Genomic DNA, 131,860 nt, shown 5'->3' on the forward strand with positions numbered 1-131,860 from the left:
CTGCATCTGGCACAACGGGGCCACAATCCTGATGGGGGCCTGTGAGTGCTACTATAATACATGTATCTATTTGTAAATTATAATCATGGGTGAGGGAACTGTCTTCATGTGTTTCTTATGCAGCATCAACCATGCTGTCGGCACTGAGATAAAGCATTGTACCTAAACCAACAATAATTATTTTATTTATTGAACCGCCATTAAAATGTTAAAACAGGTTAAAATGTGGTAAAATTTTGGACAGAGTCACCCGAACCTTTAATTTCTGTTAAAAGCCCAGAATGCCATCTCTGCTGAGTGCTCAGCTCTAGGAAAAAATCTAGCTATTTATTTTGGAGCCCATGTTTGAATATCTTGACCTAAAAGACCATCTCATACAAGTTTATTAAAACCTCTCCAGAGAGGAGGAATGAGGATTCAAAGGTGCTATTGCAGGGGAAGGGTGGGGTTGGGTAAGCATCGAAAGGGCAGAACAAAGATAATTAATATAGAATATAATACATGTAACAAGCTCACTTACCTCACAGGATTGTTGTGAAGCTTAAAATGAAAGTATGGCCCCAATTCAGCAGGAAATGTAAGCATGTCTTATTTTGAAGTTTATCAATACCTTAATTAATTCAATAGGATTGCTCATGTCCTTAATATTAGGCACATGCTAAAGCACCTTGGAGAATTGGGGCCCATTTGTTTGTAAAGTGCTTTGAGATCTTGTATGGCAGGTACTTCAGAAGTGCAAAATATTTGTATTGAATCATGTGTAGCTATTTATTTGGGTTGTTTATGAAGTATGTTTGTTTTTAATAGAACATGCAGGATTTCTCTTCCTGTGATTAAATAGTCATATAAATATTTTAAGTGTGCAGCCTAATATTAATGGAACATTAGGATGGGACAGGTAGAGAAAGTCCAGATACAAAGGATAAGCACTTCTGCTTGACGTTTCTTTACAAATAACAACAGCAACTAATGCTGAATATTGACATTTAAATGCTCAGCTTCCAGACTTAAAATCTTCTTCAGTATAGATAGGAGGAAGTTCACATCAGATAGTGGTTTCAGGCCAAGTAAATTTTAAGATGGGAAACTGCCATAAAATTTTAGGTGCTGCAAGAAATGAGGCTGGCCTAATTTTAAAGCCCATCTTGAACCCAACTAACCCACAGCTGACCCAAACTCATGTCAAGTTGCTTTCAGACATGACTAATACTTCCCCCAAACTTGTGTTAACGTTGTGGCTTCATCCTTTAGATTTGGCCTGGTGGAAGCTTCCTGCTCCCCACATCTTGTGGCTGCAATCTGTCTCCAATTGTCTCCTCCCTATGGGGTTGGCAACGTGGTGGCCCATGTGCCCTGCTCCTGCCTCACTTTTGTGTGTGCACTGTGGAGTGAGAGGTGTTGTAACTTGTTGGCATGCTCACTCTGCACAACACTGAGAGCAGCAAGGTGGCAGCAGTCAGTGGGAGCAGGGCATGCAGCCGCCACTGAGCTGCCAACCCTAAGGGCAGCAGGAGATGATCAGAGAAACCCAAGTCAGAGAGTCAGGTTGTCTTCACATCTGAGCCTGATACTTGTAATCAGGTCTTGTCAGATTGCAAGGCTCTAGATGGCACTTTTCTTTCTGCATCAGCACTGAATCAATGCCTCAATATGGTGGTAGGTGACCCTGTGCTGCAGGACATGCTGGCTTTCAGATAAGAGATGGAAACAAAGGACTTGAGTATTTGTGGCCTTTAAAGACTCTAACACTCAAGAGTAGGGAGTCTTTGCAGAGATCTTTCGGATGAGTCCTTATAAACAAACAAACAAAAAAATCAATCCTGTCTGCTCTGAGAGGACTTTCAATATCTGTAAGCCCTTTTTATAAATGCACAGATTTGCTCCAGCATCTTTGGTCAAAGTTTTCCCTCCCTCAGCTGTTATGAAGTGCTGTGAAATGGTTGCCTTCCCATCCCAGAGGTCACTGGATTTCAGCAGTGTGACATCAAGCTTTGAGAACCTCAGCAATCGCCATGTAAATGTAAAATATGACAGACAAAATATCATGCAAGTACTCTTTATTAACGGATACTATGGATTACTTAAATAATTACACCAGGTGACTCTAAAAGTAATCATCATATATCAAGAAAGAAATAAACCATGTATTTACTTCATAATTACATTACATTATACTTGCTATGTAATCACCTTGAAGCTCTGTATTTTATTTCTATCCCGCTAAATGGTCAGCAGTTACGAATGTAAGTAAGGAGTACTCACATGATATTTGTGTTCTGATCCAGCCATCATCATCTGTGGCTTTCATATTTTTCCCAGTTGATGAAACTTGGCTATGTGACATACTAACTTATTTAGAAGAAACGCCTATGTGCCAGCTACCCTTCTTCCTAAAGTAAGAGCATGGTAACCACATCTTGCACTGTAGTATACCCAAGTCAGTTGTTTCTATCGGCTGCCATCAAGCAAAAGGAAGTTAAATCAGCAAAGGTTGGAGTAACTCTGCTGCATGACCGCAGACAGAATAATTGATTGGACCCTGCTCTCTGAACTCGGTTTTATTTTACACCCAGTAGCCTCTTTCTGTACATTCCTGTGGATGGCAAGTTGAAGGTAGCAGACAGTTACCAGTTAAAGGCAAGGATTTTTGTTTTATTAATTCTGGCATAAATAGCTACTAGAAAAGCCTTGCTTTCAAACGGAATAATTCTCTTGATGAAATTAATAATTAATCTTGTTTAAGAAGTTCAAGCCCTTACCCCAATCATTTATACTCTAGTGAAGGTTTTAAACCATTTCTCACCCTACTGCCCAACTGTTGATCTGGAACTGCACACTCTCAATGAGGAACTCCAGATTAAGAGTCTGTACTTCATAGGTATTTTTATATTTCTCCTGTCCTAGAGCATGGCCTCTTGAGGAGTTTCATACAGATCTAAAAATGTTATCATCAATACAACAGAAAAAAGCCCAAATATATTTTTTTAAAATGCTTGAATATTGTGCTTTTCAGTATTAAACAGACCTAAAAATCAGATTGTATCATTTCACAGGTTTGCTTGTGTGTGTAGCAGGAGAAACATCCTTTCATCCTAAAATATAAGATACTTCAAGACAAATCCAATTTGCACACAATTCACTGAATGTAATATGCAAATTTTACATTTAATAGAAAAAGGATAAAATCAGAAAAATGTAAAACCAATCAAAGCAACAGATCTATACAATCTGACTGAAATGGTACCAGTATCATATCCAGCATAAAATATTCATGAAATATGGCCAAGCACAGTTCTTAAAAACCAACATTCATTGCCGGCTGGCTTTTCCATTTTCTGTTGTTTCCATTCTGAAATACAAAAATAGGTCAAGATAATTGGTCAGTTAGAGCATATCGTTTATTTGTCACGCACTCAAATGATTAAAAATAAAAGGCAAATCTGTGTTTTATATAAACATTTCTTTATACTTTTCTGGTACCCTAACCCTATTTTTTAAGAGACCTCATTATGCCGTAATCATTAAACCAGAGGAAAGTTTGCTTTCAAGGAACTTTCCATTTACAACTAGGGTAAATGAGCAATAAGTTCCATATATAAAATCACAGATTAGACTGACATTACATTATTGACTCCAGCAGTGGTTAACAAAGGCAAGACAAAAAACAGACTCGTGTCTGACTGTGGAGGGTCTGCTCCTCTGAATCTCTAGAGCTGAAACAGTTTCTGTCAAATCCTTAATAGTATTTAACATTTTTCCGTTTTTACCCTTTTGCTTAATTTGTTGGCCACTCCCATTCTAACAATTACTTGATGGCTGCTGGATTTATGGGGATGCAAGAGATGTTATTATTCCTTTAATTTGTAGTACAAGATGCAATGGTTTTATCTTCGCCATGTTTGATTTAGCTACTTTTATGGAAATGCTGTTTTGGGGAGTTTGCGTCTTAATCTCGTTTCCTATTTGGCCCCCTACAAGCATAAGGAGGATTGTGTAAGAAGCAATCCAAGAGAACAGGTTGGCATTCAGCCCTGCTCAGTTAGGGGGAGGGTTGCAATGAAGCAGGGGCAAATAGATGAAAACTGAGATGATTAAATTTCTTTCCCGTAAAAAAATGTTTTTTTAATTTTAAATTAGTGCAAGAGGTAAGGAATCCTTTTAACAGATTAATACTATGACTAATTTACTCCTGTATGTAGAATATATTATGTATTCAGCAATACTAACCCGTTTTCCTCTTTAAGATGTTGATACAGCTCAGCTTTATTGTTGACAGAGTTCAGACGACCAATAAATTCTTGGTGTTTTCTGGAATTGGCTGTATTAATCCTATTGCTCCACAAAGACAGCAAGGACATTGGCCCTAGGATTAGATTTGAAAATAGAATCAAGGTGATTTGATTAATGAATTCTCAAATATTAATTCAATATAAATTTACAGAACAAATTATACAGCACCAGCACAGAACATTAAAGACCAATGTAAGACATGGTCCCTATCGCAAGAAACTTACACTGTAGGTTAGATGAACATGACAGCGGCAAACAGGTGGGAGGTTTGGATGGTATAAGGTTCTGAGGTTACCTTTTCCCACATTATGTTAGTTCCATATGGTTTATTTTATGGTTTCAGTACATTTGACCAAAATGGATTCTATTGTTCTGTGGACATGAAGCTGGGCCAGGCTTTATGCCTATGCAGAGCAGTAAATGGATCCGAAGGAGGCAAACCCCATCCTGTTCACAACCCGTAGCAGACAAGGAATTGCTCTGCATCAATCAAACCTTGTCCCAAAGGCAGAACTGAAGCAGTGGCTACTTTACTGCAATATATGGTAGTGGGGCCATCAAAGGAGGCAGTTCCTCCCCTTGATATCCCAGCCTGGTCTCTCTAGCTGATTGACAGAGTGTCAAGTGGTCACTGTCCTTTCAGCACCAGCCACTGCTGACAGCTCTGAAATACAGCTGTTCAGCCAGCAAGAATGGTGGCCCAAAAAAAATCCCCACCCAGAACTGACAAGGACAGTGCGCAGCAACAGAGCGTGCTGAGCTTTCCATCAGCATTTGTTATATTGGCTGAGGGGAACCTCAGTATGCAAACTACCCCATCTCACTCTTTATCTTTTGTAGACTGCTCCAGGGAGTACTCTAGCTCCAGGTCTGCATAATGCAGCTCTCTCTAGAACCTTCAGACCACACCACAATATTCTATTTTACATAGCATGTCAATTAACTAATACAGTGATTTTCAACCTTTTTTTTCATTTGTGGACCCCTAAAAATTGCAAATGAAAATGTGGACCCGCTTGGAAATTCAACCAGCGGTTTGCAAACCGCCACCACAGAAGCCTTGGCCTGAAAACTGATATTTTATAAATGTTGTACATGCTCAGCATGGCATTTGATGCAAAATGAGAAAGGGCACTAAAGTGTGGGCATCTATGGTAATGACAATACTTCTGGGTTTGACCTGTAGGTGGGGGTATTCAAATACTCTTGATTGATCAGAAAAACAGGATGCCTTTTCTGGGATCTGAAACTTTATTCTCATAGTCATCTTTTGTGGACCCCCTAGACATCAACGTATGGTCTGGGGGTCCACGGGTTAAAACCACTGATCAATAGATTATACACACACAAAAATCAGAAGACATCTCTCAAAATTCACTAAAACTAACTTTTCAAATCTCTCCAAGACTCAACTCTTCTGCAGTTGACACCTCACTCTAGGATAAAACAATTTTATGTCCGCTGCTAAGGCTTGTTCATTCTCTCTTAACTTGGCTTTTGTGGCCTTCTTTCCCATATAGGTGTACGGTGTACTGTATTCCACCTCTATGCCTTATTTAGCACTTTATTTTGGGGTAGTGTGTCTTTATAGAAAAGAACCCTCACCAAGTAAATACATTTTATATTTTCTAGTAACTCTTCCGCTCTCTTCTGTGTTACTCTCATGGCTTTTTATTCTACATTAGTGACATCTCCATACAAGGAAATGAATTTTGAACCCAATAAATGTACTACCTAGATTAGGATGAGACTGAGATTTTTGTGCCCATTGAGAAGCTACTACTTCAAATGTAATTCCACCAAAATCAGTGGGACCACATACAATGTAAGGTACTAACCACATATAAAACTATCACAGCCTGGCCCTTGATGAACAGCAATCAATCAGATTGGAACTCAAATCAGGAACATAGAGGTTTTGTATCAGTCCCCTGAACCTTCAACCTCACAGCTCGTTTTTCATTCCTCCACCTGGACCAAAACTGTTCAACTCATAGTAAGATTCTGCTTGACCCCCTCTCACCACCCACTTTGTGTACAAAAGACTTAGTCATGACTCTCATTAGCACTGAACGATTAAATCTGCACACAGGATATTCAAGAGATGCACCTTTATCTTATTCAAGCAAATATGAACGGCTGTGACAACCGTATATGAGATCTTGCAATTCACACCGATTTGACCTGACTTACTATTTTTCAAAATCTGTTGCAATCATTTTGACTTACCTTTTGTTTTTTCCACTGGAGGTATTTCATCTATTGTAATAAGAGGCTTTTTGTTGGGTGGTTCGGGAGAATCAGGAGAATCTTTTATAACTTCAGCTTCTGTCAGTTCCTCTTTTTCGCGATCCAGTACACCTTTTAATCTTAAGTGGGGAAGGGAGAAAAAAAGGTGAGACAGCAGAGAGCATCAACAACACACTTCTCATTTACAGTGCTCTTCAAGTTTATTCATATAACATCTGTCCTAGTATAACAACTGTTTTTTGTTGAGAGTCATGAGATGGATGAAAATAACCAGAAAAGCCACTGGCTAAGTATTTTCTTGGATGCAATCCAAAAGGAAGTGGGAATGACCTGAAACTCAATCTCATTTCATTTAGTTACCAATATTTATACTGCACTCATTATTGTGATAACTGGTTGTGCCAGAGATTTAAAAGTGCAATTGTTGCTAACCATCCGGACAACACAAATCTACTGCTGATTCCGGGTTTGAGCCTGAACCAGTTTGCTGCCATCTGCATCCCTACCTTTGTCTCACACTAGGAGAGAAAGGAAATCATAGTATTGGACTTGACCACACGCACAGGTAGGTCTAAGTGCTTGGCTACACTTAAGAGTTACAGCGCAATAAAGCCACCAACAGCGCTGTAACTCTCTCCCTGTTCACACTGGCAAGGCACATACAGCGCTGTATCTCTGCGGTTACAGCGCTGCTTGTACTCCACCTCCCCGAGAGGAATAAAGAGTATTGTGCTGCTGCTGCTGCGCTGCAGCGCCAGTGTGGCCGCCCAATGCGCTCTGATTGGCCTCCAGAAGTATTCGGCAGTATCCCACAATGCCCGTTCTAGCCACTCTGCTCATCAGTTCAAACTCTACTGCCCTGACCTCAGGTGACCAACCGTCAGACCAGCCCTTTAAATTCCCCAGGAATTTAAAAAATCCCCTTCCTGTTTGCTCAGCCAGGTATGGAGTGCTATCAGTGAATCTTTCCAGGACCATGCCTCCATGCGCCAAATGAGCCCAGCATGGAGCAATGGCGAGTTGCTGGACCTCATCAGTGTTTCGGGGGAGGAAGCTGTCCAGTCCCAGCTGCGCTCCAGCTGTAGGAATTATGATACCTATGGGCAGATATCAAGGGCCATGACAGAAAGGGGCCATGACCGGGACGTGCTGCAGTGCAGGGTTAAAGTGAAGGAGCTGCAGAGTGCCTACCGCAAAGCGCATGAGGCAAACCGCCGCTCCGGCGCCGACTCCATGACCTGCCATTTCTACAAAGAGCTGGACGCGATACTTGGGGGTGACCCCACCTCCACTCTAAGCACCACCACGGATACTTCAGAGTGGGGGGAGGAGGAGGAGGAAAGCGGGAGTGAGGGTGCTGGGGTGGGGGGAGACACCCCGGAATCCCTGGAGACATGCAGCCAGCAGCTCTTCTCAAGCCAGGAGAAAGGTAGCCAGTCACAGCAGCCGGTACTTGGTGGAGGACAAACAGAAGAGCAGGTTCCCGGTAAGCGGCTTTTATTTTCAGGAAGGAAATTTTTCAGGAGAGGAGGGTTAGGGCTGCATGCATGCCTAGATGCAGAATAGCACACTGATGTGGTCTATCACATCATGGTAATCGGCCTCGGTAATCTCTTCGGAAGTCTCATCCAGAACGTGGGCAATGCGCTTGCGCAGGTTTATTGGGAGAGCCACCGTGGTCCTTGTCCCAGTCAGGCTAACATGTCCGCGCCACCGTGCCATGAGGGGCGGGGGGACCATTGCTGCACACAGGCAAGCTGCATATGGGCCAGGGTGGAAGCTGCATTGCAGTAGAAGACCCTCCCTTGCTTCCCAGGTCACCCTCAGCAGCAAGATATCTTTCAGGATAAACTCCTGTGGAAAATGTTGGGACAGTGTTCAGTGTAGGTGCCCCCTGCAGCTGTTGGCTCTTTCCAAGACACAGAAACCCAGAGGACAGTACAGCCCTGAAACAATCAGTCCCCCTTACTAAACATTTTGGGGCTCCCGTGGGTTATGTGCGCTCTCTTTGGGATGGGAAAATTATGCTATTGTGTAGACTGTGCGTGCCTTCCTTAAGTGCAGGGGAATCATTACTCTGTCTGGTATAAACAATGCTGCCTCTGTTAAATGTTGCATTTTGCCTTTACAGATGCAACCTTGAGATCTCAGCTGTCCGTGTTATCACCAGCTGAGAGACTGCAAAAACTCTGAAAGAGAACGCGAAAAAGCAAAAAAGATGACATGCTGCACGAAGTGATGCATCAAACTCTTACAGAGTATCAAAAAGCGCAAGAATGGAGGGAGAGTGAAAGTGGGATCTGCAAGGAAAATGCAGCGCACCGGAAGCAAAGCATCTTCACCAACCAGGCCTGAGAACTACGACCCTTACCCTCTGCACTCAACCCCTACCACCATGCAGAATAGCCATCCTGAAGTGCAGCACTCACTGCACAGCGCTCCAAACAGGACATACGCAAATCTGTGATTGTACCGTTCCCCACCCCACCCCCTTGCCCTTTCTGATTCCCAAACAGTTGTGTGTCTGTCAATAAATGAATTTTCTTTTCAATAAATGGATTTTTTGGCTTTGAAAACATTCTTTATTATTGAATAAAGTAAAAGATACCTTAGCCCAGGAAAGAAACAAGCACTGCAAATCAGCTTAGCAAATAGATTCCTACTAACATTGTAACCACTGCACTTCACTCCCGTGCAGAGCACCAAACATTACTGTTGGTTTTCAGCCTCAAATTGCTCCATCAAGGCATCCCTAATCCTTGCAGCGCTGCACTGGACCCCTCTAATAGCCCTGCTCTCTGGCTGTGCAAATTCAGCCTCCAGGCGTTGAACCTCGAAGGTCCATGCCTGACTGAATCTTTCACCCTTCTCTTCACAAATATTATAGAGGGTACAGCACGTGGATAACCCCGGGGATGCTGTTTTCGCCCAAGTCCAGCTTCTCATACAGAGATCGGCAGCGACCCTTTAAACGGCCAAAAGCACGCTCCACAGTCATTCGGCACCAGCTCAGCCTGTAGTTGAACGGTTCCTTGCTGCTGTCAAGGCTCCCTGTGTAGGGTTTCATGAGCCCCGGTATTAACGGGTAAGTGGGGTCTCCAAGGATCACAATGGGCATTTCGACGTCCCCTACTGTGATCTTCCCCTCTGGGAAAAAAGTCCTGGCCTGCAGCTTCCTGAACAGGCCAGTGTTCTGAAAGATGCATGCATCATGCACCTTTCTGGGCCAGCCTGCATTAATGTCAATGAAACACTCACGGTGATCCACAAGCTCCTGGAGAACCATAGAGAAATACCGCTACTGATTAACGTACTCGGATGCTAGGTGGGGTGGTGCCAGAATAGGAATATGCGCCCCATCTATCTCCCCTCCACAGTTAGGGAAACCCATTTGTGCAAAGTCATCCACGATGTCCTGCACGTTCCCCAGAGTCACAGTTCTTCTTACCAGGATGCGATTAATGGCCCTGCAAACCTGCATCAACACTATTCCAACAGTCGGCTTTCCCACTCCAAACTGGTTCGCGACCGATCGGTAGCTGTCTGGAGTTGCCAGCTTCTAGACTGCAATAGCCACCCACTTCTCCACTGGCAGGGTAGCTCTCAATCTCGTGTCCTTGCGCCACAGGGTGGGGGTGAGCTCCTCACACAGTCCCATGAAAGTGGCTTTTCTCATCTGAAAGTTCTGCAGCCACTGTTCGTCATCCCAAACTTGCATGACGATGTGATTGTCTCCTGAGCCCACCACTCAGTGCTTGTCTCCTGAGCCCAAAAATGGTGTTCCATGGTGCTGAGCATGTCCGTGAATGCCACAAGCAATTTTGTGTTGTACGCGTTACGTGACTCGATATCATCGGACTCCTCACTGTCACTTTGGATCTTAAGGAATAGCTCAACTGCCAAACGTGACGTGCTGGCGAGACTCGTCAGCATACTTGTCAGCATTTCGGGCTCCATTTCCAGCAGACCGAAACGGAACACAGATCGCGCTGCACAGAAACCGTTGAAAGATGGCGCCAAATGTGGACGGAAACACAGGGATTGTTGGGATGCGAAGCGATGCATCACGGGGCCTTGGGACAGGACCCAGAATGCCCCACACCCCCTGCACCCGTCCCCAAACCACAGCGCCAGAATGGGAAGAGGTGCACTGTGGGATAGCTGCTCATAATGCACTGCTCCCACTGGTGCTGCAAGTGCCGCAAATGTGGCCACGACAGTGCACTGGCAGCTGTCAGTGTGAACAGACTGCAGCGCTTTCCCTACTCAGCTGTACGAAGACAGGTTTAACTCATAGTGCAGTACAGCTGCAAGTGCAGCCATACCCTAAGTATCGTCAGCATGCTCGCAACACTGCAGGACAAAACATCCATCTTCCCTAGTGGCCGTGCACACACATAGAACAGTGCACACAAGTTGAGCTTAGAGCTGATTAACCATTTTTTCTGAGTCTCAACTTTATGACTTCTTTAGAAGAGACGTTTGAAAGAGGAGGGAAAAAAAGAGATATACAAGAAATTCATGACTAGACAGATTAACTGATCCTTCATGATCACGTGTCATATCAGCTAACAGGACAACTTTTTGTTTCTTAAGGCATAGAAAGCAGGTCCATAATCAATAAATCTTGATGCTCATCTACACAAAACTCAGCACAGAGAAACCTGGAGCATCTAAATGTCTATCAGCCAGAGTTCAGGATAAATGAAATTCATTTGTCTATAGTTTTCAGTCTCACTTCATTTTAGGGTTTGTTTATACAAAGTTATTAACAGATGTAGTATGTTACGGACAGATATATATCTAAACAGTAGAAAGTGCTATAGATAGTGAAGTCAAAGTCAAGCAACTTACTGTTATTTTGGCCATTATAACAATTGATTAAACATTACAAAATATGCATCTTCTTATCTCCCTTCTAAACTACTTATAAGTGTACCCTTAATATAAGCATGAAACTAAATGTCATATTTGGGAAACTTATCTTAACATCAGATAACTGGGGTTTTGATATTTATACTTACACTTACATGTGTGCCTTTTATAAACAAGCTAAAATCATGTTAGTTAAATCAATCACTTAACCCTTTAAAAATTCAAGTGCTAGACTGTGCTGCACATGCCGTATTACATACTTGTACGTGAAAGCATATATCAATTCAGAAAATTCACCTCTCTGATTCCTGCCAGGGTTTTTCCAGTTCATAATCTTTTCCTGATTTCTCGGACTTGTCTTCTTTTTCTTCTCTCTTCCTCCCTCGTTTCTTGCGCTCCTCTTCTTCAGGAGGTTTGCTCCTGCAAGCCAGGAGACACTCCAAGACTCGCTGGTGTTTATCCGAGTTACTTATATGCGCTCTAACAAGGGTCTCCAATTCATTCCACATAATCCGGTATTGTTCGTCTCTATCCACAGGCACAAAATAAAACCTTCACATATTTACACACACACACACACACACACACACACACACACACACACTCCCTCTCTCTCCCCCTCCAGCTTGTAAGAGCCATTTATGTATTAAATAATCAAGGTTCAAAACAGTTACTGTCTTGGGGATTGAGCATAAGTTTTTAAAAGAAGTCTCAGTAAAGTAGGTTTTCTCCAACTCCCTTTTACTGGAATTCTCGTCACTTTGTATTGTTTCATTCTTGGAAGCATCAGAGCTGCATAGTATGTGGACATGCTCAGTTGCTTCCAACAAACCTGAATTTGTAATTAAAATCTAATACCCTAATCTCCCCTTGAGTCATAATCATCAATTTCCCTGGGTCAAAGCTATTGTAGAGACGTTGCCAAAACCTATTAAAGTCACTTGAGTCAACCAACTCAAGAGGCAAGAAGAAACTCTCTTTTTCAACGCTGGGGCAGGTAGAAATCCATCTGTTCATTGCCAGATTCAAATGAATTTTAATGTTTTTCTCTTAGACAGACACTAAAGACAAAATATTAGAGAGTCACTGCAACATAACACTACAGAATTGAATAGTTCAAGTATCTTTTGTAGTTGACTTTTTTTTTCATACTCAGGAAACCATCTTGCCTAGGATTAGATTGAGGTACAATAAATGCAGATCATTATTCCAATGGATGGGATATCATAGACTTCCAAATCTGTTGTAAGGGAAGTTTCATCTCTTATAATAAAATGTTTCAACAATGGTATGACTACTTTTAAGATAATCAAATATTAAAAATACTTTAAATATACTTTGGAAGTGTCTGGTTTCCATGAGTCCAGTGGTGACCTGCATTTCCTCTGTTCCATCATACATGAGGCTCAAGATGGTGTTTTCTGTGTGACATTTTTTCCCTTTAAAAAGTGTCTTAAATATAATAAAAATATTATTCTTTGTAAGACGTGATTGAATCTGTTTCCAGTTACAACTGAGTTTTTTCTTTAACATGAAACCAGGGGAATAGGATTACAGCTCTAAATTATGCAGCCAAACAATATACAACATTTTGCACATGTAAGTAGTTTAGTGGACTCTAAATTACCTTTGATTGTCCAACTTAAAATACAAGGTTCATCTGGAATGTATGCAGATGTGATATATTTTTTGCAAAAGTACAATAAAATTAATAAATGTTAAACCTTTTTGGACCCTTTCCCCTGGTACCAACTGTTGAAATTGGCAGTGGATCATTTTTCCTCTCCATATCTACCAAGTTGTATATTGTTTTCTGACAATTCAGCACATCCTCATCTGTCAGAGCTTCTTTCACAATAACACTGGCTAATGGCACTACCTTCAAGACAAAACAAAACAGAACAAAATCTGCATTTAGTTGGTGGGTGGGGATTTAGAAGTATATTTGAGCTTGACATTAAAATACAAAAATCCTTTAATCTATATTTTGAAGTGTCCCCAGCATGCATTACTATATGAAGTCTCCCCCTTAACCCAACAGCTTTGCATCCAACTCAATTCTATGCAATGGGAGACATTTGGGTACAGAGTTATAGTTGTAAAATATACACAAAGTACTTAATCAAAAGTGAAAGCCAAAACCTTATTCTAACCGATTTTGTTTTTGTTGATTTTTCTATACTGTGCTATCAGCTATGCAGTTTTAACTGATATTAACTCTTCTCTAAGTACAGTTTTAAAAACTTACTCCAGAACCGAACAGAACAGAAAAGTTATAAATCCATGACCACTTACAGCTTGCATGTTGAAGATGGTGGTTTGCGAAATAATCATAGGCCAGTAACGAGTATGTTTCTCTAATTGATCTTTTGCTCGTTCCAAAGGAATCTCAAGACTTCCATCGATCTTATATCTGGGGTCTAGAAAAGGAGTTAATCTGTTTTCCCTCATAAATTCACCAAAATCCTAATGATAACCAAACAAGATAAAATTAGGAACTTCTCTAATAAAGTAACTTTCATTGAATGGGTCAAAACATCACTACCTCCATTATGAATAATGCAGAAAGGAAAAGGAATGTAGCCCTAAAAACTACAGGTCTGTGTTCAATATTCTTATTAGCAATTCTACTTTGAATTCATATAGAAAGCATTTAAGGAAGAGGTTTGTCAAATCTTAACTTCATGAAACCTTAACTTCAAAAAACTGTAGGACATGGGAACAAATGCTCTGCTTTGGATTGGTAATAACGAATTACATATGTTAAAGTTTTATTCTGTTTGTTTACAGTCCACTTTTTGCTAATGTGCACTGAATGCAGAAGATATCAAGTTAAAAAGAGTAAAATGAGTTTCTTTAGAGTGCTCTCTCCACACCTGAGTCTATACGCTCCAGCTCTTTTTTATCTGTTCAATCCAGCTATTCTCAAAGACCCTCATTATGACAATTATCCTTCTTATAGAGGGCTGGGTTCAGGGCTATATGGATCCAGTCCACTTCAAACCTTTGTTGAGATAAACAGTGTTTAAAAAGAGTCATCAATGAGAGTATTTCAGAAAGTTCATATTGCCTACAGTATGCAACCACAGATATGGGATAGCGACAGAAAGTTTCTATGAAGTGGACATGTGTGTGTGTCAATAAATGCTGACTATCAATAATAGAATGAAGAAATAGTTGATCTAGGTGTGCTCTCTTTTTTTAAATAAGTGACCTACAATTTCTTACGGTACAGAATGTCCATTTCAACCCACCTCACTCCTCACCCCTGAATTCTAATGAATTGTTGAGTAAAACTAAAAATATAAAATAGTAGTATCTTACTGTAATCCTGTAGTCTGTGACTCTCCCACCACATCCTTCGCTAATTGAAGGGGGATCTTCTAGAATTGATCGAGAACTGCTCAATACATGCAGGAAAATCTCTCCACCATGGCTACTAAGCATGTGGCTAATTACTTTAGAACCAGACTTGCGTGGTTGTTCCAACAAAACAGAACGACCTATTAAAATTGAGATCAGTTTGATTAGCTACTGAGTACAGCAATTTACATTTAAAGGTATTCTACAGGTTTATATTTAACCACCCAGCCACCCAACCCCGAGCAGTGTTAATCTAATATAGGTCTCTTACTAAACTCAAATTAGAAGATCTACAATTGTTTCCTATAGAACTTTAATTCCTGTCTTTAGGTAGGCTATTATGGAACACAACACTCTTGCATTATATAGAAAGGGCCCAAACTATGTACTTTATTTGTTACCTTTTGATCATTCAGAAAATACAGCTCTTATGGAGATAAATGTTTGTAAAAAGTAATGAAAGTCTTATACTGTATTTGGATCATTATTTTCAATAGTTTACAATATACCTTTGTCAACCAAACAGTGACCCAAACACATAACTTGTTCTCACTGAAGACTAAGGACATGGTAAATATACAGTTTAAAAAACTATCTTGTATATTATTTGAGCACTAGGGTATCTTAAATTTCTTTGTTTCAAGGGACACATTTTCACAAAAGTAAAAAATGGCTTATTTTCTTGAAATTAAGCGTATGCATGAGAAAACTCTACTAAATATATTCTTTTGAGGGTGAAGGTTATGGTAACAGTTGAATGATAAACTGACTAACCAAATCCTTGGTTGACCTCAATGCTAATTAGTATGTCAGTTTCAAGCAGGCAAAATGCCCTCCTAGTATATGAAAATAAATGTAGGAGGTCACATGATTACATAATTGATTCAACTGTGGGTGGTAAAGATAGTAGTCACCAATACTTGATTCTGTCCTGATTGCCGACAGCTGCCTATATCTTCTCTATATGTGACAGAATATATCATTGCTACCTTAGCTCAAAACTGGATTACACTTAAAATGAAAGTTAGCAAGTTTACAGAGTTGAATAGCAGGGAAGGTATTTTTTAATCTCGTGAATGAGAGACAGTGAGGGAAAGAGAAACACATTGAGAAGTTCCTATTCTGTTATGAATCTCTGCTGCATGTTTCAGAGAAACTTGCAAATGCTTGGCAATATAGAACAATTTCCACTTAACTTATAAGAGCAAGAAAACCTATTTTCCAGTTTTCTGACGGAAGAACCCTTAGTTATCACATTTCTATTTGGAAAGAATACTCAACACTATTAAGCATTGTGATCAAACATATTATCAGCTATACTGTAATTCAAGAACAGATGTAATATTAAAATAAATGTATATTACTAAACACAGAACCTATGTTGAGATTCAGAAAAAAAAACAAACAAACAATCAGGATTCCTCTCTTTCCCATCTCTTCTCCCCTTTTCTAGGTTTAGAGTCAAATTGTAATTTTTATTCCATTTGTGTTCAAATATAGTTATCAGTCTAGATGCTTGTTGGACTATCTTGCTTCTGTATTACTGTCCTTTACACAGATTAGGTGTTAATATGACATTGGTAATAATGTGAATATCTAACTTTTTAACATTTTGTACAATGCGGATATACCTACACACTTTTAAAAATGGATTTTCAACATTAACAATTTTTAAAATATGTTTAACCAAGAAAACAATTTACCATTGAGAAGAAAGTTTGTAAGACAGGAGGAAGGTCGGCTATTTACATCAACAGGTGAGATTCTGTATGCTCCAGTGCAATAATGCAATTCTGAAAAATAAAATGCAAAAAGGTTTTTAGCTTAGTTCCAAAGATAGAAAAGAACACACTACACAGAGGGCCTGAAGCTACTCTCTTACAAAATGCCTAAATTCTTTCCTGAGTGCTGGCTGGTGAGTCTTGCTCACATGCTCGGGGTTTAACTGATCACCATATTTGGGGTCGGGAAGGAATTTTCCTCCAGGGCAGATTGCAGAGGCCCTGGAGGTTTTTTGCCTTCCTCTGCAGCATGGGGCACGGGTCACTTGCTGGAGGATTCTCTGCAGCTTGAGGTCTTCAAACCACAATTTGAGGACTTCAATAACTCAGACATAGGTTAGGGGGTTGTTATTGAAGTGGATGGGTGAGATTCTGTGGCCTGCATTGTGCAGGAGGTCAGACCAGATGATCATAATGGTCCCTTCTGACCTTAAAGTCTATAAATTAGTTGAAATGATTTGTTTGTGAAATTTCTTTGAGAGAGGGAGGGAAGAAAAAAGCTGCAGAGCAATGTTACTAGAGAATTATAATAATTTACAAACTGCTGATGCAAACCACAGAAAACTAATAGAGGGGAAAATACACTATCTGACTAGGAAATTACGGAATACTTTTAATTAGCGAACAAGCAGTTTGCTTGGAAGAGAGAGAAAAATCCTCGTTTCCCCTCTCTCCTACATAAATAAGTCAGTGATTAGCCAGCAGCAGGAGCATTCAGTCTGACAAGATACTAACTATACGCATACGGTGGCCAAATCACGGCAGTAGATGTTGCAGCCTGTTTGGAGGCCTGCTGGCTGTAAAGTAGAGCTGTGGCAAGAGACACTGGGTATAGGAAACAAAAAGGAGAGGAACAGTAGTGCAATCACCAGGGAATAATATTTCTAATGTTTGGATGAAGTTGGGGGGGGGGAACCTAGCGCAGGACAGAAAGTGTTTCACAAACATTTACAGAAAAATACAGTACCTACCAACACTGTTTGTTCGTGGCGTGCACCATTTTAATGTTACAGTTTCTTTAAATGTACCCTCCCTGCTATTGCCACCTATATGATTATCACCTGCAACATCAAGTTAGAGAAAATGTACCATAATAAATTAGTCAGTAGTCTTTGGTTCATTACATTATAGAATACAAAAATCAAGCAATTATAACCTTACATAAATATACGATGGCACTGCACAAACCCTCCTATTATTTGAATGAGAGGTTTTAACACACAAAATGTCTTATCTGGAATCTGAACCTGATTTTGGAAAGAGAACATGATGATTTTTTAAAAAGTAAATATTCAAAACAAGCTTCAAAACATCCCCTAACCCAGAATTTTTCAGAAGTAACATTTACAATTGTAAACTTTGCAGTACAGACAAACTTGGGTGTAAGAAACCATGCATGTAAAATACACAGGTGTTCAAGTAGGCACGTTCAACATAACGGCTACATTGAGGCTCCTGAAAAGGTGTTCCTCTAAGTCTCATTTTATTATTTAAAGCAAAAACATATTTACAATACTTTTATAGTTGTAACAGGACAAGAAGTTTATTTTTAAAATGTCCAAGATATTCAAAGGATGGATAATGGCCTTCTGTGCAAAAATTCTGCACCTCCTTTGTTTTGAACTGAGCAGTTATAATTAAAATTTTATTTTAAACAGCATATCCCAAAAATCGTAACTGAAAATATATCTCAAGAACACATTTGACAAGTTGTATTGCTTTCTTCCCTTTTGCAAAAAAACAGTAGGTATTGTTCTCAATCTCTTTATCCTTTCTTATCCAATGCGAACACCTCTCATCATGTAGTTCTGGCCACGTGTATTAAGATACATTGCTAAAACACTTCCTCACAACCATCTTATTTACAGCTGGTCTGACAGGAAGCAGTGAATTACAGGAAGGCAATAAAATACATAGACATATCATAATACTTCCAAGACAATGCGGTAGATTCTTGCTAATTAGTGCTTTGCAAATCTGAACTTCCAATAATCTGCACACACTAAGGAAAGGTAAGACTTACATGAACTTTCAAATCACTGGTGTTGCCACTTACAAAATATACTTCAAAATATTACACTCTAGAGCAGGGGTCAGCAACCTTTCAGAAGTGGTGTGCCAGATCTTAATTTATGCACTCTAATTTAAGGTTTTGCGTGCCAGTAATACATTTTAACATTTTTTGAAGGTCTCTTTCTATAAGTCTATAATATATAACTAAACTATTGTTGTATGTAAACTAAATAAGGTTTTTAAAATGTTTAAGAAGCTTCATTTAAAATTAAATTAAAATGCAGACCCCTCCCGGACTGGTGGCCAGGACCCGGGCAGCGTGAGTGCCACTGAAAATCATCTCACATGCCGCCTTTGGCACGCATGCCATAGCTTGCCTACCCCTGCTCCAGACCAATAACTCATGGCTGAACTAGATGCAAGAGTCAATGGGTATATATTGGGTTATGCAGGAGGTCAGAATAAGTGATAAACACAGTCCATTCCGATTATGAAATCACAGAAAAGTACTAATGGGTCTTGCATGATCCATCCTTTACTTCTACAAGTAGTCTTTACCCACAAAAGAAAAAAATTACACTCAAGTCAACCCTGCAGGTTGTTGTTAAGGATAAGATAATGGCAACACTTTTAGATACTCAAATAGAGATCTTCTAAAGAACGTCAGTCAGATCTACTTAGTCTCAAATGTGGAGCAGCCACAATGCCTTAACAAAAAAAAAAAAAAAGTCTTGTTCAAATTGCCACTTTCCTGGTCAGAGTTAATGTTTTTAAAATTGGAAATGCGGCCTAGTCTGCTCTCTCCTGTCCAATATATTCCTATAGACGAGCTTGAAAAATTCATTTTGCTTCATAAACTTGTCCAAGTAAACTTTCCCAGGTGAGTGTCAATTGACTTCTACAGAATCTAGGCTTCTGTTTATAGCTGCAAAGAGAACATTTTAAATCTGGCCAGGAAATAAACACTGTTGTCCTGCTTTTCTACAGACAGACTCCATCTGTGATACTTCTCACAGCTTTCTCAAACTGCAGCAGACTGAAAACTTAACAGTACTAGCAGTGTGGTGGGGCAGTTGCCCCACACAGGGAGAAGAAGGGGTTAAAAGCAGCACCAGGGAGGCTGCGCAGAACCCACACATCAGGAAAGGGCTTATTAAGCTCATGGATGGGGGAAGGCTGGCTGGAGCAGCCAATCAGTGCCAGCGAGAGTTGTATATAAAGGGCTGTTCAGCCAAGCAGAGGGGAGTCTCTCCCTGGAAGGCAAGGGAGGAGGACTGGCTGAAGAAACACCATAGATAGAGCAGTGCTGGGCAGGAGCAGCAGAGTGTGAGGGTGAGCTGCTGGATGACTGCTGCCAGGCTGGGGCCTTGCAATAAGGGCTGAGAGCGGGCTAGGGCTACAGGGGAAGCGGCCCAGGGAAAATAGGCAGCAAATTGCAGGAGGGCAATAGATTGCTGCTGGCTATTGGGTCCCTGGTTTGGGACCCAGATGAGCAGGCCTGCCTGGGTTCCCTCCACTTGTGCCCCACTTGCCAGTGAGGAGGTGGCCGATATCCAGACTGCAGTTTGCCCCTGAGGCGAGGGGCTGGACCTTTGACTGCAGTTGGCTGCTGAGGCAAGTGGTGGGACTAAGGACTGCCAGTCCTCTTGAAGGGGGGAAGATACTGGTGTGGAGGCACAGCTGGAGGACCATGCGCAGAAGAGGACGCTGCGGTCCGGGGAGCGACGCGGGTCCAAAGAGTGGAGACAGTAGTGACAGCAGGTGTGACCCCACTAAGGTGAAGGCAGACCATGGAAGGGCCAAGAGCTAATTCCCAGGATGGCCAGCAGGAAGCACCGCGGTGGTAAGTCCTGCCCCCTTACAAGCACTATCACTAAATAAATTCAGAACCCTGGATCAGTTTCACTGTCCTGTTGGTTGGGAAGAGAGCAGTGTAGGGAAGTACCTTGTTCATCTTTGCAAAAAGGCTTTCAGATGAGAATGATCCTTCCAGAAGCCAAAGGCTTACTGAGGGAATTTCAAATTTTTCAGACACCTGACATCTCCCAGCCACAGGATGATATAAAAGATGGAGTCCCAAGGAAGTTTCAAAGACAGCACGCCATTAGAAAACCCTGCACTCCCACCTTTCTTAGTACCCGGGAGGGGAGGGGGCCAAAGGGTGTAGGCCTCCATATATATATAGATTTACACAGAGAAACAAGAAAAACCCCACATTTTACTGAACGGACTGCGGATGAAAAGAAAGGGGGTGGGGGGAGAAAAGAGGATGCAGAAGCAATTTTATTATTCATTTAAGTTCAGAAGACAAGAAAATACATGTCCAGATCAGTATAAATGCATTATTGTTAAAGATACAATTCTGTCACGGACGTCATGGATTCTGTGACTTTCTAGGACTTCTGGGCCTGAGCAGCAGCCGGCCCTAGGGCTGTCCAAGCAGCGGCTGGGGGTTGGATCAGCCCCCCTGAGGCTGCAGCAGCAGCAGGCTGGAGCAGCTGCAAGCCCTGGCAGTGCTTTGTTTGTCCATCCCCCCGCCCCAGGGTTTTTAGTAAAAGTAAGGGACAAGTTGCATGCGTCCATGAATTTTTGTTTATTGCCCACAAGTTGTCCCTGACTTTTACTAGATACCTGTGATAGAATCTTAACCTTAATTATCGTACATCCCATCATCTCTCTCTTCCCTTGCTGCTTCAATTAAAGACAAAACTCAATAACATTTTTGATTACACATCAAAATCTTTGACAGAATAATTGTAAAAGACAATTAGGTAATTTCTCCCTCACAGTAACCCAGGGTAATTCAGTCTGTTTCTAAAACACTGTTAGGCCTGAATAAAGATATAGCAGACAAAACCAGGTATGCCAACCTGACCAAAGTCAGGCTAACAGAGGTTTGTGGGTAATCCCTGAGTGGAAAACACTGAGAAGCAGCAGCATGTCTCACAAGCGCTGGGAAAAAGTGAGATAAAAGAGAAGCTGCATTCCTGGCATAGTACCAGATGTGCTGTGTTCGGGCAGCTCCTTCGAAGAACTGATAAGAGCCCTAGTTCCCCAGCCTCCTTGTTTTCACTCCCTGGTTTTGTTCTTTGTTTGTTTTTAACTCCCCTACATTTCTAACTTTAGGCATGCATGTATACTAAAGGTGTCTAGTTTCTAGTTGTTAGAAGAAGGGGGTGGGTTGCTCCAGTGAATAATTTATGACGTGACGGAACTGTCTATATAGGCTTATACTAAGATGTAAAGAGGGGGCTGGTTCTCTCGGGAGACGAGCTGCTCTCTACTGATGCGTGCACTTGTCAATAAAGAGCTTTCGATCAGACCTTGCTGGTGTTGCCTGTCTCTCTCGCGGTCAGACAACGAACTTTGCCGTCTGGGGTAGAGTCCCTGACAACACCAACACACCTCATTAAAACCCGCCACACACTTACCCCCAGGTCAGATGGTTCTAAATGAAAAGGGTGGGATATCTGCTTCATATCTTTCAATATTTTAAAGGTGGAAGTTTGTATCTGCTCAAAGTGAGTAAAATGTTTTAGTTAAAGCCAATTTTGGCCTTTCAGTATTTGTACACTAAATTAGAGCTCCGACAGCCAAACCCTGTTTCTAGACCACAATTATTCTACATGGCAAAGCTGTTCAAACTAAATGTATTTCTAAATTGCACTCGAGTTGGGTTGAACTTTATCAGAGGATAGTAAGAGATGAAACCAAAAGCTAAAGATCATACTGGAAGAGAAAGAGCTGTGGGAGAATAAGGTTCAATTCTCAAATAATCTCTGTCAATTTTAAGAGGAAAGAATTACTGTTCAGCCTAATATACTGCACTTGTCAGTTGTCAGTATTCTACAGGAAATTTAATCTAGCATACCCAGATGCACATCAAAAAGGATTATACTTTCATATGCACATTTGATTGTCTCAAATTTTTGGAAACAAGTCTGTGTGTCTGTCAGTGAAGTAATTGGTTGCCATATTTATTTAGACACTGACATGCAGCTACCTGGATAGAGAATACTCCTTATAACATCAAAGAATGTTACACGATCATCTTGCTCAAAAACTCCTTGAATTTAGTTTAAGCATCTGGTCTCTTAACTCAAGAACCGGCATTCTTACATCCAAGTGACAAATTGAAATGCATCTGGTTCCATCAAACACACACATTCTGAATGCATGTCTAATCTAGTTTGATGTTTATGTGTTATTCTTTCCTTCATTATGTCTCCTCTTTTTAAAAATAATCAGTTAAATGGAATATTCCAAGACCAATTCCTTTTACATTACATCTCAAATTGTTGTAAAGAAAATTTAAAGTTTCAATTAAATCTGCTATAATTAGTTAAATCTTGTCCTTGCTGAAGAAGCTTAAAGTTGGCACCAATTTAAAGCCCAGATCCTGAGCTTTTGAATGATCTTAAAACAGTTTTTATAAAAGTGTTCTACATTACATTTTTAATTCTTAGAATACTCCACCACTTTTTTTACATTTTTCCCTACTTACCACTTTTTAGAAAGTCTACATGTGCATCTTTGTGATGAAGAAGCTCCACATCATAATTGGCAGATGTGTTAGCATGTTGTTCTTCCTTTAAATAAAAAGAAAATTCAAAGAGAATCTGGTTTTTTTTTTAAAAAGATTGTGTGTTGTTTTTATAAATGGTGAATGATATTCTACATTTTACCTTTCAGTAGAAAATAAAATTCCAAGTGAATCAGACAATAAGGGGTTGCAACGTTGAAGAAACTGTTTGCTTTCTGATCTATTTAAAGATGCAATAGCCAGCTTTTTCTTTAAATCTATGATATTCCTATTTATATAAATGCGATAAATGTGCACAATGCCTAAACACACAGATAAAAGGACACTGACATAAATTCTAGTTTTTTCCCCTTCCTCTTCTTCTCTATATAAAGCTTAAAGATGTAATATAAGAAAGATACATAGTAGCATCTTACACCCAGAGCTACAAGAAACAGATTGGGAAACTTGTAATTTCTTAACCCGCACTCAGTAATTCTAACTACTAGAGTCTGTCGGCAGAGTCCCCTTTTTTTTTTTAAATCTTCTGAGAATTTCATTTTAACCTGAACTAACGAATGAAACCACTTACAGTAGCAGTTTATCATGTTCCTGTGGTTAAGAACTAGAAGCTATTCAATAGTTCTAACTGCAGGCATGAAGTTAAAGACTGGATGTTTGTTAAAAGAAGGACACAGCATCTTTAAACAGCTGCATTAGCAAACATCATATATAGCAAATTAGCAAAAACAGAACAGTAATCTTGGGGAATTTATTTTGAGTAAATAGTACACAGGGGACCCAACATATTCTATTCCTAAAAAAGACAAAGGTAGGAGGAAGAGGCATATCAGCAGCACACAGGGCAGTAAGTTACAAACAAGGTATTTGTGAAACTAAAAGAAAAAAAATATATCACATTTACACTATGATACATGTTAAAGCTGAAAGTTGTCAAAACAAACTGAAGTATCAGTTTACTTAATTTAACACACACAATCCATACACTACTATTATTTATTCATTTTAAAGAAGTCAGCACTGGGTAATAACATTTTTCCTTTTGTGCATTCTTTAGTTTTGCTAATAAACTTCCCTTCTTTCAATATTGGTGCTCTTGGTCTGACAGTAAAACGTAATTGAAGCTGGGGGGTTCCTACTTACTAAAAGCCAATTAAAATTTTTAATTACATTGACTGTACTCCCAGTGGCAATGAAGATTAATTAAAAAGAAAAATAAATGAGAAGTAGGGATGTATGTAGCTTCTGGGGTGAGGGGAGGAGGGAGTCGTTTAATATCTTCCATTACTAGAGGCAAATGTAATTTTCCCCTCCCCCTCTTGGTTAAGCAGCTCAACATCAGTTGAAAAACCCTTATCCTTTGGTCAGAAAGTATTAGTTACAAACACCTTTATGGTTGGGTGGGCATGAAAATGACACAGAGGAAAAAAGACTCACTAAACCACTAAAATGCACAAAGGTCAAGAATATCTAATGAACACAATTGCAAGAGACAAAAGAATCACAGACAAAGTAATTTGAATAAACAAGATTGTATTTATATAAAATAATATGAAGTGGACTGAAATAACACTTGTATTGCCGAATCGAATTGCTGACATAGCAATACAGCATTTTGTTCTGTGATCCTTCCTTTTTTTCCTTCTTAAAATGTACTAACCTGGTCACAGACATTGAATGTGGGCTAATAAAAAACAGAAAATATGATATGGAGAGAAAAACAATGTAAAAATTCAATTAAAATAAATATTAAAATTTCAAAACAATTTAAAATAAGTGATTCAGCTACTTATCATAAAGCTATAGATACAATATTACCTTCATAGGGATATTGGTTATTGTGGTTGAAGCCAGATCGAAGTGCTGCTGTACTAAAACGTTCAGTTTTGTAGCCAGATGCCGTCCAGCACGGACACTATGTACTTCACTGGTTAAGACTGCAGAAAGCTTTAAAAAGACATAGAATGTACAGCATCAGTGTTTTCAATCATCAAAATTTTAAGCTTGGTGACTCGCATCACCAAGTTCAACAGAAATTGTGACATATGGTTCCTTAGAAGAAAAAAGTCATCCTAGGTGCAGAGATGTTATACAGATCACTTTGGTTCTGTTAGTCGTCATAACTTCGTCAAACACGCTGAACACCAGAGAGTTGTTAAACTGTGACCCTTCCTGCCAACAAGAGGCCACCTTAGTACATTGAGATTAGAATCCAAGAACTCCTGGATCCTAATCTTAGCTCTGCCACTGATCTGTCATAGGGCGTGACATAAGTCTGTCTCCCTTTCCCAATCTGTAAAGTGGGGACAGTAGTCTTTTATCCATCTACCTCATGTGTATGTTTCAAATACACTTATATAACATTCTGAAGAGATAAAGAGCTAAATGTCATGAGCTGATATAATGAGCTGCAAGGAAGTCCTGTCTAAATTTCCTTGGGCAGAGGACTGTGTTATAGAGGGGAACCTCAGAATATTGTGAAGGAGTAAGAGTACTCTCTGCTTCTCATGCCCATTGCATAAATATTTAATATTCTATACAAGGGCTCTGTGAAGTTTATAAAGCATTTGGAGGTTCTGTGGCAGGAAAAGTGTAATATTTATTTTTACTCCTACAATGAGATATAGAGTTGGATTTATTTAATATTCAGAATGACAGTTTAAAAAATAAATTTGCAGATTTTTTTCACATTTTCAATTAACTCATTAGTTTCACTTTCATCTGGTCATTTTAAAGGGACACATTCAAACTAGAAAGCTTTCTTTAAAATAAATATATTTTCATTCCTTTACATCTGTTACAGCTAACACCTTATGATAATTAAAACAGAGGAGGACTGAAGAACAGCAGAGCACAGTGGCACATACCACTTGGTACATGCATGGTTTTTGACTTACAATCACTATAAATACACAGATTGCCCAATAACATGCACTTGTAAATAAGCAATGAAAATATCAGTGTACAGAATGATTTTAACTCAACATGTCGATATTATTTTTAAAATACAATTTCTTCTTTTAGGACATTTATTTTATTGATATGTGGATAAATACTATAGGATTTTATCTACTCCTGAGACACCACAAGCAAACATGCAAAATTACCCCTTTGGAAGCAGATATTCTTTCCACTGACATTTAAATAGAAAGACACAAACAAGTCAATCTGCCAAGTTTAAAACAACATATTGTGAAATAGAGTTAGGGCTTGGCTACACTCAAAACGTCAAAGCGCTGCTGCGAGACTGCTGCCGCGGCAGCGCTTTGAAGTGTGAGTGTGGTCGCAGCGCCAGCGCTGGGAGAGAGCTCTCCCAGCACTGCATGTACTCCACCTCCCCATGGGGATTAGCTTGCAGCACTGGGAGCCGTGCTCCTAGCACTGTGGCACTGTTTACACTGGCACTTTACAGCGCTGTATCTTGCAGTGCTCAGGGGGGTGTTTTTTTCACACCCCTGAATGAGAAACTTGCAGTGCTGTAAAGAGCCAGTGTAGCCAAGGCCTCAGTCAAAGTACTGACAGGTTGGTTAGAATAATATATATGTAACATTTAACAATATTCATGCTCTGGTAGGCTGTCAAGCTCAGCAGCAACAGAAATTTGTATGGGGAAGAAGAGGTTCCTGGTGGCCAGCAAAGTGTTCTTCCATGGATACAGGAAGTCCCAGTGAAGTAAATCTCTCATGTAGGCCTTGTTTTTTCATTGTACTATAATCTCCTTCCCACAAATTAAAACTAACAGTTTTCCTTTCAAGAGGTCACTAAACAGCTCAATCTGCAAAAACTATAAGATGAATAGCTTTACTGCAAAGTCAATAGGTAGCAAAAAAACTCAAGCAGGCTGACAAGAGATACCATAACTGCATGCCGATTGCAAAATGAGGGGAAAATAGTTATCAGAAACAGACACTGAAAATGTCAACAACATTTCTATGATGTCAGCTTCTTCAGAAACTGTCACAGATGCCTCTTCCTTTACTGATAGTTTCCCAGAGACTGGATACTCAAAAAACATTACTGATAAATTTTCCGCGTGTATTTGTCTACCTAAGGCCAGGACTACAGGACAGACCTATGTAGGTATAACTATGTTGCTCAGAGGTGTGAAAAATCCACATCCCTGAGCAACAGTTATACCAACCTTAACCCTTGCAAAGACAGCACAAAGTTGACGGGAAAAGCTCTCCCGTCAACATAGCTATTGCCTCTCAGGAAGCGACAAGAGAGCTCTCTCCTGTTGGTGTAGGAGCGTCTTCAATTAAGCACTACAGCGATTCCTCTGTGACAATGCAGGGTTTTAAGTGTAGATCTGCTCTAAGTTGGTTTGTGACATTCAGTACAGTAGTACCCTTTTTTTTTAAAACAATTTAAGCTCCTTACCTCTTTTTTAAGGCGATCTGAAACAAGGCTATCTTCACCAACTGGATAGGTGTGGATTAAGACCAATTCACACTTCTGGATCTGCATGAGGCTTAGAAATCAAATGTTCTATTTAGTAGGTCAGCAATGAAGCTGTATGCCACATAATTCATGTCAACTCTCTTCCATGCAAGACTAACTTGATTTCCTGAACACTGCACTAGTCAGAAGCACCAAAGACAAATTCTGCTTTTGAGTAAGTTTTATCAGGACTTGGTGTTTGTTTATTCCATTTTATAAGCACACAAATCTCCGTCAGTGGAGATTTTTAAGAGCAGGCTAGACAAACACTTGTCAGGGATGCCATGAGTGCAAAGGATTGGACTAGATGACCTCCCAAGACCCTGTTCCAGTCCTACAATTCTATGAATTTATAATTGAAAATATGGTAAGATTTCCAGCTGAGAGTTTTGAGGTGCGAAACAACACCGTACTTCTGTAGCACCTTCCATTTAAGTATCAATGGGTTAGATAGATTCCCAGGTAAAGTAAGTTGTCATAGCTCCACAGAAGTCGATAAACCCATAACAAAACCGATACCAGCTGAGGATCTGCTCCTAAAAAAGTTTTGAAAATATCAATTAATTCCCATTAGGTACAGAAGAAAAAATGGAAATTAAAAGCCTGAATGATGCTGAGCACCCTCACCTCCCAATTCCTGGAATTCCACACACAGACATTATCCAACTTGCCTGAAGTTTTCACAAGAAAACATTGGCTGATGGAAAAAGAACCCAATCCTCCATTGTGACATGTTTTAGTCACAAAATCTTTTCACCTTTACATAGCATTTAAATAAAAACCTTATTTCCTGGGACCCATAGTACCATTTTAACATTTATGAAAATGTAAAAATGCAAATGGTGAAATGAAAGTTAGATGTAATGGGGTGGATTATATTAACAACGTTTATTTGTATTGTGAAAATGTCTACAGCCAACCAGGATAAGGCCCCATGTACAATGTAATAAACAGTTCCTGCCCTCAAGAGCTCATAATCTAAATAGACAAGATAGACAGAAGATGGGGAAAAGGGATTTAACATATGTTATGTTAACATAACATTCCTTCCCCCTAGTAATTTTGTTTCTCAAGTTTCAATAGAGATACCAGGCCAAACAAACAAACAAACAACTATTTGAAAACTAAAAGCAATTTCCAAGCACAGAAGCTTTTGCAGGCTAAAAGTAACCAGCATGTAAAACTATTCAGTGCTGCCACCAATATGCATTGCTCAAAGCATTAATCACCAGCAGTATCAGATATTCTTCAGATAAATGATTAGTTACAGAGATGTTTTCCACAGCTGGGCTAAATTATCTTCTTCACTCTTCTCTTTTATACCTCACTGCTTTAAGAGATATCAATCCAAAGAAGTGCAGTTTTGTGCAGGGCTATGGTACAGGAAAACATAATGGCTATAACTCAAGACCTCAAACTACAGGGTTGTGTTTTAGCATCTTACTCATCTAGTTTCCCCTCTCTGTTAAGTGTATCTTGAGGGGCCATCTGAATGTTCTCAATAAACAGCATCATATAGATCAGTGGTAGGCAACCTGCGGCCCATCAGGGTAATCGGATTACGGGACGTGATGACCCCCCATCTCCCAGTGGCCGTGGTTCTCTTTTCCCGGCTAATGGGAGCTGTGGGAAGCAATGGGCCACAGGGACATGCTGGCTGCCGCTTCCCACAGGTCCCATTGGCTGAGAACAGAGAATCATGGCCACTGGGAGCTGTGGGGGGCTGTGCCTGCGGACAGTTAACGTCAGCAATGTGTCTCACGGCTCGTAATCAGATTACCCTGATGGGCTGCATGCGGCCTGTGGGCCAGTTACCCACCACTGATACAGATCAATATTTCATAAAAGGCACATCAAAGTTGGCATATGTGAGATAAGAAAAACTGTGCTTGCAGATTGAACACTCACTGATCTGAATTAGCTGCAAGCTTGTTATGCTCATGAATAGTTTCCTGGACACAGTCTTCAAGCATTCGAACATGGCTGTCACTAAAAGAAGGGGGGGAAAAAATTACCTTAGAAAAAGAGAAAAAAATTAACCCAAATACTTTAATAAATGGCTTATTACTTTTACAGGTCAAGAGGATTTTGAAAAACTTATGTGGCTATATTTGTTTCACTAACATATTGCTCTTACTGTTTTGGCATGTAGATGCAGCACAAATAAGAGCAAATGTCAGTTTAAAAATTCTTCAACAAAAGTATAAATACGTTTTGTTTTGCAACATTTAAAAAAGTCCAAGTATAATTTTAATTAAATATACACAACCTTATATTTTTTCCTAGATGCTTGTACAATTGAACAAAATTTCAAATCTTGTACACTAAGCCCCAATCTGCAACTTTTTATGCATCTGTGGACTGCTCTGCCTGTGAGCAAGGCAGCAGTCTTGGACTTGTCCTCACTTGAAAATTAATTTGGATTAAAATATGTTGTGAATTTCAAGCACACTAGCTATTCAGTAATGTACAGACACCCTTCCCCGTTCCCTTATTCATGAATAAGAGTACCTTCTTCCAATTTAGCTTAATACACTCTGATGCCTGAATAGCTCCATGTGGAGACAAGCTTTAATTCTGTATCAAAATTATTAACCCTTCATAAACCATTAATCCCAACAGCATTACGCTATTATACTCCTTAGCCCACCAAAACTCTTTAACTAGCTCTCTCCTGGAAACTCTCTACCATTAATGCTCACTTATGTAAAACAAGCAGCTGTTATCTAGAGTGCCTCAGCTGACCTTTCCTGGTGGAGTACCTTAGGAGAGAACTTGTCTGTAAAATACTGGTAGCCAAAATCTAACTATTAAAGGGATTATATGTCAAAATAAAAATACTGAACTACATAAAGAAAAAAAAATAAGAATCAGAAGACAAAGGATCCAGCCTACTTATAAAACCATTACTTTCCAATATATATATAAATAAATAAAAAATTGTATAATCCTGTAAACACCTTTTGGCATTTGTAATGCAGATTATTCTTCCTCTGTTTCCAACACGTTCTGCATTTTCCATTAGTATGGTTCGGGCCTCATGCTGGTATTCTGTGATTTTGCAGAGCGTTTCTACTGCTGCAACCAAACCATGCAGAATGCTGCAGCATTCTGGGTCCGCACGAGGATTAGGTGGTCCGACAGCTGCTAGAGCTGCCATTAACTGGTTAAAAAGAAAAAAAGGTTTTGTTGTGAAGTTATGATCTTCGCTATTACAGTAAAACGATCTGTTACTAGAAATCATTAATTACAATTTATTCTACATACAAATTAACATTGTCAGGGGAAAAAAATAGAGCAATATTCAATGGATTTTGACCCATAATCAACTTGCTGGGCTGAATATTTAGCCCTAAACTGACCGCCTCCAGCAGCAGCGCAGAAGTAAGGGTGGCACGATATGGTGCACTGTCACCCTGACTTCTGCACTCCTGTGGAGCTGGGCCCCCAGCCAGCAGCCACTACTTTCCAGACACACAACTCTAAAAACAGTGCAGAAGTAAAAGTGGCAGTACTGTGATCCCCTCTATGATAGCCTTGAGCTTCCCTCATGGGTTGGGATCCCCATGTTGAGAAATGCTTACTTAAGGGCTTTACATGTTTATATTTTGCTGTCTTTAAATACACATTCATGCTTTGTTACAACACTGTGAAATTCAAGATTTTAAAATGTTACGAGCATGAAATTTACAAAAATGGACAATGAATTTGTTAAGGCCCTAGCTATTAGCCAAGACACAACCCCATGTTCTGAGTATCCCTAAGCCTCCAACCGCCAGAAGCTGGGACTGGACAACCATGGATGGATCACTTGAAATTGCCCTGTTCTGTTCATTCCCTCTGAAGCATCAGACACCGGCCACTGTCAGAACTAGACGGATCACTGGCCAGACCCAGTATGGCTGTTTTGTTCCTAAAGTTGCAAAACCATTTCCATTACCTTCCTTTATTACACACTTCTAGTTTTCTGAAAGCTACTTCTTTTGGGCTGAAAACATAATTTTTATTATTTCACTAATATAATTACGACCAAAAAGAGGCTCATCTGAATTAAGATTTTTATGTAGGTCTTGACAAGGATATTCCTGATAGTTCTTTCTTACCAAGACTATGATCATTTGCTATTTCTGATGGTAAAATTAGACCTTTGATAGTTTACTTCAGACATTAAAATTAGAGCAGACCAGGAAACAGGAAATTTTTTGGCCCAAACTGGGACAAAAAATTGAAAAACTCAATTTTTCATGGAACTAGGAGTTTGTTTTATTTTGCTTTGGAAACCAAAATGTTCATCTCAAGGGGAACATTTTGGCGATTCCAAAATGAAATATGATCCCCTAGGTCCCAGGCTCCCTGGAAGCTCTGGGACCTCCACTCTGAAGTAGCCTGCCCAGCAGGCAACCTAGAAGCCCTGGTTCCAGGGCAGCCCACTAGACAGGCAGATTTGAAGTCAGGAAGTCCTTTGAACCCCAGCCTCCCAGAGGAGGGAGGGGATAAGCTTGCAGGAAACCAGCCTGGTTTGCATGTTTACAACCAAATTTTGACAGAATCAACATGTTCCTCTAGATCTATCAAATTATTTTCCAATGAAAAACTGTTCCATCAGAAAATCTCTAACCAGCTCCAGTCAAAATGCAAACGGAGTATGTGATAGCGTCTACTAGGCATTCTCTTTCCCAAAGCTGGAGATGTCAACAACTTCCTTCTCAGACTGGCCTACCTACAAGACTTACTCCTCCAGATGCTTAAAAGGACCAGCGGGAGACACTGACTAATCGGGAGACAGCAGGCCAGTTTAAGGCAGCTTGCCTGCTTCTGCTTGGTGAGACTGGGAAAGAGGAGTTACTTGGTGCTCTCTCAGAACCCCAGGGCCAGGTAAGGGCCTTGCTTTCAAGTGCTGCAAGTAAGTGCTTGCCTTGGCCAGACAAATAAAAATAGACAAATTTTGAATTTGTCAACTCTTTTGAGACTGACCCTGAGCTTATGGCACAGACCTCCCTACTCCAAGCAGGCGACTACAACTTATAGACCAGTGGTTCTCAACCTTTCCAGAGTACTGTACCCCTTGCAGGAATCTGATTTGTCTTGTGTACCCCCGAGTTTCACCTCACTTAAAAACTACTTGTTTACAAAATCGGACATAAAAATACAAAAAAGTGTCACAGCAACTATTACTGAAAATTTGCTTACATTGTCATTTTTACCATAGAACGATAAAATAAATCAATTGGAATATAAATATTGTACTTTCATTTCAATGTACAATATATAAAGCCATATAAACAAGTCATTGTCTGTATGAAATTTTAGTTTGTACTCACTTCCCTAGTACTTTTTATGTACCTTGTTGTAAAATTAGGCAAATATCTGGATGAGTTGATACCTCTGGAAGACTTATAAGTACCCCCAAGGGTATATGTACCTCTGGTTGAGAACCACTGTTATAGGCTACGTCTACACTACAGCATAAAATCGAAATTACTAAAACCGGTTTTATAAAACCGATATTATAAAATTGATTTTATGTGTCCACACTAGGGCACATTAATTCAGTGGTGTGCGTCCATGGTCCTAGGCTACCATCAATTTCTGGAGCGGTGCACTCTGGGTAGCTACATTAAAGGAATGAGACCATTAACTTCGATTTCCGTCCACACTAACCCTAAATAGATATAGCAATATCGATTTTAGGGTTACTCCTCTCGTTGGGGAGGAGTACAGAAATCGATTTTAAGAGCCCTTAAAATCGATTTAAAGTGCCTTGTAGTGTGGACGGGTACAGAGTTAAACCGATTTAACGCTGTTTAAATTGATTTAACTGTGTAGTGTGGACCAGGCCATAGACTAATGCAGAGAGTGCTTACAGTACCATCCCTGGCCCTGTAGAGGGTACTACAGAGAAGTCAAACCTGTGATGGAGTACCTTTTAATTTTGTCTTTAAATTACTACCTTTTTTCCCCTTTGTATTCCCACTGTGTTTTAGTGAATCTCTTTAAAAGATTATTTTGGAACTTTTTGCAATAAAGAGAATTTTACAGCTCTTGCCTATTTTCCTTTGTTAGTTACATGATTGTGATTTTAAAGGATGAATAATAAAAGAAACACCAAATAAAAATTCAAGTGAGTCTAAAAGAGGAGCTAGTTTCATCTAGATTTGAAAGAATACACAAATAAAATTAAAATTGACCCAAGAAAGCTAAAAGTTGTTGTCTCTATTTAAACCATTATCTTAAGATGAAAAGTTAGGTGAACTGCACACACACACACAACCTTATTCTGTGAGACACATACAATCTTGCTAAATCCAGAATTCTCCTTCAAACAAATGAATCAATTTAACACTTTCCAATTATTATTCTCAGACAAAATATACAAGACAAAAAACTAAAACATTGGTATGTCATACCATGATAAAATGCTGCCTACTGAATATATTAAGAAAGCACATTCTTTCACTATAATTAATTAGTTTAAATTAACCCCACAAAATAAATAGAGATATCATGTCCTAATCATACCTCCTGCAAGTTTTGGTCTTCTTGGGTCCAGGAATTTAAGATATGAGCCCCAGAATCACTTACAATGAAATTCACCTAAAAAGGTTACAAAGCAAATTTTAACGTCATAGTAATGTATTCTTTCTTCTTATACAATAATTGTCACATGCCCACAAATTGAGACTTGCATGGATACAAAATTTTTATCTGCACTCAATCTGCAAAAATGGTCTGCGCATATCTGCATCTGCGGATATGAAGTGGAAATCCGAGGCTTAGTGGGGCTCTACTAGCAGCTCCAAGGGTCACCATGCACCAGTGACACAGGCCTGTGCCAAGTCCCCAATCGCCACCCACTTCTCCCCAGAGATCTCCTGCCCTGCCTCCCACTCTGCCCTTGCTGCACCTCCTTCCCCAACTCCTGACAGAGAGGCTACAATCCTGGGCCCTCGTGTGTGGTGCCGCCCTCCCAGTAAAGGGCTCGGACATCCCTGCGCAGCCATGTCAGTTCTAACAAATGCAGACCTGGCCAGGACAGACAGAGGTGACAACTACTCTCCTCACAGCACCCATTGTTGCTACCCACTAGTTTAAAGTACAACAACACCTCTTTCAAAATGGCACTTGGCTCACTGTGCAGGAGCACATGGTTGTGTTCCCTTCTGGGAGTTGTAGTTTAAGCAAGTCTAAGCAAGCCGGGCACTACAGACGCCAGAATATTCAGCAGGCTATTGCCACATATCGCAGGCCGCTGCTGCAGGATTCAAAGAGCTGAGTGGGAACCTGAGGGCTGGGTGACAGCCGCTCCATTTGGGAAAGTGTGTGTTGCAGTCAGAGCTCCATTTCTACCTCCTCTACTCCACATCTGCCGTTGGGGCCTGAATATCTGCCTTGCCCCCATCTGTTACAGCATCACCCTGACTGCTGTGGGGAGATTCCTAGAGCCCTGCATCCAAGCCACGAGCCACCAAAAAGGGTCCATGAATATAAAGCACATATCCACGGATTTGCAGGCCTCCACCTATAAAAGGCCAGAGTATTATCTTTATAGGTCACTCAAACCTCATGTTATTTTTACAATCAAACTAACCTGTGACCACAAGTTATAACAATTGTGCTAAATCCAGACTAACATATCTCCTTTTTATTTTAAGCAAAGATCAAGCATTTAGAAGTGCAGTGATGACACAGAAAAAAATGTTCATGTACACTTAATTATCTTTTTAGAAAGTCATTATTAACACTGACTTCATCTCTTGTCTGTTAGTAGAGTATAAACACGAAGCGGATTTTGACTGTTAACACTGCTGTTACCACTGCAAGACTAACAGGAGAAAAAAAATGGAGCAACTCCCATAGTATCTCAGTTATATTTTCATTACCAATAGTTATCACTGAGCACAGATGTATTTTTTCTGTTATTTAATTAAACATGGCACTTAATCAGTGAGTAGAATTTGCTATCAAAGGAGATCATTGAGGTAAATACCCTAGTGAGAGATGAAGATAAAAGTTATCTAATCTATGAGTATGTGAAGGCTCATAAAGCATTTAAGCATGCACTTAATTCCCATTGACTTCATGTAATCTCCATCATGGGACTTGAGTACATGCTATGCTTAAACACTTTGCTGAATTGGGGCCTTAGAGAAATTACAATTTACTCTTAATAGCTGAACTGCCACTCCATTAAACTGGCACTGCAGAGAGCTACAAAAGAATTTAACATATTTATGACAGAAAGGAGTGGAACAACTTTATTACAATAACAGTTAAAAGGGTCACAAATGGGCCCAATGACAAATCTGGCATACTAAATCTTATAATTGTGAAGTGTTAATTAAAAGGCATAGTGCTTACTCTACAAAACAAAAAGGATAAAAAATTGTGCTCTGTGAAATTTCACTTTTAATTTCTTTAATAACTTACATTAAACTTATTTTTCTTACAAATACACATTGCCTGTGTCATGTTAAAAAGAGTTCATCTTTCTATTTATAATGTTTTAAAGAGTTCATCTTTCTATTTATAATGTTTTCAAGTAAGTTATCTCTGATTGCAATTCACAGTTCCTTTTCTCATTAAACACAGTGATTCTCTTTCATTTATGTACCAAAGTGTAGGCACCTAAAAAAACCCGTCTTAGTCTTAGATGCAAACAAGAGTCATGCTGGGCACAGTGGATTATGGCAGCTGGATGTGATGTCAAGCATGCACCAAGGAGTGCCATTAGGATTTCAGATTTCCAGGTTAATGAAGAAAAGGAACCATAAATCACAGAAGTGACTTGTTTGGTCTTAAAGGGATGGAAAGGTCTTAAATGCATGCCAAAAGAAAAACAAACAGATTAAGTGATCCACTATATACTCCTTAGTTTTGTCCAAAACATATCAGATTAACTCCAAAACAAAATAAATGAATTTGAGAACAAAAAGGCCTGCTCCAATTCTATGTTTTATTTACTTTTTAAATAATACAAAGACTCTGAATGAAGACTAACTTCTTACAGCAAGATAAATGGATAACATATTATCAATCCCTCAGCAAGACTGCATTTTCCTCTACCCCCAAAAGTGGAAGACCAGCAATACAGAAAGCAGCGCTAAAGCATGAAGCCACAGAAACTGTCTCCCATACTAAATCCTGCATACAAACAATAGACTGAGAGGGCAGTACATTTTACTGTCATTTCAGCAACAGAGTCAGATATGTCAATGAGGGCAATTATTCTATTTCTCTGCCTTGCTTTCACCGTTATCCCATGAAGTACCACTCCATATTTACTTGGAGACATCTGTGACTAATTATGTAAATGATTAAATAAAAGAGGAAAGTGAGTTTCTCCTTTAAGATGACATTTTCCTAGTAATACCAAATATTTTATGTTTTTTTATTTTTTTTCCCCATCAAATTTTACAAAAGTTATATCCAAGTCTGTGTAGCATCAAAATCTAGATTACATAAAACCTGAGACCAAAAGAAATGATTTAATGTTTAAATGTATGTCAGATAATAATTATTAATATTATTATAGTTGGTACGGATTTAAAAGCTCACCCATAGGGTTTGCAACCAAAGCAATGAGAGAGCAGATAACCAGAAAGTGAAAATGCTCATAAACTAAAATGAAACTATTTTCATTGTTCAACTGAGTGAAAAGGGTAATGCAACAGCTTAAATGGTGAAAAATTCAATTTTTAAAATTTCCAGTGTTTTTAATCGAAGACACCTGCTTTTCTATCTGACAGCATCCAAAAATAATTTTAAAAGAGCACCCATTAAAATGAGAATCTCTACAATAAGCAGTACTTTTAGAAGCACTTACCAGTTTTTTGAAAGGAAAAATATCATACATTATTCTACAGTATTCCATAGATGACTCCACCGAGCAGGTCCACAGTGATTTTGATATGGGTGCCAGGGGTATGATTCCTTGGGTCCGATTCTTTACTAACATGTCAAACTCAACATGTTGTCTACATGATTCTGCCATATACGGGCAGTGATCCACAACAAAAACAGTTTTATGGGACTCAGAGAAAATTTTCATTTTCCTCCTGAAATGAATAAATCCTGAAATGAGACAAAAAACTTACAAAGCAACAAGAAAAGACCACTATATGAACTTTGAGCCTCTGAAGATGTTTAGTGTTATTTTATTTAAATTTGTGCTCCAAATATTAACTTTATTAGAGAGCTGCTCTTGGTAAGATTTTAGTTAAAGGTGGGCAAATATTTCCACCATAAATACATATTTTCATTGTTTGTTTGCCTTACATATGGTTGGTATTTAAAAAGAAAATCCTTCTGAACTAACCACTAGTAATACTTACTTTTTTTGCAGGTCATCCTCACATAAGGATTAAAAATGAAATTAGTAAACGGTCAGTTTTTTTGCATGTATATTTAAATATACACCTCAGAATATTATTTCTGAAAATAACTAATTACAGAGCAATAAGCAATTTTTCAGCAGCCAAAGTAGTTCATTGCAGTGACCTGAAGAAGAGCTCTGTCTACCTTGAAAGCTTCTCTCTCTTTCACCAACAGAAGCTGGTCAAATAAAAGATATGATTTTACCCACCTTGTCTCTCTAAAGTAGTTCATATCTGTAGGTGCAGCACTCAGCACACATAGCAAAGCAAATTCAGTCAACCAAATGTAGCTTTCTCAGTACATTATTTTCACACCAGAAATTATGCTAACTTGTGCTAGCTATGTCAACTTTTAAAAAGCCACTCATCTGTATGGTTTTTTGCATTTTGTTTTTGTTTTTCTAACCACTTATAGTAATCTTGGGTGGTGGTACTTAAGACAAGCCGTTTTTAAGAGCAAAGAAACTTTTCTTTTACAGTTTGTTAGTTTGTGCATTTGACAACATTGTGCAGACTGTCAGTTTCTCTTCCACCTCTGCAGACAGAGATTTCCCTTTTGTCTGTATGGATCTTTCACACAGCAACAGGAAAGAAAAGCATTTTAAAGAAAAGGAAAATGTGACTGCAAAGTTAAAAATTGGCATAGAAACTTGGGGGCACAAATCTATTACCTGAAACTATTTTAAACTTATTATTTGAAATTAGAGATTAAGTTACCTGTGTTCTTTCAAAATTGTCATGAATCAAAATGTTATTTCTCTGTTCAACATGGAGAACTATTTAAACAAAACATTGCTAGCAGAAACTCTACTGTAGTCTCCCCATCGTCAGCATCAGGATTTTTGGACAGTTTCTAAATACAGCTAAGACACCATTTGTAACCAGGTTGAATGTGGATGCAAACAGTATTATAGCTGTGCTTCCAAACAAATTTCAAAAATTAAAAGGAACACAATTGTCTAAGGTTTCTATTCTGTAAGTAAATCAAAGAATTCAGTCCCCAGACTATGAACTATCTAAGACTTCCAAGCTTTTGTATCTGTCCTTACATACAGATATGTTTTTTTCAGAACCTCCTATTATGAACCATTCCAAATGAGTTAAAAGTATTCTTGATCGATGCTGACCAGACAGGAGGTCTTTTAAAAACTGAATTCAACTATACAGTGCCCTGTGATTTTACTACCACAATTCTCACACCATGTGGATGTGACACAATCTCCTTCACAAACAGATTTAAGATAGAAATCAAGATGTTCAACTTCTAAGTGCCAGAAGAGAAGGAACTCAAGATTATGTTCTACCAACCATGCTTCTTCATATTCTGGGCTCAACCTATGATCTCTGTATTTAGGAGTAAGTCATGCCAGTTAAGTAATGGAAAGGTTTCACAGACTCTTGAATTCAAGTTTTGTCTTCAGAATTAAGCCAATGTTAAAGACTTGGTGAAATGCTCAGTGTTGAAGATGGCATTTTTCAGAAACATCCATGCTGTCAATGTTCTGTTTTTCCACTATAATTTTGTTGTTGTTGTTCAATAGCATATTTGAGCTTGAAGATCAAAAAGAAACTCACTTTCTACATTTTTTAGAATGAGCACAAATCTTTCTACTTAAAATAAAATGTAAACATTGTTTTAACTACTAACAATCTGTTTTCATAACTTCAGTCCACTGAATCACTTATTTCTTACCATTTTCTTCAACTCTAGGTACACTAAGTCAGAAAAACTCATACTGTGAGGTTTCATGGCAGTTTAATAATCACTATTCATTATGCGCAGCACTGACCTGCGGAATTCAAATACAGTATGCTTACAATGAAAAACAAGCAACCACTTAGTGAATTCAGCACTTATGGCTAGTTCATATTTTTAAGTCAATGTTATATAGAACAAAGTTATCAGACGCATCCCCCACCTTACAGAAATTTTTGTATTCCAGCAAACCAAGCCTCACTAACAGTTAGCAAATCCCTATCCAATTTACAATAACTGGTCCCACACACTATCCATGTCACACTCCAAATAGTCCTTCCGATCCTATTCCCCTCAAGCCTTCTAAATTTTAGAGGTTTCCTGTTACATTAGGAACATTGATGTTCTTATTGTATCCCTTTTAAAAACAAGAAATGTTTTCATTGACAGTTTGATGTTAGAATGTTTTTAGAATTAAAATTATTCAAATATGTTTATGTAAAAACTTTAGAATGGTAGGTGGTTGAAGTAATATCTTTTGCCAGTAGGCTGACTAGATGTCCTGATTTTATAGGGACAGTTCCAATTTTTGGGTCTTTTTCTTATATAGACTCCTATTACCCCCCACCTGCTGTCCTGATTTTTCACATTTGCTGTCTGGTCACCCTATTTGTCAGACAAACTTCTGTTGATGAAAGTGACAAGCTTTTGAGCTTACCTAGAGCTCTTCTTGTCAGACCTGATGTTTGAAGCTGGTCTTGCTCACCAACAGAAATCAGTCCCATAAAATATATTATCACAGCCACCGTCTCTCTTGTATCCTGGGACCAACACGACTATAACACCACTGCAAACAAAGTTTGAATGACAAAGCAGCTTAAAAAAATACTACTCCTAATAATAATAATAATAAAGGAACCAAGCAAACCACACACACACTGGCTTTGTTTCCCTCTGGAAATAAACAAGCACGTTTTTCGGCCTAGGGCGGGCAGGGTCATACCGTGCTCCACCTTCACGTGAGGTTTTCTTCTTTCAGTCTCTAAAGGCTTATTCACACTAGCAAGCTCTGTCGATGATCTCAGCAAGAGGCGCAGCTGTCCAGATGTTAATAACAGTTTACTACGAGCACAGACAGACCTTAACCTCTACCAGCGCTGTGCGAAGAAGACTTGGGCCCAGTATTAGTGGAGGGAGCTGGAAGAGCCAATGGCAGAGCAAGGACCAGAACCCAGGAGTCCCAGTTCCTCAGGGAGACACACAGAGGGTGGGGGAGAGGGTGGGGGGCTCTCTTACTTTTGCCTGATCCTCTGCCACACAGGGGGCGCGCAGGCGCATTGGGCTTTACACCGGGACGAGAGGGCGGCGCGGCGGCCTGCTGCCTGCCATCCCCCTCCTACCGCCGCTGCCCCACAGCCCGCCCCTAATGCTGGGCCGCGCTGCGGCCCTGGCACCCGCGAGTAGCAGCCGGGCTCTCCTCTCCGCTCCGCTCCCCCCTCAGGCTCCGATACCCTGAAGCTGCCACTTAAGCCAGTAGCCCAGGGACCCGTCGCCGCTGCCCGGGCCTGGCCACAGCGATTCCTCACCCCCCGGGTCATTCACTCCCCATGCCCGTGCCTGACTACCGTAACCACAGTCATATCGCGAGATCACCCACCGTCCGTAGAGCCTCTCGCGGGACTTCCCCAGGGGCTCGCCTATGAAACTGACACTCTCGCGATATTTGGTTGCGGCACTTTACCACAAGCCGAGCAGGTGGAACGGTATGGAAGTCTCGCGATATCTAGTCTCTGTTCCCTCCTGCCTCTTCTTCCCGGCGGGTACCTGTGGCTGTGGAGCGTCTCGCTCCCGCTTCATGGGGTCTCTCCTCGGCCTGGCACCTCCCCCCGCACTCGCCGCTCTTTGAAGCGGCGGCCTGCGGCCGCTCCTGGCGCCTAGCGCTGCCAGAGCCACCGGCTATGAGTGAGTCGGGGAGGGCTACGGGGAGCGGGGCTGGGGGCGCTGTGCTCAGCCGGGGGAGGCGGCGTTTGTGACGTTCGGGCGCCTGTGGCTGTGGCCGTGCCCGGTGAACGTTAGCCAGGGAGGGCCTCGTCCACCTGCGCGCGCCCTTAATATCGCGATACGTTCCGCTGTCGTGAGGTAACATTATCGGGCGCTGCCGCCCGCCTTCCTGTCCCGCCCAGCGCTGCGGCACCAGAACAGCCCTATCGGGCGCGCGCCTGTGTGGCAACTGGAGCCTGCCGACGTCAGGCTGGGGCAGCCCCCCCTCGCCAAGCACCCCCCTGCCCCCCCTCCCCTCGGTTCTCCTAGGGTTACGGTCCCAAACACGGGTGCTCGCCCAGCGGCATCGCTTAAATATTTTGCTGTCCGACGCGGAGGGATTTGCCTGATAAATGTACGAAGGGGGGTGCTGCTCGCTCTGGGTTTTACGAGGGGTTGCGTGCAGTGCTCGCCCCGACGTGCCTTTGCCCAAGCTCTGTATGGTAAAACTGTTCCGTGTTTGAAAATTAGTCCTCAAAAGAGAGAGAAATTAGGAGAAATAAACCGAGCAGAGAGGTTTTTAGCAGAGATGGAGAAAGGTAGAAAGATACAGGAAGGTTGTGGTGGGGGGTTTGCGGTGGGGTTAGTATTTTGTTAAGGCAACTGAGTTTGATAAGATTCAAAGTAATTAGTTAGCGACTGGAAGTGGCAAGAAGGGAGCATGTAGGTGTCTGTATTGCTGTGCTGTCAGAGCTGTTGATCTTGTTCTGTGCTAACCCTGACATTTCTGAAATCAGTGAAAAGGCATCTAAATGGCAAGTGGACATCTCAAGCCAGGCATTTCCTTGGGGGAGGAGGGAAGCTGCAGTTGTTATAGAATCTAAGATTGTAAGTGTTAAATTTATTGCCCCTAATGGTTGCAAAGAAAACCTTCCAGATATATAGATTCAGTGATGTATTCCCAACTCTGTAGATAGACTGGTCACATCTCTGCTCAAGTTGAAAATGTTTTTTCTAAAGCACAGCCCAAACTGCTGAGTAGAAAGTCTCATAAACTGTGCTGTAGGTTTTATCCTTTTTTTTTTTTTTTTTTTAATGATTGTACAGTGCCCAGCCTAGTGGGTTCCTGGCTTATGGTTCCAAGAATGTCAGTCTGTGTGTCACTCTGAAAACTAAAACGAATGTACAGTGTGATGTGATGGAAGCAGCTACAAGTATGGTTGTAAGTTCACTATGTTTGGAATCTCAACCAGGTTCAGTCTGTTACTGTCCAATTTTTACTTTCTTAGGCAGTTTCAGCTGTTTTACACACATTGCATTACAAATTGCTCCCATGTGACAGCACAAGCTTTCAGCTATTGGTAAATAATAATCTCCCACTCAAAGACACTAACATCAGAACTGGGAGTACCTTCTGCAGCACCTGGGATCGCACTATTTTTGGTGGGACATATGTTGCTGTATTTCTCCTGGACTTGCCCCTAAATGTCAGCTGTGCACAAGAAGTCCCCCAGAGCTATGAAACCATACATCCTGCATAAACATTTCACAGGCTTTCTTGAGTCATTCACTGTAGTTCAGAACCTTGCTGGTTCTGCAACAAAGGAGCTTTTTACTGCAATGTAGGAAGGGCAAAATTGATTATTTGCCTAGAAAGGTGCATCAGCACTGAAAATTCCAGTAATGGTGTAGTTGAATCAAAGTTCATGATATATTAGCTCCAATATAGACCGCAAAAATGTTTCTCCTGTAAGGTGTGAGGCTCCATTCATAGAGGACTGGAAGTTTAAAAATTGTTCTTTCATTTTATTGATCTAAATATGGTTCTGGATAACCTTGCTTCTATCACAGTTTTGCCAGTCTGTGTGGCCAAACTTTTTGTGTTTGTTGTTATAAGTGTTCTCGCCTGGAAAGAACAAGAACACAGATTGGGAGTGGGGAAAAAAACCATATGAGCCAACTCTCCATTAATATTCGTAAAACACCTAATATTGGCCCGATTAAGACAAAACAAATCAATCTGATTTTATCTGGCAACGCACACAATTCTAAAGAACTTGGCTAGGTACCGCAAACGGAAAAGCATAACCCACAAGATTAACTGTTAAAGATGCACCTGTTAAACAGGAAAGACTTAACTTTTTCCTGTAAATGTTTGTAGTGTTAACAGCTATTTACACATTTAACAGCCAGCCTGCATCTGCCAGTTTTTAAGGGAAGCTTATTTGCTGAATAAACAAGTTTTTTTCCATTCTCTACCAATGGGATCCCTGAAAAGTCAGTTGCCTACCTTTACATAAATACAAAAGTAAACATGTTTGTATATTACATGTTGTATTCAGGGCAGAGAGGGAGTCTCTGGTGAGATTAATAAAATTAGAACTTCTGTATAATTTAAATAGATATCAAAATCTTTGCAGAATTAGATTTGCAGCATATTCTTAAAATGCAGGAACGCTGTTGAGCAATCATAAAATTATTCTCCCCCCGCCCCCCAATCGTAGTAAGGTAGGAATGGGGATGATTTTGCTTCATGTGTAAATGTTTGATTCATTGACTCATTCTCCATCTTAACCAGCACATCCTGGACTAGTCTGTCAGAATAATCAGTAGTGAAATAGGGGCTTCATTAGGATCTGCTTAAAATCTTGGCTGTGATTTTTCAAAGGGGCTTAAGGGAGTTAAGCTCCCAGCTCTTATTGACTTTTTCAGGGAAGTTTGGTACCTAAATGAGCTCTTGTGCTTTTGAAAATATCCCCCTAGGCAAGTGTTCGGTAAGCATGCTCAGAAGTTATTATTTTAGTAGTTTATAATTTTCCCCATGGCAAATAAAAGCCCTACTCTTCATTGAGGGCTACTACACCACTACCTCGATATAACGCTGCCCGATATAACACGAATTTGGATATAACGCGGTAAAGCAGTGCTCCGAGGGGGTGGGGCTGCGCACTCTGGTGGATCAAAGCAAGTTCAATATAACACGGTTTCACCTGTAACGCGGTAAGACTTTTTGCCTCCCAGGGACAGCGTTATGTCGAGGTTGAGGTGTATTATGCCAAGTTTTAAACTCTTGCTGTCTTTTTACTGTAGCTTTTTTTACTGCTTAAAAGCATGAGCAGGTTTTTTTAATGGAAAAAGTGTGTGGGTTTTCCTCCATACTCTGAACTAAAAAATGACTGAAGAGACTTTGCATCAAAATCTCCAAATAAGAAACCAAATATAATCTGAGTACCAAGACTAAAGGTATAAAATCTCATAACGCCAATGTTTTTCAAATTTGAATATATGCAGTTTTGCTACCTTAGCCATAGTGAGGGACTGGTCACGATGGCTGTAATGATAGATCACAACGTTTTAATTGATTTCCATATGTTCATTTTGTGTCCTAAACTGATGTGTTACTCAGTTCAGTTAAAAAGTCCATATTTTGATGTGAGGAAAGTATATGCAGTGGTAGCTGGAGCCACTTTTAGACATAGATAAAAATCATCTATTCTGGGCCTCCAAATTTTTCCCTGGGTGATTTCCTCTTGCCCGGTTAGTGGTCAGCTCTACACTCAAGATTGGTAAAAATGTACCTTTATTCCTAGCCTTTCAGCATCAGTTCTAGATTTCTCCCCTCTCAAATACATCACTGGGACCTTTAAAATTTATGACGGGGGGAATGACACAACTTTTAAGCTTCAACACCACAAGGTCTTCAGTAACCAAATTTAGAAATAATGTTTTATTTTCCTCTTTTCATATACACTTCCCAAAAAGGCTATTGCAAGTCACACCATTGTCTCTTCAAGTCCTCCAGAATTCTATCCTTCCTGCTTATCCTTCTTTGCAAGAAGTAGGTCTTCATGTGTCATATTGACTGCTGTAATACCTTCTGGAGAAACGAGCCAGAACAATAATCCAAAATGAAGGTGCCAGCTCTGAACACATCTGCCTCTCTTTTCTTTGCTCTAGTTTTCCTTCTCGTTCCATATTAAATTCCAGCTATTCTGCTTTCAGAATAGCAAACAACCTATGGTTCCATCTCTGCCTTGTATTACTGAATTTTATGGGATAAATTTAAATCTCAGAAACAGAACTCTCTGGATGTCCTTTGAACATAGTGTTCCATTATTAAGATTGCCAGGAAATTAGCTGCAGTAATCTGGTTGAAGTGTAAATAAAGGGGAAAAGTGCTATCCCTGTATTTTTGATGGCTTTTAATTAGGTCAGGGTTTCTCAAACAGAGGTCGCGGCTTGTGTAGGGAAAGCCCCTGGTGGGCCGGGCCCGTTCGTTTACCTGCCCCATCCACAGGTCTGGCCGATTGCAGCTCCCAGTGGCTGCAGATCACTGCTCTGGGTCAATGGGGGGCTGCTGGAAGTGGCGGCCAGTACATCCCTCGGCCCGTGCTGCTTCCAGCAGCTCCCCTTGGCCCGGACCAGCAATCCACGGCCACTGGGAGCCGTGATCGGCCAGACCTGCGGATGGGACAGGTAAACGAACCGGCCTGGCCCACCAGGGACTTTTCCTACACAAGCGGCAACCTCTGTTTGACAAACCCTGAATTAGGTGTCTTGAATTTCAGTTAATGTAACATAATTTTTGTAATTGCAAAAGTTTCATTTCAGTTCTTGGCTGTGGTGAATTTGGGGGATTAAAGGTGGGTGAAGAAAATGGGCCTCAGGGTTCCATGAGGGATGCAGAGTTTCCTTGTTCCCCAGGAGAAAATAGTTCCTGCAATGTGAGGATGTTATTCCTTATTTGGGGATGAGGGAAAGACTGTATCTGACTGCTTCTGAGTTAATGAAAACACATTTGATTGTGTTTGAGGTATGACATGGTGGTGATACAGCTGCATGATAAATTGTCCTTGTCTTGGAAATAATTAAATTTATTTTTTTAGAAATGAGTTGCACAATTGAGAAAGCCCTAGCTGATGCTAAAGCACTAGTAGAGCGACTTAGAGAACATGACAACGCAGCAGAAGCTCTTATTGAACAGACTACAGCTCTCAACAAGCGGGTGGAAGCGATGAAGCAGGTTTGTTTTCCCATTTTGCTTACTCACTTAAAAAGATAGTGTGAAAACACTTGAAACATCGCTATTTTAAAACTGGTTAAATATTGTCAACTCCTATAGTATAGTGCATTATTTGTTTAATATCCAGGACCTCCTCTGGTGATCTCATGGGGATTGAGATGAAATCTGTGATCCAATAGGTTTCTTGTCTCTAGTAATTATGATTCTACAAACAAATTACTTGTTGGTTACTATGACCCCACCTGCAAACATATACATGCTTAAAGTTAAGCATGGTCCTGTGTCTGTAGGATTGGGTTTTACGATTTATTTTGGCACTTTCAATGTCCATGTACTGCTCTTCTGTGAAGTAGTTAAATGTAGCTTAATATTTTTGTTTAATTTTACACATCTCAGCTAATACATTTTTGTATAGAGACTTGCAGAAGAACAATCTCCTTGTTTTACCTTGCATAAGTATTCTCATCTCATCTTTAGATTTTCTTCTGTGACAAAGTATCCTGTTCAGCTTATTTTGAGTGGGTAATCATTTCCTCTCTGCTGTTATCTTAACCAGTGGATATTACTAGATTCTGTGGGTGGGTCGGTGGTGATAAAGGCTCTGTGGTATCTACGTTTGGGAGACTCATCCTGTCATATTAACAATTTCAGTAAAGTAGAAAAACTAATAAATGTATTATCTTTTTAAAGTTGTGAAGTAAATGTTGCATCTCAGCAGAACCTTCAGACATAAGATTATTAAAAATTAGCTCTTGTTAATGGTCTTTAAATGTTTGTTAATTAATAATAAGCAGTGTATCACAAGGGCTATTTAATATTGGTCAGATTCCAACTTTGAAACTAGTCAGTCAGGACTAATACACCTGCTTGCCTTCATTTACGCAAGAAATTTTTGTTTTTAAATCTGTTTAATTCTACTAGTATCAAGAAGAAATTCAAGAACTTAATGAGGTTGCAAGACATCGGCCTCGATCTACATTAGTAATGGGTATCCAGCAGGAAAACAGGCAGATCAGAGAACTGCAACAGGAAAATAAAGGTGAAGCTTAATATTTTCTTCTTTAAGGATCTGATCCTGCTCCATTGAAATCAGTGAGAGTTTTGTCATTGACTTCAATGGATGTAGGATCATATCCTAAGAAATTTCTCTTCTAATCTTAAATTCTTCTAGTACAGGGGTTCTCAAACTTCATTGCACCACGACCCCCTTCCGACAACAAAAATTACTACATGACCCGAGGAGGGGGACCGAAGCCCGAGCCCCACTGCTCCAGGCAAGAGGACCAAAGCTGAAGCCCGAGGGATTCAACCCCGGGCAGGGGGCCTGTAACCCGAGCCCCACCACCCTGGCTAAAGCCCTCTGGCTTTGGCTTCAGTCCCGGGTCCCAGCAAGTCTAAGCCAGCCCGGGTGACCCCATTAAAATGGGGTCGGGACCCACTTCGGGGTTCCGACCCACAGTTTGAGAACTGCTGTTCTATTATAAACAGTCTCATACACTGGTTGTGTAGACATTTGGAGATTTGGCTTCTTTATTACAATGGTGAACAAAAAAAAAAACAATTCAGGCATACTGTTTTTCCTTTGAGATTTTTAAAATGTAGTTTTGCTGGCAATTTTCTATAGGTCTTATAACTCTTATTTATCCTGTGACTTGACTATTATTCACTGTTGTTATACAGAATATATCTATCTGTGTGTGTGTGTGTATATATATATATATATATATACACACGCATGTCTTACTGTTAAGAAAATAACTTATTTATGTACAGGGGAGGCTTCTACTTATTTTTAAAAAAATAGTCTAATGAAATGTCTTCTGACTTGATGGTTTTGGGGTACTCTAAGCAAGGGGGCACTTACAGATTCATATTCACCATTCTCTTGTCTCATGTAGGAAGTTATCTACCTGTTTGTAGGGCCCTAGAAACTCAAAGATCAGCCCTGTTTACTAAGTACAATTCCACTCCCTTTATTAATTTTGTAATGGTTAATTGCTTTGAGCCTTTGGTGCAGAAAAGCTTAGCTTTGTGAAAATTAACTGCTGGTGCTATATACTGAAGAATCACAAAATATTGTATCTCAAAACAAAACAAAGTTTTTCTCACGTTTAAAGTCAGACAAACTCTGCAGAGTTACAGATCAAAACAGTAACCTAAGTAGCTTCCTGGTGGACTCTGCACTGGGTGTTTTAAGTGGAGCACTAGGAGTGAGATCCTTACTCTTTTCTCTGGCCACTTGACTCCAGTTAAAAGGGCTGGAGCAGCATAAAGGGACTCAATAGGTTCTGGCTGTGGGAGAACTTCTCAGCACAAGCGCTATGCAGACTTTGTTTGGTGGTGTCTAAGAGCTTGTATTAGTTTTCTCTTATGAAGTATTTTTGCATGTATGTCTTGAAGCAATTTGTAATTGATATTGTAGAACTACGTACATCTCTCGAAGAACATCAGTCTGCTTTGGAACTCATAATGAGCAAATACAGAGAGCAGATGTTTAGGCTGCTCATGGCCAGTAAAAAGGATGATCCCGGTATAATAACGAAGTTAAAAGAGCAACATTCCAAGGTAATACGTTTTAAAAAAAAAATTCTAACTTGTAGTCATGTGTCAATATAATAAGATAATTGAGCAAATGTCATTTTGTATTTAAAAAGTGCATTAGCAATTCCCAAGTTTTATAGCATAGCCTACTTAAACATGGACAGGAAGCCTGTTCAGACTAACAGATCAATCTTACTAGATGCTTGTGATGTGTGTTTAGGCATTTATCAAATAGCATTTCATTACTACATTTCCATAATTCTCTTTTTCCTCTTGTAGACTTGGGGGATGGGGAGGGAGAGGCAGCTGTGCCATATTGGACTCTTGGCTATCATAGTCTCCAGTAATAATTTAGATCAGCTCAGTGTTCCAGCATGCACTTGTGACTTTTAATGGCTTCTGTGATCAGTGCTGGGTCAATAAGGTAAGCCTTGTTTTATTCAATATTCAACCGCTTTTCTGAAGGTATTAAATTAGTTTTGAAAAAATTCTTGGGAGAACCTTCTGAATATTGAATAACCAGGCTTACATTTCTTCTCTTCTCCCACCCCTTCAGGCAGGCTTCCTGTTTCAGCACTAATCAGAGATGCTATGGAGTAACCAGTGCATTGTAGGATGTCTGAGTGGATCTGGAAGTTGTCCATATTGGGTGAGCTGCTTGATTATCCTGGAAAGCTAGAAGAGTAAAGGGTTATTAAAAGCCAATGTTTTTCTAACCTGCCATCAGTAGGATATATATGTATGTATGAGGCTATTCAGCTCCTAGTTAAGGCTGACACATGTTATTTTGGTTCTTCACTTAGGCTTTGCCAGAAGGTGACAATGTTCAATTCATCTTTTTAAAGTAATTAATACATGTATTTAAGTTGTACCTTTTTGTAAGATGGCACAATAAACTCTTAATTAATGGCAAGTACTGCAATTGTTACAGTAAACTATTTAATTAGAAGAGCTGTTGAAATAGATTTTTACATACAATAGAATAATAAATGTTGCTAGGTACCAGAAGTAACTTCTCAGATAAATGCTGAGAATAAAACAGTGGGATATTCCCTCAGTTCACTTCTACTTGGAGTTTCCAGTTAACCTTTTGGGTTAAAAATCAGAAAAACTCCCTCTGTGGAAGAGAGAATTTCAAATAGAATGTAACATTAGGATTTAAAAAAATGTAGATACTATAAAGTGAGTTTTTGTGTCTAGAAAAGTATGAAGATTAAGCATTAAAAGCATTGCATTTGTTTCAGTAACAGTTTAAATCCTAAGCAAGGAAACTATACATCTCCCTCTGATTTATCCCAAGAGTATTTTGATTGTGGAAAGTATTATTTTAGCAGAGACATTTCAGGGCCCTCTTGATCTTTTTGGTCCAATTCAGTCCCATTTAGTATGTCTGTTGGGGAGACTTCAGTGTGTCTAGATGCCTGGAATTTCACCATTTGTACTTCTTACTAAGTCTGTATAATCAGTAATGGTGGATAACCTTGAAGTGCAGTCTAAGAGCATCCATCTCTTATGGGCATTAAGAATATAATTACTCCAAATTTTGTGTCCAAGGAATTAATCTTGCTTTACCAGTGAACACTGTTCTACCAAGTGGCAACTGTTGGCACTTGTCTACTGAAGTTTTCCACATTGCTTTCTGCAATTGAATTTTTTTTTCAAACAGAAACTGGAATAAATATTTTCAAATATCATATATACCAAAAAAAAATCTGTATGGTGTTAAGTAGTGAAAACTGGTCTAAATATGGTTGTAGAAGTATGCTCTGTTTCCTGCTATGAACAGTTTAATCTTAAACTTCCTAAAAACTGGTTTGACTATTTAAAAAAAAAAATTATTTTGCAGGCACTTGATCCTTGCTGTGCCATATGGTAACTTTTAAAACAACCAAATTCTTCAAACAACAGAGCTATTGCAACTCAAACACTGGTTACTGCACACCTTTTAACTTTTTTTGTAGTACTTTAAAATTAAAGTTTACATCCATATTAACATTGTAATGACTCTAAACTAGTGATTGAAATGTGTCCTTGTAACAACCCTGAAGGACTCCTCCTTGTCAGTGCATCTCAGCATGTCCATGAAGCACTTAATTATGGTCTGGAGAGAAGGCAGGTGGCAGCAAATCAGAATGTACATTTTAAAATTGGGTGTTTGTTTCCCCCCCCCCCCCGATCTTATTTAGTTTTACTTTACCTTTTTGAAAATAGTAAATAATAGAAGAATATTATTATTGTGACCCAAAACAAAAAAGAAAATTCCATATCTCTTGTAGCAGATGTCCTGAAGATCAGGCATATTTAGCAAGATCACGGGCTTTTTCAAGCCTCTGCAATACGTAGGCACAATGGGGCAAGCTAAAGATGGAATTAACTTTGTAACTTACTTATTAAAGCCTAAACGTTATTTCAACTTTTTTAATAGTTACGCTTTTGATTTCAACTTTATTTTAATATAAAACCTCCTGGGATATACAAGGAATTCCTTTGTTTTGGGGAATCATTTGAGCTTTGTTGTTTGTTTAATATTTGGCTTTCAGATGCTCTTGAATGATTTCAGTGTAGCCATACTATTTTGATGTCATCAGATATACTAAGCAAAGCAGAGTTTAAATGGAATACATCAAAATCAATAGGTGCAGAAAATGGTGTAGGCGATATGGGTGACATGCTTTCCTCTGGTTTGGTGTAGAATCAGTTCCCCAGCATGGTGGGGGGAAGATGACAATGGGGGACTAATCTTCCAGGTGAGGTGTAAAATAGAAAATTTTGACCAAAGAACAGATTTATCCTTTAGTGGCAGGCAAGATAACAAAGATTGATTAAAGTGCAAACATAGATGAAGGACACCTCACAAAAACTAGAAGTTGTCTGGACCATCCCACAAACAGAGATGGAAGTAGTAGATGTACTGCAAGGACTGTTAGGGATGAACAAGAGCAAAGAAATTATTATTATCTCTGTAGGGATTATGTGGTCAGTTTTGGTGATACTGTAACAAGCTTGATCCAAACTTCCACAGGCATGAGACTGAAGAAGCCTTTTGCTAAGATGACTTTCTTCTTTTAAGTTTACTGGATAAATTACGTCTCAGTAATATTAATTAATGTTGGAACGTTGTGGGGCTTTTTTTTTTACTGCTAGATCTAAATTATTGTAGAATTCAAACTTCTGATAGGTGGCAGAGTTGTTTAAAATGCAGTTAATGCTCACTTTTATTAATGCAGGAAAGAAAATGTATTGGTAAAGCTTTTTATTTCACTGATGATTTAGGAGCTACAAGTGCATGTGGACCAAATTACAGAAATGGCAGCAGTAATGAGAAGAGCCATTGAAATTGATGAGCAGCAGGGTTGCAAAGAGCAGGAGCGTATTTTTCAGCTTGAAGTAAGTATTACATCAAAGAAGCTATGACAGCAACAAGGTTTTCTCTTCCCACCTCCACTGCTAAATGCACTGAGGCAAGTCTTATCACATTTTGAAATAAAATTACAATGTAACATGTATTTTTAAAGCAGAGGAACTTTGTACCTTTGAAATGTTCTCTTGCTCAACATTACAAGGGTTTGCTCAAACTTAAAGCTCTCTCTTTATTTGACCACCTATTATATATCTTTTTTTTTAAATCTACATCTCGTTTTTGGCATTAAACATATTTATTTTGCTTGGCCCATCTCTTCTCTCTATCTGCTTTTAGTTATGGTGACAGAAGCAAGTAATTGAAGTGCAGAGTTGCTGAAATAAGTGTTTATATGAGAACTGGGCTACATACTATCTACATATTATGCCTAGGCTTAATTGAGTGCATTGGGACCATGCTCAGCTTTTATATCACTGGAATTAGCCTTTAATACAACATTTCCTTTTCCTGGCCCCCTTTCCCCCCTTTCTTTTCTCTATTTATTCTTCTAGTTGCACTACTGGACCACTGTGAAAATTCTTTGTTGCTATCCTGGTATGATAAATTGGGAATATGCCTGTTCAGTTTATGAATTGTGTGAGATTATGAAGCCTATATTTGTGTCAGGCTGCAAACTCTCCATTTTGAAATTGCAGCCTTTTGCTTTCTCTGTGGTCTGTCTGCCTCCATGTAGGGTTGCAAATGCCAAAGGCTGGTGGCAAAACAACAATAGAGGGTAATTGTCTCAAGTATCCAAATCACTGGAAATCTAGTCACTCTAGAGACTGGTCCCTGCCCTGAAGAACAGCTTTAGCAGGTGGGAAGTGACTTTGTTCTCATACGGGGAAGCTGGCATGAGTGTCACCTGACAGATGGTGAAGGTTTTAAAAGAGCACAGGCTGGTCTCTGCGTGAGGGCTGTTTTCTGCACTCTGTGAGGGAGAGCTCACTTCCCTTGTGACAGCATGCATGAGGCAGGGGATACCCTGCCCACCTTGCAGAATCCAGATTATTCTTCAACCATTTCCAACAGAAAGGTGAGCTAATGAAAGAGATTGTGGTTAAGATGTTTTGTTGTTTTCCATGGTCTGTTTTCTCCTGTGCTTTACAGGATTAAGTATGAAAGAGCATAAAGGTGTTAGACCGGGGTGGGCAAAATACAGCCTGTGGGCCAGATCCGGCCCGTCTAACATTTCTTTCCAGCCTGCCGTGATGAACATTTCTGTCCGGCCTCCTCTGCCCCTCATGATCTGAGTCTGGGCCGCTAAAAGTCCCGCGGTGCAGTGGGGAGCTCAGGCAAGCTGCATGCCTGCCGTGGCCCCATACCGCTCCCGAAAGTGGCTGGCTGCTGCTGGCGTATCTCCGTGTGCTGCCCTTCCCCCATCACTGACCTCACAGCTCTCATTGGCTGGAAACCAGCCAATGGGAGCTGCAGGGCTGGTGCTTGCGAGCGCGGGCAGCGCACAGAAATGTGCCAGCAGCAGCCCGGAGTGGCATGGGGCCATGGCATGTGGGCAGCCTGCCTGAGTCCAACTGCACCACCGGCCGGGAGCCACCTTGTGGTAAGCGCCTCCCGGCCAGAGCCTGCACCTCGCACCCTCTCCTGCACTCCATCCCCCTGTCCCAGGTCAGAACCTCCTCCTGCACCCACACTCCCTCCATAAATATAGTAGAAATGTGCGGCCTGTGATGGCTTATCAAAATTAGTGGAGTGGCCCTCCTGTGAAAATTATTGTCCACTCCATGTTAAAGTTTACACTTTGTACAGTCTAAGTGTGTATGCATTACAACTACTGCACTGTAAACTGAAGGCATCACACCTTTTGGGTGGCATTCTGAGAAAGGGGTGGGTTTAAGTGCAGGGGAGTCAGTGCTGAGCCAAAAAGGGGTAGGTGGCTGGATAGTGGGTTCACACTCAGGAGTGCCAGTTAGAAGAGAGGTTCCCTGAGATTGAGGCAGTGGCTCAACTCCACTCAGGCTCCAGAAGCTTAACGCACCCTCCGGGATCTAGAGCATAAAGGCCTGGGTTCCTCTCACATCAGTTCTGGGCACTCACTAGATTCTGAGAGACACTTGTCCAAATATTTTCCTTGGCTCCAGTTGTCTGCCTTGACTTTGAATCTGTCTCCTTTGTTGCAGAGAATATTGCATGTGTGTCCAGACTAGAGAGAGCCTTACCAGTGGTCCTTCTTTGTGCCCTTTACAGAATGCTATGCTATTCAGCTTAATTAAGGATCTGTATGAACCATTCAAATAACTATTTTCAACATTCATCACCTCTAACCATGAAGTCTGCAAAGCCAGTAATTTTGAAGAAGAAAGCGTAATCTTCTCTACTCCTACTGCCATTTTAAACCCACATGGCAAAGGATGCTTTGCATTCTTGGTTTTCAGTCTCCACTTCTGTTCTATATAAATTTTCTGATCCTGTTGTTCCCATCATATTAGTGCCACTTAAAACAATCTCATCTCATGACAAAATTAACAAAATGTAATATATTATTGAATTAGCTTGATCTAATTTATTTTTATGCTCCTGTTTGCATTATACTCTATTTGGACAATAAGACTAGTCAGTTTTGCTCTGTTTCCAACTCTTGTGATTTTTTTCATGAGTCCTGCAGTAGGATGTTTTATGTAAAGTTCCAGCTGCTAGAGAAATGATTGAGAGTTTCAGCTTTCATTTTTGAACAATTAAATTTTTAGCCCTTATGGTTGTAGACAGAATCTTTCAAAATGTGACAGGAGTGTATCCTGAAGGTTCAGAAACCAGAGGGCAAATAGTCTCCAACCCACATGCATGTCTTTGTCTTAAAAAATATTTTTGGGGTCACTTTTTGAATGTTTGGGGTAGGCAGTGCAGCTTTCTGGTTTGCTTACACAATGCTTTGCCACGGAGAAATGTTTTAAATAAGGGTTTTCCCATTGAGGATGAGGGGGGGAAAACTTAGCTTAAATTTAACTTATTTTTTAAACAATGCTTATCTTCTTCCTTTGAACGCTTTTCTTGATACTGAAGATACCTGTTCAGTAAAACAAAAAATAGAAATCCTAAATACTCCCTCACTCTCAAATCACAGGTTGATGTAAGACTACTTTCTTCTCTTCCATCCCAAATAATCTTATTTTTATTTTCTTTGTCCTGATTTCCACCTGGAATTATTTTAAGTGTCTTTTTTATTTTGGCATGTTTTAGCAAGAAAACAAAGGCCTGAGGGAAATCCTTCAGATCACCAGAGAATCATTCCTGAATCTCAAGAAAGAAGATGCATCGGAGAGTACATCTCTGTCAGCATTAGTAACAAGCAGTGATCTGAGTCTGAGGAAGAGCTGAAGATTCTGTGAAGTCAGCAAACTTTGTTGCACATTTAACAGCTTAGGGTATCAGGGTTCACTTGTCAAGCATTTGTTACTGAATAGGGCACCAGAAAGCTCCTGTATCTTAAATCAGACTTCAGGTTAATGCTTTATACAGTGTACAGTATATCAAGGTTTTTAGCACCAGATTAGTTGATTGCCATAGACCTAACTCTTGTAGGAAATTGCTTCTCAATACAGTTGTGGAATTTGGAGATTTTGTATTAATCCATTCAAAACAAATGACAAGCTAAACAGTCACATATAGAAAATGTGTATAAGCTACTGATCATAAAAAGGACACCTGCCTAAATAACATGACACTTGAAATCAGTCTCCTTGGCCAAGAGTAGTTAAAGTAACAGGTAGACCCTAAGTACTATCCATGTTGCTGTTTTTCTTTTAACAAATTTTATAGTCAAAACTACCTTTCACAACAGGAATTGGTAATACTAAGGGCCTAATCCAATTCCTGATTGAAGTCAGTGGAAACAGACCTGAAGAATCCCGCTTCAAAATATGATCATCACTTGCATTTGGTATGGCAATTAGGAAATAGCTATTTAAAATGACAAGTCTTGTTATTCCTAATGCTGTTAATCTTTATCAGCACTTAGCAGTAAACCAACTTGTAAACAATATTTAATATTAGAAGGTACTTTCTGTAGGTATCTACAGTATGTTCTGCTCATACGTATGAGCAGTTCTAAATACTTCCGTTAAAGTATTTTGCAGATACTGAATCTATTTTTAAATTGTTTCAGTAACATTAAAAGAGCTGCTCCCATCTTGCTCAGTTCTTTGTGTAGCCAATCACCTTTAGAGAGGGGGGAAAGGTTCAGACTTTTGTTTCAAAATTGTAGACGACTAGGTTGGTCTGTTTCTAGTCTGTAACTAGATCTTTGTTCACCACAACTTGGGAAGCTGCAGTTGGGAAACACCCAAACTGAAGTAGCTAAAATAAGGTATACTGAAAGAACCATTTGAGGAAGCTGGGACTGTAGCAGGCTCTAATAGTGCTATTAATCCCTCACTTTCATGAGGTATAAAAATGTTTTTAATTTGCTTCAACTCCCTTTATAGACTGAGTTGTGCTTTGAACATGCTTCACTGAGCAAAATAGGGCCAGTTGTGCTTTGAACATGCTTCACTGAGCAAAATAGGGCCAGTTCTTTAAGTCCTGAGGCAAATGCAGAAATGAAAAGTAGGCACTTCCCAATTAAACTGTTAGAATCAGATTAAAGGGGCTACATGTGTTGCAGTACGTAGGTGTGAAGTGAAAAGCCGAGGAAATAACTTTTGCATGGCTTTTGTCCTTTGAGTATAAATTTGACAAATTGCTTCCCTGAATAAGAAAAGGAGGTAAAAACTCTCAATTGGTGTGTGGCTTCCTTTGCATATTTTTTCTGGCATGTATAAAATTTCATAATTTTAAAGTGAATCTTCAAATACATATAGTAAAAGCCTTCACCAAAAATTGTTATATACACAAGCACTAGCCAAATCTGAATATTTTGGCAGCTCAAACTTTCACATAGCAAAAGCTGTTTGAATCCTATTAATCGGCTATTCAAGCTTCATTTGATAAATCAGATTAAATAGTGTAAATGTAAACTAATCTTTTTTCAAATTAAAAAAACCCAAAACTCTTGAGCCCTTGTAGGCTAAAATGTATCACAATATAAATGTCTAAGACTGAATTATTAGCCTGTGGAAAAACTTGGGTTTATAAAGTTAATGATTGAACTATTGGTATAGTGATGCTAGTAATTCACATAGTAACTTCCCCTCCCTTGAAGTGAAGTGATTAAAAATTTTTAATATTTGACTTAAATTTGTACGAACTTGCTTGGTGAAGATTGTAAATATGCCAGTTAGTCATTGAAATGACTGAACTTCTCCTATGGAAGTGATAAAAGGCATTGTAATGATGAGAACTCCTAACTGTGGATCAAATTCTCCAAACTTTTCAAGGAATCTCTTTTTACAAAATAAGTTTTTATAAAAATTATTGAAAAGATCACTCGTTGTGTTTCTTGACAATGACTAAACAATCAGCATCCTGTCTTTTGGTTTAGGAACTTAAAACTGCATGTTATAGAATGCCTCTATTGTATCAGCATTCAAAAGATTTTATTTCCATTTGAGAGCTGTAAAAAAAGAGTTCCACTTTATCCATTACTGACTGGTGTCAAAAGCCATCTTAAATTTTATCTTGAACATTTTATATTTTTAAAAATGTAATTTCCTAGCTTGTATAACAGAGGAAGCTGTTAGTCTGTGGCAATTCCTTAAGGTTGCTCTATTATGAAACAATGCTTGATTAGTGCTTATCTTTGTAAATACAAAACATGATTTTAATTTATCTATTCCTAGTCTTCACCTACATGTGTTGATATTTCTCCCTATCCATCCCTAAAACAAACTCAATTTTAGGGTTTTAAATACATTTCACATTGTGTGGAGTGACTACTTTCCATCACATACCCACTAGTTTTGTAGTGCAGATGCTTGAAGTGAACATACGGCTGGGAATGTGTATTGTACAGTAAATTTATTTTATGAATAAAGATGACTGAAAATGTAGATGGCTTAATGATTAAGGCAACATTAGCAAAAACGTACATTCAAGAATGAGCATACTTATTTTATATTTATAGAAAAGATGTCTAATTAGTGGGGTCATGGCCTTCCCTGAACTTCCTTTAAATGTTAAGGAGGCAGGTTTTCTTGTAAAGTGACAAGGAACTAAAATTTGAAAGTCAAATGTACTTTTCACTTAATCTCTGTAGACTCTGGTCAGTTTGGACAAGTAACTGCCTAGTCACTATCAAAGGTTGTCATGCAGCTTTCAAACCAAGTATTACAGCAGGTTGCTATTACAGAACACTTTTCAAAATTTAAGAAAAATGAAATTTTTGTAAACACTTAACTAATCTGACTTTTTTCCTTCAGGGTTTAAAAATAAATTTAAATCAGCATTCAGGTTGCTACTTCTATGAACATTAACTCACATGTATAATAGAAAGTTGGGCGATTACTAGGGCTGTTTAATTGCAGTTAATTCACACAATTAACTAAAATGTAATTGTGATAAAATAGGTTTTAATCAGTGTTAAATATTGGATGTTTTCTACATTTTCAAATTGATTTCAATTACAAACACACAATGAAGTGTACAATACTCACTTTTACAAATACTTGTACTTTTAAAAATAAATAGTATTTCAATTCATCTCATACAAGTTACATAACTGCACTCAGAAACAATGTAAAACTTTAGAGCTGACAAGTCCAATCAGTCTCACTTCTTGTTCAGCCACTCGCAAAGACAAATACATTTGTTTACATTTACAGGAGATAATACTGCCTGCTTCTTATTTACAGTGTCAGCTGAAAGTGAGAGCAGGCATTTGCATAGCACTTTTGTAGCCACAATTGCAAGATATTTATGTGCCAGATATGCTAAACATTCATATGCCCCTTCATGCTTCAGCCCCCATTCCAGAGGTCATGCTTCCATGCTGATGACATTTTAAAAAAACTGCATTAAATAATTGGTGACTGAACTCCCTGGGGGAGAACTGTATGTCTTGTGCTCTGTTTTACTCACATTCCACCATATATTTCATGTATGGCAGTCTGAGATGACCTAGCACATGTTCATTTTAATACCACTTTCACAGCAGATTTGACAAAATGCAAAGAAGGTACCAGTGTGAGATTTCTAAACGATAGTTACAGCACTCGACCGAAGGTTTAAGAATCTGAAGTGCCTTTCAGAGTCTGAGTGGGACAAGGTGTAGAACATGCTTTCCAGAAGTCTTAAAAGAGCAACATATTAATGTGGAAACTACAGAACCCAAACCACCAAAAAATAAAATAAGCCTTCTGCTAGTGGCATCTGAGTCAAATGATGAAAATGGACATGCATCAGGCCTCACTGCTTTGGACTTTGATCAGGAAGAAATCATTATCAGCAAGGGAACACATCCTCTGGAATGGTGGTTGAAGCATGAAGAGACATAGGAATCTTTAGTGCATCTGGCACAAATATCTTGACACTGGCTACAACAGTGCCATGTGAACACCTGTTCTCACTTTCAGGTGACATTGTAAACGAGAAGTAGGCAGCATTATCTTCTGCAAATGTAAACAAACTTGTTTGAGTGATTGGCTGAATAAGAAGTAGGCCTGAGTGGACTTGTAGGCTGTAAAGTTTTACATCTGCATGCTGTTTTTGTACATAATTCTACATTTGTAAGTTCAAGTTTCATGATAGATTGCACTGCTGTACTTGTACTAGGTGAACTGAAAAATACTTGTTTACAGTACAAATATTTGTAGTCAAAAATAAAGTAAGCCCTGTACACTTGTAATTGAAAATATTTGAAAATCTGGAAAACCACCACAAATATTTAAATGGTATTTTATTAATAGTGCAATTAATTGCAAATTTTTTTTATTGCTTGACCATGTCCTTTACTAGATTTAAGTTTTAAAACCTATTTCAAGCTGTTTTAGAACTTGGAGGTTTTATTGAACTAAATATGGAGTTGGTCAGTACAGTAGCCTCTTTAGTTTCAAATTCAATTTCATGCTGTCTCTATAGTGTCTTCACTAGACTGTACATTTTGTATTGATAATACCTAAATGCATTAGGGGTGGTAGTAGGAAATTGGAGGGCCTGAGAGCTGCGTAGGGTGGGGAAGGCTGGGATAGATTGATGCATCATTTTCAAAAAAAAACCTTTAAGTTCTGAAACTTGTCACTTAACCATTTAAAAAAATAGGCTAGTTCATGTCTGAGCTTTTGTTTCAGGTTGACAGTATACACTAGTTGAGTTTACATTCTGCTCATGCTTTCAGCATTATAAGAACTAAAAAGATTCTTGAATAAAAACAGATTCTGGAACAATTCTGCAGCCATAGGGCACTGAATACAACCATCCCCACAACAATCAGTACTGTTCCCACTGTCTGGCATTTATAACAATCTTAGAGTGCTTTACAAACCCATGTGCATTATAGTGATAATCTCATATTAAATTGACAAACAGCACACTCCATGGAGAATCTGACCCTTGCTCTCTGGCCTACACTGTGGAAATGGACAGGGCCCATTTTCTCTCACCCAATATGAGTAGTCCTAATGATTAAAGAAGGTAGGATACTGGCCATGCCACAGCTATCCCTGAAAAAGTAAGGGTCAGCCACAAGAAACCTTTGTGGTTTGAGGGAGGAAGTAGCTCTAAAGTCCTGGTTACTAAAAAGTTCTGTCATAGCAAAGTAAGAGTTTGGTGCTGGTAATTGACTACAGTAATGTTGTTACAGCTGCAGTGCTTCATTAAGTTGACCTAGTGTTGGCACGTGGGCTTTGTTTTAGAAGGGGAGCTTGGTGGCATGTTAATCTTTAGGAATTAATGTCTTGATTTGTTAAGCAGGCATAGGGAAACAATGCTGGAAAACATGGAGCAGTGCTGAGGGTAGAGTTACAAAAACCACGCAAAAGGACATTTGTCAGAGCACTCAAGTGGATTAGAAAAAGCTTTGCTCAAAATTCAAGAGGATGGTCACAGTTTTAAGGCTGTGACTGGGATACAGGAGATCTGATTTTCATTCCCACCGCTGCCAATATTTTCCTGTGTGACTTTAGGCAAGTTGCTTAATCAATTTCCTCAATGGTGTAAAATATAGCTATAGTTTTCTTTCTCCAAATCTTCAATTATGGTATAAGGTCTTTGGGGCAGGGACTCTGAGCACAACGCGGCCCAGATCTCAGATGGGAACTCACGATTTTACTGTACAAAAGATAAAATGAAGCCTTCATACTCACCTTTTCAACGTCTCCACAAGAGACTTACAGAACAGACAAAAGGTGTTTCCACAGATTGGTACAAACATGATCAAAACCAAAGTTGGTAAAATCCTCTACAAGAGCAGACTTCAATTCCATGTACTCTTAAAAAAATCTTTATTATAAAAGATAGGAACAAATTCAACTCTCATTTTCTCTTTCACAATGTTAATCATGGCAATTATAAAAACAAGGTAAACATATACAAGGGTAGTTTTATATCCAAGTTAAGTGTTTGCTACTTTGGCCATCAGATGTGGCAAAGTTACTCAGTATCATCAGTGCTATAAAAGGTAGTCAGTGAGCAGCAGTCCAATAGATGATGAGAAACAGGTTTCCCCTTGAGACACTTGAAAGACAGGATTTTCAAGACCATATCTTCAACTGGTGCAAGTCGACATAGTTCTATTGATTTCACTTGAGCTATGCTATAATCTGGCCCTTGCATTTTAGCTCCCACAATGAATGACTGATTTAAGATTAAGTTAAATCAGCCTTTGAAGAAACTGCGAAACTATGCCACATTTTTCTTTACTAATTTTCACCCCATAATGAACATTTTTAAAATTAGCTTAAGTAGTATTAAAATGGTCTGAAGTATCAAGATTTCAAGGGAAGGCTTGTTGTTGTTGTTAAGGTTCTGGTCCACTCATGCCATCAGATGTTTTGCAGCTTTCAAAAGCTATAGTTAAAAACTCAATTCTTTTACCACTTTGTAATTCAAGGTGGTATCCCATATTGAAAGAATTTCAGTTTAGCCATCAAGTTGCACTGTTAAGTTTAGTATTTTACTATTTGTTAGTGGTTGTTCTAATACAAAGTTGAAGAGCATTACAACAAAGCAAGAGAGGTCAATGCTGTTTGCTGCCTAGGAGTTAGAGGTATACAAGTGGGGGTGATGAGAGAAGAGGAAGGAGGTACAACTGCCAGCATAACCTAGATCAGGACTTGGGAGGTATGGACTTTATTGCCACACACACACGCAAGGGAAAGGACTGCATTTAGAGGCCAGGAAGGAGGAGCTGGAGGAAAGCTTGGATTTGTGGTTTTACTGAGTGATCCAAACTAAGCCACTCTTGTTCACTTCTCCAGCAGTGATTAAAAAGAAAAGGACACTAGCTCTCGGGAATATGAAGGATGGTCTAGTAACTCCTTTCACACAGGGTGCTAACTGGAGTGTCAGAGAAGTATATGTATTACCAACCAGCAAGGCTTCAGGTCGATACTTTACCTGCAGTATATTCTTCCTATCCTCAACCAAAAAGGGGAGGGGAGGGAAAAGCACTGATTAAGAGGCAGGGTTAGTGTTTTGAGCAAGCTCAAAAAAAATCTGCATTTCAATACAGAAGTGCTGAATTTGAGGTTATTCTGTGAAGAGCTAACTCAAATCAATTCTCAGGAACCAAAGCTATTTACAAAGTACAGGAGCTGAAACAAGGAGGCCATTAGCCCTTAGGTGTTCCTAGCTCTAAGAAGCAATTAGGGAAGCTAAAGCAAGGGAGGGGACTCTTGTGTTCGATCAGCAAGCCATCATCTCTGACAACTTACAACTCCAGCTTTGCCTCACTGCTTCTTGTAGGACTCAGGGAAACTGTTCAAGCAGAGACCAGACAAGCATCTTGGTACTGAAAGGACATCATCCCACCCCACAGATAGCTTAAAAGCGAGGGTAAAAAGGAACCTTCTTATTTGATTTCTGAGGCAGAGTCCAGTTACTGAACACACAGGAATACAAATGTTAATCCAGTGCAATTAAAACGCAAGTACTGTACAGTTTGTGATGGCTCACAAACCTATGAAAGACCTATTAAAGAGGTTTCGTACCAATATTGAAGGTGTAATAGTTGTGAAGACACTGCAGTTAGGCTACTTCAATATCTAGTCTGTCTTTAGTATTTCTTCCCTTGTATGTTCAGCATAGGATGCTCATGTCTGGTGAGAATCAAGGTGATCTCTTGAAAATCCATTACAAGGGAAGAGTTTTGACATTGCACATATTTAAATCACAAGTTACCTTCTCAGGCTTTTGTTTTTAGACTTTACATACTTAAACATTTCCAACAAACACAAGACTCAGAGAAACACCTTGGTCATTGCACTCAAATATACTCCACCCTTAGTGCAAGGTCTCTGCAGGAACCAGAAGTTTTTACAGCAGGACTAGTGGGCCACTGAGAAAAAGCACAGGACGGCATTCAGCGTATCAGCTAGATAAAGGTTTGTCTTCCATGTCCAGCATACACTGTAGCTTTGTTAAGCAGGATTAGGTCATAAGAACACCAAGTCAGCATTGCTGGACAGATGTTGGTCATCACCAGCTCAGTTTAGATGCTTAGAGCCCTTTTGAGTAGCTATCAATGTGCACCATTTGGTTAATTACAGAAGCAATGGAGTTCTTTCCCCAGCTGGCTGCTCTTTTTGGAAGAACTCCTTGATGTGCGATAGTTTGTTATGGATCCTCTCTCTCAGAGGAGGGATGTGGTGGCTAGGATCCAGGATGTTAGTAATCCTGCGCTCCCTTTCTCGCTTCCAGATACGATAAGGGTGTGGTGGGAAGGGTACCTCACGTCTCTCTCGGCGAAGCTGCACCATTATTCCACCGACTGCCAGCATCCCCCATACTGCCAAGATGATGAAATCTGTAGGGGAATAGGAAGCCATTCATTCAAACAGTATCAGAATAAAGGGATTTCTCCAGTCCAACGATGTTGCTTTTGGGGGGGGAAAAAGGTCAGGTTCAGATTTAGATGCTGATTGCATACTGACATGGCTTGGAGCAGGTTGTCATAGGGGAATGGAAAATACAGGGCTGAGTACCTACTACACACTCAGTATGTTTGTAGAGGGAGAGGGTGCTCTTGTAGTTGAAGTACAGGACTGAGTTAAACTTACAACTCCAGTTTTGCCTTGCTACTTCTTATAGGACTCTGGGCAACTCACTTAAACTCCATTGCTACATCTATAAATAGGAGATCATTTGTCTCAAGCATGTTGTGGTGATTAAGATTTTTTTTTTTTTAAGTGAAGATTAGTATGTGGGGAGAAAGTTTCCCAGACCAGTTCTTAATCATTAAATGGACCCCTTCGCCTTGGCATGATCCAGGCATTTGTTACAGGATTCACACTGGGTAAAAGTTATCCTCTCTTAAAATCGGATTGGAATTTGGGATCTGACAGAAGCCCAGAGCCTTTAGTTGCTTCTGGGGGCCATGTACTTCAGCTCACCCTTGCCAAGTAGCCTGGAGCTGCTCTAAAAAAAGTTGCAAAACCCACCTCCTTACCCATTAAGTTACATTCATAGAAAAGCCTCAAAAAATCCCTCAGTGGACAGGAAGAGAGAGAACAGTCATCTTAATTCATGGGAGGTGCTCACATACCACAACGCAGAGGCCATGGAAGTACCAAATAGCTATGGCGCCAGAAGGAGTAGCTCTTCTCAGTAAAAGCTTCTGAATCATTTTACTTACTTAATAGTTTGTGAAGAGACAAAACCTAATTACTTACCATTTGTTTGGAAGGGCACATTGGTGTAAGCTTGGCTGAAATCATCATTCAGAATCCTCCTGAGTAGGTCCAATGTGATGTAAGCAAGGCTTGTGTACAGGTAACAAGCAATAGCTAAGACAACTGAATAAGAGCCTATTATGCCACAGGCCAATATGTTCAGCTACAAAGACAGAAAGGTCAGATCTTTCAGTAGCCAGCTAAAGAACATCCTCTTTTTATCTTTTCTATACAGACAGCACAGGGAGAGTTCTTTTTTACCCTGTCTTCCCTCCTGTATTCCCCATTTTTATTTGTTTCAAAACACTTGTTGCAGCTTGTTTCAGTGTACGTCTACACTGCGGCAGGGCAATTGCAGCAGGTGTAGACATACCCGAGTTTGTTATTAAGTTTGCTAGATCAGAGCCGTGAAGCAATGGCAGCCTGAGCTGTACAAGCCCGACCAGGACCCTAGAGGTGTACTCTAGTGCAGTGTTTTTCAAAGTTTGGGTGGGTCACAGCATGTAAGGCAGTGGGTTGCCCAGGATCCCTAGTGGCTCTGGTCAGCACCTACCTGTTCCGACAGCACACTGTGCCCCGAAAGTGGTCAGCAGCAGGTCCGGCTTCTAGGCAAGGGGGCCATGGGCTCCGCATGCTGCCCTCGCCCCAAGCACTAGCTCCACACTCCTGGCCAATGGGAGCTGGGAGGGGAGGTGCCCGAGGCGAGAGCCGCGCAGAGCTGGTTGCGCACCTCCGCCTAGGAGCCAGACCTGCTGCTGCCCACTTCTGGGGCGCAGCGCGGTCTGTGGTGCCAGGACTGGCGGGAAGCCTGCCTCTGCATCCCGGCTGTGCCACTGACCGGGAGCCACTAGAGGCAAGTCCGTGCCCTAATCCTGCGTCCTAATCCCCTGCCCCAGCCCTGAACCCCTGCAAACCCAGAACCCCTTCTTGCATCCCAAACCCCTCATCCTCAGCCCCATCCCAGAGCCTGCACCCCCCAACTCAGAGCCCTAACCCCCTCCTGTACCTCAACCGAAGTGGGTCATGACACCATTTTAATGGGGTCACCAGGACTGGCTTACGCTAGCTGGGCCTGGGGCCAAATCCAAAGCCTGAGCCCAACCGCCCCTGGCTGAAGCTGAGAGCTTGGGCCCTGGGTGGTGCGGCTCAGGTTGCAGGCCCCCTCTTGGGGCTGAAGTGCTTGGGCTTAGATTTTGGGCCCTCACTCACCCCTGGTGATGATTGGGCTTTGACTTTGGCCCCCTACCTGTGGCAGCAGGACTCAAGCTCAGGCTTTGGTCCTCCCTCCAGGGGTCGTGTAGCAATAAGGGATCATAGTGCAATGAAGTTTGAGAACCTTTGCTCTAGGGGCTAGCCCATGCCACCATGACTTCATTGCTATTGTCTGAGCTAGTCGAATCAAAGCTAATTCGGGTATGCCCACATGTGCTGCAGTGACACTGCCGACTGCAGTGCAGACATCCCCTTAAAGATTATAGTCTCTTCAGGACTATTTTGCGTGTGTCTGTACTGTACCCAGCACAACGGAGTCCCAATGCAAACAAAATATGCCACAAATTATGTATTTAACATACAAGTGAGGAACAGGCTCTAAAGGTTTCAGAGTCAGGACTTTTTGGAGAGCCGCACAAGGCTCTTTGATTACATCCCTAGGCAAACCTCTTCCTCTACCAAAAATTTTAGAGGAGTATGTTGTTTTCAGAGATACACATATGCTCAACCGTTGTAGAAAGTGAAGCCAGGTAGTGCAAATACTTACAATTCTTGGACAGCCAACAAAGACTATTGGCACCATCAATGCTATGCAGGAAAAGGTCACCCAAAACACAGCATCATCACGAAAAACCTTGTAGTCTCCTGTGGAGACACACCACATTGTGAATTAGTCACAAGTGAGACTTCGTGGAGTTGATTTTGCAAAGTAAAGGACCACAACACTTGATAATATTTTAAGACTAGAGTCTCCTCCCAATATACAGGGGGTTCAGGGAATAAGTTCCCAGAGTACTGTGAGGGGAAATCGTGTAGTTACATATGGGCAGCAGGACAGATCAGCCACTGAATTTCTTCCTGCCCATATCTGTCCATTGTGTTACACAAAATCAACATCTTCATCATTTGTGGTCCATCACAACAGTCAGTGCCGGTCTGCTGAGTTTACTATAACTACTGTACCATAAATGTACACAGTATAACTAATTGAGAAGTGAAAAAGTTGATGAAAAAATTTGCAAAATGTTAAAATCTGAAATGTCAACAAGAGATTTAGAAAAAATTCTTAAGATTCCAAGCGGCTCTAGTGCACAGTTTTATATACAAATAAGAGACTGTCTTACTGACTAGATGGGTTTACAGTCCAAGGCCCCAATCTCACAAGCTCTGCATGGGCGGATCCCTGTACCAGTCTGGAATGCCACTGGACTTCAACAGAGGTCTGCACACAGACACTGATCCTGCAATAATCTCTAAGTCACGCACTAGTGAACTCTTTCATACAGTTCATTTAACCTAACTGAAAACCTACAGCTTGGAGCTGTCCCTTCTCCCAGTCTGATCTTTGGCTTGAGGGTTTGTTAGCTGGAGAGAGAAAGAGAACTTTGAGTTCAGTATTGCCATGGCACAGCAAGATGAATGCAGTCTCTGGAGTGTAGAGAAGGAAACAGCTTTGCTGACACCACTATCCCAGAAGTGCTTCAGTTCAATAGCCTAGCTGTACAAACAGCCTTTTAAGTAGTGTCTTTTTAAAGATGTACTAGGGGGAACAGCAGCCGCACCTGTTAGCTAAGTCAGAATAGACACTGAGGAGCACATTGGTACAGCTAGGAGTAAAACTCCTCCCTCCAGGACATGACTATGCACAAGGCTTTTTGTTTGTATTTTACTTTCCCAACACTCAACACCAGACAAGGAGCAGCTCTCAGAACATCTTCAAGCACCGTCCCTTCCCCAAGTTACAGGCTTGCAGACTTTGAATCAGTTTGGGGGGTGGAGGGGGGAGGGAGAAGCAAGAATGGATCTACATGCACAGGGAGTAATGTTGCTGTTTCAGAAATCTAATTTAATACCAAGCACTCTGGGGGGGAGCCCCAACATGTTCAAATACAAAGTCATTTGTGGTCTGCCACATCTTAGGGGATTTTTTTTTTTTAAAAGCTCCTATTATAAACAGCATCCTGTCCATGTGCAATGACACTCATCGCTTCAAAAAGTGCTGCAGACACACTACATAATTCTCCCAACATTTCGGAAGTACATAATTAGTTAACACCCATTTTAATCCTCCAGTCACTTTCCACAGATCAGCCAGCATGTGGCATCCTCCCCAGAAGCCAAGTCTCAAGCTACACAGGTAGCAAGACATCAGAATCTACTTCAGAAGCCAGCCCCCACCCCTGTAGTTTGGTGTCACTGCAGCAGTACAGTCTCTGAATGACTATTCAGACAGTAACAGAAAATGCTTCAAGGCATACCTAGTGGAGTAAAGAAGATCACTGATGAGAAGAAGAATCCCAGCACAAGTCCAACAATCAACATACAGAGAAGGACAAAGCCAAATCTCCACCAATAAGCAACCAAGAGAAGCCCTCCAACAAGTCCAGCTACTGCTGTCAGAATCAGACAAACTGTAAAAGAGAATGGGGGGGAGGGGATGTGGTAAGAAAAGCATGTCCAAGATGGTGAATTCCTGTAAAAACCAGTTTTGGTAAGGTCCTAAAAGATCGCAGTTGTTGAGCTGGTATGCAATGCTACTTCAATTATATAAGTTTATTAAGTCTACCCTTATCTGATGAAACCCAAATGATTATGAAGCCATTAAAATTGGCTATAGCCATGTGTACCTGTTGAAATGCCTCCTGTCACTGATCAGAGTACCAGAGAGCCAGTATGAGACAAGTATTTCTGGATTTTCTATTGTCATTGCAATAAGAGTGCCAAGCTTGTGCCTTAACCACAAGACCATCCCTTCTTACTGCAATGACAGTGGAGGAAGAGGCACAATACAACTTCACTACTTTCTAAAATAATGGCCTTCCTCTAGTATTCAAATCCAACCAGTTTAACCTCTGCCATCCTACAGTTCACCCTAAGTCAAAAGTAGTAGATCATAAGCCAGCAGTTAGTCTGGGCTTTTGGATACTATTGGGACAATCTATATTATGGCTCAGAAAAAAGTGATCCAGCTTTTTAATTTTAAGGACGGCACATTCACATGTTAATTCACCATAACAGAATCTTGTTGACCTTGTTTGTGTCTGGACAACTTTTATTTCTATCGAAGAGCCACGATCCAGTCCCCACTGATTTCAATGGGACACTGTCATTGACCCCAATCTTGCTTGCTCGCTCTCACACATAAGTTTGTCCTTACTTACCATCATAGCTAAGAGAGGCTATTCTAGCAAATATTACAAAGAAAATGAATCCTGTGACGATGAAGCCCATGTAGAACAAATCTAAAAAAATAGAGAAAAAAATAGTTTGATATGCTCTCTGACAATTTTCCATTCTAAGCTTACTTTTATGTACAGTTAAAAAGATACCTATTCTCCAGGAAATGAGATTTTCATTATAAAAATGTAGTTTGCATAGAGTAAATAACCAAACAGCACAGGCCCACCCAAATGTCTGGCACTGGTAAATAAAGTTAGCTCACGTCATCAAAACTCAGCCAGTCTACGATAAGACTGCCCTGTCCCCGCCAGCTAGTTTTAGCTTCCTTTCTGTGACATCTATAGCCAGTTTCTAACCAACTGCAGATACAAGTTTTCAGTCCATTATAAAATTGTGGGATCAAGAACAGGGGGTCCCCTCCTGTAACACTTACAGCAAACCTCATTAAACAGGAGATACATGTGGGATCAAGAGTAAGCATTATGCAGATTATGCTTGTTCAATGTACAGCCAGAAAGCCCTATTACATTCAAAACAAAGACAGCCACACCTCAGCCCCCACAATATGCAGTACCTGTTTTCCAGAACCTGTGACCAAAGAAGCAAATAAAGAGACCAAGAACAGCAAAAGTGGTGAAGAATATTTTGGTGGAGAGTCTTCCTACGAGGAAACAAAAAAATAAAGTTGGGTGTGCATATACAGGCACGGGTGTGAGTAAGGTAACGAGCCATGGCTACATATGCTTTCGCTGTGGACACTATGGGTATTGACAGCTCCTACACTCCTTCAAAGTGCAGCATGAGCTGAAGGAGCATCTCCTTTATCAGAACAGGGTTTGGAACTACTGGACAGTTCCAATTCCATCCCACAGAGGTTAGTAGTTCCTTCCCATTCTAATATCACTGCAGAAGTGGGGCTCCGAAGAGTAGAGCCTGAAGCAAAATTCAAGATCTCCAACTACGTTACATGTCATGTAAACATATAAGTAAAATTACAATGGTACGAGTTACCTATTGTAGTTAAATTACAACACTATACCAACCCCCAACCACAGTTTTTAGACAGCGAGTCCCAACCCTCTTTGACATAGAGCCAGAATGCTATGACAGGTAATGGCACTATGCAACAATTTAAAGACCTTTAGGGCCTGTCTACACTTACAGTGCTGCAGCTGCACCACTGTAGTGCTTAGTGAAGATGCTCCCAATGCCGCCAACAGGAGAGCTTCTCCCATCCACGTAGCTCCTCTGCCTCCCCCAGAGACAGTAGCTATCTTGATGGGAAAAGCTTTCCTGTTGACACAGTTCTGTCAGAAGTTTGGTCGGTATAACTGCATCGCTCAGGGATGTGGATTTTCTACACTCAACTGATGTAGATAAATCAACTTCCATTCCATAGTGTAGACCAGGCTTAGTTACTTACAGTCATTTGTTTAATACCTCATCTTCATTAAACAAAAAGACGCTTGAAGAGTTTCCTCAAATATTCCATTGCAAGACACTGCATGCAATATTCTTACTGGTGTTACAACCATTGGAAAATGGACACTACAGTTTATTTGATTCTCTGAACATGTTAAGAAGATTATCCAGATCTTCCACAGACTGCAGAATGTTTTAAATACCATTGCTTGAGTTACAATATATGATTTCAGAAGAGTATTTACCTGCCATGACTCACTTTCAAACATCATGGGTCAGATTTTCCTGTCTCTTGCACAGTCATTAACCCCCGTATATCAGCCAGGCGTAACATGCTATAAGCATCGGAATGACAGCTTGGCGTCCCTCCCTTGCAATAATCCCCCATGCCTCCCACTCACTTTGTACAGGTGTAAGCAACTTTGTGAGCTGCACGGAAGCAGCGAATTAGACACTACGCTTTCCTGCTGTCGACACTCACTTGTACCATTATGGTCAGAAAGGCAGTTATGTAAAAAACGTCACCTTCTGACTCAAGAGATTCATTCACTGCATGCAGAGTCATATTTCAACAGCTTGGTGACAGATACACTTCATACTTTTTTTATTCCCTTTTGCACTACCATCTTAACACAACTATTGGAGAGAGTTTGGTCCTATTCTAATCCATATGCTATATTCATTAGCCAATGAATTTCATTTGCTGCATCCTTTTTACTAGTGGTGCACGAGATTAAGAATACAGCTTGGGTAGGCAGTTGAAGTGTAAATGCTATACCTGCACTTATGTACTTGACAAGTTAGATCTGGGGTCACTGAAAGAAGCTAGAGAAACTCCCTATCATAGAATCACTTCTCATGCTAGTAACACACTAAAATGCCATAAAGTTGGCCATTTCTTGCTCTGTGTTAGATATTCTCCAAAGCTGCTGACAAATGCAGAAGCCCAAGCCCAGGTCTGAGCACGTTAAATAGATCAACTCACACTGAAAGCACAAGTGCCTACTAAAAAAACCAAAAAACATACAAGTCTACTGGACTTACTGAGAGAGAAACAATTATCCGCGAGAGCAGTGAGGCTACAGGCATAGGTATGAACAGGTACATATGCAGCAGAGGTATTCCAAAGTGGATCCCACACAATGACATTATAGATCACTCCTTGTCCAAGGAGTGAGGAGAAGTGTACATTGGTCTTTTCATCAGTTGTTAAGGAAACCAGCTGAAAAAACAAAAAATTTGTCACTGTCGATAAACATTCTTGTCATCTTACAAAGGGCTCTGCCCCTTTCCTCCTTTGCATCATGCCTGGGGCACATGCCATCCAACCAGGATGCCTTGGGAAGCTTATCTAAGAAAGCTCCGAGTTAATCATGTTGGGTACTGACTCTGGAACAGCGTTTAAAGATATAGAGGCAGAGGTAAGTAAATGTGGGATGTAATCCAAGAGTCATCTGTGTGCCAAAGTCTCATTGATTTCAGTGGGAATTCTGCCTATTAAGAGCCAGTTCGCACAAGCCGTCACTCAGTATTGCCAATCCAACCCAAAATTCATGGATCAGACTCTACATCTACTCCCCAAGTCAGCAATATCCCCCCACCCCCTGAGATTTTTAACACCAAATCATGAATTGCATTTTTTTGGCCTGCATTTGACCCCTCTTCTGTACTTTTAGGAGGAAGCGACCTGCTCCCAATTTGGGAGAGAGCTAAAAGGGTCAAAAATTCAGCCTTAAATAAATATGCAAGTGCAGCCATCCTGTTCACAGGGAACTCTACTTTCCCTGTCTTGTTCCCTGCGGTGTGGAGAGCTGCCATTCTATCCCACTCTAATCCTCTCCCTAGCTAGACAGGAGAAGTAGTGTGCTATTCACATTCTCCCTCTGTGCTCCCCAGTCTCCTGCAAGCCCCCTACCTTCATTTGCTCCCACCCCACATTTCCTCCTCAGTGGCCATGTTACTGGGGCCAGCTCGTGGCCTCAGTACCATTGCTAAAAAGGAGACAGTGGCCATACTGGCTAAGGCTAAACTTCAAGATTGAAGGCAGAAATCAGATTTTCAATCAATCATTCTTAAATTTGTATTGAGACTCGCGATAAAAGTTTAAAAAAAAAGTCACAAGGCAAATAGAATCAAACTGAACAGGAAGTTAGAACCCAATTTCCAGGCAGCTCCCTACACCAAAGGTCTATAACAGAGCATCAGTTTAGAAGTTTTCCCATTATCAGAATGGACCAGCTAGCTGATCATACCCCTGAAGGCAAGGCATATATACAGCAATTTCTGAAAGTTAATAGGTTTACAAGATATCCATTTCACAGATGTCACACTCCACAAGTAGAGGTCAATAGTTGTGGCGTCATGACATGGAACAGAACCCAGAGGGAACATAGCATCCAGGTGTTACAACACTGCAACAGTTTCACTCCTTCCCCCACACATTCCTTTGTTGGCAATCCAAAAGGCCAAACTTACTCTAATGCCATTAGCTCGGACACTCTGCACATCAGACATCTTTCGCAGGTGGTTCAGAAGTGCAGTTTCCGAGAGATCATTCTCTGGTAAGAAATACTGATAGATGTCATAGTGCAGTCGCCATCTAGAGTTCTGGCCTGTCCCTGAATCACACGTGGGAGGGTTGGCACCTCTGGAATTAGACAAACAAAAGTTTATACTAGCCACATGCCCAGATCAAGAGTCCCGATCTTAGATTTGTATCGCTAACTGGCAGAAGCGGAACTCCAAATCTGAACACTGATATTTCAACATCCAGATCCAAGTCAGAGCCAAATCCCTGAAGCCCATTCTAAAGAAGTTCAGGCTCAGAGTTTAGATTTCAATCTGTATCCAAGCTGTACATGCAGGTTGTAAAATCTTCTGGGAAAGATATAATGTTTTACTTGGCATTTCTACAGCACATACAACAGACCTTGCCATTACAGCTAATGCTTAACATAAGCCATTGCAAGGAGATACACCACAGATTTTCCAAGTTGTCATTTAAATTGTCACAATAGCCAGACAGACATTAGGAGAGAATTCACATGTTTTCCCCTCGAGTAGGTTAAAATGCAGAAGAAACAGATCTACCTTAGAATCCATCCAACAACATAGAGCTTTAGGGCTTGTCTACGTTGGCACTTTACAGCGCTGCAACTTCCTCGCTGAAGGGTGTGAAAACACACACCCCTCGGTGCTGCAAGTTTCAGTGCTGTAAAGTGCCAGTGTAGACAGTGCACCAGCGCTGGGAGCCGCATTCCCAGTGCTGGCAGCTACTTTTAATGTTGCTAGTGAAGACGTTCCCTTAGAAAAGCCCTTCCTTAGAGTTTCTACTTTTACAAAGGCACAAATTCCATCTGGCCTTATATCCTTCCCCACCCTCTGCCAACAGCCATCTATCATGATGCATTACACTATGCAGAAGATTAGGACTGCAGGTGATAAGCAGCAAGATTAGATAAGACTTCCAGAGGAGGATCCTGGTATCATGGTAATAGAACAGGGGTGGGCAAACTTTTTGGCTTGAGGGCCACATCGGGGAATAGAAATTGCATGGCAGGCCCTGAATGCTCACAGAATTAGGCTGGAATGCAAGAGGCAGTGAGGGCTCTGGTTTGGGGTGCGTGGTCTGGGGTGGGGATGAGGAATTCAGGGTATAGGAGGGTGCTCTGGACCAAGTGGTTCAGAGGGTGGGAGGGGGATCAGGGCTAGGCAGAAGTGAGGGAAGGGGTGCAGATTCCAGCTGGGGGTGCGGGTTCTGGGGTGGGACTGGGGATGAGAGGTTTGGGGTGCAGGAGGGTGCTCCGAGCTGGGATCGAGGGGTTCGGTGGGCAGAAGAGGGATCAGGGCTGTGGCAGGGGGTCGGGACGTGGGGAGAGGCTCGGGGTGCACATTCCGAGCGGCGCTTACCTCAAGCAGCTCCCAGAAGCAGTGGCATGTCCCTTCTCTGGCTCCTATGCGGAGGCACGGCACAGCTCCCATTGGAGCACACAGGAGCCGAGTGGGGCCATGCCACAGCTTCCGGTAGCTGCACAGTGCAGCCCTAGACCCTGCACCCCAGCTGGAGCACCGGAGCGGGGCCAAGCTGCATGGTGCAGCCCCCAAGCCAGCGCCCCAGCCACACTGGGATAGAGCCACATGGTGCGGCCCCTGACCCAGCACCCCGGCTGCAGCGTGGCAAGCACCAGACCCCACTCCCCAGTAGGAGCTCGGAGGCCGGCTTAAAATGGCTCACAGGCCAGATCCGGCCTGCGAGCCATAGTTGCCCAGCCCGGTAATAGAATGAAGAAAAACAAAAAACAGTAGTACAGAATGGTTTCCAGAACAGAACAGACATTTTCCCATGAAGAATCATTAGTCCCAATAACTGTGTACTCTTCACCAGGGTAAAACATCAGAAGTTTTAGCTAGTATAGTTTCTTTCACAAATCTATGGATAGTCTCTTCACCCCATTTCCTCTCTCCCTCACAAAATTAACCTATTTCGAGGATCAGCTACGCATCTCCCCTCATTTGCTGTCTAGTTCTTTGGCTATACACAAAATTCTCTCTTGCTAAGAGAAACAACCTTTCCAGCAGGATAATATTGTTTATTAAGCATTTCCAGCTCTGCACAAATGCAATACAAGGAAAGCTATTTGTTAAGTTACACACACCTGGCATATCCCAAGTTTGCAGGGGCAAACTTGATGCGTGTGTCAATTAAATTATACTCTAAATAAATATTGGGATCAACTTCCAAGTTAAATTCCAGATTGCAGCCTCCAGGGATAGGATCTAAAAACACAAACAAGACAGTTAGATGTAGCAAGTCTTCTTCTCCCTCATGCAGAATTCTCAGCAGTGCAATGGAATGAAGCTACAGTTTGCTTTCGTTGCATTTATTATTAGGGCCTCATTTGGTACGTACCAATAGGCATAGTCCGTTCTCCAAAGATCTTGAAATCTAGGGTCCTGATCCTACAGGTATATACATGCGAGTAAGTCACATGGACTTACCTTAACTGATTACTCTCATTGTAGTTGGTATGGCAACACCCATTTTTTCATGTTCTCTGTGTGTATATATCTTCCTACTGTATTTTCCACTCCATGCATCCGATGAAATGCGTTTTAGCCCACAAAAGCTTATGCTCAAATAAATTTGTTAGTCTCTAAGGTGCCACAAGTACTCCTGTTCTTTTTGGACTTCAGTGAAACTCTGACTAGTCTTAAACATGGGAATAAATGTTTGCAGGACTGAGGCTCTAGACTAGCAAAGCCTGTACACCCAGCTCCAAGATAACGATTGCTTTAAATGTTAGATCTCAACATTATCAATCAATTGATTAATGCTGAACCCAGATTTGGCATCCACTCCCCAGTAAGTGTCAGGACTTCTGGTGTGTATACTGCAAGCTACATATAGTACTGTGCAACCAATATGGCCTTCCAGAGAAAAGATCTGGAGTTTAACTCTTATACCAGAACAGAATGAGAGGGAAAGAAAATTTACCTCTCTCAGAATAAGCGAAAGAAACAGCTGTGCTCAACACTTGGCTGGCATCCGGAGACTGCAGGTACCATGTACACACACCCTGCTGAGGCCGAAGGATGGAAACTAACCCTGTGTCTACTCCAGTTCCTGAGCTATTTGCAGAGGGATTCTGAAAACAAACAGATAAAACCCAAGCACACCTTCAGCACAGCACTAGGTTTTTGCAGAGTGACAGACACACAGAGAGCTCCTTCCTGAAGGCACACATTACCTGGGGCATGCATCCCATTGCCAGCTATTAGATCATTGAATACTCCAGACAAGTCAGCCAGCCACAGGCTTTTTTATTTTATGCCTTTAAGAGACAATACTGTTTAGTTTGGGCTCAAAATATGACACTGGAGTGATTAGTCTGAGGCAATGTTCTCAGACTTCTAAATCCCTGTGTTGCATTTGTGATGGTTTTACATTAAATAATAATTTTAAAAAGCAACAGAATGATCACAGTATTTGTTTTATTTAGGACCTACACAAAAAGCAATGCTTTATGCAGTTACCTCTGCAGCAATAGTTCAGTACTACTGAATATTCCAGAAAACCAAGTGGGTTAAAGCGTTGGGAGAAGAAACTTGCAGAGCCACCACCTCCATCAAGCACAAGTTCCCCAGTTTTGTTCCAAATACCCTGTTAGTGAGTCCTTGCTGAAATGCCCATAAAAGTTTTGCTCAGGAGAATGGGGTTAGTCACAGGAAAGCTAGATTATACTGACGTGTGTGTGCAAGCGTGTGTGTGCGAGTGAGAGATCAAAACAGAGAATGATTTTGAGCTTTCAAGAGCATTTCTCCCCCTCATCCCACACACTGAAGTTAACAAAGATAAATCCAGAAGCGACAATTAGGCGAACAAAACAAAAAAGCCGTACACAAGATTTTAAGAAGGGCTCTATAACATCTACACCTATAAATATGAATGGCAACAGCCAAAGGTTTGTAGCCTAGTGGAGAGCACTGAGTGAGGAACTGGTATACTGATGTCAGTCCCAGGTCAAATATGAGATGTTACAGCATGTTTCAAAGGTCATGTGACAGAATCACAATTGCCTCAGAGCAGTTTGCAGCCAACTGCTCATTCATTCAGAATCCCAATATACAAAATGGCTCTATGTTTTTTGCGAGACATAAGCTACAAGGAAGTTGAGTAGACATGAGAAAGATTCTTAGTTCTAAAGTCTGGGAGCTAGACTAAAACATTAAAAACATATGTATGGTTCATGCAGTTTCATTCCGCCTTGCCCCTCCAACATAAAATTTATCCTTACTGCACTACAGAGTGATTTTCTTATCTTCCTCTTCTAATGGTGAGTACCATTACTTAATGTGAACACAACAGAAGAATTTGGATTCCAACTTCATACATACCTTATCAAAAGAGATGGTTACATTTTTTTGGTGGGAATGTACTTGAAAAATAACAACAGTCACGTTGCTTGCAATATTCCTTATTACAGCTTCCACTGGGATGGTCTTGTTAAGTAGCACATTTCTGAACTTGCCCAAAGAGAGTTCAAGAAGACCTGTATTACATAAATATCCAACAATCAAAAAAGTTATGTTGGTATCTTTGAAAAGGAGGGAAGGAAGGAGATAGATGTAATGAGTTTAAAGATTTATGGGGTACAAAATTAATTATCTGGAGACAAAGCAGAATTTGGTACAAAAAATAAACAAAATTAAATTTTAAAAAAATTAACTAAATTCCCATCAGAACACCACAGACCATAAAAAGATCTGCTTCTCCAGAAGAAAGCCATAATGAGAGTTTAAGCCTGGGATCCACGACGAGTGTCCATCAAAGGGGCTGTCGTCACTCAAGTCTTATGTTGTGCAGAACTGAGTTAGCCAACAATGCTGGCCATGCCTGAACTGACTGCAAACAAGGCAAACGGCATTTGGTATGGAATAAATATGAAGAGTTGAATTAGCTGACATAATGCTGAATGCCACTTTCCCTTGTCTACTGGCATAACTGACTGGTCAGCGCACTATCCTCACAATATAGTCTTGAGACATATCAGGTGGAATCCAGAGCCTGTTGAACTCAATGGCAAAACTTCCAGAATTCACCCAAGATTTCCTAGTGAAGACATGCCCAGCCACTTTAGAGAAGTTTAACATTTTTCCTAGGTGCACGTTGATCTTTCAATTCTGCATTGATGGCACAGTAAGTCTCTAAGTGAGGAGATCTGATAAAAGTTAATTCATTCAAAGATAAGTTTGGGGCCTGAAGCCAGGACAGTTTCCCTTAAATAATGCAGTTTTGCTGGAGTGTGATCCTTAAATTGAGAGGTACACCCTCTGCATTAAAGAACCACACTGTGTGACCCAGCATACCAGATAATAAGAATTAACATTTAACTAGTTATTCAGGTTCTGCAAGAAAGCCTAATTAGTGCCAGTAGCTGAGGGGAGGGGAAAAAAAAAATCTACATAAAAGACCTCAGAATCTATTTGTTACATAGTTAAAGAAGCTAATTTTTTTTAATCAGTGGGTCTTCTGTTTTTGTTTTAATAGCTTCTTTATTGGTTAGGTTAGGTCTCTATCAGCCCTAGTCTACACTACAAGTTTATGCTAGTATAACGACATTGCTCAGGGGTGTGGATTTTCTATACCTCGAGTGACGAAGTTACACTGACCTAACCCCTCGGTGTAGACAGCGCTAGGTCGATAAGAGGGTTTCTCCCGCTGATACAGCTACCGCCTCTTGAGGCATAGGGAGCATCTTCACTAAGCACTACAGCTGCAGTGCTGTAAGTGTAGACAAGCCTTCAGTTTTAAACCAAGAGGCACAATTCTTGCTAAATTCTCTCTGCTCCCAACCAGTAGTCTAGCTAGCAGAGAACTAACCGGGCATAAAAACATACGTGAGCTACTTCCTCAGCAGAACAACTCTTATCATGGAGTAAATGCTGACACAGATGTTACCTATTATTCCATGCCTCTGTTAGATGGACTGGATTTGCTTTGAGGACAGCGCTGCTGATTCCCTTCCCCAATCCCCTCACAGAATATGCAGCAGTCAGGTGTCCTTTTAAACTCTCAAGAGGATACTGTAAAGTTACCCTAAGCGAGGCTATAAGACTTGGGAGGACTACAGTAGCAGCAACCACAGCCAGACTGGATTATATGCACAGGAATTCAGAACTATCAAAAGAAAACTTTATCCTTGCACATTTTTAGAAGGTCTCTTTCTATAAGTCTGTAATATATAACTAAACTATTGTTGTACGTAAAGTAAATAAGGTTTTTAAAATGTTTAAGAAGCTTCATTTAAAAATTAAAATAAAATGCAGAGCCCCCCGGACTGGTGGCCAGGACTCGGTCAGTGTGAGTGCCGCTGAAAAACATCAGCTCACGTGCTGCTTTTGGCACACATGCCACAGGTTGCCTACCCCTGCTCTATAGTATGCTTTCAGATGGTCCCGTTGATTGCAACAATAGCCCCATTTATGGTTTTAGTTTTTGGTTCATACAACACAGGCCTTGCACCAAGCCTGCAAGGAATATATATTCTTCCCCATCTCAACCTTCACTAAGACCTTGTCTACACTAAAGTGTTTTGTTCACAAAAGTCAGTTTTTGTTGACAAAACAGTAGATTTGTACACACTACAATGCTCCTCCTACTGATTTAACTCTCCTGCTATGCCAACAAAATAAAGCCACCTTGAGGAGACGTGTAGGGCTTTCTGCAGCAAAAGTTAGATTGATGCAGTGTCAGTGTAGACACTGCACTTGGTGATGTCACCTCCCAAAGGCCATTTATGGCATCTCACAATGTCCATCCTGACCACTCTGGTCAGCAGATCAAGGTACATAGGCATCTGCCCTTCCCCCTTTAAAGGGACAGGAATTTTTGAAATTCCACTTCCTGTTTGCTCAGCATGGAGAGCTCACATCGCCTTTTTCCAGCTGACCGTAGCAGCTCCACACACTAAATGATCTGTCACATAGAGTACACTAGAGTAGTGGGATCTGCTGGCTCTGTACAGAGGGGAGGTTGGACAGTCCCAGCTCCGCTCCAGTCACAACTTCTATATCTATGGGCAGATTTCCTTGGCATGTTGGATAAGGGCTATGAATGGGACATGCATCAGTGCTGTGCGAAGATAAAGAAGCTGAAGGAAGCATACCAGAAGGCAAGAGAGTCAAACTGTCATTGGTGCTGCACTGAAGACCTGCTGCTTCTACAAGGAGCTGGATGCCATCCTCGGCAATGACCCCATCTCCACCACCAAGGGCCCTATGGATACTTCAGGGGCGTTGGAGATAGCGGCCAGCAGACTCAACCCCAAGGACAAAGAGGTGGACGAAGAAATGGAGTTGGAGGATGAGATGGGACAAGCAATAGGGTCATCTGGTAGCATGTCATGCCAGGAACGCTTCTTAACCCCCGAGAATTCGAGCCAGTCCCAGCACTCTAGCTGTGGCACACTTGATGCAGGAGACGGGAGTTCTGGTAAGTGCCTGCTCTGAGTTGATACTGCTCAGTTACATGAGGCAGAGCTATCTTTTATTTTGTTATATGCTAGAAGTAAGTTAAGGGATAGAAATGTACAAAACTAGCTGTGTTTGTGTCTGCTTCACATTCCCTTGTGCAGCTACGCAGTGGAGACCCTGCGGAACACACTGAGATTTCATGGGAATCCTTCAGAGAGATCTCTAGGGAATTTTCCTGGAGGTACCTGCCAATCCTCTGCTTAAGGTTTCTTGGCAGAGCTGCTTTGTTCCTTCCCCAATTGTAGATAACTTTTCCACGCTAATCAGTAATCACATAGGGACCAGGTCTGAAGCCACACATATGCGGGAGATGCAACCTTGCTTACCTTCAGGAGTGAGATATCGGCTTCAATTACCCCCGCCTGTGCAAAATGGTGGCAGAATTTACAATATTTTCCATAGTCGCTTGCAGTGATCTCTTTAAAAAGTCACCTAGACCTTTTGCCCCATCTTGAAACTCCCCACCCCACCCAGGCCAAACTCACCACATTTAGGGTGTTCGCTGAGCTGTGTGCTTGCCAAGGGACAGTGAGAAAGGTGTATTTTACTATTATGATTCAATACTGTAAGTGCTCTAACAATCATGCCTCTGTTTATTGTTTCTTGCTCTTCTGCAGAAGTGGCCTTCAGGGCAACCCCCTACACACCAGCAGAGTGCCTCTGCCAGATAAGGAAGTGACCCAGGAGAAGCAAGGAGGACAAGTTTTGGGAGGTGCTCCAATCCTCTAATGCCACAGATCAAGAACACAGGTTGGGGAGACAATTAATGAATGACTTTAAATAGATAGCCAGGACAGGAAGCTGGGCCAGGAGGGAATTTTAGTGGGCCAGGAACAGATGATAAAAGTGATGGAGGACCAAACCGAGATGCTGAAGTCCCTAACTGAGCTGCAGACAGAACACCTGTGTGCTCACCCACCTTACCCCACGGCCCATACAGAACCGCTTGCCATGCCCTCCCCAAACTCCTCCCATACATTCCTTGCATCTTCCTGGTCCATCACAGTACCCCGTTCACTCTACCACTTCCAAACTGAAAACTGGATTTACACACACACAGCTACGAGAGCCTCCATCACAAGAGTGTTCCTCTCAGTGGTAGGTCCCTTTCAACAAAGCATTTTCTGTGCATTGTTTATTGCTGTTTAATAAAAAAAAATTCAAAGAATTTTTTTTGTCTTCTACACACAGTGGTTGTTGCTGGAATTAATACACTGGCACATTTGCAGACTACAAGTCACAGCTAGGAAGCAACCCCCCCCGGTGGACTTCCCGACTCCAAACTGATTCACAACTAAACAGTAGCAGTCTGGAGTTGTCAGCTTTCACATAGCAATCGCCATGCACTTCTCCACCAAGAGGGCAGCTCTCATTTTAGTGTCCTTGTGCCACAGTGCTAGGGCGTGCTCTGCACACCTTTCCAGGAGGGTGTCTTTGCAGATTCAAGAGTTCTGCAGCCACTGCTCATCATCCCAGGTGTGAATAAAGATGCAATCCCCCCATTGTGTGCAGCTGCTCTGTGAATGCCAACAGTAGTCTGGTATTGTTTCTTTCCATGGCACACAGCAGGGCAGGCATGACAGATTCCTGTTCAGATTTGAAGCTCATGAGATACTGCATGATCATGCAGTATTTCCTTTATAATACTGACCACAACAGTAGAGAGCAATGCAGGATCCATGCTTTCAAGTGGAGATGACAGGCACACAGTAACCAGGGACTGTTGAAAAATGGCAAGAAATGTAGTTGGAAGCCCATGGAACGATGGGACAGAAAAAACTGCATCAGGGGATATTGAACCTGCACCTATGATGCACTGTGATCCACTTCGCCTTCCCACATCTCCCAGCTGCAGAAGGTGCAGAGTAGCACAGACTGTTACCCACAGTGCACTGCTCTCACTGTTGATGCTAGAGCAGAAACTGAACAGGCTCTGCTGACAAAAGGAATGTTGTGTGAACATGCACAAGCAACGTAACTAGAGCAGTTTATGATCGTCAGCGTAACTTGTGTCAACTTATCTCTGTAGTGGAGACATAGCCTAAAGCAGGGGTTCTCAAACTGGGGGCTGGGACCCCTCAGGGAGTCGTGAGATTATTATGTGGGGGTGTCATAGCATTCTCTCTCAGATCTGAACTTTAGAGTTCAGAAAATGAGATACTAGCATGAATTTCCCTAAGCTTAATTACCAGCTTAGATCTGATAGGCTGCCACCACCCAAAAATATAGTGTTTTGGGGCACTCTGACCTCCCCAACCTTCCCTGGGGACCCCAAGAACCCAGACCCCTTGGGTTCTTAAAACAAGGAGAAATAAACCATTCCCCCACCTTTCCCCTCTCAGAACTTCCCTCCCTGGGCTATCCTGAGATATTGATCTAACCTCTTAAATCACCATACAGAGAATCATCTCCCTTCCCTTCCACAAAGAGGCAAACAGATTCAAGGAAAACAGAGAGAGATTTTCTCTCTTCCCCCCCTCCCGTCTCCCCACCCATCCTGGTGAGTTATCCCAATCCCCTGGGATAAAACAAGGGAAACAGAGAAAAAAAACAATCAATCAGGTTCTCTAAAAAGAAATCTTTTAATAAAAGAAAGGAAAAAGTAAAGAATTATCTCTGTAACTTCAAGATGTCAATATACAGGGTCCTATAGCTTACAGATACCAGAAAGAGACTTTCCCCCCAGTACCAATACAAATCAAAATATTCCCAGCAACTACACATATAAAAGTTAATCAGCCAGATCCACAATTGCAAATAGAGTAAAACAATAAAAAAACCCACAACCTAAACCGCCTGTTTTTTACTCACTACTTGAAAAGAGACTTAGAGAGCCTGTAGTAATGTCTGGTCTCTCTCAGACCCTCTGAGAGAAGAACAAAGAACTCACACCCAAACTTCCCTCCACCCGAATTTAAAAGTATCTTGTCTTCTGGTCAGGTGTCCAGTTTCCTGCTTGTAACCCTTTACAGGTATAAGAGACATTAACCCTTAACACTCTGTTTATGACAGGGGGTCATGAGCTGTCAGCCTCCACCTCAAACCCCACTTTGCCTCCAGCACTTATAATGGTGTTAAATATATAAAAAAGTATTTTTAATTTATAAGGGGGAAGGGGGGTCACACTCAGAGGCTTGCTATGTGAAAGGGGTCACCAATACAAAAGTTTGAGAATCACTGGCCTAAGGAATTGCAACTTTAAAGTAACTACCATTTACCATAGTTAATAGGTAGCAACAAAACCCACAGTGCTTAAAGTAACTGCTCAATATGCTGACTGCTCAAAACTGCTTACTACTTCATAATGTCTACTCAGCCTTTTTTCACACCAGCAGAACATTAATCAGTGGGACCATGTGAGGATTCTTTCCTGGAAGGGATTAGACTGGTTTAACTACTCTCTGGTGTGGATTTTTCACAGTCCTTGAGAAGTAGCTATGCTGATGTAACTTTTCAGTATAGACCAGCCCTTATTCTGGAAACAAGAGTGCTTTTATCAGTTTAGCTTAATCCACAATAAGAGTGTACACACTTGGGAGTTATTTCAGAATAACCTATGTGTAGACAAGCCCTTATATACAGTTAGTGTTTGTTAAATGATTTTGCCAGTCTTATTCTGTGGCCTCGAGCTGGCTCATCCAGAAAAAATAAGGTCAACACACAAACAGCAGTTCTTTTAGAGTCAGTTTCAAACATATTTGGTGGAGAGGTCTGAAGTCCAGTTCTAATTATTGTTCATGGGCCATAATTACAGATTTACTACTCCATATTTCCTTCAGTCCATAGGGATAATTCCCATTTATGTCAACAAGAAGTTTATACAAAAAGCAAGGGCAGAGTTATAACTCAAAACTTAGCTTTTGTTTTGTAGTACCTTGATGCTGCATTCAGCATCATTCGCTGGGAAATAAGCTAACTTTTAGGATCCCTGTTATTATTTCTTTTTTTGTCATCAGTTTCTTTTCTTTGAATGTCTCCCTTCCATAGTTTCTTCCATGCAACAACTTCCAGTCCCTTCCACCTTATCAGCAATGAAACAGTCACAGTTTTCAACCATTATTTCAGGTGGTCTGCAGATTCAAGAAGACAACACAGCCACAGCTGCCCTCTGTTCACATTCTGATAGTTACCTTCCTGAGTGCTAAAAGATTTCATATTAAAAAGTTTCTACAGATTCTGCAGAACTAATATGCCATGCAAGCCACACAAACGCCACTTGATAGACTTAACATGCCTTCTTTTGAGTCATCTGTCACATATTAGGTTTCCCCTCAGTGCAGTCTCTGAGCATATCATTTCAGACATTTAGATTTAAGAAAGATCATTTATAAACAATTTCACAATTAAAGCAGTAGCCTGATTAATGAAAGCGAACTTATTTCTTACTCCAAAAGGAAAAGAAAATGGATTCTTGGTGTTTGGCTTTTAACACCACCACCACCATCACGAAAAGCTGCCTTCTAGAATCGAGCGGTTTCAACAGCTACAATCAAAGAGGAATTTTTCACAGGCACTAAATTCACACACAAGAGAATTTTCCATAACCTTTTTAACTCTTGTTAAGCCACAGTACAGACATCGTATGGCTAGTGAAAGGCTTTTCCCACTGCCTCAGCCCCAAACTACAGAAACAAGCAGTGCTTAATTTATGCCAGAGCTTGCCAGTGCTGAGCCCCGGCACCTCTAGGTTTGGCAGTTCATAGCCCTGGCATCTCTGGGTTGGCGCATTAGTTATGAATATAAAAAAATGGCTTGAGTCCCAGCACCTTTTTCATTACAAATTAAGCATTGGGAATAAGGGTTCAATTCATCTTGGCTCTCATTAAGTAAGCTGAGAGGGCAATTCAGTCTCCATGCCTATGCAAAAAGCCCCAAAAGGGTGCAAACTGAGGTGTTTGTTCTGCAGTGTCCAAGATCTGTCTGTCCATCGAAAACTGATCAACTTGTTTATACAGAGGCCTGTAAACAGCCAAAGCCACCAATAAATGAAATGTATCATTTATTAAGAGTTTAGGAGAGCCAAGATAGAGGTACTAGAGAGGACATCTCCCTCCCTCCCCCCATTCAGTTATATCAAGTTGGAAGATTCCTTACTATGAGGTTTACTATTAAAAGTTTCCTCTTAAAAGTCTCTAGTTATTTTGTCATCCCAAGCACACGTGTTCTGCTTGTACAGCATTACTGGTTGCATCAACAAGTGATGAATGGAAAAGAAACAGTCTACTTAGGAGTCCCTCACCATTAAATGTCAGGGTGTATAAAGGCATATAAATACATGTTTAAGCCATGGGCAGTTTAATACACAATTTTTACAAGTTCGGGAAGCTTAGTACTGGTGAAAAATGTCATATTGACAGCCAGGGGAACAAAGTCCTCCACCCATAGATCACTACATAGCCTGCACCACCACTTGGCTGTGTTGCTGCAGCCATCCCTGTATTGAATATAGGTATCACAGTAGCACTAAGGGGGCTCAGCTGAGATTGAGGCCCCTCTGCGCTGGAGAGCTTTCTGTTTAAGTAGGCAAAAGTGGGAGGGAAACAGAGATGTGAAGTTATCTGCCCAAATTCACACAGCAGGTCAGTGGCAGAGCCAGACATAGAATCCAGGTCCTCCAAGACCATACCTTAGTCACTGGACAAAAAAAAGTGAGACTAGGAAACCCAAACCTGAATGATCACCTCTAGGGGATATTAGCTTAGTTCAGTCTACAGGTCTAGTCCATTCTTAGCCTCCCTTCTAGAAGGTTAACAAACAGTCAGATAGTGATGACTGGATTGCTACCAAACCAGGCAGGATTTGAACTGGTGACCTAGAGATAACAAGGAATTTTGTTTGCTGGACCTGGAATTAAAAGCAAAATATAATCAGAGGCAGCTGCACTTGGCAAATATTACTTACTGTTTGCTTACCAGATACTCATTAACATTAAGATCAGAGCACAATGATTTTAATGTAGAACAGAAAAACTGTAGAACTAAGTAAGTAGGTGCATCTCAAAACCCACTGCTTCATCACTTTGTACTGTATCCCATCTTCTCTCTGGAGGATGCTATTTTTGGCCCTCCTCCTGGACTGATGAGGCAGGGATTCACCTGCGTCAAGCTCAGTGCAGCATCATGGCCTTTGAAAGTCACCTTTTTGGGGGCCAGGGAACTTGCATTTCTGTAGAGTGCTTAATAACCCTGGGACATAAATGTCCCATTACCACTCTAGTCCAGCAGTCAGTCTGGTCAGGCTTGCTTTAGGGTCCATACAAGTTTTTTTGAATTTTGTATCTCAAGACTATACATTTTAAAAGTCTGCCTGATGATTATCACTGTTGAGCATTTGGAATTATCAACATTTCATCCCTCCCTTGCCACCCCACCCATCGACAAGTGTTCACACATTATTTGGGGCATACAAAAAATAAGGCACAAGAGTTGTTAATACATGCATTTCACGTATTAATATTTGCAGTATCATTAACATGTATATGACTAATACACATATATGAGGCAGGAGGGGGGAGGATACAGTATGAACCTCAATTTTCAATTCATATGTTGAACACTTTTTAATGTGAAAAAACAAACATTCAAAATATTTGTTAAAGTTATAGTAATATTTTAACCAAATACTCCAAAGCTCTTTTCCCACACTCGTGCCTGAAGATGTGCTCATTTTCTATAAAATGCTTCAGTTGGTGGTGGTAGGGAGTTGACCTTTGGTGTTGATGTGGTACCTTTACCAATTTTCACTGCACGTTATTTCTCCCATGCTTCTGACATGGTGGCACAGTTTGCCGGTTCAAAGCCATCAGGCACTGCTGCACGGATGTCAACCAGCTCACAAAATCTTCAACACAGTGCAAAGGCCAAAATAGGATGCTACTGCATTACTGCCCAAGGGTGCAAGGGCAGCTAACAGTCCAGGCACGATGTTCTCGCGTTGCTCTGCAGTAGCATGAATGTCTATTACAGCTCTCTTGAACTAGAGATTCCATAATCACTTAAGAAATTAGGCCTGTTCAAGATGATGATGCAAGAGTAAAACAATCATCAGTGTTATCTGATAATTCCCACAGGATTCTCTTTCGCAACCATCACTATTTGTTGTACAAGGAGGTTGTCTGACTCCTCAGGTGGCCATATCTTCCCTGTTGATCACCACACCTTCCTCTTTACTTCAGCTGGGGTATGGTCTCTACCTGCAATCACTAGCTTGCGCTCTAATAGGTTCTCTTGGTCAAAATTCTTGTCTTGCATGAGTTCTGTACAGAAGTTTCTTGTTTCCAGTTACCGTCAAAAACTTTCTGTGGCAGTAGCTCTGTACTTGCACTCAGCTGATGCACACTGCTTGCTTCTGTAGCTCTGCTAGATCTTGTGACACCCTTTTGATGACGTCTTTGCACTTTTCAAAGACAAGGTGTACATCACCTACAGCTAGCTTGTGTTCAGTGCAAACTCAGAAATTGGACACAAAGTCCTTGAATATCACTTGCTGGCCAGCATACCACTGAAAGAAGTGGAACGGTCAGTGACTTTACAGGTGACGTCTTGTTAAGTAGGTCTAGTTGACACCTCTATCTGCAGCTGGTTCTTTAGCTTAAACTTAGTCTTGGAAAGTCTCATGTCATCAGAGTCAGAGAACATAGTTCCTGTACCAGTGTCAAACTCGTGGGACAAAATATACTTCGTGTCAACCTCTCGTGAACTTGCTTGTACACAAGTGTCAAATGCCTTTGTTGGACAAACCTATACATGCTTTGTCCCTGCCAGTGGCTCTGCTATCCTTGGTATTGTGTTACAGAACCCTGTGGGCCAGCTTCGTTCAAATTCTTGCATTTGGTGAATTCTAATTGTAGGTGTCATCTACACTGATGGATAGCGGTGCCACTCTACCACTGACAATGTTTATTATTTCTTCTGGGTGCTTAGTGGGGTTTAAGGGATCAATACATAGCTCTGGCTTCTTATTAATGCTTTCTTGGTCCCTTGCAACTGCAGCAATCCTTGACTTGATTTCTTCTTTGTGGATCTCTTGTATTTCTGCCTCATGAAGGTGGTTTTGAAGTACATGTCATTGCATATACCATTCCATATTCCTGGAACATGGTCAGCTGTTCTCATGCACCATGTGTTTGTTTATAATCTGTTCATGTTTATAACTGTCCAATATTTCAGAATTACTTCTCAGGAGTGAGTATGTGAGAATTTAAGTGAGCGTGTTCAGAGAACAATAAATTGGCTTGTGTCTCTGGGACAGGAGGAAGCATACTAGTAAGGTATATTCCTAATACAGACACTAATACGGAAGTAACATATGTACCCTTTTAACTAATTTATGTTCCATAACAAAATATTAGTATGAAGTTTATTAAAAAATTGAAATTCAGTGAAAGGGGGTTTCACTGTCACCTCGCTTGTGAATCTGGAGCAGGGTGGAATTAAGTGCTAAGCAGTGACAGGGGGTCATCAGGCAGGTTTTTTGTTTTTTTTTTTTTGTTTTTTTTTAGAATTTAGGGTTTTTCAATTCGGAATCTACAAGAACAAACAAACAAACAAAAAACAAAACAAACACTGTATGGACACTAAAGCAAAAGTATTCACAAAAACTTGTATTTCGCTACCAGACTACTCCCCCAAGCCATTCAATTTTCGCTCATCACATTATTACCCAATTTTCCCCACTAGGGAAAAATCACCTTGAGTTGTTTCCATGTTTATCTCAATGATTCCATACAAACTTTCTCAATCAAGGAACCACATTGGCAGCAGAACCAAATTAACTCAGCAAAAAAAAAAAAAAAGGCTAGGGGAAACCCAACCACTCCTCTATAGTCCCTCCTTTTACTCTTAAATGTCACAAGGCACTCTGAGTCTTTAAGATTATCGAGAGGGCCCTTTTATATGGTGGTATTTTATGTGCAGGAACTATCAGCATAAGGAAGGGTCACTGACAAGCCTCCCAGTACACTGCAAATATAGCAGGCCCTGGAAAGGGAGTCAAGTCAGTTAAGTTCCACCTGTGCTAGGTGTCTTAACTGTCTCCCTGAAATGAAAGGACAGCATAGACTACACAAAGCTTTCACTTTGTTACAAAGGCATTGTTACCCTATCTGCACTATAAACACAACTGTTGTAGTGCTGTGCCATTTGTGACAAGCAAGTACAACTGTTTTCTTCCATTTGAGAAAAAGAAAAAGAATCCCGGTGGAATACGATAGCCTAAGTCTCCTGTACCAACCTGGTGTCGTTCACCCAGAAGTACTGCTGGGCAGAATTAGAATTTCAGCAGAGATTACAAGGGGAGTATTAGAAACTAGATTGTCAAACACATCCTGTAATGCATTTGCAAGGACACAGATCGAATCAACCTAACTTCTTTCAGACACCAATATACATTTGAAAGGGTTAATTAGAGAGCTAGCAAAGAAAACCCAGCCACTTCCTCTAAACTCAAAAGATATATTGTTAATACAAAGCACATGAACAACCACTGGATATTCCTAGCCAAGTGGATTATTAATTTATATTTCAAGTTTACTTTAAGAAGTGTTTGGTCATAGATGTGTTAAATGTTTTTTTACCTAAAGCTGGTTGAGAGTGTTTCCTACATTTTTTGACCAGCTTTATAAAAATGTAGGTCTGCCTTGCAACCGTAGCCAGGCATCCTCCAAGGGGAAGTGGGTTAGCTCAGTATTTTGCTGTTTCCCCACTTCAATGTACTGCAGAAACCAAAGCCACATAACCATAACAAGTGTGAAAAATGACTTCTCTCTCTCTCCCATCTCTTCTAGGTCAGAAAGGAAGCCATTACCAGCATTTTACAAACACAGGAATCCAATGCACTTCAGCCCAGGTTTTCCTAAGTACTCACTAATTTTAGGTGTCCAATTTGAAATATTCAGGGCCTGATTTTCAGAAGCACACCCCCAACTAAGTGCAGCTCAGCATCTCCAAGGGGAGGGAGAAAAGGAGACTCAATGTGTCTCAAGTTGAGTACCAAATTAGCACACACATAATTTTTTTAAATGTTGGCCTAAAATCTTATTACATATGACAAGAGCTGGAAGTACCTTGTTGCCAAATATTTTCTATGCTTTACTAAATGATATTAAATTTAAAGCAAAGTTGTAAGAATCAAATCAAAGATCTCCCAAACCATCAGACTGATGTGGCGAAGGCAAGTCAATTTCATAGCCAACAGTACACAAGGGAGAGAGATCTGGCCAGTGTCACATCTGACTACCTTTGACTATCCCTAACCCCATGAACCAGTTATCCATTTTGCAGCTGGGTGAACTGGAGGTGGCCTTTCAGTGCAAGATGGAACATGACTCGAACTCGTGAGCTTCAGGACTGTAGTCGAGTGCCTTCGCCATTGTAAGAGACAAGCTAAAAAGGAAATTCAGAGTTAAGGTCAAGTCGCCATGCATGGATTGGTCTCTACACTACAGACTTATGTCAATATAACAACATTGCACTGCTGAACTAATTTGGGTTCAAGAACCAGGCTTTTAGAACAGTTTGCTTCATTACTATTTCTTGGATCATTAACCAAGAGATGACCAACACTTTGCAAGCTTTAAAAAACAAAAAACAGGTCTACTAGACAAATCAGTTTCTCTAAACCTCTACTGCCTATTGACTTGACAGGGTGACACACTGATCCAGAAGAGTCCATATGCTTGAATTAACCATGATACCTGTAGAACTAAAATTCATGTATTTGCTTAACACTTTTGTACAACTTAGGGCTTTTGAAAGAGAAATGTCAAGTTAAAACACAAGCCACACTGTTTACTAGTTGTCAGCAAAATGAGATTAAAATCAATTTCTGCAATTCTTAGAACAGACAGATATCATCAGAAGTTTGGAACCAACCAAAAAACCATTTCTGAATTAAGGAAGTTTCAAGTCCAGTGTATCCAGACTCTCATTCAGTTTACGAACCAGAGACAAGAAGGATAATTAGGGCAATGCCAATACAGCCTCAAACTATAGTGCATCTATAATCTCTTCATACTGAAAATTTTGTTACAACTAGAACTTCAAAAGATTTCAGAGATATCTTTGTATAAAACAGATTGCCTCCATCAGGTGGACCTTTATTTTCCACGTCCATTATTCAAACACACACACTGTCCAACCTTCATTGTCCATCACAATCCAACAGTTTGAAGGAAACTGCCCATATTTCAAGGAGGGCATACAAGTAGTTGTTCAATTTCTTGTTTTAACCAATTTTTAGACTGCTCTGTTTTACCATTCAATGAAATCAAGCCCTCCAGGAGAAGGACAGTACTGTTGCTTACAGGCTAGCCATAGTGCTATTACTATTCTTTCTTTGATAATGAAATGCTTGTTCACAGCAGGAAAAAAGCCTCACTGTTGCCAAAACATATGACTGAGTCCTGACCCAGGAAACACATGACATGCTCCTTTAAAGCATTTGTAGTGCTCATGATCACTTTGCTGCTTATGCAAAGCACCTGATTTTGGTAACCAACCCAACTCATGCCAATTCCCCACTGTGCAGAATGCATCCTGGTGTGCAAAGTACTTTGACAGCTATTCAAATGTTATTTGCAAATAAATAAAGATCCCAAGAAAGAACACGCCTACCCCAGGACGAGAAATTATCAGGAATCCTGACAAACTATTCTAGGCCACCCCTTATTTTCAGCTCATTGAAGCCTCTAGCAGCTGTGATCCAGGATCATCTTTGCAGCTTGAAAGAGATTATCCCTGGCTCTTAACTATCTTTGTGGAGCAAACAATCTCGAGGTGTCCACCGGCTTATGAAAGTATCTTTCGCAAACACAGTTCAAAAATATTCAAGAAGGGCAAATAAGCAGCGATCTGTTTTTAAAACACACGCATGCTTGTTTTGACCGTGCAGATGTAAAAGAGGAGCCAACTTTCTATTTCAAGCCACGGGGGGCCTCTGCCGTGTGTATGTGTGTGGGGTGGGGGGGCGGTTATTCTGATAGTCCCGGCCAGAGGGGATCCTTTCTTTCCTTCCCTAGCCCACCCCGCTTAATATCTTACCCGCGCTGGAGCTGACCAAGGCTTCACACCTGCAAACGAGCCCCAAGACCAGCAAGGCGCTGGGGAAGAAGCGCAGGAGCCACATTGCAAGCCCGAGGTGGGGAGGGGGAAGGACTCCCCGAGACGGCGGCTCGCGAGACGCTAACTCCGCGGCGCAGGCAGGCAGCAGGCACTGCCCCTCATCGCAGCCCGGCAGCCAGCCCCATGCGCCCTAACGCCAACCCGAGCCGGCCTCGCCTCCGCTCGGCCCCATTTCTAACCGGCAGGCTCAGCCCAGGCCCCGACTTCCGGCAATCAGCCCCGTGCTCCGCTTCGCGTCCGCGGCGAGCGCCTCTCGCTCTCGCTGGTTCCTCGCAGAACAGCAGCGGGGGCAGGAGATGCCAAGTTCCCAGGGAAGTGCGGGCGCCGCGGAGCTAAGCAGGGGCTAGTTCTGCTTAACAGTGCACGCGAGGGGCCTCCAGAGTGGCTGGCACTAGTTGCGCAAGGTACAAAAACTAATCGTCCAGTACTAACGGAGGAAGGGCTCCCGTTTTGTATTGTTTGTGCGTCTCATTGTCAGTGGTTTTCAAGTCTCAGCACTAGGGTTTGTGGTAAGGTAAATATTAGCATTAGGGAATGTCTGACTATCAGAGATGTTATTGGTTCTTGCAGAAGTCTCCTGGACTATGACCACAGACTCGGAGACTGGGTAGATCCCATGATGCTTGCTCAGCGCATGGGGCTCTCCACCTTCCGCGCTCCCCGGTGCATACTTCAGGAGGTGAGGGCAGCCTTAGTGCCCGCTGCTCAAGTTTACCTTGACCAGGTCCTGCGGCTGGGTATTCCTCACCCAACCTGCACACCAGGCCCTACAGTCCTTTTCATCAGACCTCTGCCCCATGAGCCTCCCCGACTGTTCCACGACTGACCAGACAGCAATGTGAAGAATCAGGACAGGTGAGGGGTAATAGGAGCCTATATAAGAAAAAGCCCCCAAATATCGGGACCATCTCTATAAAATCAGGAAGTCTGGCCACCCTAGTCCCACCCATACACCGCAAGTTGCTGCACAATTTGCAGCCGGTTCGCTTCCAGAACGCACCAAGGAAACACCTGTACATGCTTGTGCTTCACATCCTCCATTTCCTCACCCTCATGTCCTGCCCCGATTCGAAGTGGCGGCACCTATTGCCACCTATTGAGAGTGAAGAACCCCAGTGGACCAGCCTATATTCCACCCTAGTCCCAAGGCCCACTGGGGATATTTGTTGGTGCCTCCTCCACAGAGCCGTGAGCACGGACATTTACTTGGCGCGCCACACCCGTCCCTACCGCCTGCCCTTTTTGCAGCGTGAGAGAGACCCTGACACATGTATACCTGGAGTGCACCAGGCTGCAGCCACTGTTCCAGCTCCTCCTGAACATCCTTTTACATTTCTGGCTGCACTTTTCTCTTCACTTTTTCCTATACTCACACTCTAGCCATGGACCCACAAAGTTGCAGAACCTCCTAGTCAACATTCTCCTGGCGATGGCCAAAGCTGCCATCTACAACACCAGGCAGAGGATGTGGCTGAGGGGGTTCTTTGCTATCGTGGGCCTATTTCCCTCCATTCACGCGTCGGTCCTCCCTCCATTCACACATCTGGGTTCCTCTGGGTGGTGTCTGCTGGCTCTCTTGACATCTTCAAGAAGCAGTGGGCAATCTCTGAGATTCTCTGCTTGGTGTCCCCTTTGGGCTCCCTTTATTTGACCCTTTGACCTTCATACCTGCACCTGTTACATTTTTGGTTGTCCCCCGTAAATATTTGAGTTCCTAGACCTTGTGGATCTTCCCCTAGGCTGGGGGAAGGTCCTTTAACAATAGGCTTGCGCCTGCCCGTGTCCCAGAACCCAATCGGACCAGTGCCTCTCAGAGGCCTGTTGAGATCAGGACTCTGTTGTGCTAGGTGCTGTACGCACATAGTAACAGCTGCTGTGACAAGGTTCCAATCTAAAGCATGGCCAGCATGGGAAAGTTGTATGTAAGCAATCCACCTCCCTAAGAAGTGGTAATTAGGTTGATCAAATAATTCTCTGCTTGATCTAGCGCTGGCCACAGGAGACTTAGGTTGACTTAATTATGCTGCTCAGAGAAGAATTTTTCATTCTTCTGATCCACGTTGTTAAACTGATCTAATTTTCTTGTGTAGACCAGGCCAAAGATTCTGTACTTACTTGCACAACTGATTGCCCTAGTTGACTGAGAGTTTACTTTGTCAACAACATGCTCAAGCAGTTTTGCCAGTCCCAAGAATATAAAAATCATGAGTTTGTCTTAAAAATTGTGAGATTATTTTTACAATAATGAATACTGAGTTCTTTTTATTGTCCTTGTGCTTTCTGGGTCATTAGAGTATCCCGTGGGCATGTTTTCCAACTTTTCTCTGGGAGTATGAAGAGTAGAAACTTTAAAAAAAAAAAAATCTGAGATTCTGGTGTGTTCACTGGACTACTGGAGCCTGGGCTTGAGATTTGGTAATACTGCAAATGAATGACAAATCTGTGCATCAATGGAAGAGCTACAATTTTGCTTCCGTCCTAGCTCAAAGCTGTTGCTAAGACAGAAGGATGGGCCAAATTGTGCCATCACAAAGCATTGCATTTGTCACTAAGATACTCGAGACCTGAGAGTCTTGCTTGTGTCCAAACCCTTATAGAGGTACAACTCAGTCTAGAAAAGCAGCAAAGAGTCCTGTGGCACCTTATAGACTAACAGATGTATTGGAGCATGAGCTTTCGTGGATATTCATGAAAACGTAAGCTCCAATTCGTCTGTTGGTCTATAACAGGGGTAGGCAACCTATGGCACAGATGCAAAGGTGGCATGCGAGCTAATTTTCAATGGCATTCAAACTGCCTGGGTCCTGGCCACTAGTCCAGGGGGCTCTGCATTTTAATTTAATTTTAAATGAAGCTGCTTAAACATTTTAAAAACCTTATTTACTTTACATACAACAATAGTTTAGTTATACATAATAGACTTAAGAAACAGATATTCTAAAAATGTTAAAATGTATTACTGCATACAAAACCTTAAATTAGAGTGAATAAATGAAGACTTGGCACATCACTTCTGAAAGGTTATTGACCCCTGGTCTATAATCATAGGGTATGTCTACATCTACAATTTTGCAGCGCTGGTTGTTACAGCTGTATTAGTACAGCTGTATAGGGCCAGCGCTGCAGAGTGGCCACACTTACAGCAACCAGCGCTGCAAGTGGTGTTAGATGTGGCCACACTGCAGCGCTGTTGGGCGGCTTGCATGGGGGTTCGGGGAACGCGAGAGCAAACCGCGGGGAAGGAGACCTGCTTGCAGGGGGGTTCGGGGAACGCGAGAGCAAACCGCGGGGAAGCAGGTCTCCTTCCCCGCGGTGTGCTCTCGCGTTCCCCGAACCCCCCTGCAAGCAGGTCTCCTTCCCCGCGGTTTGCTCTCGCGTTCCCCGAACCCCCCTGCAAGCAGGTCTCCTTCCCCGCGGTTTGCTCTCGCGTTCCCCGAACCCCCCTGCAAGCAGGTCTCCTTCCCCGCGGTTTGCTCCGGTGTTCCCCGAACCCTCCCGCAAGCAGGTCTCCTTCCCCGCGGTTTGCTCTCGCGTTCCCCGAACCCTCCCGCAAGCAGGTCTCCTTCCCCGCGGTTTGCTCTCGCGTTCCCCGAATCCCCCTGCAAGCAGGTCTCCTTCCCCGCGGTTTGCAGGGGAGTTTGGGGAACGCGAGAGCAAACCACAGGGAAGGAGACCTGCTTGCGGGGGGGGTTCGGGGAACGCGAGAGCACACTGCGGGGAAGGAGACCTGCTTGCGGGGGGGGGGTTGGGGAACGCGAGAGCAAACCGCGGGGAAGGATACCTGCTTGATTACCAGAGAGGCTTCCTCAGGTATGCTGGGATACCTGCTTATTCCACGGAGGTCAAGAAAAACGCTGGTGAGTGTCTACACCTGATGACCAGCGCTGGATCCTCTACACCTGAGGTTCGACCAGGTGTACGGCCAGCGCTGCAAACAGGGAGTTGCAGCGCTGGTAATGCCCTGCAGATGCGTACACCTCCTAAGTTGCAGCGCTGTAACCCCCTCACCAGCGCTGCAACTTTGTGGTGTAGACAAGGCCATAGACTATCAAAGTTGGAAGGGACCTCAGGAGATCATTTAGTCCAAATCCCTATTCAAAGCAGGACCAATTCCCAATTAAATCATCCAAGAGATTTTTGCCCCATATCCCTAAATTGCCCCCTCAAGGATTGAACTCATATTCCTGGGTTTAGCAAGCCAATGCTCAAACCACTGAGCCATTCCCCCATTGGAAGAAGGTGCTACAGGACTCTTTGCTGCTTCTACAGATCCAGACTAACACAGCTACCCTTCTGATCCTCAGTCTAGAAAAACATTTAATAAATTGTGATTCCACCAGGAGGATTTAAAACAATCCTGGGCCAGCTTGTTTCCATCCCTATTTATATCACATGAAGCTGTTCATCAGCACACCCAGACCCCTCCTCCCCCCCGCCCCTTCATCTAACGCCCATTGAAGTCAACGAGACCCTTTCCATTTACTTCAATAGACCCTGGACCCCGCCCTTGGCCTTTCATTCCGGAGGGCGGCCCCGGCCGCTGCCGACTCGCCTCTCAGCCAGCAGGGGGCGCGCGCCCCGCAGCAGCCAAGCCATCAGCTTGGCCACAGCCGAGAGTCGAACCCGAAAGAGAACAACACAAAGCCCCGCCCACTCTCCTCTCCAGCCCAACCGTCCAACACCAAGCGCGCCCATTGGCTGCGCGTCCCGGCCTCGCTTAGGCTCTGTCCAATAGGCAGGAGGGAAGCGGGATGGGCGTTCAGGGAGCATCATGGCGGATCGGCTAACGCAGCTACAGGACGCGGTGAACTCGGTGAGGCAGGAGCCGGAGCGGCTCAGACCGGGGTTAGGCCGAGTCGGCTCCTGCCGAGCGCGCGTCGCTCCCGTGCCCTAGGGGGAGGGATTCTGGGCCCCGCGGGGGCGGGGTAACAAACCTGAGGCGCCTGCTCGCTCGCTCCGCCCCAGCGCTGGCCGGAGCGGGGGTGGCGGCGGATTCGGTCTGAAAACAGCACGCGGAGGCCGTTGGGCTTTTAAGCGTTTTCGGCTGGTCCCGCGCCCCCCTCCCCCTGGGAAGCTCCGCGGGGCGCCCCACGCTGAGCTCGCGCCATCCAGAGCGGCGGGCGGGAACTCGGCGCGGTTCCCAGCGTGAGGAATGGCCGGAGCAGCCCGTTCCTGGGGCAGTGGGGTGGGGGACTTTCCCCCGTCCTGGGCTGCTGAGGGGGGAACGCTGCTTTTCCAGGGAGTCGCTCCCAGAGGAGTAGGGTGACCAGCTCAAAAGTGTGAAATATCGGGATGGGGTGGGAAGTAATAGGAGCCTATATAAGAAAAAATCCCAAATATTGAGACTGTCCCTATAAAATTGGGACATCTCGTCACCTTACAGAGGAGCAGCCCGCAAGCCCTTTGAATAGATGCAGGCTTAAGTCATTCTTTCGGGTCCTTCTTGAAATGGTTGGTTTGAGGCTGAACGCTTTGTTAAAAAGGACTTTCCCGTGTGAGAATGCAGCCATGTGTCTACTCTGCTTCAGCGAGCCTTTCTGATAGATGCTGGTGAGAGGACACTGCTCTTTTTCTATCTCTGATTGCAATAATCTTCCCACTTAATTTCACTGGGCTCAGTAACTGGTTGGGTAGCACCTATTCATGTGGCCAGGGGAATGGGAGAAAGCATTTTATCTCTGCAGCAGGCTGAGCAGCTAAAGGCCAGGATTTATGAACCAAAGTTTTGTCCTGGACTTGAGTATGCTAATGGTAACATTTTAATGAATCCCTAAGCCTTCTAGTTGATATGTGGGAGTGGACACTTGCATTGTCATGAAGTCCCAGTGCAATCAGAGCCATCCAGTTGCACAGAAGGCAGGATTGGGATCTTCACTACAGACTTGGATTAACTATTTTAATTTATTGAAGTGCAATTCTATGTAATGGTTGTTGGGACAAAAAGTTTGAACTGATTATCTTTTAGTGTAAATACAGACTAAAATGATAGTATGATTGTGTAAACCTATGTCATCTTGCCTGTAGCTTGCAGATCAGTTTTGTAATGCCATTGGGGTATTGCAGCAATGTGGCCCACCTGCCTCCTTCAGTAACATTCAGACAGCTATAAACAAAGACCAGCCGGCTAATCCTACAGAAGGTCAGTTTTATGTGTGTTCATTAACTAAACATGATTACTCTTTAGTAAAATAGTTAGCGTCAGTTTCGAATTAAGTAACTTCAGGCTTAAGAAACTTTCTTCAGAAGTTGTAACAGTTGTTGTGATTCAGGCCAAGTTATGGATAATTGCACATTCTGTAGGGATGTGAATTGATTGAGACGTGAAATATGTTTAGACAAAGTTAAGCACAGAAATGTGTGTCTCATGGTCCTTTTTTTATAAATATAGCTCTAATAATTCAAACATCAGTCCTTTTATAAGAATCACTGTTATGAGGAGATTCTTAGTCAGTGTTCAGGAAACTTCTGTTTCTAAAAGCCAAACCAATAATGTACCAGTCTTGTGAAATTTTACATTAGTTTGAGTATAAAGCTTATCTATCTGCGTTTTTGCTTTTAATGTTTTTGGAATAGTATCTTCTCTCTCTATTGTCTGCAATTATAAAATTTAAAATCCATATTAGTTTACCAAAAACTCTTTTCCATCTGTGCTTTTTTATAGATTAATTCTGGGCATTTTTCTAAAGATAAAGCAAATATATGATCGAATACACCTCTACCTCGATATAATGCTGTCCTTGGGAGCCAAAAAGTCTTACCGCATTATAAGTGAACCCATGTTATATTGAATTCGCTTTGATCCACCAGAGTGCACAGCGACCCCCCCCCTCCCCTCCCAAAGCACTGCTTTACCACGTTATATCCGAATTCGTGTTATATCAAGTGGCGTTATATCAAGGTAGCGGTGTATTATCATACTTCATATGAAAAAACAAAGCAAGCTGGGAAGAAAGTTGAGTCATATGGATATGTATATTTAGGGGAAAAAAATTATTTATTTATGCTCAGGATGGCCCTAATTTTTTGAATATTTTTAAACATGGTTTTCTAGTTAAGACACATTGTATGCCTAAATGGCTCTTTAGTCCCCTATATTTTACACATCTCTTGGATCAGATTAAGCCTGACCTAAGGAATCTCAACTGAGGCTAGCACTGTGCACAAATGATGCTCTGTTGCAGTTCTGGAAAATTGTCAAACCACTCCTACAGTGGCCTGTAAGGGCTTGCCATCTGATATTAGAGACAGCTGTGAGGAGCTAGTTAAATGTGCAAAAAGCAGAGCTTTCATTTACTCCCTTTTAGTGGCAGCTGGTCCAATCCCAGGTGCTGGTATCTGCTAAGTGATGACTCAGGAGCCCAAGTTTTTGTTTAAGGTTTACAGGCATTAGATCATGTAAGATGCCTTGTCTAGAGTTTAAGACTGTTAGATCAAGTCAAGTTATATTTCAGAATATTGTAACTGTTCAAGTTAAAGTCCAGGTTCTAGAGAAGCCAAAGTTTTCTTGGCAGATCATTCTCCCTGTAAGTTTCTTATCTTCAGGTAGTGACAACTTCGAAAGCTTAAGTACAATCTGTACGACTTTAATATTTCTATATCAAGGTGGTAAACGTGTACTGTGCCATCACCATATGTTAACATTGTCATTTTGAAATACAATCAAGTTTGAAAATACAGTTTACTACACCTATCTCCGAGTTTTATAATCAGTTTCCTAAAAATTTTCTCTCCCTCGCAGCTGTGTGAGAGACTTATACAAACAGGGGAAAGAGTGAATATAACTAAAAGTTTGGCAAATGTACAAAGTAAGCTGAGGAAATACAGCTCTCTTAATCTTTCAACTATAATAACGTGGGGTTTTACTTGTAACATGATTTAAAACATTTTCATTCAGAGTTGACTTTAAATTAGTAATATCCTTTTGAAAGTACGCCACACATTTTCATGTTATTTAGAAGTTAAATTAAAATCCAGTCATTTACAAAGTGATAACTAAGCATTTGTACATTAACATGGTAAAAGCATTTTAAGTTTTAAGTGGTAAAATTGATTGTGGTAGTTGTAAATCTATTAAGCAACCATATTGAGAATCCTTCTTTTCTTGATCTGTTACCAAATTGGTGTAACATTTCATAAAATTCAGACTTTAATCACATTATCCTAATCTAATTCTTACTCTTTTTTTAACTAGCACAATGGCCAAATTCAAGGAAAGAATGGAAAGATTATCTTGATGCTCCAGAATATGGAACACATTGTAACTGGAATGTTTGATATGTTGCTAGAATGGTGAATCTGGTTTAAGACCTGCCTTATTTTATAAGGGGACTGCTATTCCAATGCCATTTGTTTAATTGTTTGATAAGATTTAGAATCAGTCTTTGAACATTAGCATGTACTAGATTTCTTTCAGATGGAAGATATTACCACTGGCTTTAATACAAGAAAGAGTTTTAAAAATTTTAGAATACATTGGAGTTAGAAATCAGTGCAAGTTTTCTGGAATTCAGAGTAAAATTCTAAGTCATTTGTTCCTTCATTGAGCACTATGTTTATTACAGTTCTCCTCTAAAAAGGTAAATTAAATTGTAATAGTCTGATCTGATCTTTTTAATAGAATACGCTCAGTTGTTTGCAGCATTGATTGCACGAACTGCTAAGGATATTGATGTTTTAATAGATTCATTACCTAGTGAAGAATCAACAGCAGCTTTGCAGGTAAGAATATCAGTAAAATCCAAAACACTTGAAACACAGCAAAAAAAAAAAAAATCTCCAACTTCTTAGTCCCCTCTGAATATCCCAGCCCGAAGTAGCAGGTGGTGTAAAGGATATAATCTTAGCTCAGTTTGAGGGAATATTTTGTCCACCCACCTACACCTCCCCAAGAAAAAAGTACAGTCAAACTCTACCATAACGCGAAATCACATATAACGTGATTGCAGGTTGGCTCCCCTTTAAGGTACAGTATGGTACTGTACCAAAGGTCCCCAACACCATGGCAGGAGAGAAAAGCTGCAGCCCTGCACCTGCTGGGGACAGAGAATTCCAAGGCTGCTGGTACCGGTGCTCTCTGTCCCCAGCAGGTGGGGAGCCGCAGCTCCTCTTGAAGCAAGGGGGAAGCCGCGGCCCTGCGCCTGCCGGGGACAGAGAGCACCAGCGCCCAGAGTTCTCTGTCCCCAGCAGGAGGGGAGCCGCGGCTCCTCTTGAAGCGGGAGAGAAGCCGTGGCTCCGCACCTGCTGGGGACAGTGAGCACCGGTGCCCGCAGCCCCGGAGTTCTCTGTCCCCAGCAGCTGGGGAGATGCAGCTTCTCTCCACTGCTGGGCACTAGGCACCAGGGGCACTAGGCAGTGCACCTCAATGCACGGCTTTGGGGACCACCTGACTGATTTGAAACCCCGCAATGCCACGACACCGCATTTAGCACGATGGGAGTTTTTGGATCCCAGAGGTCGCGTTACAGCGGGATTTCACTGTATCTGTAATCAATCGCTTCATTTATTGGAAATATTACATAGCCTAAATTAAAACTTGAAACAGGATGGGAAGACTTAAACTTTGGAAATCTGAGCTTTATTAAATTCATTTTTCTTTTCACAGGGCTCCTAAATATTCTGCCCTCTCCATCACCATTTAAAACTACTTTTGAGAGCCATGTGGTTTTTTTTTAAAGTTAATATTTAAACACACAACTGTTTTAATATACATTTTGTTTTTCTCTTATTAAAAGAAACTTGCAAGTTTTCTGGCTCTCAAAGCAGGTTTCATCCAGTCTCTATAAGCGCATGTCACAAGCGAGTTTCACTTAAATGGTGTATCTGACATGGTCCTACTGCTTTATGTCTAGACCACTCATATTCTAAAGGAATTTCAGCATTTCTGAAATGTTAGTTCTTTCCACTTCTTGGCTCCATAAGGAAACCTTCCTGCAGCTCAGCAGATCACTTGCTTCCCCAAACCTTTTTCCCTCCAAAGGGCCTGTGTGGCTCCTGCTAGGGTCTCTCCAGCAATCAGTCCTACTTCCCGAAACAGTTTACTGCAATGCTCATCTCCTTCTACAAGTCTTGCTTGGTGGTCCTCCTATCTTGCTCTTCCTAGCCCGGTCTTCTGATTATTTTTTTTTTCCCAATTACTTTGTAATTGTGTGCAAAGACAAGCCCTAATTCCCTATGCTACATTGAAGCAATTTTAAGATTGAAGAGTAAACTTTGTATTTTCAGTTCTTGGAGATGAGTTGATAGTCTCAGAGTTGCAGAGGATCGCTGCAGATTACAAAAGAGGTTAGACATGTCTAAACTGGAGAAGCATAAATAAGGCTTAATAAATACTGTCCCAAATAGTTTAAGGATATCGAACAAAAGTGCTATATTCTGCTAGATCTCTAGTTACAGTAGTGTGTAAACATATTACACATCCACCCCAATATAATGTGGTCCTCGGGAGCCAAAAAATGTTACTGTGTTATATCGGGTAGGGAAGGCTGGGCCTCCCCAAACAGCTTGGCCTCGCTCCCTATCTGACCCCCACCTACTTCCCACCCCCTGACTGACCACTCAGAACCCTTGTCCCATCCAACCCCTCCCCCCTGCTTTTTGTCCCTTGACTACCCCTCGAGACCCTCTGCCCCTTATTCAACCCCTTGACCCCTTAACACACCGCTCAGAGCAGTGTGTTGGAGCCATCCCTAGAGGGGTGTGGGGTCTGGGACAAATCAGCCTCCCCGCTAGTCTCCTCACTGTCCGCCCAGTGCTCCCGGCTGCCGCTCGCCTCCTTACCCCACCTACTTCCCACCTGCCCACCGCTCACCTCCCCGCTAGTCTCCTCAACATCTGTCCAGCATGCCTCCCTGCATCTGCCCAACCGCCACTCCTGCTCGCTGTCTTCCTGCTGCCTGCCTCCTCACTCTCCTGCCTGCCGCTCACCTCCCCATTCGCCTTCCACCGTTAACATGCCACTCAGAGCAGTGTGGTGGAGCCAGACGCGCTGATCTGCCAGACCGTGCATCCCCGCCCCCCAGAGTGCTGCTATACTGCATTATATCCAAATTTGTGTTGTATCGAGTTGCGTTATGTTGGGTTAGAGGTGTAGTTACATTAAAAACTCAGACTATGTAAGCATCAGTGTAATTTCACAGTCCATATTCAGTTTATTTATAGGTTTTAGTCTTATCTGCAGATATACCACAGATTATGATGTCATGTTTCATAGCGGAGCCATGTCTGACCCTAATTGCACTTGTGTGGGAAAACCAAGGCACTATAGACACTGGTTTTGATGACCCAGTAGAAAGCATGCTTTCCTCTGAGCTGATTGCACCAGTGCCTATGCCTGATTTTTAGGGGCCACTGCATTTCGATTTTAAAAAGAAAGACCTTGACCAGTGCCTGTGCTAATTAAAGATTCCATGGCCCCTTTGTGCAAGGGTAGATGTTTAGTCCTGGTCAAACTGTCCTCTAGTTTACTTCCAATTGGATATTGGGGTTTTTTTGTTTGTTCTTTATTTCCATTCTTAAATTGGTGTGTTGTCACAAACAGGTGTCGCAATCCACCCTTACAAGGCATGTTATAGGTGTGGATGAAACTGGCTGAATGCTTACCTCAGCAAAACAGTAGAGATTCTAAAAGTGCAATATAAAAAGACTCAATTTATTGACACTAATGCGTAACTTAAAATGTAGCTGGACTTGAAACCTGGTTTCATGAATTTATCCTAAATGATGATCGTCCTTCAAGTTCGAAGATGACCATGACATCACTGATAGGTTTATTTCTGTGAACATGTAAGTGGCTGATAGGTCAGTTTGAGCTTTGAACTGTCCATAACATGCCAGCAGTGTAAATCTCACAACAGCAGCATGTTCCTGTTAATCAAGTAACCCTTAGTGGCATCTCTCGTTCAGTGTGCCACAGACAGTATGCTAAATGTATAGATAGGGCTGCCACATTTGTTCACCCAAGACATGACCTTTTTTCACTTTTCTGTTCAGATAGCTAGTCCATTACCACATCTTTAGTATAAATGCCCATATTTCAGCTACCGTCACATGTCCAACAAATAGTTGGAGTCTAATTCTCATTGTCCTCCACGTGTATATATCTAATGGCCCTCACTGGAGGCACTGGCTCTGCAGTTCCAAAGATGAGCTTGTTGGACAATGTAGCACAAAGTAATTAACACTGTGAAATCTGAAAGTCTTACAGTTTATTCATCTCTTTTGAATAGGGACAAAGATTCTGATTTTTGTTTAAGAAAGCTGTAGTTGAGTTAATCTAAAATTGGCAAGCTGAGAAACAAAAACATCTATTTTTGTTGATTGATTTAGTCTCCAGACGAGGAGTGCATTTTAGATAAATAATATTCATGAACTCCAGCAGACAATGACTGATGTAGGAGCTAAAGATGGGGTTCTTACTGTGTTTCATCACAGGCATGGACAACTCCTTCACCCATCCCCTTGAAGAAAACTCTGCCTTATGTGATGTTCAAGATCCCTTAACTTTTTTCTTTTGTATTTAAAGGCTGCTAGTCTGTATCGTTTAGAGGAGGAAAACCATGAAGCAGCTGCCCGTCTGGAAGAGGTTGTTTATCGTGGGGATATGCTACTAGAAAAGATACAGAGTGCCCTAGCAGATATTGCTCAATCACAGCTGAAGACCAGAAGTGGTACTCATAGCCAGCCTGTTCCAGATTCATAGCAGCAGGGGGCAGCATTTTGCTGCAAAAGCGAACTATTAGATTGTGAATAAAATCATTTTTTAAAACAAAGTTCTGTATCAAACACAGTAATATTGAGCCCTACTGTTGCGTAAATATTTTGAGTGAACTGATTATAGTAAAAGCATGTCACTTGTCAAAGCCTAAAAGTTTTGTTATATTGTCTCATGTTTGGTATGAGAAGCATTTATAAACTAAGAATTGGTGTTCATGTTGCTCCAGCACTACACATTTAATGTATTTCCTTTGTTTCAAAATACTTTTTTTTTTTTAAGTTTCGCTTCTCTTATGCATAGATGTGTATCTAATGGGCTGTCATCTTCGCAATGTAAATTTGTATATTCCTACTGGGGAATAAGGGAAAATTTTCTCAGCATATTTTTGGTAACCTTCCTCGCCTCTAAATCTTCAAGATTAAGATGTCTTATTTTATTGTGAGGCTTTTACAAGAAATAGAGCTTCACTTTGCAGAATTCTATGAGCAAAGTGCTGTACATTGAGGTTATTCCAGTGCTCACCTTCTGCATTGCTATATATACTGTGTAATTACGATTCTACTGTGACTCTTTGGCATACTTATTACTTGACTGTATTTTATCATCTTTGGCTGCAAGCTGTTATACAGTTTTCTTGCCGGCTGCATTCTGTTAATACTTAAAAAGAAAGACAATGCCAAGATCATGTGTCTGTCAGATTTGTTGTTCACAAATGGGACTGTGGCGCACTAGTGGTTCGTGATGCACTTGCTGGTTCCCTGCAGGCTGCTAGCAGATCATATGGGATTGACTGTACCCCTTTGCTTCCAGCAGTTTCTACACACGCCAGGTTTCTTGTGACAGTGTGCCTGTAAAAGCAGATGCTACCGAGGAGGAGCTGCTGGTTGTAGTTGCGTCAGAGGAGTTGGAGAAGGAACGGAAGGTGTCTAGTAGGGATACCTTCCATCACTGGCTTCTAACTTCTTTTCTAATATTTTTCTTGTGTAAGCAGTTGCTGTAGCCACTGCATGGACATTGTGTGAGTGTAAATATGAAAGGGGTAGTCCCTAAGATATTCAGGAGTTCTTCAGTACTGAAAAAAATTGTGCCCCAATGGTGTGAATTAAAAACAGAAAAATTGGGGTCAATTCAAACAGTAAGCTTTTAGGGATGTTTGGATCAATATTTGAACTTGATGGCAAAAGTACTGGAGTGTACACCCTTCTCCCTTAGCAATCTAAAAATTTTACTTTGGCCACTTTTTCGTTGAAGATAGACTGACTTCTCTTGGAGTCTGTGTGTATATAGTCTACTCATTTTCCTGATTTCAGATTGTTTATCTGTGTGTACTGGCAAAATTTCTCTAATGTACATAGAACTATTATGCTTCTATTGTGTTCAGCTGGTCTGAAACAACTTGAACTTGTTTTTTGGCAACCTACCAGTGGCAATGCATGCAAGGAGCCATACATCCATTAAATGGTGCTGTAAAAGGAAGAGTGGAGCAGGTCATGGGACACGCCTTGTACACTTACTGCTGTAACAGTATGCTGTTCTAAAGACTTTCACAATATAATTAAATACAAAGTAGTAAGTACTGCTAATTGTTGCTAAAATGGAAATGTAGGATTTAATCACACTTAAATGGAGAACTTCACCTGCTATTGTGAGACTCCTGTGATACTTAAATACAAGGAAGAAAGTAAACATGGTCTATTATTCAAATAGAAGTGGGGGCCATGCTGTGGTCCTAGCTATACCATAGGCTTCTTTTGTCTCTTGGTAAATCACTAGAGCTCAGTCTTTCACAAATATGTACTAATTCTGGGTGCTGACTCTCAGGGCCTGACTCTTTTTTTAAATAGATGTCAGACGCCAACTGCAATTGAAGTCATGGGAAATGCGGCTTAGCACATCTAAAAAAAAAAAAATGCTCATGTCTCAAGTTTGTGTGCTGTGAAAGTGAGGTACCAAAATTAATAAATGCTTAACTTGGAGCTAGCAGTCTATTTTCTCATCTGTAAGATGGAGAAAACTTCCCACTCTTAAAGGAGTTTTGAGGTATATTGCTATAGGAGTTCAACAGAGATGGATTAAATGGCAGGGTAACCTAAATCTTGAATTCACACTCTCAAATGGATTCCCTAATTACATTTTAACATCTGTGTAGGTGCACAGTGGCTCTAAGATCTGTGGTGTCAGCTGTTTACTTGCCAGAAGCAAACCCAAAGTCAATATTTCTTAGCCGTTCAGAAGTTCTCTGTGCATGGTTACATCATCCTTGGATACTTCAGTTTTGTGCTCTTTGTGCTTCAATATTAGGAAGTTGCTACTGCTGGAATTCCAGATTTCCTTGTTTAAAACGTTGCCTTAGTGTAGTATTTTCTTCATGCTTGCGGGTTACTCTAGTATGTTAATGTGCCAGCCACCTTAATATTAAAGTGCATACTGGTCTCAACACCTATTTCTGTCCTGCATGTGAAGAACTTTAACTCTTATGCTACTGTGAAGTACGGCATACACACATTTTGTGTGTCCCTTTGATATCTAGCTCAGTATTTATACTAAAATGTCACAATTTGCTTATTGACAATATAATAAAAATAAATCAAAGCAAGGAAATTGGTTAAATGCTTCCTTTTTTTGCTTTTTAAGGAGGATGATTGTTTTTCAGTTACAACCTCTAAACACACTTCCATCTGTTACTCAGCATTGGTGGGTCACATACTGATGTGCATGAGTCCCACAATGCAAACTTTCACCTGCACTTTATAACCTAACAGCTCAATCTGCACCCCCCTTGCTTCTGTTGTCCAGCCTGAGTCATAGACAGGTCTGCAGCACGGAATGGGGGAAATAAGGATGATTCATATAACAAGTAGTAATATGTCATGGCAGTGCTTTCATAGACAGCATTTGTTTCAGTACTACTGGAAAGTGGATTAAAACTAGTACAGTGCTCCCAAATTTACTGGTTATGTTCAGGACAAGGGAGAGCTTGAAAGCATGGAATTGCTTGCCTAGAAGGACCTCAAGGACCTGAGGCTGTGCAGTGCATTCCTCCCCCAACCCCCGCAAAAAACAAACAAACCTAGACTTGTGTAAGGAGTAATTTAGCTCGTAACGAGGGGAGGGAAGTGACAGCACTAATGATCCTTTGCGTTTGTCATGGCCTCAGTTTTTGGTAGCAGAGACGAAGGAAAGCTGTTGGTGCAGCTCAGAGGCACCTTGAGGGGAAGAAATGAGGCAGTGGAAGCCATCTGGAAGTTGAGGGTGACTGCTTACATATGTAATATATCTCTCACCATGCTGTCTAGGAATAGTAAAAAGGTCTATGAATTGCATTTTCGGTTTTATTGAGCCTTTAAAGATAGAGGTTGTATATCTTCATCTTTAGGTTACCATAATGAGGTGCATTGGAAAATTAGGAGTCTCCCTTTGTCTGTAGCTGCCTTATTCTGATGTTTATGAGGACATCTTGCAACCACATGTTTGGACCACCAAATATTACCTGTGTTGTGGCTTACTGCTAAACTAAGCTACACTTCAAAGATCCCCCCCAAAAAATCCCCAAAATGAAATCTAAAAACCTAAGAAGTTGAGTTCTCTTTATTTGGCTTATGGTTTCTGAGACTACAGTTTAGATCTGTTTCATTATTTCTGTCTGCTCATCATAAGGTTTTGAGAGAAGGCACTTTATTCTAGCTGAGACCTTTATTACCTCCATCAAATGGCTTGAAATCTGCTCAAAAACATAATAGGACACAGTAAGTATTAGAAAAATATGAAATCTCTTTTGGCCCCTTGCAAAGAACTCATTTTGTTCACAGATGCCAGAATAAATGGAGACATGCTGTTACGGAAAGAAAACAAAAAAAAATGTTGAGCAAGAGGTGAAATAGCTTTGAATATTGAGCTCGACAAGCAATACTTTCCAGGGAACAAATTGTGCTTTGAGGAAAGATGACTCAGCACTTAATGGAAGATTCCAATGAATAATAATTTAAACCACTTCAACTGAGCAAGAGCATTTTATGCTGAGAACCTACAGCACCCTTTAGCAAAGACTGCAATCAGCTGAATAAAAAAATCTCATTCTTTACTATAAACATCTATGCTAGGAGGACAGGAACTCACAGTGCCCATTCAGTTTCAGCAAAATAAGCTACCAGACTAGAGTGGGGTGAATTCAGCAAGAAAAGTACTTTCAAATAGTGTGAATTCACATCTGTTCTGTATTATTATTCACAGACATTGAAGTGGGTGATTTATTTGCAATAAGTGTCCCAAGCACTAATGGGAACAAATACTCAGAGGTATATTAGCATCAGAAGAGGGTTCATAGCGCTTAATGAGTATGAAAGAGGAAAGGAGGAATGAAGTTGCAGAGGAGCTATATTGCTGGTGTTTTCCCTACTGTATTATTCAATCAAAGGTTATTTTTTTCCTGTGGGCAAAGCAATGAAATATCAGTCTCATTCCTAGTGATGACCGTCAGGGTGAGCTCAAAGGTCTCTCATGAAACTACATAGAAACCAATTCATCATAGAGCTGGTCTAACCAGGGGCAGCTCTAGGCACCAGCTAAAGAAGCAGGTGATTGGGGCGGCAAAATATATGGGGCGGCATAATGCTGGGGCCCCAGCTCAAACCTGAGGCAGCATCCTCGGCTGGATCCTGACCGCCCAGGGGGGCAGTAACTAGCCTGTTGTTCTGCTGCCAGGGTGCAGAGGGACAGGGAGCCAGTTAATTGGGGAGTATGTCCCTGCTGCTCTCCTGTGGGCAGCAGCCCCCCCCCAGGCAGGAGCCAGTAGCGCAGCCCTGCCCCAGCTGCAGAGGATGGGTGGAACATGGGTCCCAGGCGGGGTTCTCCTCCTCGATTTGTCCCACCTGGGGCCCATGTTCCACCCATCCTTTGCAGCCGGAGCAGGGCTGCACTACTGGTTCCTGCCTGTGAGGGGGTGTAGCCGCTGTGGGAGCCGATAGCACGGCCCTGCCCTGGCTGCAGAGGATAGGTGGAACATGGGGCCTGGGCGGGCCGCTCCTCCCGGCTTGTCCCCGCCTCTTCCTCCTCCTCCTCCTTCCCTCTGCTCCACCTCCTGCCAGGGGAGGGGAGAGAGGAATGGAAAGGCAGCCCGGGCTAAACACAACTTGAGCCGGGGCCAAAGCGAAGACTGAGGATGAGCAGGGCTGGGATCCAGCAGCAGCCCCAACCCCCAGCTGCGGCAGCAGTGGCAATGGGAGATGAATCCACCTTGGGCCAGATCCGCAGCAAGGTAAGAGTCGGGTCTGGCAGGAGGGTCCCCAGGACCCCTCGGGAGCTTCTGCCTGCTGGATCCCCAGAGACTACCGTCTCCCTCCCCAGCCCCGCACAGCGTGCCTGTGCCTGGAGTTTCCTTCTGCTTCCCCCCCCTGCAGGGGGCAAGCGACCTGGAAGAGAGGGACAGCATCTGTCCAGCAAACCCAGCACCTCTTCCTTGGTTCCTCTAGCCCCAGAGCTTCTCCATTGCATGCCCCTCGGGCTCCCAGGTTGGCGGCCTCAGCAATGGGAAAACGCCAGCAGGGCTGGGTCCAGTGTGTATCTGAGCTCATGGGAAGCTCTCTCACCCCAATGACTAGCGCCTTACCTACGGCAAGTACAGTAGTGCAATAGGAGCGTGACATGAAAAATATTGTCACATTGTGACATAGTCACTCAAATAATGATTACGTGTGTGTACTGTGCTGCCCTATCAGTGCCATTTGCACTAATTTCCGTTTCACGTCGGCGCCAGTGGTTATAGGGCTAAAATGCTGGGACAAAAATGAAAACAACTTTCCGGTGCTGCCTACCAACAACGAAGAGAGAAATGGCAAAAAGAATTAGAAAAACTATCTCATACTTCAAAAAAGTATTTTTAAAAAGTTGACAATCAAGGAGAAATCTCTAAGCAATGCATTGAAGGTGATTATTCATCAACTGATGAAGACCAATTGAACCAAAGATTACCTTTATCAACTGATAAAGATGAACAACAATCTGACCAAAGATTATCTTCGCTAACTGATAAAGACGAACAATCACAATCCATCCAAAGATTTACTACTTCAGCTGAAGAGTCCAGAAACGAAGAACTGTTATCCAAATCTAAAACTGAAGAACAATTATTGGAAGGGGGAGAGACTGACATAGGATCGGATCCAAGTACATGACCGACAATAATTACTGATGCAATGCAAATGATTATTGTGAAAAAAGGTCCTTCAAAACTAGATCCTACATTTGAATATCCATTTAATAAGTCGAATCGTCTATTATCTAGTATGAAGAAAAAAATGAAAAATGGGGAACAAATTAATAGATCGTGATTAGTGTATTCACAGACCAAAGATGTAGTTTTTTCTTTTTGCTGCAAATTGTTCTGTAACTTGGACATTCTTCTCGCAACTGCAGGTTTTAATGATGGCAAAATTTGCATCAGCATTTGAAAGAACGTGAAACATCAACAAATCATTTACACTCATTGACAAATTGGATTGAGCTGTCAAACAAATTATGTTCCGGTACAACAATCGATGCGGTGCAGCAACGTCAATTAAATTCAGAAATTCTACGTTGGCAAGCTGTGTTGGAATGTTTACTGGCAATCATTAATTTCCTACCTGAACAGTGCCTTGCATTCCGTGGATCCTCAGATATTTTATATGAGAATAACAATGGAAATTTCTTAAAATTGGTTAAGTTATTGGCAAAATTTGATAATGTTATGGCTGAGCATGTACGAAGAGTGAAAGATGGAGAGATTTGTGTAAAAGTACACAAAATGAGGTAATAGAATTAATTTCTAATGGAGTGTGTAATTAAATTTTATCGAATTTGAAATGTGCCAAATATTACTCCATTATAGTTGATTGTACTCAAGATCTGAGCAAAACCGAGCAAATGTCAATAGTTTTACAATTTCTGAAAACTGATGAAAATGCAGAAGTGAAAATTTGTGAACACTTTCTAGAATTTATACCACTGAACAAAACTACTGGGAAAGCCCTCACAGATGTAATTCTACAGAGATTGGAACACTATGGAATACCTTTAGAAAATATGCACGGCCCGGCGTACGATAACGGCTCAAACATGCAATGACGACATGCAGGTGTACAGCAAAGAATGTTGAATTTAAACAACTGAGCTTTTTTCATTCCTTGCCATGTGCATTCACTCAACTTCGTTGTTAGTGACTCCACCAAATCATCTAAAGATGCCATTTCATATTTTACCACAGTACAAGCAATTTACAACTTTTTTAGTGCTTCCACAAACCATTGGGCAGTCTTGAAGAAGCATCTTGAACAAAAACTCACACTTAAACCTCTAAGTCAAACTAGATGGGAAAGCAGGATAGATGCTATTAGACCATTCTGATATTCATCAGGAGAGATTTACGATGCACTATTCAAAATAAGCCAGGACTTGTCGTATGATCCTTCTTTTCAACATTAAGCTGAAACATTGGCTCAGAAAATGATGCAGTTTCAATTTTCATGTTGCACAGTTATTTGGCATAATATTCTAAATCAAATTAATTTGACTAGCAAAGTTATGCAGAACATAACCATAGACATATCTGAGGCAAAGACAATTTTGAATAAAACACTGTAATATTTAAAAAAAAAACCATTCAGATGAAGGATTTGAAGAAACTGTCAAAGAAGCAACAACAATAGCAGAGGATCTTGATTTTGAACAGACATTTGCACCTCAATAATTCATTCGTCCTCAGAAAAAAACAAGGAAGTTTTGTTATGAGGCTCATGATGATCCTATTCTCGATCCAAACAAAAGTTTTAAAGTTGAGTGTTTCTATTGTATTTGGATGTAGCTATAACTTCCATTGAAGAAAGATTTTGTCAGTTGCATGGTCATTGTGAAACTTTTGAATTTTTATATGATATTGGAAATATTAAAAATCAGTTTTCCAAAGAAGACCTCATGAAGCACTGCCAAGACCTACATTTAGCGCTCAGTACTGATAACACTGCTGACACTGATGCAGTAGAATTGCATGATGAATTAATAGCTTTATCTGAGCTAATAAGTCCTAAAACTTCTCCTCTAAAAGTATTAGAATTTATAGCAAGAAATGATTTTTTCACTCCAAACACTGCTGTAGCATTAGGCATTCTTTTAACATTACCAGTATCAGTGGCTTCTGGTGAAGGCAGTTTCTCAAAACCGAAATTACTAAAAAATTATTTGAGGTCTACCATGTCTCAAAATCGTTTGTCAGGACTCGCATTAATTTCAATTGAAAGTACTATTGCAAAAAAATTAGATTTCACTGACTTATTAAAAGACTACGCAAGTGTAAAAACCAGAAAAACTCAGTTCATATAAATTCTTTTAATTTATGAGAAACTGGAAGACATTAATGTTTTTCATTACAGCATATAGTTGAACCCAAATTGTTTGTAATTGTGATTTGGTTAAAATTGAACATTAAAATTACACTAGTAGGAAATTGTTTTATTTCCCTAACTACAAATTCTCTGTTCTCATTTTTTAAAAATTTTAAACAGTCAAAACAAAACTGCAAAGTGCAAACATGTGTAAAAGAAACAAAAAAAAAAGCTAGGGGGCGGGGAGCAGTCAGAAATGTTTTTGTTTGGGACAGCAAAAAACCAAGAGCCAGCCCTGGGTCTAACGTGGAGTGTGAAATTCCACACTAAAGTTGTGATGGTGAGGTTGATGCTTTATCTGAAGCCCTCAGAGAACATGGCATGCAGGATCTGCATCCAGTAATTACAGAAAATAAATCAAGTGTAATACACCCATCTGCTCCTACCAGATGATCCCTAGTCAGTGCTCTAGACAAAGAGAGACTTCATTACAATCGCTTTCAGATTGCTACTGTGCCATAATGGGAAATAAATTATATTTCTGCATATACACATTAGTTTGTTAAATCTATTTACATACGAAGCAATGGAAACCCTGTCACTCCAGATATCTAAACTTAGTCTGGAAGAAAGGACTATAAAGGTATTGAATTTTAATGGACATTTTGCTATGGATCATGTCCTTGATAATCTAATAGGCTCTTTTCATCTCTAACTTCTGTGAATCTGCTCCAGCATCAAAAGAGAGAAGAATATTAGATTTATATTACAAATGAGTATTCCTAGTGCTCCAGTTATGCTATCTAGTGTTTGTTTAATTTGCTTGTATTACACTCAGATTCAGATTGGGAATATTTATGGAACTGGTGTTTGGGAAATTTTTGGCTGTTTTAGTGCAGCTAACGATTTGTGTGTGTGTGTGTGTGTGTGTGTCCGTCCTTATAATGAATCTTTAATTTGAGTGTCATGTACACTTTCGTGTGAGTATTTGAATCCCAGAAGGCCATATAACAACTTCCAATTTTTTGGAACCAGTGTCAAAAACTCGTATAGCATTCAATTCTGCATTCAGTGTCTGCAAGAAGAATTGTATAGTCTGTCTGTTTGGTGGGAAATTATGGGATTTTTCATTTCTTAGTTTCACTAGTGTGAGATATAAATGCAGCATTGTGTACAGATTTATTATATAGATGCATGTCTAACTCCAACTCCAAATACAAAAGGGCTGACTGTTCAATGAACTGTTAGACTGCCACCGGTATCAGGACTGGGCTTCTCCTGAATCTCTCTTTATAATTAACATTCAGAAAGCACAGCACAATGTTTATGTAAACATACCTTCCTCTGCATCAGCTTTTCCTCTGTTAATGGACTTGATATTTACTTATTTAAAGGAGTAAATATTACTTACCAAGGTTGGAAAAGGATGTGATAATCAAGTCTAATAATAACTATATAGCATATATTCTACTGAAATTGGCTCTATTCTCTTCATACTTTTAATATATAAATCTGTATATTTATCTTGTTTTTGTATAACATTTTGTATTTGTAATAGTGCTTTAAACCTGAGGGCACCAGCTTCTACTGTCAGTTACACTGCAATTACTTTGGATATACACTGATGTAGCTGAAAGTATTTCATAGATTTAATAATAGGGACAATAGAAAAAAATCCCATTTTACAGATGGAGAAACTGAGACAGTGATGTGGCCATCTTTACTATGGTCATCTGTGGCAGAGCTGAGAATAGAACCCTAGCTTTCTGGCTCCAGGCCCTGTCCTGCAGCTAAAGACTATCCTTCCCCACCCACTACACTTACAGAATAAAAAGGAAATAGAGACCCCATTCAGAAAAGCCCTGAAGCACATGCTGTCACTTTCAGCACATTTAAAATCAGCATGTGCTTCAGCGTTTTCCTGAATAACCACCTAAAAGGAGAAATGAGAGAGGGGAAAAAAACCTGTTTCCAGCTGAGGTTTTAAAAGATTGAAAAAATAATGAGGATGAGGCCCAGGAAGATCATCACAGATGCCGGGAGCTGCAGAGAATGAGCAAGGCCGTAGCAACAAAGAACTTGGCCCCCTCCGAACATATGTCCGGGGCCACTTACAATGCAGAAACTGGAATGCGGTATTTATTTTATACAATATAGAGGGTTCCTATTATGTATACATAGGCCTATAGTGTACATGTATTCCGTATTTACGCAGGGCGCTTCTTTCGAGCCTTGTTCTCCGCAAATTGGTTAATCAATGCGTCATAGTCCAGAGATCTGGCAATCTTGTTTTTGCTTGAGATAACTGCAAGCGCAGAAAGCCTGTCATCTGTCATGGTTGAGCGCAGGATATTCTTGATCAGTTTCATTCTGCTGAAGCTCCTTTCAGCACCAGCGACAGTAATTGGTGTGGTCAGAAGAATTCTGATGCAAATGCAAAGATTCGGATATATCTCCTGAAGGCTGTTCTTGTATATGTACTTTAAAAAATTGTTTGCCGTGACAAGTCCTCTCTCTTTCTCAATGACATAAATAAAACGATTCAATTCCATTATGAGTTCGTTGGCATCAATGTCTCCCATTTTTCTTTCAAAATTTTTGCTGTGATTCTCCAGTTCATTTTCTCTGTGACACTGCTACAGGCTGTTAGCATTGTACAGAAATACAAACAACTTATACCACTCCACGAGTTGGTCAAATCGCGACGAAACAGAAGATATGGCCTGATCAGTGAGAACAAGAAAGAACTGCGATTTGAATTTTTCTTCGGCAGAAAGATGACTCGAATCATCAGCACATTCGTAATCAAACATTCTCTTCTTACGTCGCAACCTGGTTTCTGGAAACACCTGCTCAATACCCATATGCTCTGCTATTTCACGTGCATTTGTGACCACAGAGTTATATCCTGTATTTCGATAGTCTTCCAAAAACTTCATTGTAGCACCGACTTCTGCCTGCAGTACGTCAATTGATACATCTGGTGACTGAATTAATTTGCTGGTTTTATTGACGTGAAATAGTATATTGTACCATGTGTACACAGTCGGAACAGAAGGCCACGTAGTAACATGATCTAAAAGCGCACCGGCTTCTGTTGCTGTATTGCCATCTTTCATTTCGAGCGCATATTCTCGCAAAGATGACAAAGCCTTGCACAATTCTTCAAGGCGATAACGCAGTGGCTTCACAACATCAATTCTCGACTCCCAAAGATAACCCTTTAAGAGATATTGGCATATGTTCTTGAAGTATATCCCAATGTGAAAGTGAAGAAGAAAAGATAACGTATATTCTGTTAATCAGACCGAAAAAAGTCAACGGCATATTTCGATGACTTTGCCGCATCTGAGATCACAAGATTCCAAGTGTGAGCTCCACATGATACATACAAGGCACGTCATTTATTTCTAGCATGCGGACTTGAACTCCTTTATACTTTCCTCTCATATTTGCACCGTTATCATAAGCTTGGCCTCTCATGTCAGCAATGTCGATTCCTAAGTTGTTTGCCTTTTCAAGAAACGCTTCCAATAAGCCCTCGCCAGTTGTATCATGAACATTAAGAAAACCAACAAACGCTTCACGAATATTGACACAATCTTCACCGTTGCATTCAACAAAGCGTAACACCACAGACATCTGTTCTTCATGTGACACGTCGGGAGTACAGTCCAAAATAACTGAATAATATTTTGCTTTTTTAAGCTGCGCTATGTTGGCCTCTTGAATGTTACTGGCAACAAGTTGAATCAGCTTGTTTTGGATCTGTGGACTGAGGTACTGAACATGTGTCTCTGCCTTCTTAATCCTCTGCAAAAGTTCGCTGAGGACAGTATCATACTTTGCAAGCAATTCAAACAGTACCAAAAAGTTGCCATTCGAAGGATCGCCGAGCTTTTCATTACTTCCTCGAAATGCCAAGTTTTTTTTGGACAAGAAAATAACGACATCAACCATGCGTTTGACAACATTTCTCCAGAAATCTCTTTCTTTCAGAAAAGCCTGCAATTCGAGTTGGTCAATAGATGTACGGTTTACTATGCCTGACCGAAGGTCAAACCATTTCACCATACAGTCTTGATGACCTTTGCCTCTTTCATGCTGCTGAAGTCTTTTTGACAGTGCTTTCCAAGTAGATGTTCCACAATGTAGCAGTATGTCGCCAGTGCCAAATAATTTACAACAAAAACAAAAAATGGCATCTTTCTGAACTGAGTACATTAACCATGAACGACTTATTTTCTCGCCATTTGCCATGGTTCGATAGAAATGAGTAGTTGTGAACCTCCGTCTTTCCTCATTAAATGGAAATTCGTAACTTTCATTCTGCTGCGGTGGGCCACGTGCAACAATGTCACACACTTGCCTGTCCGATATTATAGACGGCCAATCTCATGGATCATCAGTCAGTGGTTCAGATTCAGATACTTCTTTCCCGGCAGCAGCTGGAATATCCGTCACAGTTTGTTTGGTAGAACAACTGGCTTCACCTTCGACCTCACTTGAAGCACTTCTGGATAATTCTGGATACGATTCGTCGCTGCTAGCGCTGTCCGTTTCATGTGCCTGTACCTGTACTTTGGATTGCAGCGCAAAATACGTTGACAACTTTGGAATTTTCTCAAGTTCCTTCTCAGCATCTTTTGCTGCCTTTCGTTTACTAGCTCTGCTCTTATACATTCTTTTAGACATCACAAAGCACGCTTCTGCATTGGAAACGATAAAAAACTAAACAACTAAATTAATAACATTATCCATCGACCACCATTATGAACGCAAATACACATTCTTTGAATGGGTCCAACTAAAATTTGAAACTGACCGACAGACAACTGATGTAGAAAATAGCATTATGATGTATCATAATGATGTCACGGTTTTGTCAGTGAAACCGACATGGATTGTGCAATAGTGTCAATAAATGTCCCTTACCTAGTTATACCTTACATTTTTTTTGCCACTTTTAGGGGCCCCCTTCCTTGCGGGGCCTCCTCCGGTCGGAGGGTACGGAGAGTGCTCGCTACACCTCTGAGAACGAGATTCTTGCACCCACATAGCAGTAAAATTGTGTAATGAGGCAGATGAGGCAGCTTCTGAAGCAATAGGAATGGGAAGGGAGTAGAGAGAGAAAGGGACAAATCCTGCTCTCCTTACTATGCTGATAGTCCCTTGAACAATTGTGCTCTATGGGAGCAAGAATGTGTGAGGTTTTAAAATTAGGGTAATTTTGACTTGGATTCTGGAGAAGGTGGGAAGCAGTGAAGAGTTTGAGAAGGGAGGTGCAGGGCCAGTGCAAGGAAGTTTCACGCCCTAGGGGAAACTTACACCTTGCACCCCCCACACCCAGCTAGCCCCACCCCCCGCCTCCCTGTGGCAGCTAAGCATGTCCACCCACCCCTCCCACTCGAGGAGCCCCTCCTCCTCCCCGCAGCTAACCCCACCGGCCGTGGCAGCTAACCCACCCCTGCATCTGGGGACCCCCCCTTGCAGCAGCTACCCCTCCTTGCAAGTCCCCCCTTCATGGCAGCTAACCCGGCCTGGGGAGCACCCCCACTCCACAGAAGCTAACCCCGCCCCACTCCACAGCTGCTAACACTGCCAGCTGCGGCAGCTAACCCTGCCCGGGGAGCCCGCCCCCGTGGAAGCTAACCCCATCCCCCTCCACGGCAGCTATCACTGCCCGGGGAGCCCCCTGCAGAAGCTAACCCTGCCCCCCTCCATGGCAGCAAACACCTCCCGCCGCAGCAGCTAACTCCGCCCAGGGAGCCCGCCCCAGCTCACCTCCGCTCTGCCTCCTCCGCTGAGCACACAGTTACACTGGCGCTGCTCTAATTCTACTCCCCCCCCAGGCTTGCGGCGCAGATTGGAGGAGACTTAGAGCCGGGGCTGTATGCTCAGAGGAAGAGGCAGAGTGGAGGTAATTTGGAGTGGGGAGTGGTTCCCCTGTGTGGCCCCCCCCTCGGTTTCCACGGGCAGCCCTCCCCGTGCCCCCCTGCCCCAGCTCTCCTCCACTCCACCTCCTTCCCTGAGCAGGCTTTTAGGTACCCTCAACCACTAGGCACCCTAGGTGACCGCCTAGTTTGCCTAAGTGGTTGCACCAGCCATGGGAAGGTGATATGACTTAGCTGTTTGATATAGCTGAGAACTGGATAAGATGACTTTGTGTAAAGTTCTCTCACACTTTTTGTCAACAGGTATCTGAAAAGTATAGATTATTTTTTTTTTTGCCTGCCACCAACTTCATTTAAAACATTTATATGGCTAGAGTAAGCAAGCACATTAATTTTGATACCTGGACATTTTCAAGATCCTACAGTTAGATAAACATCTTCTCACGCCCCAGCAAGCATTGTATGTGTGTACTGAACGTAGAACTTGAAGGAGAGTTCTCAGATTGTGTTTGACAATGAGTGTTTTCAATGAATCGTTTTCAATCAGCATTGTTTCAAAAACAGTAACAAACTCCTGTCAGGCTCCTAGGAAACAGTATTTAAAATCATGCAAGTGCTACATGAGTTCTGCAGTTACAAAACCACCACCCTGTAGACTACTCAGCTATATGAAAATGTAAGATGCAGAGGACTAAAGACCCCATCCTGCAAACACTTAGCTTCCCTGGCCTATTATACCTGCTGCCCATGCCTCCCTTCCATTTTCCTTCCAGGGCACTGACCTCCTGGTAATTGGACCCTGCCTGCCTACTGACCCCAGACTCCTGGTTTGTGCTCTGGCCTGTCTGACTCAGACCTCCAGCTAACCAGATCCTACCTGCCTGCCTCCCGATGCCTGCTGGGGTGACCAGGTGTCTGGTTTTCGACCAGAACACCTGGTGGAAAAGGGACCCTGGCAACTCCAGTCAGCATTACCGACTGGGCGATTAAAAGTCTGGTCAGCGGTGCTATGGAGCTAAGGCAGGCTAGTCCCTACCTGTCGTGGCACTGTGCTGCACCCCAGAAGTGGTCAGTAGGTCGGGTCCTAGGCGGAGATCAACAGATCTGAACTGATAGCAAAGCCTTCACTGGATCCTTTGGTGGACTACAGGAGTCAGGTAAGGGGGCAAAAATCATAGAGCTGCCCCTGCTCACAATGACTATCAATAACTACTATAGCTGAATTTCGAAAATACAGAGGGTGGTGATGCCAGTAGTTACATTTCCCTTCATGGAGATCTAAACAAATATGAGTCTCCTCCCATACCCCAATGGTACAGGTAAAGCCCAGTTTGTCTTGCTCCATGCAAGCTTGCAAATTCAAAGAATAATATTGCTCTCCTCTTACATGCACCCATTTGGTATTTTCCGTAGACATCAGAGAATTGTTCACAAACATTCCCTAAGAAATCGGGGTGAATTATTTCATCTATGGCATCCCTTAAAGTAAGTATGTACGCCATGATAGTTTCATTAGCATGGTTTTAACTGAAATTCACCATTTTCCACCATTGCTGCTTTTCTTTTTGCAAATTTGGTGGCATTAGACCCGACAATGTTTTTAATTTCCGGTGGCACTTAACCATTATAAACATCCCTGATTATAGCCTTTGCAATATCGAGCAGTAGCTTGCATGCACGCAAGTGCCTCCGTTAGATTAGACTGCAGTATCTCCAATGCTCCTATAATCTGAAGGTGATCCATTTCTTGCACTTCTAACCATGTTGGCAATGTATTAGCAATATTGAAACCTAATTCACCCAAATCATTCAATGCTGCTGAGAGAGGTTGGCTAGTGAAGAGATATCGTGTTCCACTTCATCTATACATGATGGCACGAACTGCTGATCTACCGTATTTAGTACTCCTTGTCCAGTTCCCACCCCTCCTAGGATTTTAGCAGCTAGATCTCTCTTAACTCTGTGGGGAGATGGTTGTTGCAAGACATTACCTTGTACCCATGCTATCCATCCCATTAACAAAGGGGTTACATACCGGGCACATTCTGTATGCATAGGGATTACAGAAACTTCAACTTTTAAAACCAGTTTTTTTAATACAAAGTGAGGGTTTTTCATCAAACTGTGAGATACATCTTTTTTTTACTACAAATGGTCCCATGAAACCAATGTAAGGCACAGGGGTTACAAAAACTCTAAATGTCCTTTTTAGCCCCAAAGGACTTTCAATTCCTAGTTTCCAGTATCATTTACAGAAACATTCAGTTTTAACAAAACGTGGCATATTGCTCCAAAATTTTTAGGGTGTTCTTCCATTTCGCAAAATTTTGATTTTACAACCTCCTCAGGAATCTTATTACAATGAGCAATACATCTCTGACATTTTAGTTTAATATGATACATTTGATGACTAGGGAGGAGGACTTTTACATTTATTGAGGATACATTAGTGGGGGTAATACCCATTATGATGGATACCTTGAAAGGACCTGGAGCCACGTTGTTATTATTTTTAATCATGGCATAAATACATTTTGAACCATGCCAATCTTGTATACTGCTAGAACAGCCCCTAAAACTTTGATCATCCAGCATCCTCTTACATTACCCCGTGGCCTTTTTAATAAATCTTATTTGCGTCTGAGGATTGATCATAGGGTCGTGCTTCCTCTGGCCATCATGGATAGTGAAAGCTATGATAGACTTGTTCCCTTCAATTTCCTCAAAAGATAACAATATCCATTCAAAGTATATGCATAAACATTCACTAGTCCTGACAATACATCTTTGAGGTATAACCCAATAATCAGGCTCTAAAGGAATTTTAGATGGAACTAAAGCAGGACTTCTTCCTGCTTTTTGCGACCTAAATGTTGTCCTCCTACTCTAGATGAACTTGGTCTCCAAGGCCTCTTACTTTGACCTTTTATCCATTTGAGAGGAATTTGTCTGGTTGTGGTTGTCTGCACATTAGGCATTTGGAACCTCTTTATTTCGGTTGCCTTATTAGAATACCATTGTCTCGTTGAGGCTTGTAGACTGGGTATTAGTGGAGCTGTTGTTCCTTCTACAGGTTCCTGTCCTTTTCCATATTATCCTCTAGCTCCTCCAAATTAACTTCTGGGAATATGGGCTCTGCCCATTTATGTGCCAACTCGTGGTTCACTAGACAATACCAATGTTCGTTTTGACTAACCAATAACACAAATGATACCCTATTGGTATTCAATAATTCTGTGTACAAAATCATCACCACAAAAGGGGTCTTGTTTCTTTCCTATAAACAAACAGAGAAAGAGACACAATTACAACCTTATGGTAGCTTAGCGTCATCTTTTACTTGTTCCCTTTCCATGACTTCAATTGTGAAGAATGAAACCATTTGGGAACCCTCTTTTTCCCTGTGGAAATTTCTCATAAGTACACAGTGGGACTAGCCTTTTCCAGTACGACAGCTGGACCTGCCCATCTAGGGGACAGCAGATGGTGTTTTTCTGAAAAACATCGGAAGAGGACTTTATCCCCTATGTCCCATTCCACGAAAGATAAATTGTCCTTTAACCATTGGTCCATTTTCTTGGTAACACCCTTTAAATTGACAGCAACCTGCTTCTGCACTAAGCCAGTGGTATTCAGCAGTTCTTTGATATAGCAGTCCAATCTGACCTGTGGCGCATAGTTATCTGGAGGCACCCATCTTTCTAACCACCAGTATTCTGGAGTTCTCATCATTCGTCCAGTAAGGGTTTCATGAGGAATAAACCCAGTAACACTGCAGGTCGAACGAGTGGCCATAAGAATTAAAGGCAGCTTGACGTCCCAATTTTTTCCTGAAATTTCTACTATCTTCCTGAGAGCATTCTTTAATGTAAGGTTGCTTCTTTCAACTTGACCAGATGGTTGGAGGTCTCCTGCAACATGAAATTTTTGCTTGATGCCAAGTGCCACACACAGGACTGGCTCCAAGCACCAGTGAAGGAAGCAGGTGCCTGGGGCAGCCAATAGAAAGGGGCAGCACTCTGTCCGTTATTGGGGTGGTATGTCCAGGTCTGCTGTGGCAATTTGGTGGCGGATCCTTTAGTCCCCTCTCTTCCTCTTCAGTGGCACTTCAGCAGCAGCTCAATTGCTCCACTTCAGTCTTCGGTGGCAATTCGGTGGTGGGTCCTTCAATCCCTCTCTTCCTCTTTGGCAGCAGCTCAATTGGATTTTTCTTTTTTTTTGTCTTTGCCACTTGGGGCAGCAAAAGAGTTGGAGCTGGCCCTGGCCACACAAAGCTGTTGCATTAGCTTGCCTGTAAAATGGATACCCTGGTCCTAATCTATAACTTTTGGTAACCTAACCTACTAAAAGCTTGCTCTAAAAGTACTCTAGCAATGGTGTTTACTGTGCAATTCTTCATGGGATAGGCCTCTGTCCACTTGGTGAATGGCTCTATAAGCACTAAACAATACAGATTCCCTCTGCTTGTCTTCAGCAATGGACCTATGAAATCTATTTGCACTCTTGTCCTAGAGCCATCGATGGGCCGGTGAAGTAATGGTCCCTTTTGGATCCTTGAATCCGGGTTACACATGGCACAGCGAAGACAGTTGTATATCCAGGATTCTACTTCCTTGACCATTGAAGGCCACCATCCTAAGGTGAGTAGGCTCTTTAAGGTTTTCTCTGTTCCATAATGACCTTGCTCGTGGGCTAATTTAATGAGCTCCTGGTAAAGACAGGATGGAATTACTAACACAGGAATGCTTTCGATGCCTTCCTGCTGATTTTCTTTTCTTGCCAGAACTAATCCTCTCTTATCTGTATAGATGGTAAATCTTTTGCACCGCTGCTTGCTCAACAGCTCAATCACACTGGTGCCCTTCTGCTGAAGCTGCCTTAAATCCTGATGTTGCAGGGTTTCAGTGGGATGGACAATGTTTACAACATCTGTTGGTACATTCCATTCAGCTCCTACGCCCAATAAGGCTGCCTGTTTTGCCAATTTTTCCCCAGTACTATTCAGGATGGAGATGTCTGACTGATTTTTCCTATGAGCCTTGACCTTAAATAGGAAAGTTTTTCCTTGCCTTCCTTCTGCCAGCTTCCAAGCATACAGTAAATATGAAGCATGAGCTATTGGCTGTTGGTCCGCCGAACACATGTTTCTCTCCAGCCAAACTGCCATCCAATCAATGAACGTCCCCAGGACCCAGTTGGAGTCTGTACACATCGTGATATTCTTCAGTGGATCTGCTGATGTTAAAGCAGCTACCACTGCTGCAATTTCAGCTGCTTGTTCTGAGTGATGCCTGATGGTGCCTTGCACTATCTTCCCTGAAGAAGCCTGCATAGCTGAAAACCCAGTAACAGGGGATCCATCCATTATGATGGTAGATAGTATTATGATCCATCTACCAACCAGATTTCCCGAGAGTGTTCTTTAGTGTCTTCATATTTGGGGAGAAATGGAGTCTTAAATGCCAGTGCATGCATATCAGGTAATGGGCATTCATGAGCTTCTCCCGCAGACATCAAAGCATAGGGTACAGCAGCCAAATGTTGAACCTTTTGCACTTCTATCTCTCTATTTAAAAAGGTTAAAGTCCACGCTACCAGTCTCGTATTGCTGACCTTCCCTGAATTCGCCTTTCCAGTACTGTACAGGAGTGTGTGCTGGTTTTAGTATTATAGGAGACAGGCCTATAATACAAGGCCAGTGTTGTAAAGCCCATCCCAATGTTAAAACTTCTTTTTCACAACTTGAAAACCTGGACTCTATTTCTGATAAACTTCTTGAGCCATAAGCCACCGGTTTTAGAGTGGTGCCTTGATGTTGGAACAACACAGCACTAATGGCTCTTTCAGTAGATCCCAACTGTAAGTAATAAGGTTTATCAGATTGTGAGTATGTCAAGGCAAGTGCTTCAGTTAATGCCTGCTTCAATTGGTATACTGCTTCTACCTCCTTATTACCCCACTTCCATTGCTGATCTTTTCTTAACAAAGAATGCAGTGGCTTTGCAATGCTGGCCTAGTCCTGTGTAAAATCTCTGGAAAATCCTACAGGACCCAGGAACGATCAGAGCATACTAACGTCCACAGGTGCAGGCAGTTTACAGATCAGTTTCACCCTTTCCGTTTCTGGGCATCTTCCTGCATCCCCTAGTTCTACACCTATGTATGTAACTCTTTTGGACACCAACTGAGGCTTTGATGGATTCACCAAAAATCCAGTAGCTAGAATTTTGTTCAGAACTTCTTGGACGGCTTCCATGTCTTCCTCACTAGTAGTGGTTGTGATCAGCACAACATCTACGTAGCACATGATGTTGTTTTTATAGCATAGCCCGTGCCACATAGCTGCTACTGTTTTGAGCCATATCGTTGGTGCGTTATGATATCCCTGAGCTACTCAAGTAAACATCAGTTGCTTATCCTGATAAGTGAATGCAAATTTGTAGAAGTAGTCCAGATGGAGAGGAATTGAGAAAAAGGCATTTGAAATATCAAGGACTGAAAACCAAGTTGCTCCTGCAGTAATCAAAGACATAATTTTTGGATATCTCGCCACCACTGGCGTCATTCTCGGTGTTACCTTATTCAGTGCTCGATAATCTATTGTGAGAGGCTATGTTTTGCCATCAGCTTTTAAAACTGGCCACACTGGCGTGTTGCATGGGATTTCGCATTCAGTTAGTACACCCTGATTTTGTAATGCGACTATAGTTTCCTTTATACCCTCCTTAGACTCAGCTGAATAAGAATACTGCTTCTGAGGCTTATAGTTAGGTCCTATGACTTTAAATGCTGCTATCACCTTTCCACAGCTGAGTTTGTTTTTAGCAAACACCACTAGATAACTTTTTATAGCCATCTGTATATCACTCTCCCATTTGGGAAGAACAAAGTCTGCAGGTGCCTTTAAAGCACATAGTCTATGAACTGCAGATATCACTGTATCATGATTTTGTTCCAAGGATTCACTAAGGGATTGATTAGGAATAGCCACAATAATTCTTAGCTGTTTCAGTAAATCAATTCCTAATATTCCACAACTCCCTAAGGACTGTAATCCCCAAGAAGCTTATACTGATAAATGCCCCAAAGTACTTTTTATGTCCTTAGAAAAGGGTACAATACTGGTCTTACAATTATAACTTTCAAGAGTCTTTATACACTTAATAGGCAGCAATTCAGCTTGTGGTGAACCATCAGTGCACAAGATGATGGTTGACGCCCCCGTATTCACCACACCTTTTGACAGAATGACCCAAACTTTCCCTCCAACATGATGTTAACTGTTGGTCTCTCCCATTCATCATATATGATGGGAGCCACAAGATCAGGGGAGTGAAAGCTGGGCCCCTTCACTTAGGCTCCATGCAGGGAAAACACTGTTGAGTATTTCCCTCTACCTGCTGCTTCTCACTCTCATATTTAAGCAGTCTCTTAAAGAGTTCAGTAGTAGGAACTCGATCTAATTGCTCTCTAGTTTCATATTTTAAAAGTCTTTTCCAAAATACATTTATTGATACAAAAGTGGACTCAACCTAATTTTAAAGGTCACTAATGTATCAAAAATCACTGTGGAATCCAAGTAATTTTCAATATTCTTTATGTTACCTTTCTTCTTTCTAATCATATTACTGCATTTTCCTTAATAGGTCATTTTTAATCTTCTGAGGTGTAATGTTATTCTAGGCTTCATCCAAAGGCCACTGGTGTCTATAGACCAATAAAGTATCAAATTCATCCCTATAAAATGATACCAGTAGAATTACCTATTTGATTAATTTGGCCCATTGGATTTAATACACGGAAAGGATTAGCACTTCAGTCACAGGAAGAAAAAATATTTCGTAGTGTGTATAACTTTTACACTTGATCCCAACCAGAATAAAAAAACTGCAATAAGATCAATTTGTTTTCTTTGGAAAAAGACAAGTTCAGTTCAACACTTTACAGCCATTGCCTTATGAATGGAACTTGTGGTTAGTTTCTGTAGATAACATCTGATGCTGAGGTACGGCAATTGCATCTTAGCAGTTAACGGTGAACTTTCCTGTTCACAATTGCTTCTCTTTATTAAGCAAGATGTTTCCTGGCATGATTTATGAATTTCTAAATGACAGGTTCCTTGAGTTAATCGTGAGTAAGGCTATGATTTGGGCAGCGGTATTTTTATTAAAAATTATGGACAGGACGTGGGCAATAAATAATAAATTATGGAAATATACACACAGTAATGAAGCCCAAATCCTGCTGCACAGAGCTGACGCTGAAGCCTGAGCAGAGCTGAAGCCGAAGAAATCACCAACATCTCTTAAAATAATCACGGAATCCATGACAGAATCGTAGCCTTAATCATGAGCACGTAGACATTCAGTAGAACAAGCTGGGCACAGTCACTATGTTTAAAACCTAATGTTTTCTCTCTGGCATTACCTGTCCATTGCAAATTTAGTAGGAGATTCCAGTGAGTTCAAGTTTTGTCTAGTTTTTTGAAACTGAAAGTAGGAGCGTAGATTCTTCTGTATTGCTTTTATGACAAGAGACATTCACTTTCTGAGTTAGATGGAGAGGACAATGAACTATTCTCTGCTGCTCAGACAAATTACATATACCGAGTATGGCTGTGACAGACATTCCTTTGGTTTCTCTCACTTGTGGCTTGAAGGCAAATGATTCCCAAAGAAACCTAAAATTGATTGGATAAATCTGAACAAATGTAGTGGAAAATTGTTTAACTGATTATACAAAAGTGGAGTAAATACCCTTGGACCTATGCGGAGTAATTTTCCTTGGGTAAGATCTTTTTGTTTATTTTTATTTCCTATTTCACAGAATCTTGCTATTTATCCTCTTAAGTATGATACATTGTTCTCTGTAGCAAGCCTTATTTTTCTCATTAATGTGCAAGTGAATTTAAAGCTTGAAATAGCTTCCAGATTGACAGCTCCAAAAACTCAAGTTTTCTGTTTAGCCACAAAATGGCTACAGCGCGAGCAATAGCAATGCAAGCTTCCCTCTCTGATAGTGTTTATTAACCTGGAGGGACCTTCTCTGTGGGGACTGTAGTACTCTGCCATTTTCCATGTCCATTCAGCCTTTGGCACCCGGGTTAGCATTCTCAGCAGAAAAGAAGCAATTAGTGCCATTTACTGTGGTGGTTTTGCTTTGTGGCCACTGGACTGAGGCCACCAACTCATGTCAGATAGGCCATCAAACACTCATTAAATGAAAATGACCTTTGATTAGTAGTGATCTGGATACCCTGAATTTTATACATGTATGTGGGGATGGAAGGGCATTTCCCATTGACTAAAGGCCAAATTAATCAATTGATCTTGCTAATGAGGACAGAGCATGAGACTAGTATGACAGAACCACAGAGTCATCTTGTCCTCTTCCACAATAATCATAACAAATATTCCTTTTTCCTCTCTGTCCAACACACTGTCCTGTTATTGGTTTGTGGTAATGCCAATGATGTGCCAGGTAATTTCCAGATGGACAAGAGGGGCCAGTCCTTACAGTGAGGAGGTTCCAATTTAAGGTTCGGCAGAAGTACACAGAGGTCCAGGTGGGAGAACATCAAAAAGAGGGATTTTTCCAAACAAATCAACAAGACTCATTATAGGCAGCACAATAGCCATGGGAGCTTATGTAGGAATTAAAAATGGAGAGGCCACGAGGAAGACTTCAGGAAGGTAAAACCATGAATAGAGAGTCATATGAAGGAAGCACAGAGGTGATTGTCTGAGCAACTGACAAACAGGCAAGTGTGAACAGTGGTGGAGCTGAAGGAGCAGGAAGCCGTGTGGAGCTCAACAAGGGATTCTGCATAAGGGAGGTAGACTTATACAGAGCCCTGCAACAGGTGCCCAGTACTTTAAGTGATAGCTGATAGGCAGACAGTGGAGGGATTGAAAGAGGGGAGTGATATGAGCAGATTGACCTGCAAGAGAAATTATTTTACTGACTGCATTTTATATGGTCTGGACTCTGCTTGGCTGGGGAGCAGAAATTAAAGGGCTTCTCCCCCTTCCTTAAAACACACACTCCTGCTGTTCCTTATCTCTGTTTAATGGCTCTTGGACCAAACAGTTTCTAGCTCTCTATCATGGGAGGGTGCCAATCTGGGGTGCTCTCAGACCTGTTAACTTTTTGGGGTTTGCCTGTAGACTGCAGAGTCAAATTCTCCTCTGGGTCTGAGGAGAAGTTTCCAAGTGACAGGCTGTCTTTCCCCATTCTCTCTGCCTCCTGGGGAGGAGCAGCAAAGCAGGACGGGTGCCTCAGCACATGCAGTGGGAAGAGCTCCTTTCTTCCCCTGCACTAGATATGGTCCTGTGTTCCCCACTCTGAAGTAACTCATGCCCATTCACTGGCTCCTTCTGTTCCCCCTCCCTGCGGACTGTGGGGAGGATAAAGAACTGCTGCTGCTGCCTCACTGGGAGACTGAAGATCATCTGCTGTTATTGGCCTCCCTGCTTCCTTCAGAGCTGGAGGAGTGAAAATCCTCCTTCTCGAGTGTGAGATGCCAAAATTGATTGATCTTCTTGGTGAGTAGGGTAAAATAAATTTGTGCTTGTTTTGGGATGGAGCAGAGTTAAATGATTTGTGCTGCTGGTACAGGCCTCCCTGCTCCCAACATGGCACCCATCTCATAAGCACCTCTTCTGGTCAAGTGTGTCTACAGCCTTTAAGTAGTCCCAGCCCTAGTATTGGGCCATACCCCAGGGCTTTCTCCCTGGTGGCACTGTCTTTGTCTACTGTGGTCCCAGATCTCCAGCACAGACACTAAGTAGTTCAGTTCCCCTTCTGGGCATTTCTCACTGTTCTATTGTAGGCCAGTTCCCCAGTGGCCTATGTGAGGGACCCACACCCACCCAGTACTCTGGGTCCCAGCCCAGAAACCCTAATAATAGCAGCCTTGTGCTACCATGCCCCTTTAACTACACTGCTTTCAGTTCCTTGGGCCACTTCCCCACAGCCCAGTCTTCACCAAAGCTTCACCCTTACCTCAGGGCTCATCTAAGTTCAGACCCAGTAGCCAGCCATGAGCTCTTCCTTGCTGCCCCAGTCCCTGCCAGCACTGAGCTCTCCAAGTTACTGCAGTTCCCTTTAGCCAGCCAGGAGCACGACCTGCGCTACTCAAGCTCCAGTAAGGAACTAACTGTCCTTTTATATGGCCCTCCTGGGCCCTGATTGGCTGCTCCCTTGTAGCTATTTTAGGCTGCTTGGAGGACTCCTCTACTGCTCCTTTTCTGGGATGGGTGTGGTAGGACACTAAGGCCTCCAGTAAGGGGTCTCTGGGCCTAATCCACCCCATTACAACCAAATTGTTTTAAGTCTGAAAGGATGGGAGAGTGAGGTAATGAGGGAAAACTTTGGAAGGGAGGAAAAACAGAGTGAGGAAATATTTCTATTCTTCCTACAACCCCTTGATTTCTCCCATATAAAATCTAATCACCATTCTCAAGGTAAGACAAGGGGGAAATGGTGATATTCTAAACTCCCACAATATAAGATCAATGTGAGTAACCAAAATGGGAGGCTGCTAACTGTAGATTGTGCAGATGTTGAAAATATGATTGTATGTGTATTCTCTGAGCTCCACTGAGCTCCTTGATATTAGCTCCCCTTTGTAGGGCTTGAATATGCCTATG

At 41.5% G+C, this 131,860-nt stretch overlaps 4 protein-coding genes and 1 long non-coding RNA gene across 18 annotated transcripts; 3 read left to right on the top strand and 2 right to left on the bottom strand.

Annotated features, from left to right (window-relative positions):
- Window positions 1-2,040: 2,040 nt before the first annotated feature.
- Window positions 2,041-41,378, bottom strand: INTS13 (integrator complex subunit 13). 10 transcript variants are annotated; one of them, XM_050933618.1, is made up of 18 exons: window positions 41,282-41,378; window positions 40,343-40,471; window positions 37,379-37,626; window positions 34,075-34,149; window positions 30,516-30,718; window positions 29,464-29,544; window positions 27,496-27,586; window positions 24,934-25,062; window positions 23,077-23,161; window positions 17,531-17,620; window positions 16,482-16,571; window positions 14,740-14,918; window positions 13,711-13,881; window positions 13,140-13,294; window positions 11,713-11,943; window positions 6,520-6,659; window positions 4,228-4,363; window positions 2,041-3,349 (listed from the first exon to the last, which is right to left on the bottom strand). In XM_050933618.1, the coding sequence occupies exons 2-18, from the start codon at window positions 40,407-40,409 to the stop codon at window positions 3,310-3,312; spliced, it is 2,211 nt and encodes a 736-aa protein (XP_050789575.1). In that variant the 5' UTR covers window positions 40,410-40,471; window positions 41,282-41,378; the 3' UTR covers window positions 2,041-3,309. The 10 variants fall into 10 exon arrangements, with proteins under 10 accessions (XP_050789575.1, XP_050789567.1, XP_050789555.1 ...); XM_050933610.1 differs by having other exon boundaries at window positions 41,278-41,376; XM_050933598.1 differs by lacking the exon at window positions 41,282-41,378 and adding an exon at window positions 40,921-41,018.
- Window positions 41,379-41,439: 61 nt separating this feature from the next.
- On the top strand, window positions 41,440-58,510 carry FGFR1OP2 (FGFR1 oncogene partner 2). 3 transcript variants are annotated; one of them, XM_050933665.1, is made up of 6 exons: window positions 41,440-41,586; window positions 46,491-46,627; window positions 47,549-47,666; window positions 49,050-49,192; window positions 52,442-52,555; window positions 55,764-58,510. In XM_050933665.1, the coding sequence occupies exons 1-6, from the start codon at window positions 41,583-41,585 to the stop codon at window positions 55,899-55,901; spliced, it is 654 nt and encodes a 217-aa protein (XP_050789622.1). In that variant the 5' UTR covers window positions 41,440-41,582; the 3' UTR covers window positions 55,902-58,510. The 3 variants fall into 3 exon arrangements, with proteins under 3 accessions (XP_050789622.1, XP_050789624.1, XP_050789623.1); XM_050933667.1 differs by lacking the exon at window positions 41,440-41,586 and adding an exon at window positions 41,675-41,763; XM_050933666.1 differs by lacking the exon at window positions 41,440-41,586 and adding an exon at window positions 42,724-42,826.
- A 3,370-nt stretch (window positions 58,511-61,880) lies between these two features.
- On the bottom strand, window positions 61,881-93,595 carry TM7SF3 (transmembrane 7 superfamily member 3). Of its 3 annotated transcripts, XM_050933661.1 has the most exons (13): window positions 93,169-93,265; window positions 91,367-91,512; window positions 77,993-78,147; window positions 76,593-76,743; window positions 75,754-75,874; window positions 73,574-73,745; window positions 72,143-72,320; window positions 70,251-70,337; window positions 69,658-69,738; window positions 68,755-68,907; window positions 67,044-67,141; window positions 65,285-65,447; window positions 61,881-64,419 (listed from the first exon to the last, which is right to left on the bottom strand). In XM_050933661.1, exons 2-13 carry the CDS (start codon window positions 91,401-91,403, stop codon window positions 64,157-64,159), a joined length of 1,659 nt encoding a protein of 552 aa, XP_050789618.1. In that variant the 5' UTR covers window positions 91,404-91,512; window positions 93,169-93,265; the 3' UTR covers window positions 61,881-64,156. The 3 variants fall into 3 exon arrangements, with proteins under 3 accessions (XP_050789618.1, XP_050789608.1, XP_050789621.1); XM_050933651.1 differs by lacking the exon at window positions 91,367-91,512 and having other exon boundaries at window positions 93,169-93,595; XM_050933664.1 differs by lacking the exons at window positions 91,367-91,512; window positions 93,169-93,265 and adding an exon at window positions 76,846-76,929 and having other exon boundaries at window positions 77,993-78,072.
- Window positions 80,029-82,298, top strand: LOC127039859 (uncharacterized). Its single transcript, XR_007771328.1, has 2 exons — window positions 80,029-81,089; window positions 81,748-82,298. It is a non-coding gene; the product is annotated as an uncharacterized LOC127039859 (long non-coding RNA).
- Window positions 93,596-97,992: 4,397 nt separating the features above from the next.
- MED21 (mediator complex subunit 21) lies at window positions 97,993-108,562 on the top strand. The gene is made up of 4 exons (XM_050933668.1): window positions 97,993-98,062; window positions 99,274-99,388; window positions 101,867-101,967; window positions 105,770-108,562. Exons 1-4 carry the CDS (start codon window positions 98,021-98,023, stop codon window positions 105,944-105,946), a joined length of 435 nt encoding a protein of 144 aa, XP_050789625.1. The 5' UTR covers window positions 97,993-98,020; the 3' UTR covers window positions 105,947-108,562.
- Window positions 108,563-131,860: the final 23,298 nt, after the last annotated feature.

Source organism: Gopherus flavomarginatus, chromosome 1 (assembly GCF_025201925.1).
Source record: "Gopherus flavomarginatus isolate rGopFla2 chromosome 1, rGopFla2.mat.asm, whole genome shotgun sequence".
Taxonomy (NCBI): domain Eukaryota; kingdom Metazoa; phylum Chordata; order Testudines; family Testudinidae; genus Gopherus; species Gopherus flavomarginatus.

What these genes read in the sequence shown, in the direction of transcription:
- INTS13 (XM_050933577.1), bottom strand. Translation starts at nt 41,222, where the DNA reads ATGACCCGGGGGGTGAGGAATCGCTGTGGCCAGGCCCGGGCAGCGGCG. An exon ending in GCCACGAACAAACAGTGTTG is followed by an intron (nt 16,572 to 17,530) that starts GTAGGTACTGTA and finishes TTTATTTTTCAG; the next exon opens with AATTGCATTATTGCACTGGA. An exon ending in TACAAACTTTCTTCTCAATG is followed by an intron (nt 14,919 to 16,481) that starts GTAAATTGTTTT and finishes CAATTTTAATAG; the next exon opens with GTCGTTCTGTTTTGTTGGAA.
- FGFR1OP2 (XM_050933665.1), top strand. An exon ending in ACTGCAACAGGAAAATAAAG is followed by an intron (nt 47,667 to 49,049) that starts GTGAAGCTTAAT and finishes TTGATATTGTAG; the next exon opens with AACTACGTACATCTCTCGAA. An exon ending in AGCGTATTTTTCAGCTTGAA is followed by an intron (nt 52,556 to 55,763) that starts GTAAGTATTACA and finishes GGCATGTTTTAG; the next exon opens with CAAGAAAACAAAGGCCTGAG.
- TM7SF3 (XM_050933651.1), bottom strand. Translation starts at nt 93,253, where the DNA reads ATGTGGCTCCTGCGCTTCTTCCCCAGCGCCTTGCTGGTCTTGGGGCTC. An exon ending in TCCGAGCTAATGGCATTAGA is followed by an intron (nt 72,321 to 73,573) that starts GTAAGTTTGGCC and finishes TTGTTTTTTCAG; the next exon opens with CTGGTTTCCTTAACAACTGA. An exon ending in TCACAGGTTCTGGAAAACAG is followed by an intron (nt 69,739 to 70,250) that starts GTACTGCATATT and finishes CTATTTTTTTAG; the next exon opens with ATTTGTTCTACATGGGCTTC.
- MED21 (XM_050933668.1), top strand. Translation starts at nt 98,021, where the DNA reads ATGGCGGATCGGCTAACGCAGCTACAGGACGCGGTGAACTCG. An exon ending in TACAGGACGCGGTGAACTCG is followed by an intron (nt 98,063 to 99,273) that starts GTGAGGCAGGAG and finishes TCTTGCCTGTAG; the next exon opens with CTTGCAGATCAGTTTTGTAA. An exon ending in GCCGGCTAATCCTACAGAAG is followed by an intron (nt 99,389 to 101,866) that starts GTCAGTTTTATG and finishes TCTTTTTAATAG; the next exon opens with AATACGCTCAGTTGTTTGCA.